At 44.8% G+C, this 123,276-nt stretch overlaps 1 protein-coding gene and 3 long non-coding RNA genes across 17 annotated transcripts; 3 read left to right on the top strand and 1 right to left on the bottom strand.

Annotated features, from left to right (window-relative positions):
- The first annotated feature begins 7,646 nt into the window (after positions 1-7,646).
- Positions 7,647-10,000, top strand: LOC102452755 (lingual antimicrobial peptide-like). 2 transcript variants are annotated; one of them, XM_006127498.4, is made up of 4 exons: positions 7,647-7,804; positions 8,873-9,003; positions 9,484-9,544; positions 9,786-10,000. In XM_006127498.4, the coding sequence occupies exons 1-4, from the start codon at positions 7,747-7,749 to the stop codon at positions 9,818-9,820; spliced, it is 285 nt and encodes a 94-aa protein (XP_006127560.1). In that variant the 5' UTR covers positions 7,647-7,746; the 3' UTR covers positions 9,821-10,000. The 2 variants fall into 2 exon arrangements, 1 of the variants encoding a protein (XP_006127560.1); XR_332360.4 differs by lacking the exon at positions 9,484-9,544.
- A 24,668-nt stretch (positions 10,001-34,668) lies between these two features.
- On the top strand, positions 34,669-40,193 carry LOC102453427 (uncharacterized). Its single transcript, XR_332362.4, has 3 exons — positions 34,669-34,819; positions 37,860-37,990; positions 39,978-40,193. It is a non-coding gene; the product is annotated as an uncharacterized LOC102453427 (long non-coding RNA).
- A 12,027-nt stretch (positions 40,194-52,220) lies between these two features.
- On the top strand, positions 52,221-72,942 carry LOC102453673 (uncharacterized). Of its 12 annotated transcripts, none has more exons than XR_012902442.1 (6): positions 52,221-52,362; positions 58,531-58,686; positions 58,846-58,896; positions 67,171-67,255; positions 70,559-70,686; positions 72,734-72,942. It is a non-coding gene; the product is annotated as an uncharacterized LOC102453673 (long non-coding RNA). The 12 variants fall into 12 exon arrangements; XR_012902440.1 differs by having other exon boundaries at positions 67,168-67,255; XR_012902443.1 differs by having other exon boundaries at positions 58,531-58,709.
- Positions 72,943-84,231: 11,289 nt separating this feature from the next.
- On the bottom strand, positions 84,232-94,908 carry LOC142827733 (uncharacterized). Of its 2 annotated transcripts, XR_012902438.1 has the most exons (3): positions 94,682-94,908; positions 93,366-93,445; positions 84,232-84,487 (listed from the first exon to the last, which is right to left on the bottom strand). It is a non-coding gene; the product is annotated as an uncharacterized LOC142827733 (long non-coding RNA). The 2 variants fall into 2 exon arrangements; XR_012902437.1 differs by lacking the exon at positions 84,232-84,487 and having other exon boundaries at positions 92,467-93,445.
- Positions 94,909-123,276: the final 28,368 nt, after the last annotated feature.

Genomic DNA, 123,276 nt, shown 5'->3' with positions numbered 1-123,276 from the left:
GAGATGCTGAGCGTGTAATCATGGCCTCATGAGAGTCCATGACAACACTCTCATTGACATGCCAGGAGCAAGGATTTCAGTCACAATTGTAATTACCCACAGGGCCCAGCTTGTCGGCTGTAACAATATCACACAAAATATGCAGTTTATTTTAATAGTCTCATATCTTTTCAAGGATGGGCAGGAAGCCTTTGCAGATACTACAGGAAAGCCCCGAAAATCTGCCTAACAGTTATTGCTGCATCTCTGGCTCACGGAGGAGTTACATTGAGTAACAGCAACAGCCATTGCCAGAGCTAACCACAAACTCTCACTCGGTTCTGAAGTCATTTCATCTCGTATTAATTACTTCTATAATATTTGCTTTTTACCTAGAAGTCCATACACATCCAGTGCCCCTTGGCTTTTCTCTGTGGAGAAAGTGCCAGGAAAGATCTATAACATCCATCTATTGACAAAGAGCTGACATAGAGGACAATGCCTGTGGCGGAGACGGCTCACTGCCTGTCACACCTACCTCCTCCTTGCTTTGTTGGTGTTCTCCTCCCTGTGGATTCTCCGTCTTTCTCCGCTTCCAGGAACGTTTTGTATTTGGTGCTACCAAAGTGGCACAAACAGAGGAAAGAGGACGAAGATTTTGGGAAGCAATACTATAAAGAGTCACTGAAGCTTTACAGGGGTTTGCATGAATATTACAAGGAAATTTCAGGTGTCCAAAGCCTCTATAGGACCCTTAGACATTTTCAGAAATTTACCTGTCTTCAGTTTAAGCCCAGTCACTTCCTAATCTCTTCTTCCAAGGAGAATGAAACAAATCCCAGAATTATCTTGGCACCTGCAAGTGCCACTGGCTTTGACACCTTTCATGCATCAACATTATAGGTCTTTACTTTATATATTTATCATTATGGCTAGTACTTGTTATGCAGGGGAGAGGAAAAAGTCCAGGTTTCTTTCATATCACTAACTGTACAATATCTCAGTTTAGATATACAGGGAAAAAAATCACAGACCCATAAGTTTCTGAAAAATACTCTAGAAAATATTATTTATTTTATCTTTCTTTTTAAAAAGTAGCTTAACCTGCTTTTATGGGTTTGGGTTTGTGAAATTGAAAGCTTCCCTAAAATGTTTGATAGGTGTAAATGTGCATATTGCAACAACTTAAGGAAAGGAATCATGAACTGTATTTTCAGGAATTTCTCCAGGAATGTTCATGGTGCTTTACAAATTATAATCGTTATTATTAATCGATTGCAGCGTGAACTTAATACATGTGCAATGTTACAAAATGAAATTTAAACAGATCCACATTTCAAAATCCCCAACAGCTCATAAATAGAGATGCTTTATCTCCTCTCTATATTGGGGGCTTTTCTCTCCAGAGATCTTGAGGTCCCTGCCAACCTTCAGTCATGAAGATTCTCCACCTGCTCTTTGATGTCTTCTTCCTGGTGCTGCACAGCTCTCCAGGTAGGAGCATAACACAATGAAGGGACAATACAGAGAGAGACATTTCTGAGCCTTTTCTAAGTTTTCCTAGAACTTTGTATCATATTTTTTCAACTTTCTTTTCTAAACTGTGGTATGGTTTTCAGTAGGGACTTGACATTTAACTGGAGAATAGCCCAGAAGTCAGAAAGGTGGCCTTAATGTACCTAGAAAGCTCTAGTCTGATCTGACCTGCAATAATATTGCTACCATTTTACTGCCTGAAGGAATGTAATATTCTCTCAAGAACCTGAGAGAAAATATGAAATCGACACCTATAAATGTATGCAAGTGATAAAAATTAAGCATCAAATCATTGGTACACAGGGATTTGAATCCCTGCATGAGCTGGCCACAATGAAACATCCAAAGAGCTAAATCTACATAAATGTCTCTAGGAACAAATTGCTTGGCCACATTTATAGACTGGGGAACGCAATCCTAGGAAATAATGATTATGAAAAAGGAATTGGCAGTAGAAGATACATAAGCATCTGAAAATGGATAAAATATCCTTTAGGAGCATAAAAATGAAAACCTCGATTAGGAGAACAGAAATTATTTTACCTCTGTATTTCACACTTCTGGAATACTATAGCCAGTTCTGGTGTCTTCACGTGACAAGCACAGTTGATCAGTTAGAGAATTTTTGGACAAGAGCCACAGGAATGACTAAATGATTAGATAACACGACTTATAGCAAAAGACTCAGAATGCTTAATATTTTCCGTTTAGCAACATTTTAAAGGGAATTCACATTTGAAATAATTTCCCAAGAACTGAGTTCTCTGTCTTCTGTTATGCAAGAAGTCAGATTAGATAATCACAGTGGTCCCTTCACACTAGATGATGACAAAGGTGTTTCAGTACCAGGCAAATTGGTTGAAACTATAGTAAAGAAGAGAATTATTAGATATATGGCTGAACATAATTTGCCGGGGAAGAGTTAACATAGGTTTGTAAAGGGAAATCATGCCCCACACCTATCCATTAGAATTGTGGGAGTGGATCAACAAAAATTTTGGCAAGGTTGATGCAGTGGATATAGTGTATTTAGATTTCAGAAAGCCTTTGACAAGGTCCTTAATGAAGGCTCTTAAGCATAGCAAGTAATTACAGGACAAGAGAGAAGGTCCTCAAATGGATTTGTAACTGGATAAAAGATATAAAATAAAGGGTAGTAATAAATGGTCATTTTCAGACTACTGAGATGTAAATTGTGGTGTCCCTCAGGAGTCTGTACTGGGACTAATCCTGTTCAACATATTCATAAGTGATCTGGTAAAATAGGGAGGTGGCAAAATTTGCAGATGATATGACAGGATTCAAGATAGTTAAGTCCCAGCCAGACAGTGAAGAACTTGAAAAAATTGTACAATACTGTGTTACTGGGCAACAAAAGGGCAGATACAATTGAATGGGAATAAATGCCAAGGAAAACATAATCCCAACAATACACATAGAATGACGAGCTCTAAAATACTTGTTACCACTGAAGGAGCAGATCTTGGAATCATAGTTTTCTAAAAACATCCCCTCAATGTGCAGTGACAGTCAAGAAAAGTGAAGAGACTTTTTGAAATCATTAAAAAAAGAACAGATCATAAGGAAAAATACCATGGTGCCTCTATAGAAATGTATAGTACGCCCACATCTTGAATACTGCGTGTAGATCCTGACTACCGGATGTTAATGTGGTCACCCAAAAATGCATACTAGAAGTGGGAAAGGTACAGAAAAGGGCAACAAAGATTATAAGAGGTATGGATGGGTTCCATATGAGTAGAGATCAATAAGTCCGGGACTTTTCTTCTTGGAAAAGAGAGACCAAGGGAGGAGACGATAGATGTCTACAAAATCATCCCTGGTGTGGAGAAGGAAATACTGCTGCTCCTGCCAGCCACCTCTCTGGCCACCTGCTGGCCACCTGCTCCTCTCAGACACCCCAGCAGACACCTACCAACTGCTTGCTCCTACCAGTCATCTGCCTGCTGCCACTGGCCTTGTGATGGGTTTGAATCTGGGCCAAACCTAGTGATTCCAGCTCTTTGTGATCCCAGCTACTCAGTAATTTCAGCTCTTGGCCCACAGCGCAGGCCGACAGAAAATAAAGAGACCCCTTATGGAGTCTGATTTTGTTCTATCATTAGAACGGGATTGCGGGGGAGGGAGGTGTGGTGGAAAATAAGAGAAACAGGTTGAACCAGTCATACAGCTCATGCCTGGAGGGCGTGTAGCTTCTGGTTCAGAGTTCTGCTCCCCTGCATCTCCACCCACCCATTCACTTCACTTGAGTCTGGAAGGGAAAGGCTTGTCCATCTGAGATTCTTTACAATGAAAGCGTAAGCACTGGTGGTCATATTTTACAATTCCTACATTTAGGGTTAACATGGTTTGCGACCCCACAACAGCCAAATTAGTTATAATAGGTAAAATACCATTCTAACAATTAACCGTCCAACTGGCCTAGAGCACTGACTAAACTGTATTTACATAACCACACCCAGGATTTCTTACCCATTCCAGCTTGAACTGTATTTACATAACAACAGTTGAATACCTGGCAGAGCAAAACAAGTCTGAGTGAGCATAACCACATCCAAGATTCCTTTCCCCTTCCAACTGGCTGCATTGGAAGCCGTGATTCAGACCCTGCTTACACCTGTTAGACTAAGAATATTTGCAGAGCAAACCTCCACAGGGTGGCAGTAAAGGCATCTCCGTGACTTCAGGAAAATTCCCCTGACAAAATGTCATGTGTCACCTGCAAACCACAGAGGCGCTAGAGAGGAAAAGAACGGGAACTACATTTCTCTTGGAACGTGAGGCTTGGCATTAGTACAGGAAGACAACAGCAAAGATGTAGGAAAGGGTCTTCATGGCTCAAGATGGATCATAGAATCATAAAAGCGGCAAGGAGTCCTGTGGCACCTTAAAGACTAACTGAAGTGTAGGAGCATAAACTTTCGTGGGCAAAGACCCACTTCGTCAGATGCATGTAGTGGAAATTTCCAAAGGCAAGTATAAATATGCAGGACAGAAACAGGTTAGAGATAACAAGGTGAATCCTATCAAGGAGGACGAGGCCCACTTGTAGTAGCTTATCTGGAGGTATGTAGCTGATCATAGAATCATAGAACACTAGAATTGGAAGGGACCTCGAGGGGTCTTCGAGTTCAGTCCCCTGCCCTCATGGCAGGAGCCAGTACTGTCTAGACTATTCCAGATAGAGGTCTATTGAACATGCTCTTATAACTATTGAGTTCTCTCCTGACTCAATAGCATTGGGGAGAACTGACAGCATGACAGAGAGGTGACAGCGATTTCCTGTATTCATAGCACACAGGTAATCCCTAGAAAAATTATTTTAATCCAAAAGATATTTTTGCATGTTTATAGGAGCTGTGTGGGTCACAGGAGATAAGGGTGGTCTCTCTCAACAGCAGAAGTTGATTCAAAAAAAGACCAAGACAGATAAAACAGTACTGCAAGGCCTAATTTCTAGACTGGGACGATTCAATGTGTTAATGAAATATACAAGTACCTCACACGTCCTTATACAGTGCACTCCCATTTATCCGAGTGGCCTAGGGGACATCTTCCAGTTTCAGGTAACTGGGCATTCAGAAAAAGGGAGCGTTAGAGAATTTAATGCCAGAGCTGGAGGCAGGATGAAAAGAGGGTAGGACCAAGCAGCATTTCTCCTCTGAATGATGCAGTGATGCCTTGTGGAACCACCACCAGGCAGATTGGAACCTGGGATCTCAGTGTAAGAGCTTCTATAGCTCAAACTATAAAGCCAACCAGTTGAAGAGCGCCCTTGTACTTAACTCTCACTGTAAATAGTCTAAGTGCCACTACATGGGATAGCGAACCTCACTAGGGGTGTGTCTAGATTACAGGGTTTTGTTGACACAAGTGGACTTTTGTCTGCAAAACTATAGCTGCCACTACGCTACCACTGAGTTCTCCCAACATAATGTCGATAGAACGCGGCAGTTTAGTCGACAGCGGTAAGCTTCATTCAACAAGGAATACTGCCTTTTATCGACAGAGTCCACAGAAGCCATTATTGCATCTACACTGTCCTTTGCGTCTACACTCTCATGTTGACAAAGCGGCATGTAGTCTAGATGCTCTTTCTCGACAGAAGCTTTGTCCACAGTATCTGTCGACAAAGCATCTGTCCACAAAATCCTGTAGTCTAGACGTACCCTAGGGCTGCGTCTAGATTGGAAAAATTTTGTGCAAATACTTTTAACGGAAAAATTTTTCCGTTAAAAGCATTTGCGCAATTGAGCGTCTATACTAGCATGTGCCTTTGTGAAAAAGATTCATTTTTGCTCAAAAGCATCCATGTCCAGTATAGATGCTCTCTTGCACAGGAAAGCTCCGATGGCCATTTTAGCTTTCTTGTGCCAAAAATTAAGGTGGTTTTCTGCACTTGCCCTCTTGCGCAAGAATACTTGCGCAAGAGAGCTTATCCCTGAGCGGGAGCGTCAAAGTATTTGTGCAAGAACCACTGATTTTGTACATTACAGAGTCAGTATTCTTGCACAAATACTAGTGGCCAGTGTAGACAGGTGTTAAGATTTTGCGCAAAATCATGCCAGTATAGATGCAGAGTAGATGTGTGGGTTGCATTTGTACAGACAGAGCATAAAGGAAGCCTTAGAGAATGGTGATGGAGATAAATGAGGAAGGAAAGAAGAGAGGAAGAAATTGAGGGTGAGAGTGGAAAGTAGCTGCAGAAGACATGAGCTACCCTGGTGCTATCTGAGTACTTCCAAGCAAGTGAGGGCCTCAAGGCAGGGAATCAGCCTTACCCTTCACTATCCGTACTGGTGCTCGTGCAGTCCTGGGTTGTCAGTGCTAGTGATAATCTAACAGCTCCAACCGGGCAGCTGTCTTCCGTGGCTCTTACCTCCTTCTCTCCTTCACCTCCTCTCTGCATCCCTTCTCTCTTTCCCTCCTGCCTGCTTTCCTATCTCCCCCTGTCCTTTCACACCCTGAACTCTTCTCTTTTCAGTCTTCATCGTTAAGCCTCCTTTTTTCTTTTCTTTCTTTCTTCCCTATTGGCCATCCCGAATTATATAAAACACATTAAGCCACCTTGGTTTGTGCAAAATATCTTGTGACATATAACGAAGATTTACTGCTTTAACTCTGGTTAGCAACATATTTCTGCAAGCCACTTCCCCTTGCCCTCCCTCTGTTGCATTCCTTGGCCAACTTGATGTGACTTTGTATCTTTCCCTAGGTGGCTGTTCCTGTCACAGAGAGGACACATTTTGAAGCCAGGATTGATTCATTCTGTAATGTCTTTTAGAATCTGAGAAAGGTTGGGCTAAAAGGAACCACAATGCACCCAGGTCACAGAGTCACACTGAGTTGGCCAAAGACTCTCACAGCCATTTTATATGAACACGTTTTGCCTACACTCAGTATGAAAGGCTAAATCTATGGTGGAACTACACAGGCAACACAAGATCCCATGTTTCTTAGTGGGCACAAAAATTCAAATGCCACTGGCTTCCACCCCTTTCGTATATCAATAGTATGGGTCTTTACTTCTATAGTTATCATGAAGGCTGGTGCTTCTTATGCAGGGAGGAGAAAAAAAATCCTGGTTTCTTTCATATCACTAATTGTCTCCGTTCAGATATTTAAGAAAGAAATCGCAGATCTATACATTTCTGACACATCTGATGGAAATGTTATTTATTTTATCTCTCTTTTCAAAAAGAAGTTTAACCTCTTTTTACGGGCTTGGAAGTGGGATATTTTAAATTTCCCCAAAATGTAAAATATTGATGAAATATTGTTTTAAGCAAATAAGAAAAAGTATGGACCTACAACCAATGCTTTGAAGGATCAGCTGTGTTCTGGAATTCCTCTCTGCAGTTGGATCCACTTTTAAGAGTAGTAGGAGGCATCTCATTGTCTTCAAAGGACTTTTAAACATGCAGTAAATGTTTGCTGGGTGTAAATATGCACATTGCAACTACGTAGGGAAAGGAATTATTAACTGTCTTTTCTTCAAATTCTCCAGGAACCTTCATGGTGCTGTACAAATAACAACCTAATTATTAACTGATTGTAGCACAAACATTATTAACGTCCAATTTCAAAACAACATTTCAACAAGGCCACATTTCACAATCCCCAGCAGCTCATAAATAGAGACGCTCCGTCTCCTGTCTAACTTGAAGTCTTTTCTCTCCAACGACGTTGAGTTCCCAGCAACCTTCAGCCATGAAGATTCTCCACCTTCTCTTTGCTGTCTTCTTCCTGCTGCTGCAAAGCTCTCCAGGTAAGAGCATAATGGCATGAAGGGACAACATAGGGGAATGTCTGTGAGTCTGTTGTAAGATTTTCTAGAATTTTGCATCATATAGTTTCAACTTTTTTTTTAAAGTGTCCTATAGTTTTCAGCAGGGATTTGACATTTGACTGGAGTATAGTCCAGGGGTGAGAAATGTGGCATTAAAGTTCCTATTAAAGTCTATTCAGATTTGGTTGAACTATCAACTAAAATAATATCCCTACCATTTTACCTCCTGGAGTCCCGCAGGATTGGTTCCTGGTGCTACGCTAGTGAAATGCCAAGCAATGCACATTGGAAAACATAACCCCAACAATACACATGTGGTGATGGGATCTAAAATACTTGTTACCACTGAAGAAACAGATCTTGGAATCATAATTTTCTGAAAACACCCACTCAAAGCGCAGTATCAATCCAAAGAAGTGAAGAGATTATTTGGAATCATAAAAAAAGGAACAGATCATATGAAAAAATATCATGGTGCTTCCATAGACTCTCACATCTTGAATACTGCATATAGATATGGTCATCCCAAAAAGTATATTGGAATTGGGAAAGGGACAGAAAAGATTAGTGGTATGGAAGGGCTTCTGTATGCGGGGAGATCAATAAGACTGTTTTAAAACAGTCTAATATGAATCATCTGAAGGGCCACATTTTGGCAACATTCAGCCTGTCTGGAATTTCTAAGCCTGGCAATTGGCTATTGAAATAGTAATCCCAAGAGCTGTCTTCACAAGCCTGTCTCTGCGGAGTCTCAAAGACAATGAGGCGTTCTCACTGGAAGGGGTTTGTTCAAACACTTCTTTGTCTAGATGTTCCAGCCACCCAATCCAGCACTGAGCCAGTTCATCACAGCTTCGGCGAAAAAGTACAGACATTTCCATACTATCAAAGATCTAGAGAAAGGGGGGATGGGAAGAGAATTGGACTGGCATGGCCTGCCTCAGTAAACTGGAGACTCAATTATTGAAAGCCATCCCTCATGTTGCAATCAGAGCTTTTGATTAGTTTTTTGTATGAATAAAAATCAAGACATTTTTCTCTGTGCAGGATACACCCAGTTTGTCAGTGACCCCTACGCATGCAGACGTGCAAGGGGCTTTTGCCGCTCTCGATGCTATCCCCAATTTTTGACTATTGGAACTTGCGGTTTTGCACAGAGCTGCTGTAAAAGGAGAAGGGTAAGTTCAGGATTTAACGTGTGAGACATGACAGTGTAAACGGAATATTGGTGTTCCTCTTTTCTGTCGCTGCTCTTTCATGACCTTGGAGGCTTGGAACACAGTACACAACTCTGGGACATGGGAGAAGAAGATATTTTGTGCTGCCCTAATTCTGGACTATATAGAGTTTATGTGTTACAGTAACCACATAGGTGCTTTACCTATGGCTTGCCCACAGCTTGAAGCAGCACCAAATCTCCAAGGTTAAACCATGTGTGCCTGAACATGTGACAGTATTGTGACTGGGGGTAATGCCGGTTAACGAAGTTTTCTGATTAACACAGTTCTGGATAGCAAAGGTTTCACAGTATCTTCCTTCAGGTTTTTTTTAATTTATTGCCTATATACTTTACTGATGTGGTTCTCACTGTAAGTGCAGAGAATGTTTCAGGAAGGGCCTTTGTAAGAAAATGTGACTCTGCCTCTTTTATTGGATAGTTGGGGTACAGGGATGGAAGACCCATGTTCAGAAGCCAGACCCATTTCCTTCCAGAGTCAGGTGGGCAGCCAGTTCATGTGTTTTGATATAATTGACTGTGTTGATTAAAACTCTGTAGCAGCATATTGCAGTCTGGAAAATGAATCCCCTGCTCCGCCATTAACCAGAGATATTTGCACTCAACGTTCAGTGTTGGGGAAATGTCTGCTGTACCTTCGGCTTAAAATGCAATGGTCTGTTGTTCTTCTTTTGATGCATATAAACCTTGAGTGTGACCGTTTCTTCTTTTTGTATTTTGTAGATCAGGGAGTGAGCGAGGGCAGTGGAGATAATTAATGCAGGATCTCTGGGAATCTGGCAGAGGACGCCTGGCTTCTAACGTCATTGGATGCTTTTCTTCTAGACTGCAATGAATCTTGCAAACCTTAAAATCTACAAGGGAGCCCTTGTGTCACCTCTACTAGCTTCTTCCTCTCCTTATAATAAAAGTACCTGCTTGTAGTGCAGCATCACAAACATGTGTGTGAGTGTTTTGATTGACGTTTTCGGGTTGTGTGGCTATTTCTTTTCTATAAAATTACTTTTTAAAAGACAATTGCATGTGAATAAACTAAAAGGCCACCTTCATTTGTTAAATCCACCGGGGAGTGTTCTGAGACCAGGGGATGTACGTTTTAATGGGTTTCCCTATGATCACGTGGATCCATTTTTGCATGTTCCTTTGTCTCTTTACACAGCCCAGTAGTTTGTGTTGTAGTCAAAAGAGTTGCGTTCAGTCACATGTCTGCACATGATTGACAGCCCTTGGCATTGCTCCAAGGCATGCTTTTCCCCTCTGCTCCCTTCACCTCCCAAACCTCCCCATCATGAAGGCCTCAGTTTTATACCTGAACTTCCAAACATGGCCGTGTGCAGCACTCGTCAATGCAGAAGAGGGCTCAGTGCAAGGGGCTCCCATTTGGTGGGACTTTTCTGCCCTTCCACTTAGCTCCCTCAGCTGGAAAAGTCCTTCTTTCTCTTTCCCACCATCCCCAAACAGCACGGGCCTTTTTCCTCTCCTTGGCCTCCTCCAGCTGTCATAGGTCTTCGCCGAGCCTCCTAGCTGACAGGGTCCTTCCCTCTCCCCACGGCCTGTCCATGCCAGCAGCCCCTTCTCTCTCTTCCCAGCCCCACTGTCTGGGTGGGCCCTGTGACGGACCAGACCGTGTCTGGGCACAGCTGAGGGCGTCCGCTCATGGCAAACTGCTCGAATCCGGGGCTACTTACAGCCCCCGACTGGTGACCTCTCCACACAGGCCACAAACCAGTCCCACAGAGCGCTTCAGCAACCTGCCTGAAGCCTCCCGAGCAAAACCCCTCCGACACCCCAGCAATATCCGTGCCCCAGATGGCCCCGGGCCTCATACACAGGTGGGGGGTCCTAGCACCCAATCCCACCTACCCCGAACAAGTTCTGTCCGGTTCCAAGAAACCAGCCACAGATCCCTGGTCAATTTACCCTCTGGACCTTACCCACAAATCGCGCTGGGCCAATCCTTTAGAATCTATATCTAAAGGTTTATTATCACAAGAAAGAAAAGCATGAGAGTAAGGTTATTAAAGTACAGTACGTTACATGCACCGAATCTCCCAGTTCTCGATGCAGGCTCTAGCAGAGATGTACAGCTGCTGGTTTAAAAGTTCTTATTGCACATCCTACGATCAGGATGGGTTCACAGGTCTTCCGGGCTCTTCAATCCCTGCAGTGCTGCCTCTGGGATGAAGTGCTGAGCTGAGAACAAAATGGCATCGACCACATGGCCTCTTTATACCCCCTTCCTGGCCTCTTCTGGTATGCAGCAGGTCACCTGGTCCTCAGCCTCTCTCTGCTGGCCGCTCTTAGGTGTCCGCCCTCATGCTTTAGGTGTGTCTTTGGGCCATCAAGCGCCATTGTTCCACAGGGCTTCACTACTCAGCCTGTCCATAGCAATGCTTAACCACATTCAGAGAAATATTCAGCTTCCACACAGATTACAGATCAATTTCTGGGACCAACACCCCCACCTAGGGATGCAGCAGCGATCTGGCTGCTTCCCTCCATTTCGGTAATGTGACAGGCCCCAATTCCTATACAGCACACCGTGTGCCCAGCCCACACGCCTATATTCCTGGCTCACGGTCCGTCCTTTTTTAAAGAGTCGACACATCTCCCTATGAAATAAGGGATAAGGGATCTTTCGGAAAAGGCTTTATTTTAGTCTAGACTGGCGCTTTTTTCCGGTAAAGCTCCATGCGGAAAAAAAGCGGCAGCCATTTTTATGCTAATGAAGCGTGGGAGATTTAAATCCCCGCTTCATTAGCAATTGCGATACGTCTAATTTACATCCCTTTTCCAAAAAAGGGATGTAGTCTAGATGTAGCCCATATGTATTAACTAAAAGAGTTCTCCCATCTGTAGAGGCACTTCACCTCCCCAAGAGAGGAGTCATTCAGGGGTGTATTTTTTATATTCCTTACCGATGTAGTTACACCTACCAAATTTCTTAGTGTAGACCATGGCTATAAAAATATACAAGCAGTTTTGGGATAGGGAATGTGACGAGAGAAATTCCATGATAGCAACTGATGTGCTACTTTCCCAGATGCTTCACTGAGGATGTACAGAGGTTATCCTCAGCTAGAGAACTGTGACCAAACAGGGTGACACAACCTGGAAGAGAGAATGGTCTGTAACAATCTTCAAGGATAATGTATTTGTTATGTCATTAAATACCTATTGGTTCTTGTTTCAGGCAGTGGACAAAAGTGGTTTGAAAGAAAAACTGTCAATGGATATGAGCCATGTTGTTCTACAGCTTTCATATATTTTCTTTTTCTGCCTATCAGAGGGCTATTCAACATGTATGAAAGTTTGCAATTTAAATTGAGTCCAAACATGGAATTTCAACTTGAAACTTATAAGTTTGATGACTATTGCAGTGATATTGTACTTTCTATTTCCAACAGTTTTAATATTTATCTTCCTGCTTTTTTTTATTTATCGCCTTCTTTCTCTATTAGTTGTGGTTGTCACTGTAAGTGCGGAGAATGTTACAGGAAGGGCCTTTGTAAGAAAATGAGACTCTGGCTCTTTTACTTGATAGTTGTGGTACAGGGATGGGAAACCCATATTCAGAAGTCAAACACATTTATTTCGAGAGTCAGGTGAGCAGCCAATGTATGTGTTTTGGTGTCACTGACTACGTTAATTAAATCTCAGTGGCAGCATGTTCCAGCCTAGAAAATTAAGCTCCTGTTCTGGTGTTAGTCAAGGGTATCTGCACTCATTTCTCAGTGATGGGGAAGTTTCTGCTGCACCTTCCATTTGAGATGCAATGTTCTATTTTTCTTGTTTTGATGGATATAAACCTAGAGTGTGAACGTTTCTTCTTTTTGTATGTTGTAGATCAGAGAGTGAGCGATAGCAGCAGAGATTGTTAATGCAGGATCTCTGGGAATGTGGCAGAGGACGCCTGTCTTCTAAAGTCATTGGACACTTTTCTTCTGGGCTGCAAAGAATCTCACAAACCTAAAATCTACAAGGGAGCCCTCGTGTCACCTCTACTAGCTTCTTCCTCTCCTTATAATAAACGTTACTGCTTGTAGTGCAGCATCATAACCATGTGTCTGTAAGTGTTTTGATTGACATTTTGGGGTTGTGTAGTAAGTTCTTTTCTATAAATATACTTTTTAAAAGATAATTGCATATGAATAAAGTAAAAGGCCACCTTCATTTGTTAAATCCACCTGGGGGTGTTCTGAGACCAGGGAATGTACATTTTGATGTATTTCCCAATGATCGCGTAGATCGATTTTTGCCTTTTCTTTTGTCTCTTTACACAGCCCTTTAGTTTGTGTTGTGGTCAAAAGCATTGGGTTCAGTCACAACATAGCTGCACATGATTGACAGCCCTTGGCAGTGTTCAAGGGCTTATTTTTCCCCTCTGCTCCCTTCACCTCCCCACCATGAAGGCCCCAATGTTTTACCTGATCTTCCAAACATCTTATATTAATTACTTCTATGTTATTTGCTTTATACCTAGAAGTCTATACACATTCAGTGCCCCTTGGCCTTTCTCCGTGGAAAAAGTGCCAAGCACAGAGATTAGTAACCTCCCTGTATTGACAGACAGCTGATATAGAAGACTCACTATGCTGTCACAGGTACTCTCCACCCTATTGGTGTCCTCCTCTCTGTGGATTCTCCTTCTTTCTCCTCTTCGAGCAACATGCTGTATTTGGTGCTAACAAATGGGCACAAATGGGAGGAAAGAGGAAGAAGATGAAGGGGAGAGATATTATAAAGAGTCACTGAAGCTTTACAGTCATTTTAATGGATATTGCAAGGAAATTTCAGGTGTCCAACCTTCCGTAGTACCCTTAGACATGTTTAGAAATTTATGAAGCTGCAATTTAAGCCTAGTTACTTCATGTTCTCTGCTTCCAGTGAGAATTAAAGAAATCCCAGAATTTTCTGGGCACCTGCAAGTTCCACTGACGTTCACGCCTTTTATGCATCAATATTATATGTCTTTATTTATACAGTTGTCATTAAGACTGGTGCTTGTTATGCAGGGGGAAGAAAAAAATCCAGGTTTCGGTCAAATCACTAACTGTACAATCGCGACGAGGAGTCCTGTGGCACCTTATAGACTAACTGAAGTGTAGGAGCATAAGCTTTCGTGGGCAAAGACCCACTTCGTCAGATGCATGTAGTGGAAATTTCCAGAGGCAGGAATAAATATGCAGGCCAGGATCAGGCTGGAGATGATGAGGTGATCCAATCAAGGAGGATGAGGCCCACTTCTAGCAGCTGATCTGGAGGTGTGAATTCCAAGAGAATAGAAGCTGCTTTTGTAGTTAGCAAGCCATTCACAGTCTTTGTTTAATCCAGAGTTGATTGTGTCAAACTTAAAGATGAACTGTAGCTCAGCAGTTTCTCTTTGAAGTCTGGTCCTGAAGTTTTTTTGCTGCAGGATGGCTACTTTTAGATCTGCAATTGTGTGTCCAGGAAGATTGAAGTGTTCCCCTACAGGTTTTTGTATGTTGCCATTCCTAATATCAGATTTGTGTCCATTGATTCTTTTACGTAGGGACTGTCCTGTTTGGCCGATGTATATAGCAGTGGGGCATTGTTGGCACATGATGGCATATATTACGTTGGTGGATGTGCCGGAGAATGTACCAGTGACAGTATGGCTGATCTGGTTAGGTCCTGTGATGGTGTTGCTGGTGTATATATGTGGGCAGAGTTGGCACCGAGGTTTGTTGCAAGGATTGGTTCCTGAGTTCGAGTTATTATGGTGCGGTGTGTAGTTGCTGGTGAGAATATGCTTCAGGTTGGCGGGTTGTCTGTGGGCAAGGACCGGCCTACCTCCCAAGGCCTGTGAGAGCGAGGGATCATTGTCCAGGATGGGCTGAAGATCGCTAATGATGCATTGGAGAGGTTTTAGCTGGGGACTATAGGTGATGGCCAGTGGTGTTCCAACAGAACACCACTGGCCATCACCTATAGTCCCCAGCTAAAACCTCTCCAATGCATCATTAGCGATCTTCAGCCCATCCTGGACAATGATCCCTCGCTCTCACAGGCCTTGGGAGGTAGGCCGGTCCTTGCCCACAGACAACCCGCCAACCTGAAGCATATTCTCACCAGCAACTACACACCGCACCATAATAACTCGAACTCAGGAACCAATCCTTGCAACAAACCTCGGTGCCAACTCTGCCCACATATATACACCAGCAACACCATCACAGGACCTAACCAGATCAGCCATACTGTCACTGGTACATTCTCCTGCACATCCACCAACGTAATATATGCCATCATGTGCCAACAATGCCCCACTGCTATATACATCGGCCAAACAGGACAGTCCCTACGTAAAAGAATCAATGGACACAAATCTGATATTAGGAATGGCAACATACAAAAACCTGTAGGGGAACACTTCAATCTTCCTGGACACACAATTGCAGATCTAAAAGTAGCCATCCTGCAGCAAAAAAACTTCAGGACCAGACTTCAAAGAGAAACTGCTGAGCTACAGTTCATCTTTAAGTTTGACACAATCAACTCTGGATTAAACAAAGACTGTGAATGGCTTGCTAACTACAAAAGCAGCTTCTATTCTCTTGGAATTCACACCTCCAGATCAGCTGCTAGAAGTGGGCCTCATCCTCCTTGATTGGATCACCTCATCATCTCCAGCCTGATCCTGGCCTGCATATTTATTCCTGCCTCTGGAAATTTCCACTACATGCATCTGACGAAGTGGGTCTTTGCCCACGAAAGCTTATGCTCCTACACTTCAGTTAGTCTATAAGGTGCCACAGGACTCCTCGTCGCTTTTGCAGATTCAGACTAACACGGCTACCCCTCTGATACTTAACTGTACAATGTCTCAGTTCAGATATACAAGAAGAAAATCACAGGCCCATGCATTTCTGAAACATAGTCGGAAAAAACTTATTTATTTTATCTCTCTTTTTGAAAGTTTAGCCTCCTTTTATGGACTTGGATGTGTGAAATTGAAAGTTTCCCTAAAAATATTGATTAATATTGTTCAAAGCAAATAAACAGATGCATGTAACTATCACCAATGCTTTGTGTGTGCAGCTGGAATTCTTCTCTGCAGTTGGACCCTCATGTGAATGTAATGGGAAACATTCCATTGTGTTCAAAGGACTTTTAAACATACAGTACATGTTTGCTGGGTGTAAATATGTATATTGCAACTACATAGGGAAAGTAATTATTAACTATCTTTTTTTGAAAATCTTCAGAATTTTCATGGTGTTGTATAAAAAACATCCGTTATCATGAACTGATTGTGGCACACGTTCAAGCTTTCAAAACAAAATTTCAACAAGTCCACATTTCACAATCCCCAGCAGACCATAAACAGAGATGTACCATCTCGTTTCTATCTTGGGGTCTTTTCTCTCCAGCGACTTTCAGTCCCCACCCAAACTTCAGCCATGAAGATTCTCTACCTTCTCTTTGCTGTCTTCTTCCTGGTGCTGCAAAACTCTCCAGGTAAGACTGTAACGAAATGAAGGGACAATATAGAGAGACATTTCTGAACCTTTTCTAAGATTTCCTACAACTTTGTATTATATTTTTCAACTTTTTTTTTCTAAACTGTAGTATGCTTTTCAGTGCGGACTTGACATTTGACTAGAGAATAGCCCGGGGGTCAGAAAGGTGTCATTAATGTGCCTATAAATATCTATTCAGATTTGACCCGCAATTATATTGCTACCATTTTACTGCCTGGAGTTCCACAGGGACTGATTCTTGATCCTGTGTTATTTTATTCTCAAGTAACTGAGAGAACATAAGAAATCAACACCTATACATGATTGCAGGTGACAAAAATTAAGCAATAAGTCATTGTCACACAGGGTTTTGTGTCCTTGTGTGAGCTGGGCAAGAAGAAAGAGCTAAATCTACAAAAATGTCTCTAGGAAGAAAAATATTGTTCACATTTATAGACTAGAGAACGCAATCCTAGGAAACAGTGATTATGAGAAAGGATTTGTAGGGAAAAAATGGATAAACCATTGAAAATGGATAAAATATCCTTTAGGTGCATAAAAATGAAAACATAAGAACATAAGAACATAAGAACGGCCGTACTGGGTCAGACCAAAGTATCCTTCTAGCCCAGTATCCTGTCTACCGACAGTGGCCAGCACCAGGTGCCCCAGAGAGGGTGGACCGAAGACAATGATCAAGCGATTTGTCTCCTGCCATCTCTCTCCAGCCTCTGAAAAACAGAGGCCAAGGACACCATTTTATCCCCTGGCTAATAGCCTTTTATGGACCTAACCTCCATGAAATGATCTAGCTTCTCTTTAAACTCTATTATAGTCCTAGCCTTCACAGCCTCCTCTGGCAAGGAGTTCCACAGGTTGACTAAACGCTGTGTGAAGAAGAACTTTCTTTTATTCGTTTAAAACCTGCTACCCATTAATTTCATTTGGTGTCCTCTAGTTCTTCTATTGAGGGAACTAATAAATAACTTTTCTTTATCAGCCCTCTCCACACCACTCATGATTTTATATACCTCTATCATATCCCCCATCAGTCTCCTCTTTTCTAAACTGAAAAGTCCCAGTCACTTTAACCTCTCCTAATATGGGACCCATTCCAAAACCCTAATAATTTTAGTTGCCCTTTTCTGAACCCTTTCCAAGGCCAAAATATCTTTATTGAGGTGAGGAGACCACATCTGTACACAGTATTCAAGATGCGGGCGTGCCATAGTTTTATACAGGGGCAGTAAAATATTCTGGGTCTTATTTTCTATCCCTTTCCTAATAATTTCTAGTATCCTATTTGCCTTTTTGACCGCCACTGTACACTGTGTGGAAGTTTTCAGAGAACTGTCCACGATAATTCCAAGATCTCTTTCCTGATTTGTAGGAGTGTACTCATTGGAAATACATTTTTTCTTAAGGAAATTACATTAAAGAATAAAACCACAAATCCCTAGTGAACGTTAAATCCATTGAGTGATTAGGCCAATATTGTCAATGCAGTTCTTTGTGTTTCTACAAGGTCACATGGATAGACCAGTATCTATTTCTCACAACTGCTACTAATTCTGTTTGCTGTTTTTAAGAGAAGCTAGGTGTCTCAGGCTAAGTCTACCCTACAGGCTTCTTTCAGAAGAAGCTTTTTTCGGAAGAGATCTTTCAAAAAAATTTCTTCCCAAAGAGAGTGCCCACACTGCAAAAGTGCATCGAAAAAGCTATCTGCATCCAGACTGAGTGGACGCTCTTTCGCAAGTAAGCTGGGATTGCTATGGACAGAATGGCCACCAGGGCACCTGTGCTTTTTCCTCTTTCCTATTCTTCTGAAAGAACTCCCTTTTCCCGTCCACACACGCCTTTTTCCAAAAGAGCTCTTTTGCAAAACGGCTTCTTCCTCATAGAATGAGGATTACCAATGCCGGAAAAACCCCTCTGTTCTTTTGATTTTCTTGCGGAAGAACACAAGTGCAGTGCAGTTCCTCAAGTTTTGTCAGAAAAATGGCTGTTTTTCTGACAAAACTCTGTAATATAGACATACACCCTGGCTGCATCTAGACTACACGGCTTCATCGACAGAGCCATGTGAAGTAGTTTACTCTGCATAGTCAAAGAAGGGGGGATTTAAATAACCCCTGCTTCATTAAAATAAAAATGGCCACCGCGCTGTGCCAACAATCAGCTGATCCGGCACAGCGCGGCTGTCTAGACGTGGCAAGGTCAACAAGGGAAGCCTTTGTCGACTGCTCCGGTAAACCTCGTTTCACAGACAATGGCGCCATGATATAGAGAGGATTAATATAGAATTAAAGGTAGATAATAAAATTAATGCAAATCAACAAAGGTTTATGGATAAGTGATTCTGACAAATTAACTTGAGAGAGAGAGACAGAGAGAGAGTCATATTAGAGAGAGATTTGATGAGGTTCATTGTGAAGGGGTGTATGAATCCCACACGGGACAAGAAGGAGTTAAAGGATTATTTTGAGCTCAGTCAGCCTCACCACAGCACGCTGGAGGAACTAAAAGTTTACAAGTAGGATCAATGAGGTAGCACAACTATCCCCCAGATAAGAGATTTTCACCCAGAGAAGGAGATCTGTGAGGTTTTCAGGGCTAGACGCTTCCATATTTAGGGCATGTTTCCACTGCAAGAGCTGCAACAACATAGCTGATCTGTAAGGCTGAAAAGTGACCCCTAATTGCAAATAGGGCCTCATAGGGTAAGTCCAGCAACGAGATGCCCGTGACTGGCCTCAGGCGGCAGGGCTGTTTCCCTGTTGTGTAGATGTCTGGCCTTGGGCTGCAGCCTGGAGTCTGTGAGGTGGGATGATTCCAAAGAGTTGACCGCAACCTGAGCCATAAGTTGACATAAAAACAAAGCCTGAGTCAGCTGCAAGGGGACAGCTGCAGGGGCCTTTTCTTTTGATTTTGTTTGTGTGGATGGATATACCCATTGAGCATTTACTATATAATTTTAGCATTAACAATTCTTAGCACTGAGACATTCTGCCCCCACCACATGAGTATGTAAAACACAGCACCCCTTGAGCAGAGCTAAGGGCCTTTTGCTTTCAGTCTTTATGATAAAGGGACCAGCCTCCTGAATCATGAAACTTTATCCCCAAGTAAGTCAAAGCCAAGGTTTGTTCTGCAGGCTTCCCTTCTATTTTCATTCAATTTGCTGAGGGCTCTTCCAGAAATCAACACTTCATCTTCTTACAAGGGCTCATCTAGACTACGCTGATGTTTTGAAAAAGGAGATGCAAATTCCGCGGGAATTTGCATATCGTTTTCTGATATCACTTTCTAAAACAGAGCTTTCAAAAGTGAAAGTAGTCAGGACGTGGTTTTCTCAGCAACCCTCCCCCCTTTTTCGAAAAGCCACTCTTCCTCAAAAAATGAGGTTTACACGACTTTTCAAAAAAGGGAGGGTGGTGCTGAAAAAAACGTGTCCTGACTACTTTCACTTTTGAAAGCTCCACTTTCAAAAGTGAGATTGGAAGACGATATGCAAATTCCCATGGAGTGAAGGGAGAGCCGTGTTCAGAAGTCAGGTATATTTATTTACTTCAGAAGTCAGGCCATATTTATTTACTTCAGAAGCCAGATGGACAGCCAGTTTGCATAAATATAACTCCCTACCTTCATAATAACTCTGCAGCAACATCTGGCAGCAGACAAAATGAATCCTTTGCTCTGGAGTTAGCCAGGAATATCTGAAAATTCCTGCTCGGCCTTGCATTTGAAATGTAATGTTACATTGTCCTTGTTTTAATCAATGTCAGCAGAGGATTCAAACATGTCCTCCCTTTTTGCAGTTAACCCAATGAGTGATAGCAGCAGAGATTGTCAAGGCAGGATTTCTGGGGAAATGACAGAGGATGCCTAGCTTCTAAAATTGCTGGATCCTTTTCATCAGGGCTGTAAAGAATCTTGCAAGCTGGAAACAATCCACCAGGAAGCCTCGAGGTCATCCCTAATTGCTTGTTCTCCTTCTGATAAATGCCGCTGGCTGCGGTGGTGTGTCACAAATGTGTGTTGGAGTGTTTTGACTGTAGTATGGGAGGCGGCTTTGCTACTTATTTCACATAAAAATCCCTTTCTTTTACATATATAAAAGGTCACTGTCATACTTTAAAACCAACCAGGGGTGTTCTTAGACCAGGAAACATACATATTTATATGCATATATTTCACTTAGCCTATGAGGACAAATCTTTGCCTGTGCCTGGCTCCTTTTAGAAAGCTGTTTGATTTGTGTTGTTGCCAGTGGGGCTGGGTTCAGTCACAGCTTAGCTGTGCTGTGGGTGACGCCCACGTCGGCGTTCCATAGCACGTCAACTCTCTCACCTCTGAAACCTCCTCACCTCCAGAGCCACTGCTCTTATCCCAGAGCTTCCAGACATGGCCATGTTCACTACGGAACAGGGTGAGCAGCTAGCAAGTGTGAAAAATTGGGAAGGGGAGGGGGCAACAGGGTGCCTGCACAAGAAAGAATCCCATGTAGTGAGATCATCAATATACAAATGAAGAATGGTAATGCAATTAGTCTTCCCTTGAGAGGGAGAACTCATTCACGCCCTCCGTACCCTAGGTTCGCTGCGGAAAGTAAACTGTGTCTGTGCAATTGTCAACAGGCAGCTGAACATACCTGCTCAGCTTTTAGACTTTATAACATAGAATCCTAGGGCTGAAAGAGACCTCGGGAGGTCATCAAGTCCAGCCTCCTGCCCAAAGCAGGACCAACCCCAACTAAATTAACCCAGCCAAGTCTTTGTCAAGTCAAGACTTAAAAACCTCTAGGGATGGAGATTCCACCACCTCCCTAGGGAACCCATTCCAGTGCTGCACCACCCTCCTAGTGAAATAGTTTTTCCTAACATCCAACCTAGACCTCCCCCACTGCAACTTGAGACTATTGCTCCTTGTTCTGCCATCCATCACTACTGAGAATAGCCTTTCTCCATCCTCTCTGGAACTTCCCTTCAGGAAGTTGAAGGCTGCTATCAAATCCCCCCTCACTTTTCTCTTCTGCAGACTAAATAAGCCCAAATTCCTCAGCCTTTCCTCAAAGGTCATGTGCTCCAGCCCCCTAATCATTTTGGTCGCCCTCCGCTGGATCCTCTCAAACATGATCAGTTATAAATAAATATACATTAAATGATCATAACTGCAGGTAAAATAAATAGCATTATAGGAAGTGTTTGTAATACTCTTTGAGGTTGGATCTTCTTGGTTATAAAAGTTCTTCAAACTGCATGTCCCGGTTACAGAATTCTCATTGTAACTTTAAAATTTCTCGAATAGTTTCTTAAACATTTACGACAACCTTAAATTAGAACTCTCTTTTCCCATTAAAACATTTATACATTACACTGCCATATCAAATAAAACCTGGATCTACTGAATGTCTATTATGGACTTCTTGAACTAAAGGATATAATCTGGATGAGAAAAAGATAAAAGATGAAGTTATTTCTCATTTTAACCAGAGTGTGTGGGCAGCTTTGCTAGCCACTAGTTTTGCTTCTTAGTCTAACTCTTTTGTGAAAATCAGAAGCAGCTTCTCTGATTTGATGAGTTTTAAAGGATTAGGTCTAAATTATGCTAACTCTTCCAGCCTATTCATGAATTCCTGTTCAGGGATGCATATGGCATTATTAGTAGTAGCAATGCCATGTTTTCTTATTAACAATGACATTCCACAATACAAATCCCCTTGTTACAGAAGTTTTACTCTGAATATACCTGGTCAATACTGACAGCCTTTCTCAAAACCCATTGAAGTCAATTGACAATGACCCTTTGAATAGACTAAATTCTCAAGAGAAAGTCAAACATATTCTATTTATTCATGTTGCTCAGCTACTATGTATAGAATTCTATCAAAATAAGAAAGTCGGTTGTCCCTGGGAAGGCTATGGAAGAAGATTACAGGAGAAGGCAGAATGTCAGCAGACACATCTATTTTGCTGAAGTAGACATACCCAGAGAGAGCAGTGCATGGTGGCAGCCGGGAGCTGTTCCACGATGGAAGCCACTTTAAAAACCAGCTCGCCATGCAGACCAGCCCCTGCCTGCCATCCCCCACTGCTGCCTCTGATACAGAGGCAGCAACGCAGTGTGGCACAGCTCCTATCATCAGGGGAGCCGAGCACTCCATGGACAGAGGCTGCTGCATGTTAGCAGCCCCTGTCCAAGGGGAGCTCTCCCTCCCGCAGACAGGAGCTGCTGCCGCAGAGCAGCCTCTATCTGCAGGGAGCTTGGACACCCACCATGGACAAGGACTCCTGCCATGGAGCATCCTCTGTCCATGGCAAGCCCAGGCCCACCAAACAGAAACAGAGCCCTCCAGAGTGATATGCAAGAGTCCCCATAGATTGAGGTGTGAAGCCAAGCTCCTGGATAGGTGATGGGCTTTAAGAGACTCACTTGCTCTGTGGCGGATGTTAAAAAAAAGTCGGTCAGTTTTATTTCACCGGAGATCAGTCCCATTACAGGGGTTTCCTATAACGCTGGCAGGCTCCCAAATGTTGTGCAGAACTCTGGTGAAACTGCTCTGCTTTATATAACTATTTAAACTATGGACTGTTGGATTTCCCTTTGACAGCAATCACCATGTCCATAGCGTCTGCCAATTCTTAAACAATCAGGGACACAATTCATGTCCTAACAGCTTTCCTCGTGGCACCTACACACCTGCTTATACCCCGCAGGAAGGGTGAATGCAGCACAAAGTAAAAAACCAATCATTCTGTAGAGTTGGGTGAATAAGGGTTGCTATTCCATGATGACAGGCATTTCCTATTCACTGACACCTGGCCAAGTTCCCTTCAATGCCAAAGTTAATCACAGTGTGCACATCCAGTAGCAGCTTCTTGAAAGCAAGTGGAGAGAGGGAATTCAACAGGAGAGCTGTTGAGACGTGTAACTGTGGAGATGGATGTCCTTCAGGGTGTATCTAGACTACAGGGTTTTGTCGACAAAAGTGGACTTTTGTCGACAAAACTATACCTGCGTCCACGCTGCCTTTGAGTTATGTCAACATAATGTCGACAAAACTCAGCAGTTTTGTCGACGTATGTAAACCTCATTCTACGAGGAATAACGCCTTTTGTCGACAGAGTTCTGTTGATAGGAGGCATTATTGCATCTACACTGTCCTTTGCGTCCACACTGTTATGTCGACAAAGCGGCTTGCTTTGTCAACAGAACTGGATGTAGTCTAGAAGCTCTTTGTCGACAGAAGCTTTGTTGACAGTATCTGTCGACAAAACTTCTGTCAACAAAACCCTGTAGTCTAGACATACCCTCACTGTCCACCCCTTTACAGGAAAGAGAGCAACTGGCTGCCTGCATCGCCAGCTTCCCTTAGTAACTGCTGTGGGTTTGGTTCTCTCTGGCTCTAATTGTGATGTGCTCCACGCTATCATTAATCCAATTTGGCTGAGTAGGATGTAAATGAATCATCAATTACATCCCTGATTTCCTTCTGAAGACTCAGTTAGGAACAGTGTCCCAATGTGCACCGCCAAATAGTTAGGTTAGAATTAACTTCCCCTTCCTCACCCCATGTTGTGTTTTTAAAACCCACACACCCCTGCAATCAACCCCGGTGCCAAGTCTGCCCACACATCTATACAAGCGATTTCGTCACTGGACCCAACCACATTAACCACCAAATCTCATTTAACTGCACATCCATTAACGTGATCTATGCCATCAAGTGCCAGCCATGCCCCTCTGCCATGTATATTGGACAAACTGGACAATCCCTATGTGAAAGAATTAATGGACACAAACCAGATATCCGAAAAGGCAGCACACAAAAACCTGTTGGGGAACACTTTAACCTCCCTGGTCACTCATTAAGGGATCTACAAGTTGCTGTTTTGTTTCAAACCAATTCCACAAGCCAAATACTCGGAGAAGGACTGGAACTCCACTTCATTCTCAAGTTTAACTCTCATGCAAATGGTCTAAATCGCGATATCGGATGGCTTGAACACTATCAACCAACCAAACAATGAAGGTGCCAATGGTTCTTGATGTCTGTGTAGTATCTGGTGTTAGTACTCTTACTTTCCTAGTGCAAACTAATGGTTCTTATCAGCCTCTTTTAACTATTTAGTCTTTAAGGTGCTAATAGACTATCTGTTGTTTTTTAAGTTTTCCTGTTAGATCATGGCTCCGCTATCCCTTTTAAACTTATCTACCCAATGTCCTCTTCCCCCCTCCCATTTTTTTCCTTCTCCTCCTCCCCCTCCTTCCCTTATTTATTCTTGGTTCTGGACTTTCAACACTCAGGTCATCTGAAGAAGTGGGTTGTGCCCACAGAAGCTGATAATACCATCTACATATTTTTTTACTCTTTAAATTGCTACCAGACTATTTGATGTTTTTTAAGTTTTTCCTGTTACAGACTAACTTGGCTACCCCTCTGACACCTATTGTGGTTCACTGTTCCCGATAGTGCCACTTAGACCACTTAGACAGAGAAATAAGAACAAGGGAGCTCTACAGGCTAAGCTAAAAAGCAGGTGGCTTTATAGCTCAAGCTGTAGAGGTGTTACCCAGAAATCCCAGGTTCAAGACTTCCTGGCAGGGATGGCCTTACCAAGAGATGAACTGAGGAAGCTGCCTTAGGTCCCAGACTGTGGGGGGGGTTGTGCCACTAGGACCCAGAGAATTGAGAGGGAGCATGGGGGCATCATTTGAGCTCCCCGCCTCATGTGCCAAAATGTTGTGGGCCAGCCCTGCTTCCTGGCACTGGTTACACCTTTTTGCAAAGGTATCTACAACCCAGCAGACAAGTACCCATCTTAAAAGGATACATAGTCATGTCTGCAAGAACTGTCCTACCACCAGATATTATTATGTCTAGAAAGGAAGCCGAGGACATACAAGATGAGGAAAAAACTTTCCAGTTTTCAAGCTTACCCAGAACTCTTCTTCAGGTCTGAATAAGCTCAAAAGCTAGTCTCTTTCATGAGCAGAAATGGGACTAATACAGATATGACCTCACTTACCTTGTCATTTTAAAATCCCAGGACCAACACAGATACAACTGCACACAGACCCTCCTTCTTCCTCCTTTTTCTGGCTAACACAACACTACGGGAGCCACACACTAAGCATGCAGATGTCTGGATAAAGGGAATGTGGATAAATGAAATTATGCTGTAAAATTGTTTTTGGTTCAAAATGATCATGTTTTAATATGGATAAATTACAGACATATCACTTGGTTCTAGTGAAAATGTGCACTGTCCAACCACACTATGTATTTCAGAATTCTTGCAACTCCTTCTGTGGAAAATTCCATGGTCTTTCTGCAAAACATCTTGTGCCATGCCAGGCTGTGTAAGACACATTAGGACACAGTATTTTGTGCAAAGTGTCTTGGGACATATAACGAACAATTACTGGCTTAGCTCTGGTCAGCAACTTACTTCTGCAGGCCACTTCCCCTTGTCCTCCCTGTGTTGCGTTCCTTGACCAACTTGATACGACTGTGCCCATCCGCATGTTTCAGATTCTTTATGTCAAGCCTTTTAGAATCAGACAAATGTGGAGCTGAAAGGGACCTCTGTCAGAAAATGAGCCATGGTTCTAGTGAAGACTCACAATGTCCAATGTTAATTTGAACTTCGGAATTCTTTCAACTTTGTGTGTGGAAAATTCCGAGGTCTTTGTACAACATATCTTGTGCCATCCCAGTTTGCATAAGACACGTTAAGGCCTCGGTGGTTTCTGTGAAACTTCTTGGGACATACAATGAACTGGTTTAGCCCTACTTAGAAACTTATTTCTCCAGGCTACTTCTTCATCGCTCTGTGTTGTGTTCCTTGGCCAACTTGATATGACTCCATGTTCTTCCCTCTGTCAGTTTCTTTGTCAGCACTTTGATAAGCTGCATAAAGTTTAATTTTGAAGCCAGGAAAGATTCTTTATGTAAAGTCTTTTTGGAATCATAGAAATGTAGGGCTGACAGAAACCTCAAACATTAATCACCATTACTGGGGATGGAAAGGACCTTGAGAAGATCTGGAGAAATTCTAACCAGATTGATTTCCCTACTTCTAATAAAATCTATTTGTTGTGAAATCCCAAGGCTAACAAGTGCACCTATGTCATGGTAAAATGGGTGGGGAGCTCTTTCTGTCCTCATTGGTAGTCCTTTTTTAAAAAAATGAAAGGGCATTGCAAACAAAAGCATTAATCCCTATTTAATATTAAATCCAGTCAGGAATGATTAGGTCACCATGGTCAATGCAGCTGTTTGTATTTCTATAAGCGGACATGGATAGATCAGTATCTATTTCTTGCAACTGCTGCTAATCCATTTTATTTTTGTTTGTAAGGGAAGCTGGTACTGTCACAGCTTGGTTGTATGATTTATATCCCCCACCTCATTGGTCTGTGGCATTATTTTCATAGCATAGAAATGGAGAAGAGGATTCAAACAAAATTCTCTTGCTGGAAGGTTGCAGTGTAATGCTACCTCTTAGAATTCAGAACAATAACATAAAGGAACCTCAAAACCGATAAAAACCAAAAAAAAAGGCTGCTCCCTAAAAGAGAATTACAACTCACCCCATAGTACTCTAGGTGAATTGTCTAAATACAGGTTGGACCTCCCTGGTCTGGCATCCTATAGACTTAACTGCTCCCGGATAAGGGATTTTTCTGGACAGGGGGAGGTCATTTCACCCCTTTCCCTCCCCCCCCCCCCGGCTGGCTTCCTGGCTCCCCCACAGCCCAGCTGAGCCCCACGCCAGCTCCCAGCCCCTCCCCAGCCTACCTGAGCCATGCACCAGCTCCCAGGCCCCCACCATCCTGCAGCACACCAGGGCTGTGTCTAAACTACATGGCTCCATCGATAGAGCCATGTAGATGAGGGTTGTAGGCAAAGGGAAATGAAGCCGTGATTTAAATAATCGCGGCTTCATTTAAATTTACATGGCTGCCGCACTGAGCCGACAAACAGCTGATCAGCTGTTTGTCGGCTCAGCACGGCAGCCATGTAAATTTAAATGAAGCCGCGATTATTTAAATCGCGGCTTCATTTCCCTTTGCCAAAAAAACAAATCTACATGGCTCCGTCGACGGAGCCATGTAGTTGAGACGTACCCCAGGACTCTCTGATCCTGGAACATCCGTGGTCATGCCGAACCACAGATGTTGCTGGACCAGAAAATCCTGGATTTTAGAGGTGCAACATATACTGATTACCACCACCAACACAGATTGCAAGAGGGACCAGAATACCCCAGACAAACCTGAAGTGTTAGCTTGTCATCTATACACCACGCATAGCCACCAGCTTTCTAGTCGTACTATTATAATGGAGAACTGAAAGAAATCACAAAGGGGTATCTGCACCTGGCCCTTTGCACTCTATGCCAACCTTTGCTCTCTGCAGCCCATCCTTCCCCTACATATTGCTCATGCTTCACTATCAGCACCTCACCCACACAGCCATCCCACTTATACACTGGTGTCCATATAGCTCTGAGGTCCCCAGCCTCCATAGAGTCATTATATCACCGCTCTTCCTCCACACCCATCCCCTGGGGTTGAGTCCCTCAAAAAAAGCCTTCATGTAACTCCACTTGGGAACTCAACTGCACTCAGCTCTCCTGTCCAATGCTAGACACTCTGCAACAGGTTCTCCTATTGCCAAGCCCAGGGAGAGGATAAGTTTCCGTGTTTCCAGATGAAGTCTTTTCCCTCCCAATAAACCCACCAGGTCCATCCCCTACAGAACATCCTATCTGTTTCTCTGTGTTGCTTGATGGGAAACTGACCCTGATCTAATCCTCATGCAAATGACTCCCATCAGTAGCTGGCCTCCCAATTCTGATGCCTGGCTCCTATTTCTCTTTTCAGAAAAATCCACTCTCCATACACATGTACTTTAAAGCCTCAGCTCCCTGATATATTCCCCAAACAAGAGCTCAGCTCAGCTTGGTGCCCGGCCAATCCCCAGTGCCCACATCAGCACTTCACCCAAACTACTGGCTGCCTCATAAAATGTTTCCCTGGTCCACCCCACCTGGTCATTGCCAATATGGCCCAACTGAGTCCTGCAGCATTCTCATCTCTCCATTGGTGTCTGCCGCCTGTGGATACCAAGTGCCCAATCTTTGTGTGTGCCTCTGAGTCACCCCAGTCCCACACCACATGAACCAATTTTCTGCATCCCCCCCCCATTCACACACATAAGTTTATTCCCTGTAGTTTCCATACTATGTGTCTCTCCCTTCTTGATCCCACAATATATCCCTTTCCCTTCACCCCAACCTATCTTTTGGCTCCTTAAGAACATAGGAACATAAGAACGGCCGTACTGGGTCAGACCAAAGGTCCATCTAGCCCAGTAGCCTGTCTGCCGACAGTGGCCAGCACCAGGTGCCCCAGAGAGGGTGGACCGAAGACAATGATCAAGCGATTTGTCTCCTGCCATCCCTCTCCAGCCTCTGACAGACAGAGGCCAAGGACACTATTTTATCCCCTGGCTAATATCCTTTTATGGACCTAACCTCCATGAAATTATCTAGCTTCTCTTTAAACTCTGTTATAGTCCTAGCCTTCACAGCCTCCTCTGGCAAGGAGTGCCACAGGTTGACTACACGCTGTGTGAAGAAGAACTTTCTTTTGGTAGTTTTAAACCTGCTACCCATTAATTTCATTTGGGGTACATCTAAACTACATGCCTCTGTCGGCAGAGGCATGTAGATTTGTTTTTTTGGCAAAGGCAAATGAAGCCGCGATTTAAATGATTGCGGCTTCATTTACATTTACATGGCTGCCGTGCTGAGCCGACAAACAGCTGCTCAGCTGTTTGTCGGCTCGCACGCTAATCTGGACATTCCCCCTGTCGACATCAAAGCCCTTTGTCGGCAGCCCCGGTAAACCTCATTCCACGAGGAATAACGGGGCTGCCGACAAAGGGCTTTGATGTCGACAGGGGGAGCGTCCAGACTAGCGCGCGAGCCGACAAACAGCTGATCAGCTGTTTGTTGGCTCAGCGCGTCAGCCATGTAAATGTAAATGAAGCCGCGATCATTTAAATCGCGGCTTCATTTGCCTTTGCCTATGTGTCAAATCTACATGCCTCTGACGACAGAGGCATGTAGTCTAGACACAGCCTTGGTGTCCTCTAGTTCTTCTATTGAGGGAACTAATAAATAACTTTTCTTTATCGGCCCTCTCCACACCACTCATGATTTTATAGACCTCTATCGTATCCCCCCCTCAGTCTCCTCTTTTCTAAACTGAAAAGTCCCAGACGCTTTAACCTCCCTTCATATGAGACCCGTTCCAAACCCCTAATCATTTTAGTTGCCCTTTTCTGAACCCTTTCCAAGGCCAAAATATCTTTTTTGAGGCTCTTTGAAACCCCTCAGGTGCCTCTAACTCCCAGTCCCCAGATACTTTCCTCACACCTCAGGCGTGTTTTCAGAAGGGCCGCACTGGCCTCTCCCTCCCTCTGACCAGGCCCTCTCAGAGGTCCAGAGAGGCCCAGACCACATCTAGCTTTTGAGGCCCCTAGCCATAATTAAAATAAAAAGTGGCGATACATGAATACTAAATAAGGCACCAAAAAAGTGAGACATATAATTTGAACATTTAACAAATGCTTTTCTAGCCTTTTTCTGTGCAAATTCACTAATTACTGAGGAAAATTCTATCTGTCAATTAACAAATGTCTAAAATTGAGGCCTACCCCCTCTGAGCTTGAGGCCCAGGCCAAATGGCCCTCCTGGCTCCCCTCTGACTTCCAGGTAACTAAGCAGCCTCCATAGCCAATCTTCTGTGGCATGCAAAGAAGACTGCTGCTTTACCAATCCATAGGGAGACTGATAGATCTTCACAGGGAGATACAAGGCCTCAACCCACATGGAGCCTGAGCTCTGCTGGAGCCAGCTCTGATCAATATTGTCATGCTCAGATCTCAGCTCTGACATGGCTCACAATGTCAGAGTCATTTTAGAGGGAGCTATGGCACCTTACTCTCTACAAAACATGAAGGCTCTGGCAAGACTGCAAAGGCCCCACTGGTTTCTACAGAACTGTGATTATTACTTGATACAAAAATATTAAGCCTGGCTTCCTAGGGAGGCTTCTTTTTAGCACTTTTTTATGGCAAAAAAATCTAAAGAAGACATGGGGACCCACGATAGGGATACCAATTATTTAAAAGGATAATCGGTTTCAAGCGGAGTGCCTCAAGGATCAGTTCTAGGGCCGGTTTTGTTGAACATCTTTATAAATGACCTGGATGAGAGGATGGATTGCACCCTCAGCAAGTTTGCAAATTACATTAAGCTAGGTGGAGAGGGAGATATGTTGGAAGGCAGGGACAGCTGTAACTATAACAGAAAATATAGCATTTATTTTTACTAATGTCATATGTATCTAGAGATGAGCAAGAATCTTTTGGCAAAATTAGGGCTAAGCCCATAAAGCTTGTAAAATAGCAGATGCTGTGTCTCTTGCTCCTAGAACATTGAGTAAGAGCAACAGTCTCTAGTAGCTAACCACAAACTCTCACTCGGTTGTGAAGTAACTTACTCTTTTATCAGTCTCTTCTATATTATTTGCTTCATACTTAGAAGTTAGCATCAAAGATACCAGATCAAGCTGGGACTTGATATGGCAGCATAATGTACATATTAGAAATTGTATGGAAAATTAAAATGTATCTGGAGGTTTCTGCAACAGAGCCCTGCAGTCTCAGGAAGTTTAATTCTCAAGGTGATCTCACTAGAGCTGGCTGAGAAGCAGCTGGATCATTCATGTTGTTTTTCAATAACTCTGGAACATTAGGGAAATTTCAGTAGACTGGGAGCTGACCTGGGGTCTATGGGTTATTAGAGGCCTGTCACTTTGACATCAATCCTAGGAAAAATAATGGAACAGTTGATACAGTGAGGATTCATTCAGAATTAAAGGAGGGTAAAAGAAAGGATGCCAATGAACACAGTTTTATGGAAAAGAGATACTAACTAGTCAACAAACAAACTAATTAAACCTCATATATTGAGGAGTAAGGGTTATTTCGAGGGAAGGGTTTTCTCTCAAAATAACCCCGCAGGGACTGAGTTTGGTATCCCGAAATAGCACTAGTGCGAAAAAGCAGCAATCCGTGATTATGCAAATGAAGCGCGGGATATTTAAATCCCCACTTCATTTGCAATTTCAGATGTCTACATTTGCATTCCTCCCTCAAAGGAGGAATCAAGTGTAGACATACTGTGTGTGCGTGTGTATGTAAATGAATACTTGCTGTTTGGTTCATGAAGATAATTTCTTGGTATACTATACTTAGTCTTCTGTAAGACATTTAACTTGATACCACATGACATATTGATTAAAATAAAATCTAAACTAGATAAAATTAACATGGCATACATTAAATAGATCAAAAGCTATGGATGCTAAGCATCATCATCGATGGGGTATATTTCTAGTGAAAGCTTGCAGGGATTGGTGAATTTTAAAAAGAAAAAAGATAGATAGATAGATAGATAGATAGATAGATAGATAGATAGATAGATAGATAGATAGATAGATAGATAGATATTTTTATGTCAGAGTAATCTTTGATAAAGTATACTATGAAGGCATTTGCTTGTAATGAAGCTGATTCACTAAACTGATATGTTGTGAAACCAATGAAAAGTGTAAATCTGTACAGTAAATCCCACCAAAATCACATAAGTCCTGTCCATTTTGCTTGATGCTCCATTGGACTGGAGATTCCATAACCTAAGTAGCCACCCTTCTAACTTCAACTGAAGTGTAGAGAATAACCATGTATGGGTTCAGAGATTTCAGCAGTTCTGTTTTATGGTGCCAGAATTTTGTATCATTATTTTTAGTGGTAAACAAGCAACCCGAGTTAAATGACTATGTTGCAGCAAGATTTCACATAAAGGATATCTCCTGATTTCAAAATGGAGATTTCTGCAGACAGCTCAAAGGGCTATCAGAGAAAAGATGCGGAGTTTTGACAAGTTGGATAAAGGCCATACCATAAGGAGGTATATTGAGAAATCAGAGCTAAACCGACAAGTATATTAAGAATCAGAGCTAAACCCACAAGTGACCTAAAACACAAATCACTCTAGGGATAGTAATATACCCAACAGCAGAAATCTTGGTTTAGTGTCAGTGATATTTATAATACTGTGTAGACATACCCATGGATCATCTGCAATATTATATTAGTATGGAAAATCCTTAGCTCTGAGGAAACTGCTCCTACCATTTGAACAGGTCAAATACTGTACCCCTTGAGCAGGGCTAAAGACCATTTGTTTTCAGTCTTTAGAAGAAGGGAACCAGCTGCCTGAATCATGCAACTTTATCCCTCAATAAGTCAAAGCAGAACATTGGGTGGCCTTCTATATTCTATTCAGTTTCCAGATGATTCTTTCCAGAAATCCTGATTTGGCCTCATTGTAAATAGAAACCAGGGCTGGAGAGTTGAAAGAAAAGGAAAATTGAGATGAAAACCAGCAGATGCCACTTGAAGTGCATGATAAAACAGCCTTGTCATCAGAATACAGTATCACCAGGATAGAGCTATGCTTAATGTGTGTTGGACAACAATTATCTTCCTGTATAACATTCCTACATTATTAATATATAAATTAATAACAAATGGTACTGGAAAACATCCCTAGTTTTCCCCTCAGCCCCTGGAAAAGCATTCTCTATTGCCTTTACCTTGCCCATATTGCTGTGATGGAGAGCCTCCAAAATATTCAAAAGTTTTAGATCGGTACCAACCCTCCTTAAGTTTGCCCAAAGTTTGTTTAAATTATTAGAATAAAATTCCATTCTTAAAACTCTAACAGGAACATACAGTTTTACTGTTAACCACAGTAAATGTATAAATCATAGAGGAGAAAATAAAGCAATTGTTTAACAGACACCTTCTTGGGAGAGTACTGCTGTTTTTCTCACACTTCTCTGTGTGTACAGCAAGAGCATGGCAGGAATGTAAAAGGAGAGAGGTGACAGTCTGGGTGACTCCTTGTGTTCCATTGGGCAGAGAATTATCTTGTGCCTCTTCTCCTTTTCCTGTGCAGAAAGTGGCATGTGAGGAGACCAGCACCTTCCAACAGGAGTTGACATAGAGGAAAGGAGAGGGACAGCTCTCTGCCTTGCCACAGCTCCTCATTGCCCTATTGATGTCGTCCTTGTCATGAATTCTCATTCTTCATCCACTCCCCTCTACTTTTTGCTGTGGTGCTTCCAAATGGGAGATTATGGAGGGAAAGAGGAAGAAGGTGAGTGGAAGAGGATCTATGAAGGGGCCTGTGAACCTTTGCAGGTGTTTGTGTTATGTAGGCTCTGAACCCTGGTGAGAAATGAGAATGAATCCCCCACAGAATGTTGAGGTATCATGCAACCCCTTAGAGCCTGTCTTACATATTCCTGACTTGCACTATAAGCCCAGTCACTTCTTGTTCCTCCAGTTCTGAAATAATGAAACAAAACCTGAAGGGTGCTTGGCACCAGCAAATGGAACTGGATGTCCCATGTTTGATGTATCCACATTTTACGTCTCTACTTTAGACAAGTTATTGTTAATGCTGAAGCTTGTTATGTGAGAACAAGCTTTAAAAAAAAGATTTTCACCTCTCTCTTATGGATTTTGATGCACATTAGGAAGTTTCTATAAATTCCAGAAAAATAGTGATTAAATATTGTACAAAACAAATACACAGATGCACATACATGCATCCTAGGCACAGCTGTATTCTGAAGTTCTTCTTTGTAAAAGGACCCTCATTTGAATTTAATAGAAGTCTATCCATTTTTCAGAGGCCTTTTGCTCACACAGTAGTTGTTTGCTAGGTGTAAATATACATATTACAACTACTTATGGAAAGGAATTATTAACTGTCTTTTTCTGAAATTCTCCAAGAATTCTTTTATGGTGCTGTACCAATAATAATCATTATTATTAAGCAAAATACAGGACTATGTAGCACTTTAAAGACTAACACGGCTACATTTCTATCATTATTATTAACTGATTGCAGCACACACTTCATAAGTGTGCAATGTTTCAAAACAAGATTTCAACAGCATTTCACAATCCGCTGTAGACCATAAATAGAGACTCTCCATACCCTCTCTAGGTTGGAGTCTTTTCTCTCCAGTGACATTGAGTTCCCAGCCAACCTTCAGCCATGAAGATTCTCTACCTTCTCTTTGCTGTCCTCTTCCTGGTGCTTCAAAGCTCTCCTGGTAAGATCTTAATTAACTGAAGGGAGAATATACAAGGACTATTGTGAATCTATGCTAAGATTTCCTAAAACTTTGTATCATAATTTTTTCAGCTTTTTATTTTTCATCCATTTGATATTTGAGTGTAGAGTGTAGGGTGAGAAAAATGCCTATAATACACCTATTAAGAGCCATTCCGATTTGGCTGAACCGGTAATAATATCTCTAACTTCTGCCTGCTGAAATCCTACGGGGATTGGTTTTTGCCACTACACTAGTCAAACTTTTTATAAAAGATTTTTAAAAAACCATAAAATCATCACCTATAAAGTTAGCGGGTGACAAAAATTCAGGGACAGAAACTGTAACAGAGAGATGTAGATCACCTGGTAAGCTGGGAACAAGTAAACAATCATAAGGCTAAATATAAATGTATGGGTCTAGGAACAAAAATGTTGGTAATTCCATCCTGGTAAGCAGGGACTCTGGGCACACCTACACAGCAGGGGAAAACCCGAATTAAGGTACACAACTTGAGCTACGTCAATTGCATAGCTTAAGTTGAAATAGTTTAATTTGGCTTTTGATGCTTTTACACTGCAGGAAGTCTAAGAAAGAGCACTCTTCCTCCGACTTCCTTTACTTCTCGTAAAATGAGGGTTACAGGAGTCGGAGTAAGAAGTCCTCCATCTCTCCATTATTTCGAAATAATGGCTTGCTGCATAGACACGCTCTTTGTTACTTCGGAATAACATTCGTTATTCTGAAATAACGCTGCTGTCTAGACATGAGCTCTGAAAAAAAGATTTGTAGATTCTGGATGGATTATCAGCTAAGAATTGCTAAAAGGGTTCATAGGTACCTTGGCTGCATAAAGATGGAAATCTCAAGTAGGAGTAGAGAGATTATGTTACCTGTGTATTTTGCATTTCCTGCTGTGACCACTTCTGGAATACTGTGTCCAGTAATAACTCAGAAAATATCCTGATGCCCTATATAAATCCATGGTACTCCCAGATCTTGAATACTATCTGCAGATGTCACCCTATCACAAAAAAAGATAAATTAGTATTAAGAAAGTTACAGAGAATGGCAACTAAAAGGATTAGGGGTGTGAAACAGCTATGTGAGAAGACATTAAAAGGATTGGGTCTTTTTAGCTTCCTCTTTCTGTGGCCTATAGTAATGAAAATACCCTTGGTCTAAGGGATTAAAGTGTTTGGATTGAAGTGTGTGGAGTAACAGGGTCTGTGAATCACATTCTCCTTTGATGAAATGACAGACTTTCTAGGGGCTAGTACTATCCAGGAGGGTACTGAACAGTACAAGGTGCACATTTCTGGGAGATAAAGCCTGGACTGAGAGTTGGCAGGTGTCTCTGTGCAGCATAATTTAGGAGTGACCTGCTAGACATATTCCTATAATTGCTCTGGGAGTGACTTTCCATGCTAGAGGCTGTGCAGGGCTGGATTTATGGAGCCCTATCAGTACGGTAAAACTCCAATAGTCCGGCATCCAATAGTCCGGCACTCCTCATAGTCCAGCATCAAAAAGGCAAGAGCCTAGTGAGTGAGCTTCGGCAAAAAATCAGTCACAAGGTATCAGCGGCAGCAGCTGAACTGAGCAAAAAGGGTAAAAAAGGGTTAAAAAAACTAAAACATTACAGTATACTGTATACAGTATGTACAATAAAAAGGGTTAAGAACACTTTATATACAGTATATAATGTATACAGTATATATATATATATATATAACCATCTTATTGTACCTCCTGATAGTCCGGCATATCTGATAATCCGGCACCACCTAGATCCCATAGGCTCCGGATTATCGGAAGTCTACCGTACTATTAAACTGGTAAACAGCCAGGGGTGGGCGGGAGAAGGGTGACAATATTTTAGAGATGTGATTTCATAATCTCCAGTAACATACTAATGCATTTTTAAAAAATGAATGTTAAACTAAGGTCCTATAGATTTACACAGTACATTCAGACACTGACAGTATATACCTGGGGGTGGCAAATGCCTGTTAATTGGTTTCATTACCAATCGAATGGCTGTTTCACTTATTTGATGTTCTGCTAATACATCTGGCAGGTTTTTTTATTTCACTTTTAAGTGAACTAGAACTAGATCCTCTCTGGAGGAAGCACAACCACAGAACAGAAACAGGAAGAGGCAGGTGGGTGAACATTAAAACCTAGTGGTACCCCAAATTTTCAGGTGCCCTACACAGCTCTGCGTATGGGAGAGGATGGCTCTGGGGCTGTGTGTAAGCAGGCCCAGGAGTGATTGCTTTCACAGTGGAGCAGTGTGTGAGGCATACCAGGTTGAAGAGCTGGGGGGACATGGCTGTCGAGTGGTCCTGACTGTGCCTTGGAGAATGTTACATTGCAGGCATGAAGGAAAGCAAAGCTGCAATCTAGTATAAAATATAATATCCTAAATGTACATTTTCATAAGGGCCAGCCTGGCAATTGGTCACTGAAAAAGAAACCCATGTGCTGAGTCTTCACAAGCATGTCTGTGCAGAGTTTGACAATCAGGCGTTCAATCTAAAAGGGGGTGGTTTAAACCCATCTGTTTCTAAAAGTACCAGCCATCCGATCCAGTGCTGGGCCGGTTCATCCATGCTCAGCCAGCCAGCCTTTAGATACTGCCTGCTACATCATTGTTTGGAACCAACAAGCAACAAAATCACTGCAGCAGTCATGGTGAGGCAGTCACGGTGAGAATATCGCTTTGCATTCTGTACAGGGGTGGGGCTGTGAAGGACACCCACGTGTAGCCTGGCAGTTCTGAAATGGAAAGCACTTCTGCTGAATTAATTCCCTCTGTTCAATTCATAGGGACAGCTGTTGAGTGGGCACAAAACAAGAGACATTCTTATATTATCAAAGACCTAGTGAAATGGGCACAGGGAGATAACATGGCTGACTTGACCTTTTCTCTGTAAACTGGAAATTCAGCTAATGGAACATGCCCGTCATGCTGCAGTCACACCTCTTGGTAACACTAATGTGTGAAGGAAAATCAAGACTCTTTTTCTGTGTGCAGGATACACCCAGTTTATCAGTAACTCCGCTGCATGTTATCGTGCTCGGGGCACATGCCGCCGTCTGTGCATCGGCAGCCGATTGATTGGAACCTGCGGTCAAGGGCAGAATTGCTGCAGGAGGAGGAGATGAGTAAGTTTGGATTCTGTAAGTAAGACATGATAGTGTGAACAGAATATTGGTGTCTCTCTATAGCTGCTGTTTCATGACCTTGGTGGCTCAGAACACAGGGTGCAATTCTGGGACATGGGACAAAGGAAACTTTTCTGCTGCCCCGATTTTGGACTCTCTCAGGTGTTCAAGTTAGAATTAGAATCGCCTGATAGCTATTTTACTAAGGCTGACCATAGCCTGTCCACAACTCAGAGCATCCCAGAGATTCTACAGTGCTCAGTGCCACTGAATTTTTCCCTTTGGGTATGTCTACACTGCAAGCTTATTTTGAAATAAGCTATTCTGAAAGGCTTTGTCTACACTGCAAGCTTTTGCGGCAGAAAATAAGCTAAGAAGGGGCTCATTAGCATGAGTCGTGATGTCATTAGCATATTTTCTGCTGATTCTTTTTGCACAAGGGGTTTTTGCACAAAAGAAGCAGTGTAGCCGCTTCCATTTTGCACAAAACTCCTGTTTTCAGCAAGATCCTTATGCCTCTCCCGGATCTTGTGCAAAATGGGGGTTTTGCACAAAATGGAAGTGGCTACACTGCTTCTTTTTGTGAAAAAACCCTTTGCACAAAAAGAAACAGCAGAAAACATGCTAATGATATCGTGACTCATGCTAATGAGTCCCTCATTAGCATATTTTCTGCCACAAAAACTCGCAGTGTAGACATAGCCGAATAGTTATTCCGAAATAGCTTATTTCAAAATAGCACATCTACACTGCAGGGAGGCCTCAAAATTAGTCCGAGGCAGGCTTCCCTAATGTAGACGTGCTATCTCAAGTTAGAGCCCTAGGACGCACTGGGGAGGAATAACTTAGAATGGCCCTGGTGAGGGGCTATTTTGAAATAGCAGCAGTGGAGGGTCTACACACACCTTATTTTGAAATAGCTATTTCGGAACAGGGGTTATTCCTCGTAGAATGAGGTTTACAGATTTTGGAATAAGCCATCTGTTACTTCGAAATTATTTCAAAATAACGGAACAGCTGTGTAGACGCTCAGATTGTTACTTCAAAATAATGTTAGTTATCTCAAAATAGCAGTGCAGTGTAGACGCACCCTTAGAGACCCAATAACATCCAGCACCACTTCAGGAAGATGCTTGCAAGCAGAGCTGCCTTAGGTCCTGTATCGCTCCTGTATTGCAGTTACTCCACCCAACCCATTCTAAAACTCCTCAATTGCCAATATGGCTTCATGCATAGTCAGTGTCTGTAGTCAGGCTGTGGTGTACAGCTGCACTGTTGTTTCATGTAAGCAGATGGAAAACCACCAGGAAGGGCTGCAGTACATTTCCCAGGAGAGAGCCTGTGGGACGTGTCTCCTCTGTATCATTATGCAGCACCTATGAGAACAAAATAGCTGCTCCTTTTTCGGAGGGTTGCGTGTAATAGGAGGGGAGATCCATGTTCAGAAGTTAGGCACATATATTTCAGGAGCCAGGTGGGCAGCCACTTTGCATGTTTCAACATAGACACGGGAACTTCAGGTGTGGCGGATGCTGCATCACCCCCATGTTTTACGCAAGGGTCCCACTTCCAGCCCCATGCAGACAACGCTGCCAATCCCACCCTCCCCATCTGTGGCCTGATCTTTGGCCCCATTTCCCCTGTTCACTTCCCCGTTTCCCAGAGACATGGCCCTGCTCCCAGCCCCCGCTGTGGAGAGAGAGATGGATGGAAGTAAGGGGGGTGGCTTTTAGCACCCCTACCATTAAAACATTCCAGTACATTGTTTTTGGATATAACTGTTTATCTTCATTACAACTCTGTAGCAGTATGTTGACGTGAAGAAAATGAATCCCCTTTTCTGGAGCTAGCCAGGAAAATCTGTACTCACTATTCAAGGATGGGGAAATTGTTGCTCTGTCTTCATTTTAAACACAGGCCATATTTTTCTCGTCTCAATGGACACAGAGCATGAGAGTTTCTTTCTTTCTTTTTTTTCTTTTTTCAGGTCAGCCAGTGAGTGATGGCAGCAGAGACTGGCAATGAAGGATCTCTGGGAATTTGGCAGATGACGCATGGCTTCCAAAATCATCGCATGCTTCTCAATTGGCCTGCAAAGAATCTCGCAAGCTGGAAAATTCCACAAGGGAGCCCTTGTGGCATATCTAATAGCTGCTTCTTCGCCTTTTAATAAAAGGATCTGCTTATGGTGGTACATTGCAAACCTTTGTGTGTGTTTTCATTAGCACGCGGAGAATGGTCTGCTATTTCTTTGTCCATAAAAATCCCTTTCTTCATTTAGGTAAATTAAGTATACATTAGAGGAAAGGTCTCTGTCGTATGTTAAAACCCAGGGTGTTGCTGAACCAGGAGATCTACATATTTATATGACTCAGACAGCTGATATTGATAAATCTTTGCCTTTCCTTGGTCCTTATACCAAGCCGTTTGCTTGTTATCAGAAGAGTTGGGTTCCCTAACATCCATGCCAGTGTTTCATGGCCTGGTGACTTTCTCTCTCCTCCCCTTGCTTCCCAAATGTCTCCACCACTAGGGCACTTCTCCTGTACCTGAACTTCCATGTGCAGGAGCCGGAGTGGAGTGGAAGTATCCTTGAGAGGTTATTTAGCTCAGTCCTCTACACTCACGGCAGGACTAAGCATTTTCAAAACTCTCTTTGGCAGGTGCTTGTCTAACCTGATCTTAAAAATCTCCTATAAAGGAGAACCCTCAAACCTCTTAGTTCATTTATTCCAGTGCCTACATACTCCAACAATTTGGGAATGTTTCCTAATGTCCAATCTAAACTTCCCTTGCTGCAATTTAAGTCCATTGCTTCTTGTCCTATAACTCAGAAGCTAATCAGAACATTTCTCCCTCCTAATTGTAACAACCTCTCATATATTTCAAAACTGTTCTCATGTCCCCTCTCCGTGTTCTCTTCTCCAGACTAAACAAACCCATTTTTCCCATCTTCCCTCATAAGCTATGTTTACTAGATCTGTAATCATTGTTGTTGCTCTTCTGTAATTCATCCACATCTTTCTTAAAATGTTCACATCTTCCCCAGAACAGGACACAATACTCAAGCTGAGGCCTAATCAGTGCAGAGTAGAGTGGAAGAATTATGTCTTGTGTCTGCTAACAACCTAGAATGATGTTTTCTTTCTTTGCAATGGCATCACACTGTTGACTCATATATTAGCTTGAGGTCCACTATGATCCCCAGATTCCTTTCTGCAGGACTCCCTCCTATTCACTCATTTCCCATTTTGTGTGTGTGTGACTGATTGTCACTTCCTAAGTAGAGTACTTTGCATTTCTCCTGATGGAATTCCACCTGATTTACCTCAGACCATTTCTCCAGTTGGTTCAGATTATTTTGAATTTTAGTTGTATCTTCCAAAGCATTTGCAACCCCTCCCAGCTTGGTATCTTTGGCAACCTTTATAAGTGTACTCTCTACACTATTACCTACATTATTGATTACATTAAACAGAATGGATGTGTCTACACTGCACCCCTTTTCCGGAAAAGGGATGCAGATGAGACAAGTCGGAATTGCAAATGCAGCGGGGATTTACATTTTCCCCGCTGCATTTGCATGAACATGGCTGCCGCTTTTTTCCGGCTCGGGGCTTTGCCGGAGAAAAGTGCCAGTCTAGACAGGGATCTTAAAATCAGGAATAAGGGCTTCATTTTCCGAAAGATCCCTGTCTAGACTGGCGCTTTTCTCCGGCAAAGCCCCGAGCCGGAAAAAAGCGGCAGCCATGTTCATGCAAATGCAGCGGGGAAAATGTAAATCCCCGCTGCATTTGCAATTCCGACTTGTCTCATCTGCATCCCTTTTCCAGAAAAGGGGTGCAGTGTAGACACAGCCAACTAGTCCCAGAACTGAGCTCTGTGGGACCCCACAGGATATACCCTTCCAGCTTGACTGTGAACCACTGATAACTACTCTGTGGGAATAATTTTCCTACCACTTGTAGCTGTGAGGGGGCTTTCCCTTTACCATGGCCCTTGCTTTTTGTCACAGAGATAGCAAGCCGAAGACTAAAAATCTGAAGTGCAGGAAATGAAACATTTATTGGGGTTAATTCCAAACCAGCATATTCATAGTGCTACACCCCAGCAGAATCTGTGTCCTCAGTCCCACCTCCTCCGTCTTAGCAGGCCCCAGTATACCTGCACTGCACACCCCTAGTCCCAACCCTTATATATTATCATCATACATGAGTTTGGAGGGTGTTGAAACTAGGGTCTTTGTCCCACCCCTTTAGCATCCCATGGGAGGAGTAAAGGGATGGGTTTGTGTTCTGGCCAAGGCCAGGCATTTCTTTGGCTTTTAGTATTTTTGTGGCCTCCTTCTCTTACCTCTCCCCCTCCCATCCCATCATCCTCTCTTGTCCCTCCTCACTAACTGCTTGACTTTGGCTTGAGAGTCAGCCTTCCATTGTATGTTCCCTCCCTATCTGAAACCCTTGCCACGTTGTTCGTTCTGTTTCTGTTCTCCTTCGTCACTAGTTTACTTCTGACACCATGTCATGTCCTTCTTGTAAACAGTAGATTGCAAGGCTGCTACTAGCAAGTCAGGCTTCTGTATCACATATGGACTGGTCACAGAGCTTCCTTCTCAGGGAGATACTCACCGGGTGCCAGATGTCCCAATTTTATAGGGACAGTCTTGATATTCTGGGCTTTGTCTTATATAGGTGCCTTTTATCCCCCTATTCCATGTCCTGATTTTTCACACTTGCTAACTGATCACTTTAGATACACTCCAGATGCATTCACAGTAAAATCCTTTAATATTATTCCAGGCACAGCAGAAGTTAGTTCATGCTCCATCTAGTGGCTGCAAGGAATAATACAATTTAGGATGCCATTACAGCCAAATCTCACTAATAGGGAAAAATAATAATAATAGTAGCCGTGTTAGTCTGATCTTGCTGAAACTAAAGACAGGACTATGTAGCACTTTAAAGACTAACAAGATGGTTTATTAGGTGATGAGCTTTCCTGGGCCAGACCCACTTCCTCAGATCAAATTGTGGAAGAAAATTGGCATGGCCATATATACCAAAGAGATACGATCAAAAAAAGTGAACACACATAAAATTGACAAATCAGATTTTAGAATGGGGGGAGGGGTGGTGAGGGGATGAGGTTAGTGTCTAGGAGATAATGATATTAGGAGTGATAACTGGGGAAGCTATCTTTGTAATGGGTAAGATAATTAGCTAATGGATGTCGCATTATAAAGCCAGACTTCTGGGCATTTAACACCTCATGTTTACATCAAGAGCTAAGTACTGGGACACTTCCAGCCTACTTAATTAGCCTCATTAGCAGCGGTCCTACAATTGACAGATACTTTCCCCTCCCCTTCTTTTTCTGTTATAAATTCTGGGCTCCTGTTAACCCTTCACAGCTCATCTGATGAAGTGGGTTATGCCCACGAAAGCTCATATTTTTGTTAGTCTCTAAGGTGCCACAGGACTACTTGTTGTTTTTAATAAAAAAAGAAAACAGTAGAGGGAAAATGCCCCTCATGCTAAAATTGCAACTAGTATTTACCCTGCTCCACTGAAGTATAGCTAAGGTTCATCTTTTGTACAGGATTTGACCCCACTCAGAGCTTCCTATTGCAATGTCAATTGGGGGTGAATGGTACAGGGCATGTCCCCACTATACTGTACCCTACAAATGCTGCACACAAAGGCTGTGTCCAGACTCCATGCCTCCGTCGACGGAGGCATGTAGATTAGCCAGCTCGGAAGAGGGAAATGAAGCCGCGATTAAAATAATCGCGGCTTCATTTAAATTTAAATGGCTGCCCCGATCTGCCGATCAGCTGTTTGTCAGCAGATCGGGAGAGTCTGGACGCGATGCCCCGACAAAGAAGCCTTTCTTCATCGACACAGGTAAGCCTCGTGAAACCAGGTTTACCTGTGTCGATGAAGAAAGGCTTCTTTGTCGGGGCATCGCGTCCAGACTCTCCCGATCTGCCGACAAACAGCTGATCGGCAGATCGGGGCAGCCATTTAAATTTAAATGAAGCCGCGATTATTTTAATCGCGGCTTCATTTCCCTCTTCCGAGCTGGCTAATCTACATGCCTCCGTCGACGGAGGCATGGAGTCTGGACACAGCCCAGGGGTCATTTGCTGTGCAACGGAGATTCAGGAGTCCACAAATGCGTATGTAGGTAAAGGATTATTCATAGACAAAAAGAAAGGCTGAGAGTTAAAACTGTTAAAAGAATCAATCAGTTTACTGTATTCGTAGGACTATTTGCTATTCTCCTATTTCCAACCAAGCTTATTTAAGATTGTCAGTGGCTCTATAGAATGAGGATTGAAAGGAGGCTTTAAGTCACTTCTCAAGTGCCCAAATTCTGGGATGCTTTGGGGTTGCAGTGTCTTCAGTATGTTGGAATAATACTGGTGATTGTTCCGACAGCCACACCCTTGGCTAGGCTACGTATGGCTGGCTCCACAGCTTGGAAACTCCCAGAATCTCCAGGGTGTTCAGTGCTATAGAAATTGCACCTCTGAGACCTGCCAAACCCAACGGCAGCTTTAGCTCCTGCCTGCAAGCAGTTGCAAGGGTGGCTATGTAGGACCATGAGCAGAGAGAGAATCATGAGCTTTAGTGGGCAAAACCCACTTCCTCAGATGAGTTGGAGCAGAAAAGGACCATTTACAACCCTGTCCTGCTCACACACTGGTGACCCTCTTCCCTCAGCTCCTTAAAGGTATCTATTCAAGTCTAATATTTGGCTGGAGCAGCTTATACTCATGGAGACTGGGCAAGAAACAGCTCCATGGCCTAGATCTTTCAGAACTGAGAAAATAACAAGGAAGAATGAAAGGAAAATCCACAGGTCACGGCGTATCTCACCTCAGGATCAGTCTGGAGCAACTCAGAGACCAAAATGGCTGTTCTCTGTTGATAAATGATATATTCAGTCATTTTCTCTTACTTTGCTTCAGTATGAAATATACTCAAGAGACCAAATAACCAACATCAGTCCGGTTCATTAATAAGGTACAGGAAAAAGGTTCTTTACAAACCAGTCCCCAAAGGGTTGCCCCAAGCAGACATGTTATATTCCCCATGTGCATGAAACATGCTCCTCCAAAGCTATGCCTCTACAGCTACTTGTTTACCAGTAAAAGGTAACATGTAGGTCATGATATATATAGTAGCCCAGTGTCTGTGAGTCTGTAATGCTGAAATGCTGGCTGTTCCCTCTGGGGGGCGCTGTTGCCTGAAATGCTGGCTGTTCCCTCTGGGCGGCCCACGCTGCATGGAGAGTGCGGGGCCCAAACGGCCACTTGCTCCCCCGCGGTGGCCTGGCTGAGCAGCGCAGAAGTTAGCCGAGTGCCATGGAGGGAGGCGAAGGGGGGCGGGGCGGTGACGTGCAGCATGACATCAGCTCCAGGCCCCGCCCCCTGGCCGTGAATGTCACCGCCCCGCCCCTCTTCGCCTCCCACCGTGGTACTTGTCTGACTTCTGGGCTGCTCAGCAAGGCTGCCATGTGGGAGCAAGGGGCGCAAGCGACCGTTTGGGCTCCACACTCCCCATGCAGCACGGTCCACCAAGTGAGAGGCAGGAGGGGGAGAAGAAGAGAAAGAGAGAGAGGCAGGAGGCAGAGGAGAGCTGAGAGACACAGAGAGTGGGATGCAGTAGGAGGAGGAAAGAGAGAGACCGGAGGCTCAAGAGAGAAGACCGACGTGGAGGAGAGACCTGAAAATCCCGTCTTATGATGGGCTAATTGGCTAGTTGGAAAATAGATTCAGCCAATTAGCTTTGCTTTTATTTTTTTCATGTAGGTACTGTAGTGTTTCTCTTAGCTTTGCTCAGAACCAATCATGCATTCCAAGTAATGATGCACCCTTATCTTTGTTTTGGGTACATACATTCCAGGTATGAATAAGCATGAAGACACATTCTACATTTCTACCATGATGAATAAGTTTGTGGGGGTATCGCTCTTTCTGTTTTTATAAGGAAACAATTATATGTCCTGATGCAGATAGTTTCCCTCTCTACTTAAGCCAAAACTTGTTTCAGGTAATCCAAGGTCATGGGATACTTAGCATAAGTGAACAAACATACAGGCTAATCTGGGCTCTATAACTGCTTGTGATGGGGTGTCTGCCCCACACTGGCCCTATAAGGGTTGAAACCCAGCCCTGGAAGAAGGGGCCAGAGAACAAAGCCTCAAGATGGTGCAGATACTGTCAATAAGGGCCTAGCTGGGGCTGTATCAGTAAGGGCTTCTGGAGTGGAGGAGGGACACTCTTGCTCTAGCTGGGGAGCAGAAGGGACCTGGCTGCCAGAGAAGCTGGAGCCTTCCTGAGACAGACCACTGCTGGGGAAAGGCAGGAAGAGCTCAGGAAGCTCTGGCCTGACCTCACTCCCAGATTGCAGGGCTTGAGGCCAGGCCTGAGGGCACTAGGGCTGCAGGGACACAGCCAGACAGAAAAAGGCAGAAGGTCCACACCCCCTTGATGAGTGGCCATGTCAGACTGCAGTTGGCCAGTGGGGTTAGGTGAAGACTGGCAGTGGGTCCCTGAGGCCAGGTGGGTGTAGCAGAATTGGAAGGGTGGGAGTCCTTGGGAGGGGAGGACCTCAGAGTGCAGGAGCATCGACCTAGGACAGTCCTATGAGGAAAGGGCACCATGGGCAGGAAGGGACACAGAGCTGAGCCAACAGAAGACCTGCAACTGAGGATGGGACCAGGGCCAGATTAAGGGGGAGGCTAGCCAGGCAGGTGCCCAGGGTGCCAACCTATGGGAGGCACCTGATGGCAGCTGTAAGGGGTGCCGCGCGCCCAACCTCGCAGTGCCCCTTAAAGCTGCCATCGGGCACCGCGTGCCCAATGGCAGCTATAAGGTGCACAACGCACTGGGGGGCAGGGCCGCGCATGTGCCGTGTGCCCAGTTGCAGAGCCACATATGCATCGCGCACCCGCTGCCCGGAGCGAAGGAATGGCTCGAGCCGGCCCTGGCTGAGACACAGACCAGTGGAGAACACTCTGAGGAAGGAGCGCTGATTTCCTGAGTGGCCAGCAGGAGGTGCCACAGCGGTGTGGGCTCACCCCATGACCCTGCTATATTTGAGGGTATACTTAACGTTCATTATATCTGTAGGTTGGCTAGTGCAGCTTAGATAATGCTGTTCAGAACTTTAAACTGCAGGGGACAAAAAATAAAAGTCTAAGAGTTTGGAGCTTAGCTTACACCTCAGAGATGTACGTGCAAAGTCAGCCACTCATGTCCCACTAGAAAATCACACTCCTCATAGAATATTTACCCATGCACAACTGTGCACTTGCCCGACATAGCCTAACTGTCCATGAGTATCCTGTCATGAAATAACCAGTCATTAAAGAGTTTTCATCTACTCTTCTTTGGGGACTATTCAAGGTGCCTCAAATGAATCTCTACCACCCGCTTACAAAGTGAGAGAGCTTTATGTGAAATCCTCTCCAAAGACCAGCCATTTGCAAAACACATTCTCTTCTCTGGCCTCCCCAAACCCTACGCTTTCCCAGTGTAGGCTAGCGATTTACATCCCTCAAGTATCATTATCCTCAAGTGGCCTGTCCCGTGTCTTCTAGACACCAGTCTGCTGCTGTGCACCCCAATTCACCACACCCTCACACCGGGCATTTAGATGTGTTTAGAAGAAAACCAAACTGAAATTCATCTCACGCAGCTTGAGAGAAAGATTCAAATAAAAGGAAGTGTAAGCAGAGTTACAGCTAAAAAATACTTCCTCAGATGACTCCATGCATCTGACCGAGTGGTTTGTACCCAGGAAAGCTGATGCCCAAATAACTGTTAATCTTTAAGGTACCACAGGACTCCTTGTTGTTTTAGCTAAAAGAAAAACATAAAACACAATCTGTAGCCTGTAGTTAGTAATACGTTTCTTTCCTGTTTAATAATGTCTTGCTCACCCAATGGTTAGTCCTGATGGCTCCTGTCCAGTTCAGAAAGTGGAATCTACTTTTCCGGAGACGAGGATGTAGCAGAATTCTCCGCCTCCATAGAGGTGGTGTAGAACACACACTTCACAGTGGGTAACAGATGCTTGTTCTCACAAGCGCTCTCTCTTCAATGCAATTGAATAAGTGCCAGTCCACTTTAAGGAAGCTCCGTACATTTCTCTTTGCTTTTCTTCTTCTACAATTTCACAACAATTACAAACCTTGGTGTCTTTACTCAGAATTTCTTTTAATGGTTTGAACATGAAGGCTCCTACAATTAGGTATGTAAAGGGTTCACTGGTTAACCGGTTACCCAGGAAGCGTGCCCCTTACCCGCATGCTTACCTGTGTAACCGGTTAGTGGGTAGGGGGCTTCTCCAGCTCCCCCAGGCCAACCACACTGAAGTGTACCACAGGTGCGGGGGGTGCGCTCCCATCCAGCATGGTAAAATTAATGTTGTAACATAGCCAGGGAATCAGTAGGAAGAGACTTTCTCTATCATTAAAAACCAGAGATGCAGCTTGAAGGCAGGAGAAATGAAGCTGGAATCTCCATGCTAACAACCATACTTTGCTCTTGCAGCTGGTTCACTGTTTCACTGAGCATGCTCAGAGATTCCCGCTCCAATCAGGCCTGCTAGCGTAATGTGGACAGGCAGAATCATCCTGATCTACAAGCCAGCTGGCTCTCAGCTAAGGCTGTAGAGCAGACTCATTACCTGCTTGCCAGGAAAATTGTGCAGTTAATTTGTGAATGGGAAGGGCTTGGCTCTTCCAAGAGGGTACATGTTAATGTCATTATAATTAGATTATTCTTTATTAGGTGAGAATTCTCCATGTAACACAGGTGCTCCTGGGTATCTACCAGTCTAATTACATCTTGGTGTGCCAGGATCTGCCTCTGTGTGGAAATGGAGCCATACTGAGGGCTCTCTCAGAACAGAGGTAGCTGCCATGGAAAAAAAAAAAAGAGCACAGGCCCCGTGCCAGTTTCTCCTTTGCTGTTATTCTGCAGTTTGTGGGTTCAATATGAACAGTACATAACGGTGCATTTGCAGTGTTACAACATGCCTGGTCTGGTGTAAAATGAGGAATTGCCACATCCTGCTATGAAGGCATGGGGATTCCTGTTCCCCAGAATCTACTGTTTTAGACAGTTTCTGCATCTGTCTGTCTGTGTGTCCATCTATCTAGCTGTGAGTCTGTTTGTTCAAGAACTGCTCTTTAACGGCAAGAGCTAGAACCACCAAATTTGATATGCAGCTTCCTTCTATCCTAACTTAAAGCAAGGTCAGAGGTTCGTTGTGCCAGGGAAATGGGATGTCCCTGAAATGTGATTATTTTTCATAAAACAGAAAGGGAGGACTGTGAGGGCAGGGATAGTTATATTTATGAGTGACTACCGTGGATGGTGGATGGAGGGAAGCTTCTAATATGCCAAGAAGGCTAATGGTATAGTAGGTTGCATTAGGAGGAGCATTGCCAGCAGATCTAGAGAAGTGATTATTCCCCTTTATTCGGCTCTGGTGAGGCCACATCTGGAGTATTGTGTCCAGTTCTGCCTCCCCGCCCCCACTATAGAAAGGGTGTGCACACATTGGAGAGGGTCCAGCAGAGGGCGACCAAAATGATTAGGGGGCTGGAGCACATGACCTATGAGGAAAGACTGAGAGTATGTCTACATTAGCCCCTAGTTCGAACTAGGGAGGGTTATCTTGGAATCCTGCTTTTCTGTTGCATGTAGACACAGGCAGTTACTATGGGCTAGTCAGTTTCCAAAATGGCGACCGGCCGGGAATATACTAATCAAGCATGGGATATTTAAATCCCCCACTTCATTAGCAATTTCGGTCGCCCTCATTAGCCTCCCTAGTTCAAACTAGGGAGCTTGTGTAGACGTACCCTGAGGGATTTGGGCTTATTTAGTTTGCAGTAGAGAAGAGTGAGGGGGGATTTGATAGCAGCCTTCAACTTCCTGAAGGGAGGTTCCAAAGAGGATGGAGAGAGGCTGTTCACAGTAGTGACAGATGGCAGAACAAGGAGCAATGGTCTCAAATTACAGTCGGAGAGGTCTAGGTTGGATATTAGGAAAAACTATTTCACTAAGAGGGTTGTGAAGCCCTGGAATGGGTTACCTAGGGAGGTGGTGGAATCTCCATCCCTAGAAATTTTTAAGTCTCGGCGGCTTGGTTGGTTTAGTTGGGATTGGTCCAGCCTTGGGCAGGGGCTGGACTTGATGACCTCCTGAGGTCTCTTCCAGCTCTATGACTCCATGACTGTTTGAAGGGAGGATTCTACCATGAGAGGACTGTAGATAGACTGAGCTCTAATGGGACACAAGCAGAATATTTCACCCACGCCTGTATCTGTGACGCCTGCATCCCACACTCTCTCTCCAAGCCAGTTGTATCCATCAATGCAACAGAAAGGTGCTAATTAAGGACAAATCCTTGTGTTCCAAGGAATAAGCAGAGGGGAGCCAGCTGCGGCATCGCTACCCACAGAGAAAATGTAATAAAAATATATTAAAATTACAAGCTTGCAATTTTGAGCTACTCCTTGCATGCAAGGAGGTTCTACAGCAGGGGTGGGTTATAAAACAGCAGTAGTTCACCAGGGTTAGCCCTTGGTGGGTCGCTGCTGCTATATTTACCTGCACCTCTGCAGGTGTGGGCCATTGCAGCTCGCATTGGTCAGGAATGGCGATCCTTGGCCAACAGGAGCCTGTACCTGTGGAGGCGCAGGTAAATACAGGAGTGTGGGGGCCCGCCAGGGGTTAAACCTGGCAGATTGGATCTGGCCTGTGAGCTAGTATTTGCCAACCCCTGCTCTTCAGAGAAGCAAATGCTCTAGGCTTAGCAATTAGTCAGCTACCTGCCAGCCTGCAATCAGTTGGCGTGAGTGGTACATCTCTCATTTAGGGTGTGTCTAGCCAGCACCCTAAACTCGAAATAAGATATGCAACTTGTACTATGCAAATTGCGTATCTCATTTCAATTGTATTTCAAAATACCTAATGTTGAAATGTGGTGTGGCCACATTCCTGCAAGCGTATTGCTGTTTTTATCTAACTTCTCTGTGTTTACTGGAAGAACATAACAGGGAAAGAAGAATGAAGTAGCCAACCAGATGGATGTCCCCACTTCTTGTGTCCCCATTGGGAAAGGAAGCATCCTGGGACCCCTGTCCTCCACCTGTGTAGAAAGTGATAGGTGAGAAAACAAGCAACCTTCACTTACTGAGAAATAATTGAAATAAAGGGTAATGATTGGAGGATGGGTGAGTGACAGGTCCCATCCAATTGTCTTGTGGCTATCCCCGTCTATAGGTGCATGACAAATCAATTCTCATTCTTGGTCTGGTTCCCTCAACTTTTTAAATTTGGTGCTGCATTATTGGTGGAAGTGAGGACAGGGTGAGGGGAGGTAGATGAAGGAAATGACTGGGAAGGAGAATTGAAAAGGAGTTACGGAGCATGGTGGTGGTTGGTAGTGTGTTGGCTCTGGGCCCTGTTTAGAATGAGTCATCCAGGGAACCATAATGTGTCAAAAACCTCTATAGAACCTTCTGAAATTTCCCTCAATTTTCCTAGCTGCAGGATAAGCCCACTCACTACTTCTTCTCTCTGGGAGGAGAGAACAAGAGAAATCCTGAGCAGTGCTTAGCACATGTAAGTGTCTTTGGCTTCCACTTATTTGGTGCATCAACATTTAATGCCTCTACTTTAGATGGTCATCATTAAGGTAATGTTTGCTATGGGTGGAAGAAAGGGAACATTTATAGTTTTCATACACATTTCAATGCACATTCCTGGAAGAGAGAATTTTCAGTTTTATTCATTTTATTTCTCATTTCAAAAGAGATTTAATCTCATTGTAATTGGTTCTGATACATGAAATTAAGGAAATTTCCTGAATACAGAGGAAATATTGATAAATATTATACAAAATAAAAACATTGATAAAAATTGTACACAAACACACACACACACACACACACTGTGTTGTCAATATTTCCCAATTAAGGCTCTGTTCTGAAATTCACCTCTGCAATACAGCCCTCATTCAAAATCAATGAGAGGATTTCCAGTACCTTCAAAGGGCTTCCAGCCACACAATAAATATGTATTAGGTGTAATGAAATTCTCCAGGGAATTTAATGGTACTGCAGAAAGAATCATTATAATTAAAGATTGCAGCACACACCTATTAAATTTCACCTGTATCAAAACAACACTTCAACCTATCAGCATATTGCAATCCCCAACACCTTATAAAGAGAGATTTCTGTCTCCTGTGCCTCCAAGTGGCTCTTCTCTCCAGTGGCTCCGAGTTTGAAGATTCTTTACCCTCTTTTTGCTGTCCGCTCCTTGCTGCTGCAAAGTCACTCAGGTAAGAGCTTAGTGAAATGACAAGAGACTATGGAAGAATGTTTATAGACCTGAACTAAGGCTGCCAAAAACTTGGTATCATATTTTTTTCCAACTTTTTTCTTTTTCTGAAGCTACTTTGTGCTTTGGTGGTTTGCAGCAGATATTTGAAATGTGGCTGGGGAATAGCACCGTGGTCAGGAATGTGTTCTGGATGTGCCTATGAAAATCTTTTCACCTTTGGCTGAAACTAGATTCTGTAGAAACATCCCCAACATTCTACTTAGTGTGATTTCCCTGGTTATTGGTCCCAGGCTATTCAACGTTTTCGTTAAAATCATTCCCGATAAAGTTTGCAGAAACCCCCAAAAATCAGATGACTGGCAAATAATTAAGAGAACAGGACACAAAGAGAGAGCGATCTGGTTAGCCTGGCGCAAGCCAAACAAAATTCATTTTAATATGGCTGCATGCAGAAGTAAATATCTAGGAACAAAGACTACAGGTCACATTTACAGGATAGGGAGGTGCTATCCTGGGAAGCAGGATTGTGATTTTGGGGTGTGATGGATTATTAGCTGAACAAGAGCTCTGAGTGCAATGCTGTGGCCAGAAGAGCTAATGCAATCCTGGGGTGCATAAAGAAGGAAATCTCGAGTAGGCGTGGAGAGGTTATTTTACCATGAAGAAACTATGACCAGTAGTAAGTTTTCACAAGCAGGTCTGCGCAGAGACTCTCAGGCAGGCATTTATACCAGCAAGAACTTAATCAAATCCTTGCATGTCTCAAAACTGACGTCATCCAAACTAATGGGTTTTTAACAGGGTTCAAAAAAGAGCTAGATAGATTCATGGAGGTTAGGTCTATCGATGGCTATTAGCCAGGATGGGTAGGAATGGTGTCCCCTAGCCTCTGTTTGTCTGGAAACGGATGACAGGAGAGGGATCAGGTGATGATTATCTGTTGTATTCACTCCCTCTAAGGCATCTGGCACTGGCCACAGTTGGCAGAGAGGATACTGGGCTAGATGGACCATTGGTCTGACCCAATATTGCCGTTCTTATGTTCTTATGTTAATGCTGGGCTAGTTCGATCCTGTTCAGTCACTTGCCATTTCTCATAATTTTCCTAGCACATTGCTCTTAGGAGCTAGGGACAATCAAAGCCAAAGGAGCAGCCCCTAATGGAAGTCTATGGTACAGGTGTATGGCAGCTTTTCATCCCTTAAGTGTGTGGGGTGGTGCAGGACACCTGTGCGGAGTTATAGTTCTCAAATACATTCAGCAACCCAGTGCCCCATTTTATTAACTTGCTCTGCTCTCTGTTTAGAAGCCATTGCTCAAGGTACCTAGAACTACAGCCATTTCTGGACCATGAAAGCTGTGATAAAACTGTGCCCTGAGTGACGATAATGGTGCTGTGCCGATGGGGCCAGCTCGCAGCAAATGGGAAATACAGTCAAGGGCTAAAATAACAACTCTTTTTTTGGTCAGCTCTGCTGAGCTATCATTAAAGCCCATTCTTTGTGCAGGACTGGCCCAGATGAAGTGGACCGTAGAGCAATGTCGAAGAATAGGGGGTAGTTGCCACAGGCCCTGTAACAGCAATACTGTACACTTTGTTTGCTAAAACCCCCTATTCAATCCTAAAATCTAAGACAGGCCTGTTAACTAAACAACACAGCACAGGCAGTTATATAACCGTGGTCACCCTGGCAACCACATTCCAAGGGGCCTCACCAAATAAGGCCGTACGGTACCAAAACAACCTTGTTAATGTGAATAAGTGTAATTGGTGTTTACTGTCTCCCTTTCCCTCCTAAATAATGGCCCTGGAACCCAAAGACAACGCCAACACAAGATGGTACCATCCAGCTGCAAACCTATCATAATTTTAATAAACAAAAGTTGCCATTAAATTGTCTGTTTTGTTTATGTTGGCTTATTTAGTTTGTTAAAAATAACTACCTGTATTATTAATAAAATGTGTAATTGGCAATGAGCAGAGATGCTATGTAATCTTTTCTAGGTTATTGGCTTACGTGCTCATTTTGTCTTGCTGTTAAAACTTATTCCCAACACTTTGGAAATTGTCTCAAAATGGGCTACTGCTGTGTTTATTGCTCTTGGACAGGGGCGGTCCATGCATATAGGCCGACTCAGCCTTTGCCTAGGATGCCGCCTTCAATGAGACGCCCAATGATGACGTCACGCCATCGAGGGCCGTGCAGGCAGGGGCGCCGATCGCGCGTTTCACCTGGGGCGCCAGCTGCCGGCAGCATGCCTTAGGCCGCCCCTGCTCTTGGAGCACGCATGGCACAGCTTACAGGCAGCTGGCCAAGGACATTCCTCAGGTGCCCAGAATCTGAGATGTGTTGGAGCTGGAGTGTCCTCTGTGTTTATTAGAACAAGGCAGCTGGCTGCTCTTACTCCTGCTTTACCCAGACTGCCTATGGCCTGCTCCATACCACGGAGTAGCCTCGAATCTCTCCATAGGTTTCAGTGCTATAGAGATTGCACCTGTGATACTTTAAAACTACCAGCACCATCTTCGGGTCCACCTACATGCCTGTGCTTGCAGGATGGGAAGCACAGGGCTAATTATGTCCACTCTGTGGTGCTCATGTACTAATGTAACATGTCCTTCTTTAGGCGTGTTGCTTTTATACTCCTACCCACTGGTGGAGCAGCATGTGTAAACAAGGTGGGGCCTGAAACAGTATAAATGGTTTGTGTTCCCTATTCTAAAATGGAAAAGCAAGAAAGAACCAAAGCAAAGTCCCCAGATGAGAGCACAGGATATAAGTCTGCTGATCTATATCAATTTACTGCAGTTCTGAGACCAAAATGGCTGCTCTCTGCACACAAGCACCATTTTTAGAACTTTACAGCTGTAGTACACATAGAAGGGATGCCTGGGAATTTTAATCTTAGGCCTTGTCTAGACTTACACAGAGATCAATGCTGTGGAGATTGATTTTCCAGGGCTCGATTTAGCAGGTCTAGTAAGGACCTGCTAAATAGAATGCTGATGGCACCCCATCGACCCCGATACTTCACGGACTCATGAGGAGTAAGGGAAGTTGATGGGAGAGTTTCTTCCTTCGACCTCCCATGGTAGGAATACCAAAGAAATTTGATATAAGGTAATCGACTCAAGATAGGCTATTCTTGTAGCTGGAGTTGTGTATCTTAAATCGAATTTCTTGTGTAGTATAGGCCTGGCCTTAGTTACACCTGTGGTGTGTGTGTGTGTGTCTATGTGTATATTATTCAAATGTCATGGATGGTTGGCCTAAGCAGCTAGGCAATATTAATGGTCTTGTGGGTTTGTTTCCATTACGAAGAGAAATGGATTGTACAAGTCAGATATCCTTTGGTATAATCTTTGGTATCCAAAGCCTACAAAAGTCAGGGGGACTCTCTACTGACTTCAGTCAGCTGTAGATGCCTACCTGCATTGAAATCCTGGCTCCAATGACATCAGTGGAAAAAAATCCCATTTCACCTGTAGGTGGTTATTTCATAGTAATGATGACACAGAAAAATATGGAACCGATTAGTAATGGAGCTGAGCCGATCATTATTTTCCTTGCGAAACTGCTGATTCATCCACAAGAACATTTTCTGGAGGAACAAATTGCATTAAAAAATAGAAACAATTCTGATGAGGTTGAAAATGTTTTCTTATGATGGATTTGTAGTCTCATAGGAACCCAGGTGCAGGACAGAGTCTCCTTGTGTGTAGTGCTGTACAAACAGAGAAAAAGATGGTCGTTGCCCCATTGGGCTTGCAAAATAATACAAGGCAAGAGACAGCAGATGGATACAGACTGATGTGGGTATACAAGAAACAATGTTTTGGCTAGAAAGAGCGGCAGTGGGATCAGAACAGTAATGGCCTAACTACTGTCAAGTCTGCTGCAGGGTCTCGTAAAACAGGAGTTTTATGGAGCCATTTTGGACGAGGATAAGGAGGTACTTTTGTGGATAATCATGGGGCTGTCTTCCCAAGCCTGAGGAGCAGCATGTGCTTGTCATATGCAATAATATCAGAAAAAACAGTGGAGTCCTGTGGCAACTAAAAGCCTAAAAGATTTATAAGGGCATAAGCGTTTGTGGGTAAAAACCACTTTGTCAGAGGCATGGAGTGAAATCACAGAGGTAAGGAGATAGATATGCACTAGCATATCAAAAGAAATCCACACAGATATAGACATCATCTTCCTCTCCAAGTGCAAACAGATGGCCATCATGCCCAATGGACTGAAGATGAAAAATCCATTACAGTCAACATACTACACAAACTATGAGGGTATGTCTACACTACCCCGCTAGTTCGAACTAGCGGGGTAATGTATGCATACCGCACTTGCTAATGAAGCCCGGGATTTGAATTTCCCGGGCTTCATTAGCATAAGCGGGGAGCCGCCATTTTTAAATCCCCGCTGCTTCGAACCCCGTGTAGCGCGGCTACACGGGGCTCGAACTAGGTAGTTCGGACTAGGGTCCTATTCCGAACTACCGTTACTCCTCGTGAAACTGTCGACAAAACTTCCATCGACAAAGAGCATCCAGACACATTGAGTTCTGTCGACAAAGCAAGCTGCTTTGTCGACAGAACTCCGTAGTCTGGACACAATGTTACAGGCAATAACACCTTCTGTCGACAGAGTTCTGTCGACAGAAGGTGTTATGCCTCGTAAAATGAGGTATACCAGCGTCGACAAAACTGCTGAGTTCTGTCGACGTTATGTCGACAGAACTCAGCGGTAGTGTAGACGCTGGTATAGTTTTGTCGACAAAAGTCCACTTTTGTCGACAAAGCTAGGTAGTCTAGACACACCCTATATAAATCTGTTAGTCTTTAAAGTGCCACAGGACACCTTGTTGTTTTTGCAGATACAGGCTACCATGGCTACCCCTCTGAGACTTGAATGATGTCAGAAACATCCATGCATGGATCAAATCATTGCCATAACTTAGTCCTAAGCCTTTAGAACATGTCAAAGAGCAGGTTTCTGTGTGTTCATCCAGGATTTAAAGAGTATGTCTACACAGCAGGGCTAGATTCAAAATAAGTTATGGAAGCCTGTTATTTCAACTTTTGGTGCTGTTTACACAGCAGTTATTTTGAAATAGAGCACTTTTCCCCTGTCTTCCCTTACTCCCCATACAATGAGGTTTACAGGTGTCGGAGTAAGAAGCCTGTTATTTCGACTGTATTTTGAAATAATGGGCTTGCTGCGTAGATGCACACGCACACACCCCTCAGGCTGCATATTTTAAATATAAATCTTTTCTTAAACAATCATTAACATATATACAACAACCCATTTGTTTTACGTTAAAGAAGATCTATTGAATGGCTGTGTCTACACTGGCCCCTTCTTCGGAATAGGCATGCTAATTTGGGGAAAAGAGCGTCCAGACTGGCGCGATCCTCTGGAATAAAGCCCTATTCCGAAGGATCTCTTATTCCTACTTGCAATTCCGGAGGATCTTTATTCTGGAGGATCGCGCCAGTCTGGACGCTCTTTTCCGGCTTTTCCCCAAGCCGGAAAAAAAGTGGCGGACATGTTTACTTAAATCCCGCGGGGGATATTTAAATCTCCTGCAGGTTTCCCTATTCCAAAGTTCCAAATTAGCATGCCTATTCCGAAGAAGGGGCCAGTCTAGACGTAGCCAATGTGTATATTGAGAGGCCAGTACCAAGTGAAAATGTGCAAAGAAAAACCAGCTAAAATGTTATAAACCCTAAACAACCACTTGGCTCATTCACCTGTTTGTTGTCAGTAGCAGGGAACCAGTTTACGACATGAAGCAATCCTGCTAGCATACAAATGCAGCATAGACAATAATCATGTGTGAGTAAAGGAGATTATACAGCTGTTGTTTTTATTATTCCATTAATTATTAGGAACACTCTTGGCGATAAGCCAAGTAAATGAGTCAAATGACTTTATGTTGCTGCAGAATCAGCTGAGTTCATTTTTTTTAATTGTATCCTTTGGTATATATGGTTGTGACTATTTTCTTCCACTATTTGATCTGAGGAAGTGGGTCTGGCCCACGAAAGCTCATCATCTAATAAACCATCTTGTTAGTCTTTAAAGTGCTACATTGTCCTGCATTTTGCTTCAGCTACCCCAGACTAACACGGCTACATTTCTATCACTGTGAATCACAGACAGCATCACCATGGAATATGAAAAGAGTTTACATAATGTCTACTGATTTAAAAATGGATGTTTCTGGAGACAGCCCAAAGTTAAGACAGAGAAACTGCTGCTAGAGGACTATATGGCACTGTGCCAATTTGCCAAAGACCAACCACAGGAAGAAGGTGAGAAGACCCCTATGAAAGAAGTTAGTAAGAATGATTTTAAAACTCTGTCTTATTTTTATTATTATTTACAACGATGATACTTAAATAATTTTAAGCTGCTAGGAGAGAAAATGTTCTTGTTAAAGATTCAACAACCCTTCGTCCCTCCCATAACAGTCTTACAGAAAAAGAAAGAAGACCAGACTTGGATTTCCTGATACTTCTAAGGTAAATACGAGGGCTGTCAAGCGATAAAAAAATTAATCATGATTAATCACATGTGCTGCCCCTTTGAAACGCTGCAAGGGTGTTTCAAAGGGGCAGTGCTGCAGAAGCCTGGGATCAGCTGGAGTCCTCAGATGACTCCAGGCTCAGTGAAGCTGCCCCTTTGAAATGCAGCAGCAGCACGAGGCTATTGGGAGGCAGAGTTCCATTGGGAGGGGCTTATGGACGTGAGGTTTGATGAGACCCAAGGAGAATGTGTCACCACTCCCCCTCATCGCCCCGAGGAGATTTGGGTGCAGGGTGGCAGTGCTTAAGAGAATGTTCTTCCTACTTCATCCAGAATGTTGCCTCTTCCCTTTCTGCTGCCAATTAACCCTCCTTCCCACGTCCAGCTGGGTTAATTGGCAGCAGAAAGGGAAGAGGCAACTTTTTGAGAGTCAGGTCTAGAAAGATACAGTACGAGAAAGGGTTAGGGTCAAGCAAACGCCTTAAGCAAACTTCTTACCCTCCTCCTGCCACTCGGATATTGTGTTGAATGTCTGAGGTAAATGTGCATGGGCAATAAAGAAGTTCCATTTACCCCACCCGCTCCTGGGTGACCTGTTTCTTCTCTTAACAACTACATTTCAGCAAAATGATTAATACATTTATAGCTGAGTATATTACTATATACATTGGGGGCAAACGGGAAGTAAGTTGGGAAGAAAGTAGAAAGGGAAAAAAGGACAAAGGAAAGTGGATTTATGCTTGTTGGAAGCTAATCCCAATAATCAGCATATTGTCTGCATCTCTGAACTTCGGGTATTGTCGTTCCCTGTTCATACGAGAAGGACCAGAGAACTGGGAAGGTGAAGGGATAAGCTCTCTAGCAGCCATCTTTACATCTAGAAGAACTGCATACATTATGTAACCTTAATCACTGAACTCTGGCACGTCGAATGGAGGAAAATAAAGCAATTATTTGCTGTGGCTCTACCAGCCACCTTCTTGCAAGAGTATTGCTGTTTTTATCTAGCTTCTGTCTGGGTATGGCCTGACTTTAACAGAAAAAGGAGTGAAGTAGCCAGTCACCCACTTCATGTGCTCCCACTGGGCAGGGAAGCATTTAGGGCCTGTTGTCCTGTCCCTGTGAGAAAAGGTGGCAGGTGAGGAAACCATTAATATCCATCTACTGAGAGATCATTGAAATAGAGGGTAATTATTGAGGGATGACAGAGACAGGCCCCTTCCAATTGCCCTGTAGAGGTCTCCTGTGTGGCTGCAGGGCTAATAGGTTCTCATTCTTGGTACCCTCCCCTCACCTTGTGTGTTTGGTGCACCAAAATGGATGCAAGTGAGGGTGGGGTTTTACCCACATAGTATAGAACATCTTGCTTCAAGGTATGATAGGGTCAGTTTAGGCCCCTCCTCCTTTTCCCTTCTGAAGGCTTAGGGAGTAAGACACAGGGCTCAGGGAGAAACGTGGTCAATTAGGGTATGTCTAGACTACAGGGTTTTGTCGACAAAAGTAGCTTTTGTCGACAAAACTATACCTGCATCTACGCTACTGCCTAGTTCTGTCGACATTATGTTGATAGAACTGGGCAGTTTTGTCAATGGCAGTAAACCTCATTTTACGAGGAATAACGCCTTCTATGGACAGAGTTCTGTCGACAGAAGGTGTTATTGCATTTACACTGTCCTTTGTGTCTACACTCTTATGTCGACAAAGCAGTTTGCTTTATTGACACAACTGGGTGTAGTCTAGATGCTCTTTGTCGACAGAAGCTTTGTTGACGTATCTGTCGACAAAGCCTCTGTTGACAAAAGCCTGTAGTCTAGATGTACCCTTAAGTACCAGCCCTTTCCCACAGGACTCTGGGCTATATATGTCTGCCCAACCTTTTCCCGGTGAGAGAGCCTTGCCTGGCTGTTCCTTGAATTTGGCTTTGCACTCTGTGGCATTTTCCAAAGCCCACTAAAGGGGGACTTTCTTCAATCATCAGTAGATGCTTACCTGATAAAATATGGTATAAGCAAGATGAAATCCTGATTCCATCGATGTCCAAGAGGAAAAAAAATTCCCCTTTTGCCCTTACACTGTTATTTCCTGCCATCTGCTGTCCCAGCCCTGCACAGAGAATGGGTACAGCTGTCCTTGATCAAACGGCCCAGCCAGTTTTCAGCACAAGCACCTGGCCAGGTTTGTTGCTGATGAAGCGCTTTGGTAGCTCCCCAGATCAGTGTATGTAGGTACCCTAGCATATGTCTGATCATGAAAAGGGACACAGCTTGGTCAGTGGTGGGACATTCCACTGCCCCCCAGGCTGGCAAAAACACTCCCTCTCGGACTCCATTCTACACACCAATAGAAACAAATTGCGTATGACCCAGTTAGTTCGATCGAAACATCCCTATTCATTACATTGTCATCCTGACCTTCTCTTTCAGATGAGTCAAGGAATTCTCACTAGTTTTGTGGGGTATTTGCAGCAGACTCGATATGGGAAGTTTGGGTACCACCTTTCTGGAATGTGTCTGCGTGTGTGTCCTGTGCCTAGCACTTCTTAGGAATGTGTATGGTTTTGTGATACCCACCCTGGTCTTGCCAGGTGCTGTCAGATTACAAAGCAGGTATGTTTCACAGCAGGGCCTGCCTGCCTTCTCTCAGCCTGACTTCTGCTCACTTTGCTTTATACCAGCAAAACTTAAGTCCCAGCTTGACAAAGCCCTGGTTGGGATGATTGAATTGGGGTTGGTCCTGCTTAGGGCAGAGGGCTGGACTTGATGACCTTCTGAGGTCTCTTCCAGCCGTAGGATTCTAGGATTCTATGACTCTGTGACCACTTCTTTAGTTCAGGCCTCAGACCGGACTTCAGACACAAGATAAAATGGAATTATTTAGTCAAGAAGCTAGTTCAACATTTTTGGAGGGGACATTTCCTCCTTTGGAAACTGCTGTTTCACCAACCAGGGAGAGTGTGTCTGTTTTAATGAGCTCTCTTTTTTTTAAAATGAAGCCACTCGGTTGAGGTTAAAACCTTCTTCTTTCTAATATGTTCAGTATTTATTCATATTCCCATAGGAACCCAGATCACGAACCAGAACCCCCATTGTTTTTGCCACTGTTCAAACCCAGAGAAAAAGATGGTTCTTGCCTCATAAAGGCAGGATCGAAAATAACTTAAATTTCTTGCAGGTACTGTTTTATTAGGATCAGGGTAGGAGGTTTGGGGGAGGGGGGAGTGTTATGTCAGTACCAGTAAGAATTTAAGTGTGCGGTAGGGTGCTAGGGGCTCAGAGCAGGAGGTTGGGGGACTCAGGGGATGGAGATGTGAGGGGGTGCAGGATTTTCCATGCTGCTCCTCAGGTTTGGGAAGAGGTCCCCATAAACATCCACAAAGCACCTCATGATCGTCCTCCAAAATGTCTCCATGAAACTCTCCTTGCTTTGAGAGCCTGCAACAAACTTGATAATGGCTAGGCTGCTGTGCTGATCCCACTGCCGATCATGCGGGCTGAGACAGTTGGGTTGGGGGTGTGAGGAGGGGCTTAGGTCAGAGCGCTGGGGTGTGTGGGGCGGGGAGTGCACTGGGGCATGGGTGCCCTTTAGGGAAGGCAGAGACGGCTGAAAAATACCACCACCACCCCACACACACCCGATTCCTACCAACTCTGCTTGTTGCTTGCTCATTCACTTCTGTCATTCAGGGAGTGAGAGGAAATGTGTGTCACTCATTCCACTGCCCCTCCCCACACCAGCCAAGAGGGAGAGGAATGTAGGGACACTGTGCACTTCCCTCTGGCTCAGTGACAGAAGAGGAGCAGCAAGCAGTGTCAGCTGGAATGGGGAGAGGCTTCACGGCCCTTCCCTCCCTTATGGTGCCTGGCAGGGAAGCGTCCTAGAACAGTGTGGGGAGCATCCCTAGACATCCCTTTTCACAGGCCTGCTGCTTCGTGGGCATTCCACAGGAGAGCCCCAGGAGTCCGGCTGGGGCTGTACCGTGCCGCCTCCTGCAGCGGAGCACCCCAGCCAGCTCTTACCGGAGCAGTGCTCCGGGTGCACCGTTTTACTTCCACCTCTGTGTACAGGTTGCAAAATGATTGAAGGCAAGAGACAGCAGGTGGATACAGACTGACGTGGGAGTACAAGGAAACAAGGGGAAAGTCTCGGCCCGCATGGTTGTCAGTGGGATCAGCACAGCAGCCGAGCCATTATCAAGTTTGCGGCAGGCTCTCACTGCACAGGAGTTTTACGGAGCCATTTTGGAGGAGGATCACGAGTTGCTTTGTGGATGTGTACGGGGAACTTTTCCCAAGCCTGAGGAGTAGCATGGAAAATCACAAAAGGGCTTGTTATAAGCAATAATGTCATCGCCATCCACGCGTAGGTAGAATACGTTGTCATGACTTAGTCCTAGGCCTTCAGAAAACAAGGTAAATATCAGATGAGACTTTGGTGTTTGACCCAGGGTTTCAGTGCTAAATAACAGCGATACTAAGCTGAGTACGCAAACTGCAGATTCTTATAAAATTGTAAAGGAATTCTTGGTTTTTTATTCTATAATACAAGCGATCGCACACAAACATACACACACAAAGCTTTGTATTTTCAATACAAATGTTATCTTAACTAATTATTAAGAAAGATATAACAAACCTTTTGGTTTATTTGAAAGAAAGTGATCTGGTCTGGGGTTACATTGAGAGGCCAATGCCAGCTGAAAATCTGTGAAGTGAACCTAATTCATATGTTATGAGACCTAAACAGCCACGCAGCCTGATAGCCAGTAGCAAAGAGACAGTTTAACATGTCAAGAAATCCTATTAGCATACGAATGAAGTATAGAAAATAGTCATGTGTGAGTAAAGAGGATTATACACCTGTTATTTTTATTATTCCATTATTTGTTAGCGACCCTATTGGCGATGAACCAAGTAAATGAGTCAAATGACTTTAGGCTGCTCCATGATGAGCTATGAGTGACAGAAAGAATCATCCTGGAATGTAAAAAGACTTTGCATCACATCTACTGATTAAACTGATATTTCTGTTGACAGGTCTAAGCGCAGACAACTAAACTGCTGCCGAAAGGATATTGAGTTCTGCCAAGTTGGCCAAAGCCCAACCACAAGAATATGAGAAAATCCCAGCGGAAGTAGTTAATAGGGAAGATTTTAAAATGCTTTGTGTAGTAGTAGTAACAACCATGCTATTCAATTGATTTGTAAGCAGTTAGGAGAGAAAATTTCCTTGTTAAAGATTCAAATACCCTGTTACCCCATTCCATTCAGGGTTGAGGAACCTGGAACTTGTGGTCTTCCTGTGCTGGGTAGGCTTGTGCTGTGCTGACCGGCCCTCAGGTGCTCCAGGGCTGGGAAGGCTGAGGTCATGCTGCCTGGCTTCCCTGTGCTCCAGGGCCAGAGAGGCTGGGGCAGGGAGTTGGGACTTCACTGACCAGAGCTTGGGGGCATGGGACAGGCTGGGGCAACACTGCCTGGCACTCTGGGGCTGGGAGAGGGGACTGAGGCTTGTGCTGCCTGGAGCTTGGGGATAGGGGGTTGGGCTGGGGCTTCACTGTCTGGTGTTTTGGGGCAGGTCAATATATTCAAAATATTGAACTAAGAGTAACATTCATATGAATCTGTTAAAATGCCAGTTAGGACCTAATCAGAATTCTTTGGAAACATTGCTAAAAACACAAAAATTGTTGCAAATATGATTATTGCCATAGATTATCACAAACAAAAAGTATTATCATTTGAGACAGTTATAAAATTATTTTAGACGAAAGTTATCAAATCCAGTGTGCGCTCAGAAGTTGGATTCTACAGTCTAAAAGATAATGAATTAGATTTTCCAAGGCTCAAGATTGACATGGGTGAAAATGATGATGTGAAGGAACTTTTCCTTATTTACAATTACTGAAGTTGTCTTTATAGTTTGGCATCTTAGCTGAGCATATGCCATACATTAATGAGAATTTGGTTTCTCATTCAAATCCAAATCCAAACTATGAGCCATTTTCAGAGCAGAAAACTGAAATGCAAACTTAGTCTCATGAATCATAGCCAGATCTTCTTGTTAGGTAGTATCTAACTCTTGTTGCTTGAGTAGCTGATTACACTGATTAAAAAGTATCCACACTAAGTGAGTCATGGAGAAACTTCGCCTTACCTCATTGTTCCTCTTAATGTAACTTTCAAGATCTGGTTCTCAATTATAAGACAATCCAGGATCAAGATTTTTGGGAAGCACAAATTCAGTAGAACATAGATGGCTCTCCTGTCTCTGCCTGGACTAATTATAATAAATTGAAGAATCTAACACCATTAATATAAAGAATTGTTCCTCCATCTCCTGAAACAAATATGGGGCAGTCTATAATCTGGATGAGTACAGATCTGAGCCAAAAATGCAAAAAAGCAATATCTAAATACAAGGCAGGAGTAGAATTTGGAAGAATTAAAAGTTTTCTAAAATAATATTTCAAGTCATTTATTAAGGCCAATATTTGGCTCCAAACCAAACTTCGACCTCACATGGAGTATGACTCTGGAAGGACTCTGTTCCAAGCATATGAACAGAACCCTTTCTCCAGAACTAAGGGCATTTGTTTTTTTATTATATAGGACCAGCAGTGTAAATGCTGAAATTTTATCCCTAAGTTAGTCCAGGCAGAGACTTATTCTTTGGGTAGCCATCCAACTTCTACCGATTGTGTTTATCATTCTTTCAAAAAATCATGCCTTGGGTCTTATTATAATTGAGAATCAGGTGTTGAAAATTACAGGAAGAGGATAATTCAGATAGCAGGCAGAGGCTTCTTGGAGTTTGGGTTAAAAAAAATATGTGTAATCAGTATATAATAGGACTGGAACAGCTCTCCCTTCACTGTACATTGGAGAAAATTATCTCTTCTCTAGCAACTGGGAAAACGTTAGCACATTCTCCATTGGCTTTACTCTAACCATACATTCTTGACCACACAGTACTGGAAACTTTAATCACTTTATTTCCCATTTTAAAAGAAAATGTTAACTTCTTTGTAATGGGTTTTAATGCATGAAGTAAGAAAATTTCCATAAATACATAGAATGACTGGAAGGGACCTTGAGAGGTCATCGAGTCCAGTCTCCTACTCTCATGGCAGGACCAAATACTGTCTAGACCATCCCTGATAGACATTTATCTAACCTACTCGTAAATATCTCCACAGATGGCAATTCCACAACCTCCCTAGGCAATTTATTCCAGTGTTTGACTACCCTGACAGTTAGGAACTTTTTCCTAATGTCCAACCTAAACCTCCCTTGCTGCAGTTTAAGCCCATTGCTTCTTGTTCTATCCTCAGAGGCCAAGATGAACAAGTTTTCTCCCTCCTCCTTATGACACCCTTTTAGATACCTGAAAACGGCTATCATGTCCCCCCTCAATCTTCTCTTTTCTAAACTAAACAAACCCAATTCCTTCAGCCTTCCCTCATAGGTCATGTTCTCTAGACCTTTAATCATTCTTGTGGCTCTTCTCTGGACCCTCTCCAATTTTTCCACGTCTTTCTTGAAATGTGGTGCCCAGAACTGGACACAATACTCCAATTGAGGCCTAACCAGCGCCGAGTAGAGCGGAAGAATGACTTCTCGTGTCTTGCTCACAGCACATCTGTTAATGAATCCCAGAATCATGTTTGCTTTCTTTGCAACAGCATCACACTGCTGACTCATATTCAGCTTGTGGTCCACTATGACCCCTACATCCCTTTCTGCCATTCTCCTTCCCAGACAGTCGCTTCCCTATTTTACATGCTTATTTAACATGTAAAATATTAATAAATATTGTACAAAACAAATATACAAACACAGAGACGTGTTTGCCAATGCTTCCTTTCTGCACTAAGGCCTTCTTTTCATCGACTCGTAGAATCATGGGGTTGTAGGAGACCTCAAGAGGTCATCAAGTTCCACCCTCTGCTAAAAGCAGGGCCAATCCCAACTAAAACATCCCCATATTTTTATTATCTTGAAATGGTTTCCAACCAGCAATGAATGTCTTCTAGGTGTAAAGTATTCAAACTGTAACTTTCTCAAAGCAGGCATTTGGTCAGTTTTATTCCCCTGAAATACTCCAGGGACTTTTGTGATGCTGTAAAAATAATTATTATAATTAACAGGTTGCAGCACACACCTTTTGTTTTGATGCCAGTGACGTTTAAGATTTCAACAGATCAGTATATTGCAATCCCTAGAAATCTATAAAGAGAGATTTCTGTCTGACTTAGTGTCTCTTCTCTCCAGCAGCCCTGAGTTCCCAGCCAAACATCAGCTATGAAGATTCTTTACCTTCTTTTTGCTGTCCTTTTCTTGGTCCTGCAAAGTACCCAAGGTAAGATAATAGTGACACGAAAGCCGGATATCGAAGGGTATTTGTGAACCAGTACTAAAGGGGCCTAACACTTTTTATCATGTTGCCAACTGTTTTTCTGAATCTTTCTAGTGCTTATATGGTTAACAACAGATACTTCAGATTTGGCTGGGGTGTCAGGAAGGTGCCTTTGATGTGCTTTTGAAAATCCAGTCCGATTTTGGTATGCTATGGTATCCTGTAAAAATATCCCCAACATTCTATTTGGCAGCTTCAGGGAGTAGCTGAGTTAGTCTGTACAGGATAAACTTAAAAAACAACAAATGGTCTGGTAGCACTTTATAGGTAAAAGAAGCTGATAAGGATCATAAGTAGGGTACTAACTGCTATCCTATTATCCTTATCTGCTTCTTTAATATTCAATCTTTAGGTGCTTATAGATTACCAGCTCTGTCTACTTGTTTTTCCCTTTGATATTTTCATACCTTCTGCTCCTTGTTTCCCTTCCCCTTTTTTTATTTCCTTTCCCCCTTTCCCTTCTCCCCTATTTAGTTTGGGTTTGCACATCCTAAACTCAAAACTCCAGTCATCTGAAGAAGTGGGCTGTGCCCATGAAAGCTCATGATACCGTCTACATGTTTTGTTACTCTATAAAGTGTTACCAGACCGTTTGTTTTTTTAAAAAGTTTATTCTATTTAGCGGTATCCCAGTAGGATTAACTCTGTATCTGACACATTTTTATCGACAACCGGGAAGAAAACAAAATCGCCGCAAATAAATTTTAGACGACACAAAAACGGACCGAGCGATAAATCATGAAGAAAGCAAGCCATGAAGTCAGAGAGGTCGGGCTCGTGGAGTAAGCTGGGCACAGACAAACCATATGCATTTTAATATCACCAAATGCAAAAAGGTATCACTAAAAACAAGAGACTTTAGACCATGCTTACAGGATGGTGGATTCTATCCTCGACTGCAACAGCTCTGAACAAGATCGGGCTGGATAATTAGCTGAATATGGAATTCCAGGACAATGCTTTGACCAAAAGAGCTAATGCAATCAATCCTTGGGCTCATACACAGGGGAATGTCAAGTAGTAGCAGTTTATTTTAGCTCTTTGTTTGGCACAGGTGTGAGTGTTGATGGGATCCTGTAGAGGCAAGATGGGTGAGTTAATAACTCTTGCTGAGCCAACTTGTGTTGTCAAATAGACAAGCTTCCAAGGCACACAGAGCTCTTCAGTTCTCTCTAATATCCCAGGGCTTCCAGCTTGCCTAATATCCTGGGAGTGGCATAGCTACAACTCTTCCACAATGGAATCCTAGGGCCAGGTCTGGAATTCTCAAGTCGGGAAGGATACACACTGTTTAAAGGGTACATTGGTCCCAATGCCTTGCAATCAAATTTTGCCAAGCTGCCCCTCTATTACTTTGGGGACTCTCTCAAATACAAGGCCTGTGGCAAACTGGCCTTTTAGCCCCCAGCCCTGCTGGATGGCCCGGATGTCAAGCAGAGCTGAGCAAGAGACACATACAAGATATATCCTTTTCCTCTGGTCTGACTTGATGAAAATGCACAAGGGGATTGTGAACTAAGTGGCAAACCAGGAGAGCACGAATTACAGGATACATTTCAACGCATTCACACCTCCTTTGTTAAGCAATGTCTCTGCCCCAATTAGAGGTTACGCAAATCTGGGAATAGCATCCCACGTCATTCATGTTGTAGATCATTGTGTCACTGTCTTAACCTCATTGACCTTCCAGGCATAATCTGCCGTATCCAGGTGCCTGGTTTTAGTACAGGAAGTGCATTTGTGTAGGATTGTAACAATTTCTGTGAAATGAAAATGCATCTGAATTATTATTTTCATCATCATAGAATATTAGAACTGCAAGGGGCCCTGGGAGATCAAGGCCATACTTCCTTCACCAAAGAATTTGCAATCTGACACTAAGACAAGAGAAATCACATATAGACAGGTAGGCGTCCGTGGCCTATCTAGACGCGCTTTTCCGCAAAAAAGCCCCGATCACCATTTTCGCAATCAGGGCTTTTTTGCGGAAAACAAATCTCAGCTGTCTACACTGGCCCTTTTGTACAAAAGTTTTGCGCAAAAGGAACTTTTGCCGGAATGGGAGCAGCATAGTATTTCCGCGAAAAGCACTGATTTCTTACAGTAGGAAGTCGGTGCTTTTGCGGAAATTCAAGCGACCAGTGTAGACAGCTAGCAAGTTTTTCCATAAAAGCGGCTGATTTTCTGGAAATACTGGCCAGTCTAGACACAGCCGTACAGCACAAGGAAGCAATGAAACTATACTGTTTAGGGCCCAGACTTATGTGGATACTTTAAGGAAAGCAGAGCCGAAATCCAGTTTAAAACAGTCTCATCAAAGGACAACACATGGTGAAGCGATGGAGCCCCAGGCAACAGTCTCACAGAGACCAGCTGCTCTGGCGTGTCTAAACCCAGCACCTGTTCTGGAAGAAGATGTTCCTGTGTGCAGCGTCCTCACCAGAACGTCTGTGTAGAGTCCCACAGATGGTTGGGCATTTGGAGAGGAAGGGACTGGTCCAAACCCTTCGGTTACTAAGTGTTGCAACCCATTGCTGAGCGGTTTCGCCCTGGCTCAGCCAATCAGCATTTATGATACTGCCTGGTATATCACTGTTCGGACTCAGAAAGCCACAGGGAAGTCAGTGATGCAGGCAGCTACTTGCTTTCCAAACCCGCAGTGGGGAACTAAGGCCCGCAAGCCGGATACAGCCCCCTACTTGCCTGGATTTAGCCCCCCGAGGCTCAGGGCTCCTCAGCTCACTCTGACACTTCAGCTTCTGCTCCCCTCCCTTTCCCCTCCCTTCCCCACTGTCCCTCTGCAGGACTGGAGCACACAAAATCAACAAGGCTCTGGTGTGCGAGGGGAATTGGGGGAGTGTCATTCTCCTTCTCAGCTGGAGGCCATTGAATTTTGGGCGTTTGGGGAGGGTTTTGCTTCTTGCTTGTGTGCGGCCCCTGACTGATTTTTCTGTAGGTCGGTTGCCCCCTAGCCAAAAAATGCTCCTCACCCCTGTCTTAAAGGCACGGGGCTGCTCAGGAGAGCCATGCTCAGAGATACAGGTTTGCAGCGTACAGCCAGAGCATCTGACTAATTATCTCACTCTCTTTTCCTCGACTGGTGCAGAATTACAGCCCTGTCAGTATCAGTGAAAGGGTGCACGGGAAGATAACCGGGCTGGGAAATTCAGTGAACAGGAAGTTATGCGTCAATCTTTTTTTACTCTGCTGTGTGAATGAAAATCAATCATTTTTTTCTTTATGCAGGATTTTCCTTGACTTTTGGCAACAGCTTCCGATGCCTACAAAGTAGGGGTAAATGTTACTCTTGGCGATGTCCCCCAAATAATTACATAATTGGACGCTGCTGTTTTTGGCGGCCTTGCTGTAGGAGGGTAAGTTCGAGATGGCGCCAGGGGAACGATTCTGCGTGAATCAAAGTAGTAAGCAGCTTGAGAGCAGGAGAGGTGAAGCTGGGAGCTTCATGATAGCAGCTGTAGCGCTGCTCTCGTGGTTGGATCAAGGCACATGTACAGAGATTTCTATTGTAAGGAGGCAGAGCTGCTGGCATGGAAACACGAGCCGCATGTGGTCAGGCGTTAGGCTCACGTGAACTGGGGAGGCAGAATCGGAATTTCCAGGCATTCTTTAAGAATAACGGAATAAGCGTGTCACTGTTTGTTGTTTCGTTTGAGCTATAGGGATGTAAGTGACTAGTCAACTTCTCGACTATCTGATAAGCAAATGCTTATTGGATAGTTGACTAGTGACTCGACTAGTCGCTTCCCCCTGTCCTTTCTGCCTCTATCAGAGAAAGGCAGCACAGGGGGGAGATCAGGATCCAGTGCTGGGGCGTGGAAGCCAGCTTAAAAGCCGGTTCTCCCCACCACTATCTCCGTGGGGAGCAGGTGCAGGCGCACAGAAGGGAACTGGCAGCGCTTCTGCCTTGGAAATGTAGCAAGGGCTCTTGCTACCTTTCAAAAGCAGAAGCACTGCAGGGAGCCTAGGGTGGGCTGGGGGCTCAGACATTCCCCTACTGGCCCCGCGCTCCCTGCTTTTGAAATGTACAAGAGCCAGAAGGGGGGCACTTGTACATTTCAAAAGCAAAGCACTACCAGGAGCACAGGGCCAGCCGGAGACTGCTTGCCTCTCCCACTGGCCGAGCTCCGGCAGGGCTCTTACTACATTTCAAAAGTGGAGGTGCCCTTATTGACTAATCGAATAGTCGATGCAAATTACTTCGACTGTTCGATTAGTTGATTCATCTAAAGGTAGCATCCTTTCACAGGAAGACTGGGTCATGAATAAGAGTCAAACTGTTCTATGCTTTCTAATTTGATGTCACAGAGGCAGGGTACATTTTTAAAGTCCGCAAGTATGACAACATTTCAGGCTTGTTGGGTTTTTTTTAATTGTGATGAACATTTCAATGAAAAAATTTCATCCTTTTTCCAGCGGTTCTAATCTTTGATTTGCTGGGGTTGGTTGGTGGTTGGGTTTTAAATCCCTGCTCATTTATTTTTATGTTTAGCTTTGTATGTTAATAACATTTTTGGTTTATATTAATTCATATTTGTATAATTTATAATAACTTTTATATTAAAAAGGGATTCTGTCTTGTTTAGAGAGAGTTAGGAGCTAAGGGAGGGCAGATCCATACTCTGACATCAAGCACTTATTTGGTAAGCCAGGTGGGCAGCCACGTCACACATTTAAATATCTGAAACAAAATACAGGACTATGTAGCACTTTAAAGACTAACAAGATGGTTTATTAGATGATGAGCTTTCGTGGGCCAGACCCACTTCCTCAGATCAAATAGTGGAAGAAAATAGAGGAAGTGGGTCTGGCCCACGAAAGCTCATCATCTAATAAACCATCTTGTTAGTCTTGAAAGTGCTACATAGTCCTGTATTTTGTTTCAGCTACACCAGACTAACACGGCTACATTTCTATCACTATTTAAATATTTCTATCTTCATTAAAACTTGGTAGCAGAATGCTGACTTAGGCTACCAGAGGTAACCTGGAAACACTCTGCCGTGTCCAAGGAACATGTCCGCTTTCTCAGAACAGTTTCTGAAAAAGCAGACGCATTCTTTCGGCATCCCTGTATTCCTCTCGGTGAGAAGAAGAAGGGATATACCGAAAGAGGAGTTTTTTCCAAAATTTGGCCCAAATTTCGGAAAAGCGTCTCCCCAAAAGAAAAGTGGAAAAAGATACTTAAATTGCGATTTGCAATTTGCATATCTTTTCGCGATATCATTGCAGTAGCCATAGGGCAAATGAACCTGCTGCTCTGCAGCTAACTAGGAATACCTGCACTCACCATTCAGTGCTGGGGGAATTCCTACTCTGCCTTAGATTGGAAATGTATTCTCATATTTTCTCTGTTGCAACGGATACAAATACAGAACCTGAGCGTGTCTTTCCCTTTTGCAGTATTAGAAGGAGGAGATGGCATCTCTGGTCACTGCAGGATCTGTGAGACACTGGGAGGTGACATCTTCCTTCTAAAATCATCGGAACTGTTCGTTGGGCTCCCGAGAATCTCCTGGGCTGCAGAAATTGCACAAAGAACCCCAGTATCATCCATGATGATTTGTTATTTTGCTTTCAATAAAAGTGGTTGTGGCGGTGTGTTGCTACAATGTGTGTGCAAATGGTTTGACGGGCAATCTGGGACCCTTTTGACATTTGTTTTCCATTCAAATCCATTTTGTTTTTCCTTCTTCCCATAACAACAAGGTTCCCATTGTAAGTTAAATCCAACTCTGGGTGTTCCAAGATGGGGGGAGAGGAGACACCTACATATTCTCTGTTGCAGTGAGCTCAGAGGGCTGAAATCTTACCTGTTCCTTACATCTATCACAAACCCATTTGGTTTGTGTTGTCAGAGGAGCTGAGTCCACAGTGTGTTGTATGGTGTGTAACACCCATCTGGATGCTTCATGGCACATCAGCCCTCCAACTGCTTCTGTGTCCCTCAAGCTACCATACCATCTCATAGGGTATGTCTACACTATCCCGCTAGTTTGAACTAGCGGGGTAATGTATGCATACCGAACTTGCTAATGAAGCCCGGGATTTGAATTTCCCGGGCTTCATTAGCATAAAGCCGGCGCTGCCATTTTTAAAAGCCGGCTAGTGCGAACCCCGTGCTGCGCGGCTACATGCGGTACGGGCTAGATAGTTCGAACTACGTAGCCATTCCTCGTGGAACGAGGAGTACAGATAGTTCGGAATGGCTACGTAGTTCGAACTATCTAGCCCGTGCCGCGTGTAGCCGCGCAGCACGGGGTTCGCACTAGCCGGCTTTTAAAAATGGCGGCGCCGGCTTTATGCTAATGAAGCCCGGGAAATTCAAATCCCGGGCTTCATTAGCAAGTTCAGTATGCATACATTACCCCGCTAGTTCGAACTAGCGGGGTAGTGTAGACATACCCATAGAGAGTTGGAAGTGACCTTGAGAAATCATTGAGTCCCGTCCCCTGCCCTCACAGCAGGACCAAGCACCATCCCTGACAGATTTGTCCCAGCTCCCTAAACGGCCCCCTCAAGGATTGAATTCATAACTGTGGGTTTAGCAAGCCAATGCTCAAACCACTTAGCTACTCCTCCCCCGGCTACTGTCACACCTGGTCCACTTCTCTTCAGCCACAACTGCCAGAGGTCTGAGGCCTGTTCCATTTACATCTTTTATAGCTGTGAAAACTGGCCTACAGTAGATCAGACTCGGGCCCATGATGTTCCACAAAATGGTTACAACAGGTTTACAGAAGGAAAACATCTGTTATCTCCATCAGTCTCAGCTTCCCTGCGCTTTATCCAACCCTGACCCTATGGTGCTTAAAAGCTAACCAGGAAGCCACCACAGGGAGCAGCCTAAGCAATGATACAGAATGCGCCACATCTTACCTTGCTGTGGACACTCGGACTCCAGCGTCTCACCCTGCAACTTGCCCGGTGTCTTTAACCTGGCGCCTGACACTAACTCCCTGCGATCGTGACCCAACTCAACTCCAGCTGCACTAGTTGCCTGCTATCTTTAACCTGCTCCCTAGCTCTGAATTCCTGGTGTCCTGTCCTGGCTTGATTCAACCCATCTCCTGACTCCAGACTGTAACTGACAGGGCACTATACAGGTTGTGAGCCAGCCCTGAAATGGAGGAATAAACCAGGTGCCACTGGAGATGAATATAGAGCTCTTTTGTCCTACTACAGGCTGAACCTCTCTCATCCGGGACTCTCTGGTCCGGCAACATCCATTGCCGGGCAGGACCACAGATGTTGCGAGACCAGAGAGCTCTAGTCACAGAGGTTGAGAGCAACTGGGAGCAGAGCCAGTCTGGCCACAGGCAGCTTGCAAGGGCAGCGACCTGGAGGTTGAGAGCTTCCGGGTGTTCTGGGCTGGAGTCAGGGAACCCAGGGAACAGTCGCTGCTGCTGCCACCATGTGTGCAGGGCTGGGGAACTCCCGGGAGCAGCTGCCAACCTATGCACGGGGCAGGGGTCAGAAAACCCCAAGAGCAGCTGCTGCCCCACATGTACGGGAGGGGACAGGGAGCAGAGCCCCAGGAGCAGGCTGGGGGCAGCTAAGCCAGGCAGATGGGTCAGAGGAGGTCAAATCTCCGGGTTCTCCCAGGGCAGCAACCAGGAGGAGTGCCCTGGGAGAGCCCAGATGCCTGACCTCCCCTGGTCTGGCAAATTCCCTTTTTCAGGACCACACTAGCCCCGGACCAGGGAGGTTCAACCTGTATTCCATTAATGGCGATCCACAGTACTGGGGGTGAGCCATGCAAATGAGTCCAGCAGATCTGTGTTGCTGTCTGGTGAGCAATGAAACAAGTGCAGCATCATATATATAGTAGCCCAGTGTCTGTGACTCTGTAACGTTGTAGTGTTTGGTGTTGCCTCTGGGGGGCGCTGTTGCCTCCCGCCATGGCACTCGGCTGACTTCTGCAACACTCAGCCGGGCCGCCGCACTGGAGCAAGTGGCGCAAGTGGCCGTTTGGGGTCCGCGTTCCACTTGCAGCACCCCTGTGCTGCATGGGGAGCGTGGGGCCCAAATGGCTGCTTACTCCCATGCGGCGACCTGTCTGAGTGGCGCAGAAGTCAGTTGAGCACCATGGTGGGAGGCAACATGGCGGGGTGGTGATGTGCAGCATGACAGTGGCTCCAGGCCCCGCCCTCTGGCCATAAATGTCACCGCCCCATCCCCCTTCACCTCCCGCTGTGGTGCTCGACTGACTTCTGCACTGCTCAGCCGGGCCACCACGAGGGAGCACAAACAGCTGCTTGCTCTGCTTGGTCCCCTGTGGCGGCCCGGCTGAGTGGCACAGAAGTCAGCTGAGCACCACGGCGGGAAGTGAAGGAGGCGGGGCGGTGATATGCGGCGTGATAGTGACTCCAGGCCCCGCCCCCTGGCCGGGGGGAGGGGGAGGGAACAAGGGGGAGGGGGAGGACAATTGGGAGGCTGCAGGATCAGTACTGGGGTCAAGGGAAATGGTGCAGGGGGGAAGCTGGAGCTCATAGGCAGTCGCTCAGCCATTTGGGCTCTGCGCTCCCCATGCAGGAGGAGGAGGAGAACAGAGAATGAGAGGCAGGAGGGGGAGTAGAGAAAGAGAGAAGGAGGGAGAGGCAGGAGATGGAGGAGAGCTGAGAGCGGGGCGGGAGGCAGTGGAAGGAGGGGAGAGAGAGAGAGAGACGGAGTGAGAGACCAGAGGCTCAGAAGAGAAGACGGAGATAGAAAGGGACTAGGATGTGGAGGAGAGACCTGAAAATCCCGTTTTATGACGGGCTAATTGGCTAGTTTCTGCAGATCACTCCAAGTGCTGACAGAGAAACTATTACTCAAGAAAGGACACAGAGTTGTATCAAATTGGCCAAGACCCACATGCCACAAGGAGGCCTACAAGAAAATCCAGGTAGAAATGTAGCCGTGTTAGTCTGGTGTTGCTGAAACAAAATACAGGACTATGAGCTGAGGAAGTGGGTCTGGCCCACGAAAGCTCATCATCTAATAAACCATCTTGTTGGTCTTTAAAGTGCTACATAGTCCTGTATTTTGTTTCTACAAGAAAATCCCTGTAGGAGAAGGCTGTCGATCAGTGTAGGCATTCATTGCACAACCAAAACATCTTACACAAACTGGGAAGACACAAGATGTGTTGCAAGAAGGCCACAAAATTTATCCAGAGACAAACGTGCAAAAACTCTAACAAGTTTTGTTTTGTCCTCCAATGAAGAGAAGGGTCAACTTGAATTCTAGTTGGTTGTTTCTAATATGTGACAGACACACCTTCACCACTTTCTGATTGGCCCAGATCAACTTTCCCCAGAAGACAAACCAAACCACGACACCCTTGTGCAGCCTATTTGGATCAAAGTGACACGGTCTGAAACATCTGGATCTAAAAGGCGACAAAGGAGACTTTCATTGTCTAGCCACTGAGCGCTCCGCAGACCTGGTAAGAACTAAAATCGCTTCAATTACAATCTCCTCCTAATTCTGCCCTTTGAAGTCTTTTCCAGAGAGACAGCTGCAAACGAAACAAGAACAGTTGTCATAATACCTCTATGAAATGCCTCAGTGAACTTTCTCTCTGTTTTGAGAAACTATTGAAACTGGGAAGCTAACCTATGCCTTCCTATCAGTTGCCATTGTTATGTACCAGAAGTACATGTATTTTGTTTACCCAGATGAAAACAGGACAAATTTAAAGCTAAATGATTCTCAGAACGTAGGTGTGTAAGTTAAAATCTCCTAAAAGACTGAAATGTATAGAGTAGCCGTTATCATAGCAGTTCACTACCAGCTTTAAACTTGGATGTAAATTATAGTTAATCAATGGTGATTAAGAGTACAGAGGGTTCATTGACTCATTCAATTACTTAAGCCTAGTATTATATCAGTTAGTAAAGCATGCTTGATTTTCTTAAATTGATATCAAGTATCAGAGGGGTAGCCATGTTAGTCTGGATCTGCAAAAGCGACAAGGAGTCCTGTGGCACCTTATAGACTAAAAGATGTATTGGAGCATAAGCTTTTGTGGGCAAAGATCCACTTCGTCAGACGCATGCAGTGGAAATGTCCAAAATTTCCAGAAATTCCAGAAATTAAATTGATATGCTTATCAGTAGCACTATTGTACTCTTATCAGTAGCACTCCAGAATTTCCAGAAATTTCCAGAAATTCCAGAAATTAATTTGATACACTTATCAGTAGCACTATTGTCCATCCCAAACATTAAAAAATCATGAGATGTGCTTAAATCATGAGAGTTTTTAAAGAAACTAAGTTAGGGTCCCTTTTGTTTGTCTTTTGGTTTTTGAGAATTTAAAGTGCACTCGTTTCACATGTTCTAGATTATTTTTCCAAACAGGAGGGCAAGATCTCTGCTCTTGTTTAAAATGAAAGTGAAGATTTTCATGCCATTTTTCCCTCAGCAGCTGAGAGTTTAGAATAAAATCATAAGGGCTGTCAGCTCTGCTGAATTTAAACCCTTTAATTGACTAAAAAGCACAATGTAAACCTGCATTTCGCTAACAAGATTAATCTTAGTTGTTTAAAAGTGATGGCAAGTCAACACATGATTAAGTGTATTAAGGCTGATTAAACTTCCTGTTCAAAGCTTAATACTATTCATAACAGGAAACTGCAAAAGACAACTGAAAGGAACCCAAAGTGTTTCAGAGTTTATCCTGAAACTCAGACAGTTTGTGGTCAGCAGAAATTGACAAAAAGAGGAAGGAACTTTGTCTTATTTTTTTAAGCTAAATATTTTAGTATTGTGTGAATATTTAATGTGGGGAAAGAGTCTGCAATACTGGTAAAATTCCAGTCAGATTAGAATAGTTTCAATAATTGCCCATTATATTTAGGGTTCAAAATCTGAATTAATTAGATGAACCTCCTTAGTCACTAATGCCAGATCTATACTAAAGGGGAAGGTCAACTTAAGATAGGCAACTCCAGCTATGTTAATTACATATCTTAATTTGCATTTTTGTGCTCTCCACAGAGCAGGAGGTCAACGGGGCTTCCCTTATTCCTCACGAGGAACAGGAGTGCCACAAGGGTGCCCTCTCAGGTCAAATTAGTAGGTCTTTACTAGACCTGCTAAATTGAACCTCGGAAGACTAACTGAGACAGCGCTGATCTTCCATGTAGTGTAGACACGGCCTAAGTGACTTGTCTAAATGTCTAAATCTCACTTTTGGAGCTGATTAGCTGAATGCCACAGGGAGTTCTATAATTCCACTGCCAAACATTGCTTAATTAGAAATTGATAGAAATCTACATTTATGGATTCATCGTTCCATATTTATACTAACATCATTTACCAAGTGTATTGTAAAACCAAGATAAAGTTTGCTATGAAAAGAGAGGAACTCTATGAATTGCTTTGATTCAGTATCTGCCTTCTTGATCGATTGTCACATATCCAATATCATGTTGAATTCATTCTAGTAGATTTCACAAGCACCATTATTTAACCATTTGTATGCTGTCTGTAATCTAATTGCTTTCAATTCCATTTTGGCTAATAAAACTAATTAATGTGCAATATTTCCATTTGTGTTTTGGTTACAGAACAGCAATCTAAACAAATGCGAGAAACCCGATGTGAATAACAAGCTAATTAATATTGCACACCCATCCTGTGTTTTAAAATGTATCTTTTGCAACAGAATTCTCTTTCCCCAAAATACTCCTGCACCACCTCTCATAGTATATAAATAAATAATAAATATGATTATGAATAGATTGCAGCACACATATTATGTCATTTATTTATAGGCAATCTTTCTATCTTCACAGGGATTCTCCGTTTCCTGTCCATCTTTTCTTTCTAGTGACACTGAGTTCCCAGCCAAAGTACAGCCATGAAGATCCTTTGCCTTCTCTTCACTGCTCTCTTGGTGTTCCAAGTTGCACCCGGTAAGATCCCAGTAAAATCAAGGATCTCATAGAGGGGTCTTGGCAAGTCTTTATTAAGGTTGCCTAGAACTTAGCATTGTAACATTTTTTAAACTCTTTTTCTGAAGATTCTAACGGTGGCAGAGTTTGCAACAGACACTGGACATGTGGCAGGGGAATTAGGTCCCATGAATATCTTTGTTGTGATCATAAAAATCCATTTAGATCTGGCTGAATTCTAACCCACTGCAAAACTCTCAATTCCTGAGTGTGATTTTACCTATCACTAGAGGATTGCCAGCAAATATCCCCAATATTGTATCTGCCCTGAACATACTGTTGCTACTGCATGAATCACAAAACTGAACATCCAGATAGGAGAAAGAAAAAATTAATCCTCTGTCTACCATAATCATAGAATCATAGAATAATAGGACTGGAAGGGACCTCAAGAGGTCATCGAGTCCAGCCCCCCGCCCTCAAGGCAGGACCAAGCTCCGTCTACACCATCCCTGACAGATGTCTATCTAACCTGTTCTTAAATATCTCCAGAGAGGGAGATTCCACCACCTCCCTTGGCAATTTATTCCAATATTTGACCACCCTGACAGTTAGGAATTTTTTCCTAATGTCCAATCTAAACCTCCCCTGCTGCACTTTAAGCCCATTACTCCTTGTCCTGTCCTCAGAAACCAAGAGGAACAAATTTTCGCCTTCCTCCTTGTGACACCCTTTTAGATATTTGAAAACCGCTATCATGTCCCCCCTTAATCTTCTTTTTTCCAAACTAAACAAGCCCAGTTCATGAAGCCTGGCTTCATAGGTCATGTTCTCTAGACCTTTAATCATTCTTGTCGCTCTTCTCTGTACCCTTTCCAATTTCTGCACATCTTTCTTGAAATGTGGCACCCAGAACTGGACACAGTACTCCAGCTGAGGCCTAACTAGTGCAGAGTAGAGCGGCAGAATGACTTCACGAGTTTTGCTTACAACACACCTGTTGATACAACCTAGATGGAAAGGCCTCTTTTTGGTGAAGGCCTCTTTTTGGTGAAGAGGCTGGTGCTCTGGGCTGGACTGGAAATCATAGTCTGAAGTTCTGCTGACTAGACCTAATCCCTCATTGTCTTGACAGTGTAAAGAAGGCCTCATGCCCCAAGCAGAGATGGGGCAATGTGAGAAAACAGGCTAGATCGCTAATACGGCAGACCTTTGTCTTACCCACACTGTTTCTCAGAAACAATCATGTGCTTGGATTGATTCCTGGAAATGATATCATTTGGGGGGAATCATAAAAGCATAGAAAATTAGAGTTGGAAGAGACTTCATGAGGTTAACTAGTCCAATCCCCTGCTCCAAGCAAGACCAACCCTAACTAAATCATTTCTGCTGGCAATTTTTCAAGCCTGGCCTTAAAATCCTCTAAGGACGGAGATTCCACACCTCTCTACAGAACCCATTCCAGTGCTTCGTAATATCCAATCTATACCTCCCTCACTGCAACTTGAGACCATTGCTTCTTGGTCTGTCTTTTGCCACCACCGACAACAGCCTGGCTCCATTCCCTTTGGAAACTCCCTTCAGGTAGCTGAAGGCTGCTAGCAAATCCCTTCCTCCTTTCTCTTCTGTAGACTAAATAAGCCCAGTTCCCTCAGCCTCATGTGTTCCAGCCCTCTAATCATGTGCTGGATTGTATCCATGTTGAGAGACAGAACATGCAGAAATGTCAGCGCGTCAGTAGAGGTCTTGCATTTATATCTGTTGGTGCTGGCCACTGTTGGCAGACAGGATACTGGGCTAGATGGACCTTTGGTCTGACCCAGTACAGCCGTTCTTATGTTCTTATTCTTATGTTGTGAGTACTTCTGTGAAAGCACAGCTACCTCCACTTAAATATTTTCACCCAGGTACCCTAAAGGCTGAGGCAATAGAAATTGTGTCTGCTTATTCCACGGGACTGGCCTGTGTGGTACATGTAAAGCTGGGGACTGGTCATAAAACTGGCGACTGGTCATGTAAAGCTGGTGACTGGTCATAAAGAAACTATTGAAGAGGGCTGAGTTTTCACTGTGTGCAGGGTCTCTCAGGCTAGCATTCCCTCTGGAAAGAACTTGAGCAAACCCCTCTGTGTCTTACATGGTAGCCAGTCAACCTAGTGCTACCTACTCAGTAGCAGAGCAGTTATCACAATTTTCCTGGTGCATTGGTCTTAGGAGCCCTGAAGAATCCCACCCAGAGCAGCAGCCAGTAGGGAAGTCTGGTGCAAGCAGCTGCCAGCATTTCATCCCATAGATTTGTGGAGCACTGAAGGACACCCAAGCTCCGAGTTAGTTCTTAAATACACCCAATGAGCCAAAGCCCCATCCAGACCCACGAACAGGTGGCAAAGGGGGCTGTTGCACCAGGACCCATTAATTCAAAGGGTCTGGGCTCTGAGCCCTTTAAATCACCACCATGGCACTTTTTGCGCTGCCTAGAGAGGCGGGGCACCACGTAGAATGCTCCAGGTAGTGCCGGAGGGGTCATGGTCCGGGTGGCACTGAGGGCTGGCTGCTCTCAGCCTTGCCCCTTCCTTGTGAGGCCCCGCCCCTTCTGGGAGCATGGAGCCAGGCACCCCACACCTTACCGAGGGGCCCAGCGTGGCTTTCAGCTCCCCTGCCCCCATTTAATGAACCTGCTCTGCTCTCTGTTTTGAGGCTGCTTCTGGGTATACCCAGAACTACAGCCCTTTCTGTAGCATTACAGCTGGTAACGCTGGGCCCTAGGTGGTAAGAATGGTGCTGATTGGGCCAGCTTGCAGGGAATGTGACATCCAGGCAAGAGGCAACGCCTGCCATGCTAAAATAACAACCCCTTAGTCCTTCTGCTTTGATGAATTATAAGTAAGACCCATTCTTTGTGCAGGCCTGGCACAGAGTATTTGGACCCCGTCGCAGTGCGGACGCTTTGGGGGCGAATGCCTCTTGCCCTGTCCCCGCTATACTAGACGCTTTGGGAAGTGTGTCACACGGGGCTTCTGCTGCTTGCGGTAAGTTAACAAATCCACTACAGAGACATTCCTGCATGAGCAGAAATGGGTGTTCCTCTCCCTTCCATATCCAAGCTGTTGTTTACACAGATGCATTGGCATTGTAATGCCCTCAGCCTACGTGGGAATAACCATATCGTCTACTCTTACTCCTGCGTTACCCAGACTGCCTATGGCCAGGTCCATGGAACATCCCCAGAAGCCCCAGTGCTGTAGAGATTGCCCCTCTGAGACCTGACTACTCCCAAATCCATCCCTAGCATTCCCTGTACACTATTGCTTGCAAGACAAGCAGCGTAGAGCCAGTTGCAACGACTCTGTGTTGCTGATGCATGGATGTAACGCTTCCTCAGCCTGGCACGTTGCTTTACACCTCTCTGGATGGGTAGAGCAGAGTGTACAAGCACAGGGTGGGCCCTGAAACAATCCCACTGTATAAATTGTTTGTGTTCCCTATTCCAAAATGGAAGAACTAAAGCCAGGTTCCCAGGTGAGAGCTCAGGATATCAGTCCACTGCTCTGTACAAGCCTCTATCTACTTTGAGACCAAAGTGGCTGCTCTTTGCAAACAGGCAGAATTTTGGAGCTTTACAGCTGTAGTACAGAACAAATAAACACCTCCGAATTTTGAGGATGTGGGGGGGGGGGCTACATCTGGACTGCAGGCTTCTTTCAGAAGAAGCTTTTCCAGAAGAGATCTTCCAGAAAAACTTCTTTCAGAAGAGAGCATCCACACAGCAAAAGCGCAATGAAAAAAGCAATTTGCTTTTTCGAAAGATAGCCTCCACATTGATTGGATGCCATCTCACGTTTAATCTGTGATTACTGTGGATGGAGTGGCCATGAGGGCACCTGTGCTTTTTCCTGAAGGCCTCTTCTTTCAAAAAAACACTCTCTTGCGCGTCCACATATGCCTTTTTCTAAAAAAGCTTTTTTCAGAGAAAAGCTTCTTCCTTGTAGAATGAGATTTACCGCTGTTGGAAAAAACCCTCCATTCTTTCCACTTTCTGTGGAAAGAACGCAAGGACAGTGTGGATGTAAGTATAGTTTTTCTGGAAAAACGGCCGTGTTTCCAGAAATACTCTGCAGTGTAGACATAAAGGCTACGTCTACACTGGCCCCTTTTCCGGAAGGGGCATGTTAATTTCAGCTATCGTAGTAGGGAAATCTGCGGGGGATTTAACTATCCCCCGCGGCATTTAAATAAAAATGTCCGCCGCTTTTTTCCGGCTTTTAGAAAAGCCGGAAAAGAGCGTCTACACTGGCCCCGATCCTCCGGAAAAAGCGCCCTTTTCCGGAGGCTCTTATTCCTACTTTGAACCCTACTTTGAAGTAGAATAAGAGCCTCCGGAAAAGGGCGCTTTTTCCGGAGGATCGGGGCCAGTGTAGACGCTCTTTTCCGGCTTTTCTAAAAGCCGGAAAAAAGCGGCAGACATTTTTATTTAAATGCCGCGGGGGATATTTAAATCCCCCGCGGATTTCCCTACTATGATAGCTGAAATTAACATGCCCCTTCCGGAAAAGGGTCCAGTGTAGACGAGCCCAAAAGAGAGAAAGAGAGACTTGCAAGATATATCCCAATATAAAATTATTCAAAGCTATTAAATACCATTGCTATGTGGCCTGAGCCAGGTAGGCAACATTAAGAGTCTTGTGGGTTGTCTTCATTAAGAGGAAGAATTGACTATATGAATCAGGTATAACTGGTGCAATCCTCTTAATCTACAGCTGAATTTACTATGTTCTGGTCAACATTTTAACTTTACAAAATGCACTTAGTAGCATTTAAAAAAAAATGAGAGAATGGTCCTCACTGACTAGAGAGTTAGAGGCAGGTGAGTAGGCGTCCATGTTCAGAAGTCTGTGTTTGCCTGTCATGCCAAATTGGCAGCCAGTTCATTTGTTTAAACACATGAAAGCTACAACTTTGTAACAGTGCACAGCAGCAGGGAAAATCAGTATTAACCAAGAATATCTGCACTCATGGGACAATTTTGCCTCTGCTTTTTTATTGGAATTAAAAGTAATTTCTCATAGTTATGGGTGTGAGCAAAGTATCTGATCATCTCTTTTCCCTGTGCAGAAGTCGTGGCTGACAGTCCTGCGGACGGTTCAGGCAGGATCTCTGGGAGTCTGGTGCACCTTCTCACCTCTAAAAGTGTTAGATCCTGCTTCAAGGGCAGTCTGAAGTTCATCTGAGCTGATCAGAGCCATGTGTGCTGGAGAAATCCAAACAGGACAGTATCTGTAGTTGACCAAAGATTGCAACGTCCCATTTAATAAAAGCTGTTGTGACATCACAGTGCTGACCTATGAGTGTGTGTGTTCTGCTGGGGTAAAGGTAAAGTTTTAGCCAACCATATAGGCTTGGAAATAGCCCTCTATAGTCCTCAATTTGAGTTACATCTTGCCTGGGAGGCATCAAAAAGAAGAAAAAGCTGGAAGGATGAGACCCACGGTGAGAATCTATTTGCCCTGCATCCACGTTGAAGGGGACATAACACGAAGCAGTGAGGGGTTAGTAGCAGCCCTCCCTCTGATCTCTTGCACCCACCCCTCAGTGTCTCCTGCCCCATCTCCACGTTCCCATCCATCTGGATAGATGGAGGTAGCTGTCTCCTCCCAGAAGGAGGCCAGGAAGCTCTGTCATCTTCCCTTCTGCTCTAAGAGTACCCTTAATATGATTAAGGTGTTTGTTCAATGTTAGGACTCTTTGGACCATGCTGTAAAGTAGGACAATACCATAGACACATGCACAACATTTGGGAATGAGCGTGTAAAAAGGATAGTTAAACACAGGCCCTGCTGCTAAGACATGTCCCAGCTAAAGCTCAGTAGCAGGTTTAAAACTAATAAAAGAAAGTTCTTCACACAGCATGTAGTCAACCTGTGGAACTCCTTGCCAGAGGAGGCTGTGAAGGCTAGGACTATAATAGAGTTTAAAGAGAAGCTAGATAATTTCATGGAGGTTAGGTCCATAAAAGGCTATTAGCCAGGGGATAAAATGGTGTCCCTGGCCTCTGTTTGTCAGAGGCTGGAGAGGGATGGCAGGAGATAAATTGCTTGATCATTGTCTTCAGTCCACCCCCTCCGGGGCACCTGGTGCTGGCCACTGTCGGCAAACAGGATACTGGGCTAGATGGACCTTTGGTCTGACCCAGTACGGCCGTTCTTATGTTCTTATGTAAAGGTGTTCTCTGAGGGTACGTCTAGACTACACGGTTTTGTCGACGGAAGTTTTGTCGACAGATACTGTCAACAAAATTTCTGTCGACATAGAGCGTCTAGACACATTCGGTTCTGTCAACAAAGCAAGCTGCTTTGTCGACAAAACCCTGTAGTCTAGACGCAACCCTACAGGCAATAACACCTTCTGTCGACAGAACTCTGTCGACAGAAGGTGTTATGCCTCGTAAAATGAGGTTTACCAGCGTCGACAAAACTGCTGAGTTCTGTCGACGTTATGTCGACAGAACTCAGCGGTAGTGTAGACACAGGTATAGTTTTGTCAACAAAAGTCCACTTTTGTTGACAAAACTCAGTAGTCTAGACACACCCTGAATTTGGCTTTGCTCTATCCAAAGCTCACTGGGATCAGTGGGAATCTTTCCACTTACTTCAGTCAGCTGTAGAAGCTTACCCGGCCCCATTCACAACAATGGAAAAAATCCCATTTCACCCTCAGAGTAAGTCTAAACTGCAGAGTTTTCTGGAAAAATGGCTGTTTTTCCAGAAAAACAATACTTACATCCACACTGTTATTGTGTTCTTTTGACGGAAAGTCGAAAGAATGGAGGCGTTTTTTCAACAGCGGTAAACCTCATTCTATGAGGAAGAAGCCTTTTTCAGAAAAAGGCGTGTGTGGACACGGAAGAGAATTTTTTTTTTCGAGAGAAGAGGCCTCCAGGAAAAAGCACAGGTGCCCTGGTGGCCACTCCATCCATAGTAATCACAACTGAAATGCGAGAGAGCGTCCAATGAATGCGGAAGCTATCTTTTGAAAAAGCGCATTGCTTTTGCATTGCACTTTTGGGCTGTGTCTAGACTGGCCAGCTTTTCGAGAAAATCAGCCGCTTTTCCAGAAAAACTTGCCAGCTGTCTACACTGGCCGCTTGAATTTCCACAAAAGCACTGACTTCCTACTGTAAGAAATCAGTGCTTTTCGCGGAAATACTATGCTGCTCCCGTTCGGGCAAAAGTCCCTTTTGTGCAAAACTTTTGTGCAAAAAGGCCAGTGCAGACAGCTGAGATTTGTTTTCCACAAAAAAAGCCCCGATCGCGAAAATGGCGATTGGGGCTTTTTTGCCCAAACATGCGTCTAGATTGGCCACGGCTTTTGTGGAAAAGCGTCCGTGCCAATCTAGATGCTCTTTTCCGCAAATGCTTTTAACGGAAAAACTTTTCCGTTAAAAGCATTTGCGGAAAATCATGCCAGTCTAGACGCAACCATTGTGTTTGGCACTGTACAAACACACAGAAAAAGATGACCCTTGTCCCATCGTGCTTACAAATTAAGTGTAAGGCAAGAGGGATACAGAGTGATTAGGGAGAGCAAGGAGATGAGGAGCCAGTCCTAGCCAGCATGAGCAGCAGTAGTATCAGCACAGCAATGGCCTAAGCACTATGAAGTCTGCTGTAGGCGCTCATAGTCCAGGAGAGTTTTATCGGAGACATTTTGGAGGTGGACCATGTGGTGCTTTGTGGATGTTTATAGGGACCTCTTCCCAAACCTGATGGACAGCATGGAAAATCACGTATGTGCTTGTCATATACAATAATGCCAGAGACATCCATAAGTTAGTCCCAAAATAACACGAGGCTTCTGTGTTTCACCTAGGAGTTACACAGAAGTAGCCTTCACGGAGTGGGAATAAGTGCAAGTTCATGGCATTTCTGCTCTGGTAATGATTAATATGATTAAACTCTGTGTGTGTGTTTGCTTTTTAGCTGTTTCCATTTGCAATTCAGGAAGCTGGAACAGCTGGTAAGGTAGCAGAAAGGTGAGTTGCCTCAGTGCTTGAGGAGATGGCAGTATGATAAACACTAATTTATTCCACCCACTTTGCCTAGTCTCTGGTTCCCTACTAATCTTCACCCTTTGCCCCAGTTTATAGCCTATTCACTGGAATGTCCCTCTTCTTGGGTGCGTCTACACTGCAATGCTATTTCGGGATATTGGAGTATCCCGAAATAGCTAGCCCACGTTTTCACAGCAAGCTCATTATTTTGGGCTCACTATTCCGATGTCCCGGTAAACATCATTCTATGAGGAGTAAGGGACATTTTGGAATAGCGGGTTATTTCTAAATACGTGCAAACAGCGCCAAATGACAAAATAAGCTAGTTTGAAATAGCATCGAAACAAGATATGCAATTTGTGTCTTATTTCGAGATATGGTACAGTGTAGACGGACCCCTTGTGACCACCTTCTTGCCTCTCCTGGCTCTTTTAGGGAGGTGGCACTTTTGTCATATTAGGCTCTACCTCTTTCTAAGGACAGAGGAATTATCTCTCTAGGATGCTTTCAGACACTATTGGTGGCAGACAGACCCAGAAATCATCTGGCCTGTATTGTGAACATGAAGAAAAACAGGAAAGTGAACACTTTTGTTTTTTCTACAAAGGAAAATATACCAAAAAATAGCCCTAATTAAACAATTTGGCTGTGTCTAGACTGGAAAGTTTTTCCGCAAAAGCAGCTGCTTTTGCGGAAAAGCTTGTGAGCTGTCTACACTGGCCGCTTGAATTTCCGCAAGAACACTGACTTCCTACTGTCTGAAATCAGTGCTTCTTGCAGAAATACTATGCTGCTCCTGTTCGGGCAAAAGTCCTTTTGCGCAAAGCTTTTGTGCAAAAGGGCCAGTGTAGACAGCTCAGATTTGTTTTGCGCAAAAAAGCCCTGATTGTGAAAATGGCGATCAGGGCTTTTTTGCGCAAAAGCATGTCTAGTTTGGCACGGACGCTTTTCCGCAAAAAGTGCTTTTGTAGAAAAGCATCCGTGCCAATCTAGATGCTCTTTTCCGCAAATGCTTTTAACGGAAAACATTTCCGTTAAAAGCATTTGCGGAAAATCATGCCAGTCTAGACGTAGCCTACGTGTTTTTCCTCCAATCTCTTTCCATTACAACAATCTTTCATGTAGCAGTTCATCAGAGGAAACATTTTCAGACTGACAGTTGAGGATTTATTTAAGTCATCAGCTTTCAGAAGCTTGGACTCAGGACAAGCTAATCAGGATCACAAACAAAACAGGACTTGTCTATAGAACTTAAACAAGGCCCATTGGATATCTCCTTCTGCGTTCTCTCTTCCTAATGGCAGACCATGACTATCTCCCATTTAAGTCAATGAGTCAGATTTTCCATTGGTGTAAACTGGTGTAGTAGCTAAAGATCTGTCCCGAAAGCCCTGGCTTCTTGCAGAGGAAAATGAAAACTTTGATATTTGCACATTCCAATCCAGAAACTGGAGTGGGAGCAGCATTTCAATTTGCATAAGCAATTGCATGTTGAAAAGTTCCATTTAGAGCCACAGGAAAATTCCATGACCCTGGTTCATGAAGAAACCAAAGGCCACTGAAAACCAGTTATTTAAAACTGGGCCAAACCGGTACAAACTGTATGAAAAGCTAAAACATTTGCACAGCAGTGTCCTGAGGGGAGATGTAATGGGTCTGTGCACATAAAAATGCCTGCTTGCAGTTCAGACCCGTGAATGCTGGTGACCTACAGATCAGTCTTTAAGGTGCAGATTCTGATCTCTGATTCAAACAAGAAGGGATTTCCTTAAAGGGAAGTTTGTGAGTTCTCAGCACTTCAGCAAATCCAATCACTTGCTTAAGTTCCTAAACGTGGATTTGGCCTGGCCCACATGTAAAATTTAGTCATGTTAGTCTGCAACTTTAAAAACAATGAGTAGTCCTGTGGCACCTTAGGCTATGTCTACACTTATCTTATTTCAGAATAGCACGTATACAGTGCAGGGAAGCCTCAAATTTAGTCCAAGGCAGGGTTCTCTGATGCAGACGTGCTATCTCGATTTAGAGCCCCTGGAGGAATAACTTAGAATGGCTCCGTTGAGGGGCTATTTCGAAATAGCCTAAGTGGAGCGTCTACATATGCCTCATTTCGAAATAGTTATTTTGGAAGAGACGTTATTCTTCATAGAATGAGGCTTACAGAAGTCAGAATAAGCCATGCATTATTCTGAAATTATTTCAAAATAACAGAATTGCTGTGTAGATGCATGCATAGCTATTTCGGAATAATAGCCATTATTCCAAAATAATTTTGTTGCGTAGACACACCCTTAGGGTATGTCTACACTACCACCCTAGTTCGAACTAGGGTGGTAATGTAGGCAACCGGAGTTGCAAATGAAGCCCAGGATTTGAATTTCCTGGACTTCATTTGCATGTTGACGGGTGCCGCCATTTTTAAATGTCCGCTAGTGCGGACTCCGTGCCCTGCGGCTACGAGGAGTAATGGTAACGTGGAACGAGGAGTAACGGTAGTTCGGAATAGGAAGCCTAATCCGAACTACCTAGTCCGTGCTGCGTGTAGCCGCAGGGCACGGAGTCCGCACTAGCGGACATTTAAAAATGGCGGCGCCCGGCAATATGCAAATGAAGCCCGGGAAATTCAAATCCCGGGCTTCATTTGCAACTCCGGTTGCCTACATTACCACCCTAGTTTGAACTAGGGTGGTAGTGTAGACATACCCTTAGAAACTAACAAATACAGATATATATATTATCAAGAGCTTTTGGTGAGCATCTGATCAAGTGCATTTTGCCCATGAAAGCTTATGATGCTATATAAAGGCACATCTACACTACAGCATTTTTTCGAAATAACAAGGTGAGTGTCCACACAGCAAGCCTGTTATTTTGAAATTGTTTTGAAATAACAGGCTTCTTAATCCAGAATAATAAACTCTCTTTTCACGAGGAATAACGCCTATTTTGAAACTGCTATTTTGAAATAGCGGTAGTGTGGATGCTCCACTGCTGCTATTTTGAAATAGTTCCTCCCCAGGGCGATTCTAAGTATTTACTCCCCAGTGCTTCCTGGGGCTCTAAATCGAGGTAGCATGTCCCCATTAGGGAAGCCTGAAACAGACCAATTTCAAGGCTTCCCTGTAGTGCGGCTGTGCTATGCAGAAATAGTGATTTTGGGAGTTATTATTCCAAAATAATTTATTTCGAACTACCCTTGTAGTGTAGACACAAACTAAGGTGCCACAGGACTACTCGATGTAAAATTTAGATTGCCATGGCTACATTGCTCGGTGCTGTGGAAAAAGTCACCCCCATGCAGATGGTAGCTACACCAACTAACCACCCTCTAACCAACTAACCACCCAAGTCAATGGAAGAATGTGTCAGTTGATGCAGGTCTTGTCTGTATTACTGTGGGCTGTAGAACTAAGTCATGCAACTTCAACTATGTGAATAATATAGCTGAAGCTGACATACTTTGGCCTGCTTATTGTGGTGTCGTCACCATGGTAATTCTACAGTTGATGCTCTCCCATCAACTCTGCCTCTTCTTCTTCTTCTTTGCTCTTAGCTTCCATGGGAGCATAGGCCATCAACAATTTCTTTCCAAGCCTTTCTGTCTTGTGCCACCTTTTCTAATTCTCTCCAGCTTTTGCCCATTTGCCTCACATTTTCAGAATCCTTTCAAGTTTGGCTTCCCTGCATCATAATCTCTCTTTGAGGGCCTTTTTTAGTCAAGGAAGGTTGGCTTGCCATTCAAATTGAAATTGTTGATGTTTTTGTAGCAGACGTTTATTTTTACAGGATGGGGTTGTTAGCCCCATGCCCAACCCTCCTTAGTTGACTCTTACAACATGCTTGTAAGGATACAGAGGTCCTCTTCTGACTTCCCCATAGGGCCCCCGGGAACCTCACAGGGTGTCGACTCTGCCTACTCTTCTCATTCTGGTGGAGTAGTGGAGTTGACGGGAGGGTGCTCGGCGATTGGATAGTGTGCTCTGACAGCATGGCCCAACTGGCCGCTGTTACAGCCACTGAGAATCTTCCACAGCACATGACCTTCAGTGGGAGTACATCAGCCCAGCCCCTTTGATGCTGGAATGTAAAGCGAGCAGTGGGATCTTTTACTCTAGTCCCCCAAAGACTGCAGCAGTCCAGAATCCAGTCACATGCACCCTAGGCAGGGCAGGTTGAGATAATGCTACCTGCCCTTCCCCACTGTAGGGCAACTCATGTAAGTAGGGGATTTGTCCTACCAAAGTAGGGGAAGTTCTCTATGTACATAAGAACGGCCATACTGGGTCAGACCAAAGCTCCATCTAACCCAGTGTCCTGTCTTCCAACAACAGAAGCCAATGCCAGGTACCCCAGAGGGAATGAACAAAACAAGGAATCCTCAAGGGATCCACCCTCTGTTACGCATTTCCAGCTTCTGACAAAGGCTGTGTCCAGACTCCATGCCTCCGTCGACGGAGGCATGTAGATTAGCCAGCTCGGAAGAGGGAAATGAAGCCGCGATTAAAATAATCGCGGCTTCATTTAAATTTAAATGGCTGCCCCGATCTGCCGATCAGCTGTTTGTCGGCAGATCGGGAGAGTCTGGACGCGATGCGCCGACAAAGAAGCCTTTCTTCATCGACACAGGTAAACCTGGTTTCACGAGGCTTACCTGTGTCGATGAAGAAAGGCTTCTTTGTCGGGGCATCGCGTCCAGACTCTCCCGATCTGCCGACAAACAGCTGATCGGCAGATCGGGGCAGCCATTTAAATTTAAATGAAGCCGCGATTATTTTAATCGCGGCTTCATTTCCCTCTTCCGAGCTGGCTAATCTACATGCCTCCGTCGACGGAGGCATGGAGTCTGGACACAGCCAAAGAGCTAGCAGGAACATCCTGGCTAATAGCCATCAATGGACCTATTCTCCATGAACTTATCTAGTTTATCTAATTTATCCATGCACATCATACCTCAGCTGAACTAAGTGATAAAATGATTTGAGTCCTCCCAGACGCACATCCCAATTCACTTCACCCACCTTTACTTTCCCACCTAGTCCTGTATAAATAGGACTCACATCACACAAAAAGAGGACTGATTCCAGAGGTTCCTGGATGTTTACCTCAGTCTCTCCGTGGGCAACTCTGGGCAGGAACAAGGATGTCCCTAGTCTAGGATGTGCCTAACTTGCTTGTGACCCTTTTAGCCTGTACTTTACTACAATTCACTTAAACATATATCCACTTTATTTACCTCAAAACCATCTCTTGGGGACTAAAGAACACCGTGCAGTGTCCACACAGTGAGGTAATGGTTCACGTAAGATTCAATGAAGCAGTCAGTACAGTGCGATAAACTGTATAGTTAGAACTAATCCTTGAGTCCTGAGTCATCATTTGGATTTGGATATGCTGTTGCCTCACTGCCAGGGCGGCACGCCTCACATTCTGTGTGATGGGATCTTTCTGCACCTGTGTTTCTGTCCCTCCTGTCAGGCCACATCCCACTCTGGGTCTGACACTTCATTCCTCCTCAATCAGAGACAGCCTTCTTTGGGTCGGGTACTTGATGCTCACTGTGGGGGACCCCCCCCCCACGATCTGCGCACATAACCATGGAGCAGTGGTGGAGAGTCACCCCACAAATATCAGTCTGATACTTTTCCAGCCCCGAATGGTGTGCTGCTTCTTCTCATCCCCAGACCCTAGGCCTCTGCTCAGTGCTCAGCAGCCCAGTTCCTCATGTGGTTTCCTCCCAGCTCCCCCTGTTTCCCTTCACTCCCTGGGGCAGATGGGCTATCTGCTGGAGGGGGGGCTGGGCTGTACCGCTCATCGAAGGGGCTGTGACATCTGGATAGGACAGCGGGACTGTGACACAGGCAAGCCAGGTGCCAGCTCATGCCAAAGTCCTAGTGTGAATGCACACAAAGGCACATCTGGAAACCAGCCTAGCTCACCTACGCGTTAACATTGTTACAGTGGGCATTAGATTTATAAAAATGTGTTCGGTGTTTCAACCTTATGAAATGCTTGTAGGATGCTGCATGTATGCATCTCACTTAACCGCTGTACCCCGTATCTAGGGCCCTATCAGATTCCCAGCTGTAGCCCAATGGGCCAGCTTACCTCCGTTATATGCACTGCTTTGCATAATACTCTGCTTTATTACACTCAGCCGTAATTCCAGGAACCTAGAGGTTCGTGTCCTGTAAGACATGGGCATTAGCAGTTCACATGCTGTGAATTTTAGCATAGATAAACTTCAGTAACTCATCAGTGCTGAGGAACTGAACGTAGGATGGAAGGGGGAGTCTTGTGCATATAAGAGCAACTGACCATAGAACATAAGCCGACATAAGCATCTGGGAGTTTCTGGATGGAACCTCCGACTGCAAATGTTCCAGGGCCATGAATTGACGTATATAATAATAGGGTGAAATCATAAACTTACTGTCCTATAGAAAAAGGACACCTTAGGATTGCTAAGGGGAGGAAACACAAATAAGGAATAAGGAGAAAACCCCTATTATATATGCATTAAATGTGGTAACGTCAGTGTTACATAGTATAAAAATGGCATCCCAGGGCAGCAAGGGTAGAGATGTAGACATTGGGAGAGACCAAAATGATGGCCACTGGTGAAGATGAGGATGGTAACAGAAATGAGAAAGAGAATGGCTAATATTTCAGGTTGCTCCACAAGGAATGGTGCACATAGAGCTGTTCCAATGTACTTTCTGTTTTCTCTCTCTCTACCCTGTTAAGTGTGTGTAACTTTAATAAATGTGTAAATCCATTATTTAATTGTCAATATAAAAGAGTTCCTATAATGTGAGTGTTGCACCTGTGCACACTGGGGGTTAATTATACTATACATGAATTATAATAATAATCGAACTGTGCCTGATCTTGGGACAAGAATCTGTCAACCCTCAAAGAGATAAGTGGAAGTCTTTGGATCAGGCTACACAGCCATGCAAAACACATCACGGACCATGACATCTGGTGTCCTTCTGTAAAATCTGGCCTTTCGTTTGCTTTTATCCCATACTACACTGATTCCACAGGGCAGACTATACAGATATCATGGGGGAGGCTGTTACTTTCCTCATCTTCAGTGGCCATCATTTTGGCTCCTCCCGAGGTCTGCATCTCTACCCTTGCGGCCTTGGAATTCCATGTTTATAATATGTGATGCTGATGTTTCACAGCCCTCAGCGTGAGTGCTGTGCCTCCCGCAGGCAGCTCTCGGTGCTACCCAGAGCATGCTGTGTGGCACTCTGCCAGTGTTTTAAGAAGCCTGGGTCCTTTTGTATCACTGGACCCTGGGGAAATTGTTCTCCCCCCCACCCCATCTCCACCCCCATCAGCGGGCCTGCCCCTGGTGCTGCAGTATCTCTATAAATTGGAATTATTATATGGGGGAGGGTAGATGTGCTTACACAGAAAGCATCCGTTTCTGGAACTGTTATTGTGACCCAATGGCCATGACACTTTTGGCACCTTCAGTACCGTCTTCATCCTCCCGCTCCTCCTCACTCCCTCGCAGCCTCCTTCCTGGCATGGGTCAAATGATTTCTCCCAACTGCACATGGCTTGCACCACAGCTTCTTTTTATTGAAGAGAGAGATTTCCTCTGGCTGCTGCTGCTCGCTCACGCCTTGTGGGTTTCTGCAGATCAGGGGGCTGGGAGCCGTTTGCAGCAATTGAGCTTTCCGTTGATGCAGGTTCCAATACGTTTGGAGGACATGGGGCAGCCCCCCGAGCGGCAGAAACCAAAGTTACTTTTGCAGATTCTATTATCCAGGAAGTCAGCATGCCCTGCGCCAAGAGAGAGAGCTGGTTACAGTCCGAACATTTATTAATAGGAGCAGAAACTATTGTTATCCAATACTCTACTAACCAGAAAACTTTGTTAACCAGCATTGCCCCCAGCCACAATACTGTCACATCTTCAGGTGCACAGGCCTGGCTTGGATTACCATGATTGGCTTAATTTTTTATTTAAGAAGTACTAATCATCTTTAACTCAAAATAGAAATGTGAGACCAATTGCCTCACACTACAAAACTACCAATATTAAAAACTAGAGTTTGACTATTATTGTCCATTGGTTTTTCCTAGGTTGATGGGACCCTCAGATAACCAGAACACCCGAGCATGCCAGATAACACAGATTTTACGCTATCTAGATCCATATGTAACTACCAGCAGGTGGATTTGAACCTGTGATCTCTGGAGCTGAGTGCATGAGTTGCTACAGCTTAAGTTATAAAGTTAGCTGGGTCTCAGCTTAGTTCTAAGCTCCCTTGCTCTTCTCTCTCTCTGTAGGTGGTCTAAGTGCCGCAACATGGGCCAGTGAACCACACTAGGGCTATGTCTACACTGGCAGGTTCTTGCACAAGAACAACTTACACAAGGGTTCTTGTGCAAGAAGTCTTGTGCAAGAACATGTCCACACGGCCATGTGCGAGATGTGCTTTTGCACAAGAGTATCCATGGCAGTGTGGATGTTCTCTTGTGCAAGAAAGCTCTGATGGCCATTTTAGCCATAGGGCTTTCTTGCGCAAGAAACCCCTGCCGCGCGTCCCACTGCCCTGTTGCACAAGAGCTGTTGCACAAGAAAGCTTACACTTGTAAAAAAGAGCCTAGCTCTTACGCAAGAAACCCTTGTGTACTGTAAATCTTCTTGCACAAGAGCAGGCAGGCAGTGTGGACGCTCTGTGGGTTCTTGGGCAAGAATGGTAGTTCTTGCGCAAGAACCTGCCAGTGTAGGCATAGTCTAGATGTGTGTGCTACACACTTTGTAAGACCAGAAGTGTTTCTCAACCTTTTCATACCAGAAAGCAGCTTGCTGCCTTCCCAGACTGGAGATCACAGGAACTGGAGTCGGTCCATGCACTGGTCACTGATCTAATCTGACTTTTTGTCTGACACAGGCCAGAAAAATTCACCCTAGTTACTTTCGATGTGAAAAGAAACTCATGTCCACCACATCTGCAGATGGAGATGACACAAAGCCTGATTCTCCACTCCCTTTTCCACTGCTTCGCAGAGGAGTAAATGATAATGTAAGGTGCAGGGCAGCAGCCGGTCCATCCCATTGTTTTGATTTTGATCTGTGAAGGCCTTTTGTAGGTTAACTTGTGAGGTTAGGTTTGTTAGGCTGTAGGGAGACTTTGCGAGGGTCTTGTCTGGCTTGGGGAAATATGCACTCTTGTAACTACATCAGTAGAACTATGCTACTGCTCACCCTAGATATGCTGCCCCTGCGCAAAGAGTTGCAAAAATATGAACTTACAGAGTGATTTATAGGAATAGCATTTTGACACCCAATTTGAATGGGATGTATGTGGCTGCCCAAGCATCATAGAATCATAGGACTGAAAGGGACCTCAAGAGGTCATCGAGTCCAGCCCCCCGCCCTCAAGGCAGGACCAAGCTCCACCTACACCATCCCTGACAGATGTCTATCTAACCTGTTCCTAAATATCTCCAGAGAGGGAGATTCCACCACCTCCCTTGGCAATTTATTCCAATATTTGACCACCCTGACAGTTAGGAATTTTTTCCTAATGTCCAATCTAAACCTCCCCTGCTGCACTTTAAGCCCATTGCTTCTTGTCCTGTCCTCAGAAACCAAGAGGAACAAATTTTCGCCTTCCTCCTTGTGACACCCTTTTAGATATTTGAAAACCGCTATCATGTCCCCCCTTAATCTTTTTTCCAAACTAAACAAGCCCAGTTCATGAAGCCTGGCTTCACAGGTCATGTTCTCTAGACCTTTAATCATTCTTGTCGCTCTTCTCTGTACCCTTTCCAATTTCTCCACATCTTTCTTGAAATGTGGCGCCCAGAACTGGACACAGTACTCCAGCTGAGGCCTAACTAGTGCAGAGTAGAGCGGCAGAATGACTTCACGAGTTTTGCTTACAACACACCTGTTGATACAACCTAGAATCATATTTGCTTTTTTTGCAATAGCATCACACTGTTGACTCATATTCAACTTGTGGTCCACTATGACCCCTAGGTCCCTTTCCGCCATGCTCCTTCCTAGACAGTCGCTTCCCATCTTGTATGTATGGAACTGATTGTTCCTTCCTAAGTGGAGCACTTTGCATTTCTCTTTATTAAACTTCATCCTGTTTACCTCTGACCATTTCTCTAACTTGCTAAGGTCATTTTGAATTATGTCCCTATCCTCCAAAGAAGTTGCAACCCCACCCAGTTTGGTATCATCTGCAAACTTAATAAGTGTACTCTCTATCCCAATATCTACATCATTGATGAAGTTATTGAACAGTACGGGTCCCAAAACAGACCCTTGAGGAACTCCACTTGTTATCCCTTTCCAGCAGGATTTAGCACCGTTAACAACAACTTTCTGACTACGGTTATCCAGCCAATTATGCACCCACCTTATCGTGGCCCTATCTAAGTTAGATTTGCCTAGTTTATCAATAAGAATATCATGCGAGACCGTATCAAATGCCTTACTAAAGTCTAGGTATATGACATCCACCGCTTCTCCCTTATCCACAAGGCTCGTTATCCTATCAAAGAAAGCTATCAGATTAGTTTGGCATGACTTGTTCTTCACAAACCCAAGCTGGCTATTCCCTATCACTTTATTACCTTCCAAGTGTTTTCATATGATTTCCTTAATTACCTGCTCCATTATCGTCCCTGGGACAGACGTTAAACTGACCGGTCTGTAGTTTCCTGAGTTGTTCTTATTCCCCTTTTTATAGATGGGCACAATATTTGCCCTTTTCCAGTCTTCTGGAATCTCCCCTGTCTTCCATGATTTTTCAAAGATCATAGCTAAAGGCTCAGATTCCTCCTCTATCAGCTCCTTGAGTATCCTGGGATGCATTTCATCAGGACCTGGTGACTTGCTGACATCTAACTTTCCTAAGTGATTTTTAACTTGTTCTTTGACAGAGGAAAAATCAAGACAGAGGAAAATCAAGATAACTGTCCTATCTATTGCACCAGCCTTGACTGCATCTTGATGACCAGGAAATGATCCTGCATTTGATACTTATTTTACCACCCCTATCCTCTCATGCAAGTATCCCGTTTTACTTATCCTCCCTCTAATTACTTGGATCCATCTCACCTGGAGCACACTGGAAGAGGAAGAAGAGAACAGCCAGGAGCAAATACAGGATCCTCATGGCTGAAGGTCTGCAGGGTCTGCCTGTCTCTGTAGAGGCAAAACTCTGTGGGAGATGAAGGTGAAGGTTTTTTCAGGATGGGCAGCCCCTGTATTTATAGAGACTTGGGGACTGTGGAATGCTGAGGTTTGGGAATCTTGTCAATAATTAATCCATTTATAGCTTGATTACCCTTGGTATGGTTGATAGGTAACCTATGATATTGGTGAAATCAGTCAGGTATGACCACCATACTGCATTCTGCAGAATGTGCTAACATTAAACAGAGGTGTACACTCTGTACCCTAAATCACAACTTAGACACCTATTGATATCTAAAATGTCTTCAAGCTCATGGCTATTCCCACAGACAAGAATGATGGAAAGCAATGTTGTCTAGTGTTCTGACCAGAGGACTGGGACACAGGGTGTGTCTAGACTACAGGTTTTTTTTTTTAAGTGGCCTTTTTTCGAAAAAAACTTCCCCTGCATCTACACTGCCGCTGCGTTCCTTCGAAATTAAATCAAAAGAACGCAGCTGTTTTTTCGACCTCGGTAAACCTCATTTTACGAGGAAAAACGCCTTTTTTCGAAAGACGGATCTGTGTTCTGACCACGGCTAGGGGGCAATGGTGTTAATACCAGCTCCCCCAGCATAGCCGCATCTGTGGTACGGACAAGCCCAAAAACTGGTTCAGATGAGCGAGAAGCCACTGAGCTGTTGATTTCTGGGGAGGGCCGGAGCCTCGGGTGCAAGAGACGTGCTGGTGGATTTCATGCTCTCTCTGGCTTTCACTAATTAAGAAGCTGAAGATAACTAAACGCTCAAGGCCTCTGACAGGCCTTTCTGTCAACCGAGAGTTCACACGTGGTTACCTTCCCAACGGTCTACACAGAACCATGTGAACCATGTGGTGGGCTGATGGCTTATTGCACAACCTTCTTCAGAAACTCTGGCTTCATAACAGGGACCAGTTCAAGACCACTGGCTGGGATTCCTGGGGTTTAATGAGCTGCATCCCAAATACCGTCAACCGGAACCGCTCCTGACCTTTAGAAAATCAGGATTTGCCTGCAGCAGTCACAGCTACATTTTACGAGTGGCCCATGTTACCATTTCATGCCCTCATGTTTGCATGGGGTTGTCAAAGCAGGTCTCACTTGTCCATAGGGGCAGATCTGACAGGCACAGTTTATCTGATCATGTGTATTCTGGCCCCACTGCAAGGAGTCTCTCTCACACGGCACAGCCGACCTCCCCTGAGCACTTAGGGTATGTCTGTACTGCACCTAGACACCTGCAACTGACCCGAGCCAGCAGATTCAGGCGGATGGGGCTCAGACCAAGGGGCTATTTAACTGTGGTTTAGAAGTTCTGGCTTGCAATGAACCCTGGGCTCTAGGATCCTGTGAGGTGAGAAAGTCCCACTGCTCAGGCTGAAGCAAACCCGGATGTCTATACTGAAATTAAATAGTCTGTTAGCCTGAGTCAGCTGCCACAGGCCAGCTGTCTGTTTTTAATTGTCGTGTAGACACACCCTCAGATCCTCCAGTACTGCAGTACTAGGTTGTGTACCCCAAGCAAGTGTTGTCATCATTATTCTTTGGGATGAAAACAAATCCTTCCAACTTGGAAAGGTTGGGAGTGGGGAGACCAAGGCTCCGTTTCCATGCTCACCATATTCTCTGCTGAAAGAAATCTCTTGGAATTCACACCTCCAGATCAGCTGCTAGAAGTGGGCCTCATCCTCCTTGATTGGATCCACCTCGTCATCTCCAGCCTGATCCTGACCTGCAAATTTATACCTGCCTCTGGAAATTTCCACTACATGCATCTGACGAAGTGGGCCTTTGCCCACGAAAGCTTATGCTCCTACACTTCAGTTAGTCTATAAGGTGCCACAGGACTCCTCGCCGCTTTTGCAGATTCAGGCTAACACGGCTACCCCTCTGATACTTAGTCCCGCTGCACTGCTGGAGGTGATAGCAGCAGGTAGAGGCCCACGGACTTTTTAAATCTCTCAGGGGTGGCAGATGGGGCCGGGAGATGCTCCAGGGGGAGACACACGAGAATGGCAGGGATGAAGGAGGGACCCTGCTCTGAACAGCAGTGGAGCTGGGCCCCTGGGACCCTGAAGCCTATCTAACTTGCCACCCCTAGCAGTATGTACAGGTGGTACCTCTATAAACTGGGGCTCTTTGATCTGGCAACATCCGTGGTCCAGAAGTATCATGAATGTTCCAGGATCAGAGTGTCACAGCACACTGCAAGGGGGGGGGGGGCAGCGCGCTACAGGGGAGAGGGGCCAGGAACTTGGCATGATGCAGGGAAAGGGGTGGAAACCCAGCACAATGCTTCTGGGCTGCCCAGGACAGCCAGGAGCCTGGTGCATGGCTCATGTGAGCTGCCTGGGCAGTGGGGGGCAGAAACTGGGAAGTCCAGTGTGTGGCTCAGGTGAGCTATGTGGGGTGGGGACCTGGGAAGCCCAGTGGGAAGGCAGGGAAGGGATGGGGTTGGCACCAGGGGGCCCAGAAATGACCTCCTCTTGCCTGGAAAAATCCCTCATCCATGACCAGTCTGGTCCCAAGGGTGCTAGATTAGGGAGGTCCAACCTGAACTCCCTCTTGTTCATTTCAGACCAGCTTTTCAATTGGTGAAGGTCTTTTTGAACCCTAGTCCTGTCCTCCACAGTTCTTACAGCCCCTCCCATGTGGCATCACCTGCACATTTTAGAAGTGGACTCTCAACTCCATCATCCAAGTCATTCATGAAAATGTTAAGCCATTCCAGACCCAAGACAGACTTCTGCAGGATCCTGCTAGGCATGCCCTCCCAGTTTGACAACAGTTGATAATGGTGCTTTGAGGATGGTCTTTCAACAATAGGTTGGATCTCTCTAGTCGGCCACCCTCAGGATATGACTCATGCTGAACCAGAGAATTTGCCAGACCAATTCTGTCAATTTTGTCTAGCAGCATTACCAAAACTTTCACTGCTTACTGGGCTCTTAGAAGACATAGAGGGATAAATTAGAGCTAAGTAACAGCACAGAACACCAAGAACCAGGACTGGTGGCTGTAAACAAACTTCATGAGGTTTCAGGAAACTTGGCCTGACCAGTCATCAGTGGACATCCAGCTAACTAAATTCATGCCGGACCACGGATGTTGCCAGACTAGAGAGTGCTTGACTAGAGAGATTTAACCTGTAGTTGTTTGCTTATCTCTATAGTACTATCCTCTAGACCGATATTCAGATTGCAGCTTGTGAGCTACAATCTCCTAGGACCCTTTGCAGCATATGATACTGTGACGGCGCGTTGGGGGTTCCCCGTCTCCTGCACCCCGAAATGGCACAAACACACTGCACCAGCCAGTGGAATTGAGGGTGGTTTATTGCTCCTCCAGCACAGAGCAGCACAGATGTAATCTGGTTACAGGAACTGGGGCTAAGAGGCCTCAGTGCCCCCCCTTGAGATAGGGGAGTCCCAGCCCCCTCCCCAGCTCCTTATTCCCTGCCTTCCAGATAGGAACTAACTAACCCTCTCCAAGCCCTGCCCCCCAGCCAGGGCAGCATTCCACCTTCCTTTGTTCCTCTCCATGGGGGGTGTCTGGCCACTGGTTCAACAAGTTTGGCATTACCTCTGCCTAGTGAGGTTTTCCCTGCTCTGTCTTGCTCCAGACAGCAGGGGTCACCACAGCCCAGCAAGTACCCCCACTACGTCACAGATACTAAAATACTATGTGATTTAATTATTAACCTGTCTGAGTTATTAACCAACTGGTACGCTTTTACTATGGTATTAACCAATTCACTTATCTACCTAGACTGAATTATTAACTTATTTACTGTGGGAATTATATATAAGCACACACTAAAAATTCCCATTAGCATGCTCTTTAAATATGAGTAGCACAATAATAAATGAAGCAATAAATGTACATGACTATGGCTCTTTGGAGTCATGTGGATCACTAATTTGGCTCATTAATCTCTTAGGTTTGAGTCCTAGAATCATGGAATCCTAGAACTGGATGGGACCTTGAGAGGTTGTCAAGTCCAGTCCCCTGCCCTCACAGCAGGACCAAGCACCATCTAAATCAGTGGTCCCCAATGCGGTGCCTGTGGGTGTCCTGGCGCCTCCCGGGGCATTTATGTGTGCCCGCCGAGTGACCAGGGCTGGCTCATTCGTGGCCCTGCGCTGCGCACCTTACAGCTGCATGGCATCTGATGGCAACTCTAAGGGGCGCCGCATGGCCAGGCATGCAATACTCCTTTCAGCTGCCATCAGGCCCCCGGGCAGCTGCCTGGCTAGCCCCCCCCCCCTTAATCCGGCCCTGCACGCGGCGTGTGCACAGCCCCACTCCCGGACACACTGTGTGTGAGCAGCCCTGAGCCCGGGCACGCAGTGTGTGAGTGGCCCCGCCCCCGGGCGCCCGGCAGCCCCAAAAGGTTGGGGACCACTGATCTAAATCATCCCTGATAGATGTCTGTCTAACCTGCTCTTATCTCCAGTGAAGGAGATTCCACAACCTCCCTGGACAATTTATTTCAGTGTTTAACCACCCTGACAGTTGGGAAGTTTTTCTTAATGTCCACCCTAAACCTCCCTTGTTGCAATTTAAGCCCACTAGTCTCACTGTTTTAGACCACGTCGGGTGGAACTGTGTCAAAAGCCTTGCTGAAATCAAGACATATTTCATCTACAGCTTCAAGCCATCCCATAGGCCAGTAACCCTGACAAAGAAGGAACTGAAGTTGCTTTGGCATGATTTGTTCTTTACAAATCCATGCTGGCTATTCTTTATAACTAGCCAATTAGCCCGTCATAAGATGGGATTTTCAGGTCTCTTCTCCACGTTGGTCTTCTCTCCTGAGTCTCTCGCTCCGTCTCTCTCTCTCTCTCTCTCCTTCCTCCTACTGCCTCTCACTCTCTCTCCACTCTTCTCTGTCTCGGTCAGGGATGCACGCTTGCCTCGGCCCCGCCCCCTGGGCATGTACGTCACCATCCTGCCACCCTTTGCCTCCTGCCATGGCGCTCAGCTGACTTCTGCACCACTCAGCCCGGCCACTGCGGGGGAGCTGTTTGGGCCCCACACTCCCCATGCAGCATGGGCCGCCCAGAGGGAACAGCCAACATTTCAGACAACAGTGCTGCCCAGAGGGAATAGCCAGCATTTCAGCATTACAGACTCTCAGACATTGGGCTACTATATATATGATCCCATGATTCTCCAGATGCTTACAAATTGATTGTTTCATCATTTTTTCCTATGCATTGCCAAGTATTGAAATTAGACTGGCTGGTGTTAAACTGCCCCCATCTTCTTTGTTCCCCTATTAAATATGGGTGTAGAAGTGCTTGCTACTGAAGCTGCTTGGACAATATAAAGGGCACTTAAAGTACGGATGAGCCCCTTGCAAACTGCCACAGTTTAGGAGTCTTGGTGTATGTGAAAGTCAGTCTCCAAGTAAAATGTAAAATAGAGAACTATGCATAGGGGAGGCCATTAGTAGGACTGGAACCAGATAAGCACCTATCTTTTGGGGAGACCTAGACACTGCACTTATTAAATACATAGTTGACTAAAACTGACAAAAAGTAGTAAAATGTCCCCATGCCTTAGCAAGGGAAACTCAGCTACAAATGAATCATGAGCAATAAAGTTCATCACATCATTTCAAGTTCTCCTGGCTGAGTATATGATAGGAATTTCCTCACATCACAGATTTTTGTAGTATGGTTAGCTAGGGTGTTTTGGACACACTGCTATGGTTCAGTGGGCCTTAGATGTCAGGGTTTTACACAGAGCTTCCTCACCAGTATCTATCAATGAGATGTCTGCTCGCCTTGATTACACAAAGTGGAATATCTAGGTGCTAGAAATGATGCTAGGTCTACATTGGGAAGGTTTGGTGACAAAAGTGCGGTCGCCATGCAAAAGTCGGCAAAAGTGAAAACCAGCCAAACTGATTTTTGTGCCTCTCTTTGTCGATATTTCATGGCCACATTGCTACTTTCCCTGTGGATAGACAGAGAAAAGCATTGTGGGTAAGCATGTCAGCACAGCACAGCAGTCTCTCCAGCCTTCCCCCTGCAGCAGCAGTCTGCTTGCCACTGTGTTCCTAGCTGGGCAGAAGGGGCAATCCAACAATTTGCTCTTTTTATTTGTTCCCCAAATGGAGCAGCTCATTCAGCTGTCAGATATTGCCCGGAGCTTTGAAAGGGGAGAGATTCATGCCTACAGGGCAGCAGAGATTACACAACACTGTGCACAGCCATTGTGGGATGCTGACAGAAGCTAGTTCTGTCCACAAAACAAATGAGAGTCCATGTTTGCTCTTTGTCCACAATAAAGGGAGGAGAAAAGACAAAAATCTCTCGCACAGGTAGAAGTTGTTTGTCAGCAAAATTGGGTGTTTTTCCCAACAAAAGTCGCTTTGTAACATGTACCCTCTCACTGTTTTGTCAACAAAAGAACAGTTTTTGTTGACAAAACATGACAATGTAGATAGGGTCTCATCCACAGAAGGCCTGGACCACAAACCAATGACTAAATTGACCCTATGACCTTATGACTAAAGGACAAACATGCTGATGACAAGGAACTCCTCGTAGAGTAAATCTGCAAATCGCCCAGAAAACTGCTACTAATGAGCTGCATGGCAGATTTGTCTTACAATGCAACCATTGAAGTCATTCCACATACTGATAAGTTATTGCAAAATTACCTCCCACTCCATTTCAAGTTGCTCTCCACCTACCTGCAAGTCTTTCTATTTATTCTTGATTTGGAGCTGATAATCTGTAGTGCTTTCCAGCTGTTTGATGGTTCTCCTGGAACCATTCTTTCCTGAAGTTAAGTATAATTAAAATATATATTTGTGCTATTGGCAATGCTTTTATTTTTTTGATGAAAGTTTTTAAATTAACAAAAGAGGGTGGGACAGAGGTAGAAGTTGTATTTTTTTCTCCTTTTAAGCAGAAAAGAGATAAATAAAAGGGGAAAGCCTGTAAGAAAGAAAACTGAACAAGTGACAGGACGCCTTAATGATGTCCTTGTGTGTTATCTGTTCACCGACTTGAAAGAACCATTGTGTTTGTACCTGCTGTAAATGTCAAGGATTTCTTTGATGCTGTTTAGTCTCTTCCCCCTGAATAAATAGTGAAATAGGTGGAGAACATTGTATCTACCAATGTAGCTAACTCGTTGCATTCAACTGGGTTTATGCATTCGCATTATCACAAGACACATCACATTGTGAGGCCTATGTCTACACAGCTGTCACGTTACCAAATTTGGGGGGAGCAGCCAGATCGCTGCTGCACCCATAGGTGGGGGTGCTTGCCCCAAAAATGGTATAGAAGGGGGCCATGTGAGGTATTGAATAGAAGCTTACTGTCTGATAATCCTATGTACGTTGTTCATGTGTTTGTATAATGTCTGTGTGTGCAATTATTAGCATGTACTTGTATGGATACTGAAGATTTCCCTGCATGTGGTTTAGCATTGGGCAGGGCCGGGCCTGTGGACATGCTAATTACCGAGGCCCTGTGGGACAATGGCTCTCAATGGGCCAAGGACACACCTAAAGAATGGGGGCTGTCACCTGAGAGCAGCCAGCAAGGAACACAGAGATTGGCCTCTGACCAGGTGACCTGCTACACACTAGAAGAGGCCAGGAAGGAGGTATAAAGAGGCCATGTGGTCGATGCCATTTTGTTCTCAGCTCAGCACTTCATCCCAGAGGCAGCATTGCAGGGATCGAAGAGCCCGGAAGACCTGTGAACCCATCCTGATGCTAGGATGTGCAACAAGAACTTTTAAACCAGCAGCTGTAACATCTCTGCTAGAGCCTGCATCGAGGACTGGGAGATTCGGTGCATGTAATGTACTATTCTTTAAAAACCTTACTCTCATGCTTTTCTTTCTTGTGATAATAAACCTTTAGATATAGATTCTAAAGAACTGGCCCAGTGTGATTTGTGGGTAAGATCCAGAGGGTAAATTGACCAGGGATCTGTGGCTGGTTTCTTGGAACCGGACAGGACTTGTTCGGGGTAGGTGGGATTGGGTGCTAGGACCCCCCACCGGTGTATGAGGCCCGGGGCCATCTGGGGCACAGATATTGCTGGGGTGTCAGAGGGATTTTGCTCATGAGGCTTCAGGCAGGCAGCTGAAGCGCTCTGAGACTGGTTTGTGGCCTGTTTGGAGAGGTCACCAGTCTGGGGGCTGTAAGGAGCCCCGGATTTGAGCAATTCGCCCTGAGCGGACACCCTCAGCTGTGCCCAGACACGGCCCGGTCCGGCACAACAGCATTCTGCTAACACAGATCCAATGGCATTGCATTGTGAGGGTGTACCTCCCAGGATACTTTGGACTGTTTCCAGCCTCAAAGCCTTCTGGACAGTTTGTACCACAGACTATAAGTGGCTTCTTTCTTTCCTTTCTTTCCTAGAATTCATTTGACTCCTGTGCCATTTTCAAACTATGTGTTGCCATCATGACTGAAGAGCATTGCAATCCTGTACATGGTATGAGAGGAAAATTGATCTTCTGGTATGCTCGCTGAGGTACGTATCTGGTCCTGTTGATGTAGTTTGTGAGCTCCTTAATGTCATTAATGCATTTCTTCTCCCAACACCCTTGTGAGATCAGGCAGTGGTGTTGTCCCTGTTTTAAGGATGGGATATGGAGGCCCAGAGAGACTAAGTCCAGCTCCCTCAAGGTTATGCATTGTGTTACTGAGTCATGCAATACTTAACCGTTGGAGCCCTACTGCCTAGGGGGATTTTCAACCTAAGGCAGGCACCCAGGATCTCTGTGCATTGTATGGGGAGATTTAGATGTCCATGGACTGGATTTTCACAAGCTGGCCATCTGAATGGGGAGCTGCATAAGCTAAGCGCTGAGGAGAGGAGTGAGAAGAGAGAGAACCCACACAGGTAAACAGGTGCACCGGGCTCATGGGGCTTTAACAGGTATCCCTCAGCCCATGGGAGGACTTAATCAAGCTCCTGAATACGTCCACCCTCCCAGACCTAGACGTGAAGCCAAACCCTTAAGTCCCAGGCTAGACCCTAACTCCTGGATCATCCCCTATTGGAGAAGCACAATGAAGGGTCTGTGGTGATTGCCAGGAGATTCCATAGATGATAAGTCTTTGGCTCTGGCCAACCAGCAGTGGAACCATCTTGGCACGGAAGCCTGGGGTGAGCAAAGTGGCTTCAGAACTTCAGGATGCGGATGCCATCTTACTCAGAGCTCAGTGCTGGGATAACCCAGCCCCAACAGCATTCTTCTTCTTATACTCCGAGTGGAGCATAGGTCATCTACAAGTCTCCTCCATTTCACTCTGTTTTGAGACAAAACTTCCAGCTGATTCCAGGAGTGCCCTAGTTGTTGTCTTTCAATCTCAGTAGATCTTCTCCGGGTTGTCCAAGGTCTTCCTCCTTTGCGTTTTCCTTGTGGGTTCCATGTGAGAGCTTGATGGACGATGCTGGATGATGGTTTTCTGAGAGTGTGGCCTAGCCTTCCCCACTTTCTTTTGATTTGAACATCAAGTGGTTCTTGTCCTGCTCTGTTAGAACACCACAATGGGAGCATCCCATACTATATGGCAATCGCTTTCACATCACATAATCTAACTGCTCTCTTTCCTCTGTGTTTAAACTTGTAGACAACTTCATTGTCTACTTCTCATGTCCTCCTTATTCAGATAACATATAACATTATCCATGTCACTTATTATTTCTCTTGTGAAGCATCTGCTAACTATTCCACTGTGCATCAGGCTATGTGCACAGTTGAGGCATCTAGTTCACATTCTAGGACACTTTCTTCATCCTCCTCTTGCTCAGCAGTAGCAGCCACATTAGGGTACATCTACACAGCAACGTTATTTCGGAATGACAGACATTATTTCGAATAACATAGTGCACATCTACACAGCAAGCCATTATTCTGAAGTAATGTCAAGATGGAGGACTTCTTACTCCAACTTCTGTAAGCCTCGTTTTATGAGGAATAAGGGAAGTCAGAGGAAGAGTGTTCTTCCTTCGACTTCCTGCTATGTAGGCAGAGCCAAAAGCGGAATTAAGCTATTTCGATGTCAGCCACATAACTGACGTAGCTGAAGTTGCATAGCTTAAGTCAACTTTTGCCCTGCAGTGTAGACATGCCCTTAGGCTTTTTCAGATCACAGACAAACATGTGAACCTTCTTTGAGGAGCTCACAGACTAAAGAGAAGCAAGTTAACAAAAAGTCAGGTGAAGTGAAACTTCAGTCTGTGTTCCCAACACTCATGATTTCACTGGGAGTCTTGTGATATTCAGTCCTTTTCTTTAAGCCCCAGCTGCTGGAATCAAGACATTGCAGATGAAAGGCATAGGAAGAGCTGATAGATGGTGCCTGAAGCTAGAAGAGTCCAGGCTAGAAATGAGGTGCACATTTTTAACAGCGGGGGCAAGTAACCATTGGAACAACTCAGTGTCAGCTCACAGGGCCATGGACAAACAGGATTATAGATTCACTTCAATATGGAGTCAGTTAGGGATAATCTTGCTGTATTAGTCTCACTACATCACTGCTACTACAGGGTTAATGTTGCTGAACTGTTGTTATATAGTTCTTACAGAGTGCACACCAGCAAGTGCTACAGAGCAATGCATATAAGAGTAAAGGGAACTTGGAATGCTTACGTCCCTTCTACCATGGGAAGTCCTGTCCCTGATCCTCGCTTCAAGTGCTGCAGTCGACATGGCTCCAGCTGGGGGAATCCAGAGCACCCTCCGAGGTCTAGGTCCCTGGTTAAACTCACCAGGCACAGGACTCCCTACACTAGTTATATTATAGTTGTGTAACCCTTCTGCCGGGTAGGCCTGGCAGCAACCAGGGCCGGGTTCAATATCTAGGGGTCCATGTTACACAGAACCGGCTCGAGCCTCCACCCAGTAACCTGGGAAATTCACACACCTCTGGGTGCCTCTGAGAGGCAATGCTTCCTCACTCACAAGCACAGAGTCTGAGTGTAGGAAAGAAACATTTAATGAAACAGAGAAGTCATACGCCATTAACTTGGGAAAATACCACAGAGTTCATAACCCAAACAAGAGCTAAGGCCCCCCACCCCCAGCCAAGAATCACCCGAAGTCCCAAAGTCCGACACCCCAAAAGTCTCATCTGCAGGGTTTTACCTCCCAACCTGGGTAGAAATGGGGGTGGGGGAATAGATAAGGGGCACCTTACGAGTCACTCTGCCATGCTCCACCAGCTGTCTCATTCCACGCCACCGGATGCTCTGCTGGTCGCCTGCCGGTGCTCCTACCAGCCACACCATATCGCTTGTCGCCTGCTGCCAGTCCTCGCCTGCTGCCGCTCCTACCAGTCACACCACGCCACTTGTCACCGTTCCTCACCTGCCGCAGCTCCACGCCACGCCGCTGGTCACTGCTCCTCACTGGCTCCAATGGGTCTGGCTCAAACCAGTGATTTCAGCTCTTAGTGTTTTCAACTCTTTAGTCATCACCTGGACTGGCAAAGGATTCCAGCTTCCACTGAACTGACAAAAAGACTCCTCATGGAGGGTATGTCTACACTAGCTCATTACTTCGAGCTGGGTAGGCAACTGAGGCAACTGGAGTTGCGACACGGACTTAGTTTGAATTAACATTTCACTGCCGTGTGTAGCCGCGTGGCAGTGAGTTCGAGCTAGTGAAATTTCAAAATGGCAACCAGACGGGAACATGCAAATAAAGCCCGGGATATTTAAATCCCAGGCTTCATTTGCAACTCCAGTCACCTCATTTGCCTACCTACCTCGACTTAACGAGCTAGTGTAGACATACCCGGAGTCTGCTTTAGGTCTATCCTTAAAACAAAGGAGGAATGGGGCAGGTTGAGCCAGTCTTACCCCTCACACCTGTCAGGTGTGAAGCACTTTAACCCTTCCCCCCAGCTCAGTTCACTCAACCCTGGAAGGGGGGATGCTTGTTCCTCAGAGACCTCTTACAATGTTGGTGGTGTCTCCCCTGCAAGTACTGGTGTCATGTTTTAGAGTTCCCACATTTAGGGGTAGCATGATTAGTGACCCCCACAACAGCCCCAAATTATTTACAATTCTCCACATTCCATTCCAACACTGACCCTCCATCAGCCCTGGCTGAATAGGATTTACGTAGCCACACCTCGGATTCTCTCCCCATCCTGGCATGAGCTGTATTTACATATCAACAGTTAACAGATAATTATCTTGCAGAGTTAAACAATTGTAGCGGGCACACCCACCCCTCCTTTTAGCTGGCTGATAGCAAGCAGCAGTTCAGCCCTTGTTTACAGTTGTTTACCAGGTGTATGCATAGTGGCTCAATGCCATTCTTATCACTCTAATGGGCTGAGGCCAAGGTCAAACTTATTTACCGCTTAGTCGTGTCCCAGCTCAAGTACATGGGTTAAAGCTGATAAGGATTAGCTGGTGTTTTTGTTTACAGACTTCAAAGCTGTACTAGGCTGTGTACAGCAAGGATGGAAACTTCCATCCTGTCATGTTACTGGATTTTAAGGGGATCATACAGATCACTGCTGCACCCATGGGGGGGTGTTTGCCCCCAAAAACTGTACAAAGGGGGCCATGTGAGGTGTCAAAGGAAAGCTTAGGTTCTACTGATTCTGTATATGCTATTCCTGTACTTGTATAATATTTGCATGTGGAGTTATAATTATGTACTCTGTGTTAATGCTGGAAGGTTCTCTGTCTGAGGCAGAGCAATGGGCAAAGAATGTTCAGCCAGCGGCTATGCTAAGTAGCAAGGCTCCAGAGACAATAGATCTCTAAGTGCCAGAGACACACCTGAGGAATATCTGGATACCTGCAAGCCAGCCAGAATAATGGTTGCTGACTTGCGACACAAGGATAGGTTAATGGACCATGTGACCTGCAGTGACCTGCTCTGGCCAGGAAGATACCAGGAGAGGTACATAAGTGCCATGTGGCAATCTCCATCTTGTCTTGAGTTCAGTTCCTGATCCCAGATGCAGCTTTGCAGGGAACAACTAGCCAGAAAGAACTGTGGACCCATCCTGATATAGGATGTACAACTGAGGCTCTAAAGATAGCAGTTTATAACATCTCTGTTAAGAGTCTGTATTGAGAACTGGATGATTCGATGCATGTAATGTATTTTCTTTAACAACCTTACTCTCATGCTTTTCTTTCTTTTAGTAATAAACCTTTAGATTTTAGATTCTAAAGGATTGGCTCAGCGTGGTCTTGCGGGTAAGATCCAGAGTGTAAATTGACCTGGGAACTGCGGCTGGTTTCTTGGGACCGGAAGAACCCATTCGGAGTAAGTGAGATTGGGTTCTATAACCCCCTCTCCTGTGTGTTAGGCCTGGAGCTGATTGCAGCGTAGGGAGAGCTGGGGGGCCAGAGGGGTTTTGCTTGTGAGGCTTCTGGCTGGCCAGATTGGCCGCTGAAGTGTTCGGTGTGACTGGTTTGTGGCCTGTTTCGGAAGGTGTCCAGTTTGGGGCTGTAAGGAGCCCTGTGTTTGAGCAATTCGCTCTCAGCAGATGCCCTCGTCTGTGCCCAGACCCGGCCTGGTCCATCATAACTAGGCTGTGTACAGCAAGAATGGAGACTTCCATAGCAGCCTGCTGAGCTGCAGACCCCACATATGGCTTCTTATATGACACCCAGAAAGGGTGTTTTGTGGATTCTTCATCACCTTGATGGCCACCCTAGCTAGGAGCGGCTCCCTGTGTTGATTTGCCATGACATGAACGAATTAAACATGATGCTCTCTGGTATGAGAGAGACAATGGGTCCTTCAGATGCAACAGCTGCACAACAGCCAACAAATAGTCACAGCTGAGGAGCAAGAGGTCTTATCTCCAGCGAGTGATTGTAAATAGAAAGCACAAGCTATCAGGACCAGATGAAAGCAACATCAAAGGAGAGTTGGTGCAATGTCATGGCCTCGTGAACTGCACCCTAAATATCCCCACACTGTAAATTCCTCCTCTTTCCTGCTCAGGACACTATAAATACAGGGCTTCTCCCTCCTCATCAGCCTCAGTAGCATCAGCCTCACTGGGTCTCTGCGCCTCTTCTCTTCAGTGACTCTGATCCCAGCCAACTTCAGCCATGAAGACCCTTTACCTTCTCTTTGCTGTTGCCTGCTTGGTTTTCCACACCCAGGCCAATCCCAGACCCCCTACCGAGGATGCGCCTCAAGACGAGCCCAAACTGCTGGATACTGTGGAGGACAATGTTGAGGATGCGGACGGTAAGCTGCGGCAGTCCATGGTTGCCTGTGGATGGTCTGAGTATGTGAGAGAGCAATATCTGTGTTCTGTGTGTGTGTGTTTTGTGTCAACCCATGTGTGTATAACACACAGCAAAGTGGGCCGAATGCCCACACAGGTCTAGCGTGCTATGGGAAACTAAAGAAGCGACCGGATCTTTCAAAAGAGTTCAGCATATGGAGCAGGGGCTCTTTTGAAATTACCCCGGGGGGGCCTGCGGGCTGCTCAACGGCCTGAAATGTCCATGCTGAGCATTGATGATTGAGCCCGGAATGCCTCTCAGAATCCAGCCCCATGGAACGACTGCGTGTTCTTTTAAAACTGGCTCTGACTCTATGGAGCCGCTTATATGGCCATTGATACATCACCGGATATTGCTAGACTGTCTAGTCCCCGTTTGGGGCAGACCGAACCCACTTGGTTTAAACAGGGATATCAATGGGGACCAGAGATTTAAAGCATGTGATGAAAAAGTTGCACTAAACGTGGGACCCATCTCTCCCACATGCAAACCCATGTGAGCGTTGACAGTGGTGTAAATCTGCAACCCGATTAAGCAAATAGCCCTTCTCTTTACCTAGGGCAGGAGAACCTAAGACCCGGCCCCTAGCTTGTCTGGATCCAGCCCCCAAGGCTTGGGGCTTCCCATAGCACTGAGGATCCTCCCCCGCAGTACTGGAGCACACAAATCTACTAGCCTGGGCCCCATTAGGCTCTGGTGTGCGAGGGGACTGTGGGGAGTGCCTATCTCCTTCTCAGTCAGGGGCCACATCAGTGAGGGTTGTTGGTTTTGTTTTTGTGGATTTTTTTGCTTCTCACTTATGTGCAGGCCCTGACTGATTTTTATGCGGGTCAGCAGCCCCCGACGCAAAAAAGGTTCCCCCACTCGACCTATGTAGAATTTTGCTTAGCCCTTCTTCAAAGAAGTGGGTCTTTGCCCACGAAAGCTTATGCTCCTACACTTCAGTTAGTCTATAAGGTGCCACAGGACTCCTCGTCGCTTCTTCAAAGGGAGGCTATCAACTATGAAATCGTGCCTGGCCTGTTTCATAAGAAGCAGAGATAGAAAGCCTCCATGTGGGCAGGGAAGGACCACAGAAGAGGGGGACGGGTTTCACTGAAAGGAGGCTGTATACTTATCTCAAATATGTGAACACGGGAAAATGCGTAGTTTGAGCTTCAAATCTAGAATGGTTTGGCCGACTTTCTGCCAGCAGTCACGCGGGTTTGTAATTATGAAGGATAGTCTTGCTGTAGGGATAATGGATCCAGCCTGCGGAGGGCTGACGTACCTGTGATCATGGACTACATGGGGTCTCTCTTTTGTGCTGATTTCTGTGTGTCTTGAATTTGAGAACTTAAGCATCACTCATTTTATTTTATTTTTTTTTCTGTGCAGATTCTGATGGTCAGTCCAACCCCATGATGTGCTCGTTCTCTGGTGGCACGTGCAAGACTTCGTGCCTTAGCACTGAGGTGTTGGGGGGAGTATGTTACTCAGGCTACGTGTGCTGTTTCAGATCCAGGCCCTGAGCAGTGACAGGGTTTCAGAGCATCCACACAGAATGTGTCTGTGCATATGGGCATCCAGCTGTTCCGAAATAACGTTCCTATAATTAAAAACAACCCTCTGCATTGGCATCACCGTGTGTGTTTATTTCACCTGGACTGATTCATATGGAAGCTGTCGGGGCTCTTTAGAAACCTGAACAATTCTGGGTGTAAGGGCGCCACCTAGGGTCCTCCAATGGAGAGGAGGAAATTTCCAGGAAACAGCAAAATATTGTTACCTGCAGCTTTTCCCCACAAACCATCTACTTCGCTCAGGGCCCCCTGCCCTGTTCCTGCCTCTCCCTCACAACCCTTACAGTGACTTCTGCAGGGGCTAGTCCTGGAGGAACTTTTCTTTATTGGGAACAGGTTTTGTGTTAGAAAAGGTGTTAAAGTATGAACGGGAAAGGCAGTGCATCGTAGTGGCTAGAGCGCAGGAGTGGGAAATAGAATCAGGATTCTATTCCTGGCTCTGGTCTTTGGGTGACCTTCGGCCTATTATTTCCCTAGGAGGGTGTGAAGCACTGGGATGGGTTCCCTAGGGAGGTGGTGGAATCGCCATCCCTAGAGGTTTTTAAGTCCTGGCTTGACAAAGCCCTGGCTGGGTTGATTTAATTGGGGTTGGCCCTGCTTTGGGCAGAGGGCTGGACTTGATGACCTCCTGAGGTCTCTTCCAGCCCTAGGAGTCTTATGAGTCTAAGTCACAGCTTCTGTCTGTGCCTCAGTTTCCCCTAAATATACTGACTTCCTTTACAAAGTGCTTAGGGTCCTCAGATAAAAACTGCTAGATGTAACAATGATCTGTCATTAGAACTAACGAGCTATAAACTATAGAGAGGGACTTTTGCATTTAGACTCATGTTCAGCCAAGGGCACCTGTCTTTTAAAACTGGCTCTGACTCTGCGGAGCCGCTTATATGGCCATTGTTATGTCACCGGATATTTTTAATCATGACCACCCTTGTGTTCAAGGAGTGCTAAATGGTGGCAAAGACTGTTTCTTTACTTCCCAAGTTAGGACACCCCTATTCCATATAGGCTGGTTTCCCTCCGGGACTCCAGATGTCATATTGTTTACGAAAACGCAAAAATGAGTATACTTCACCTAGCTCCATCCAAACACCAAATATCATTCCCAATAGATTGTGCTAATCATTCAGAGCAAGATGCCATGGTATCTCCTGGGCTCCACTGGTATCTTTGGCTTGGACTAATTGGAAGAACAATACTGACCATTTTCAGCCATAATAGTAATTGTGGAGCTAATGGACTGAGTTACACCATTTCTACACTGGTGGAGATTCACTCAGTCAATTCCTCAGCTGATGTTAATCAGCTTAGCTCCACTGAAATCAATAGAGCTACAGCCTTCCACAGCAGCTGTGGCAAAACCGGTAGAAAATCAGGCTCATGGTCCTTTGGACTGGCAGGAACTTAACAATTCAAAGAATATAAGACCCCCCCACTCGGTCTTTCTGGTTTGAGCAATAGCAACTACAATATTGGAGAACGCATCATGACGTATAAAACCAAGGGGGCCTTGCTTGTTTGCAGGAAAGAAGCAGCCTGAAGTTAGGACATCGAATTTATTTAGACCTCCAGCAGGCATCAGAATTAGCAATGTTCTTCCTCCCAGTGCCACTAAATAGATTCCAATCAGATCTTTCCATTGTCTGCCTTCTTTCCCCATTCCCTTCCCCATGCAAATACAGCCCCCCCCCCATAAATTCCCCCCAGCAATGTATCTTGTACCTTTGCAAGTTCCTGCACTCAGGTAACCCCACACGCAGCAATTTGACCTGGTGCTCATGTGTTTCTCCTCATCTTATCTGCAGGCTCTTTTTCAGGCTCTCTTCCTTTTCCACCCTAGTTGCAGGATGGGAGCCATCGTATGCTAGGCATTCCCCTCTCTAGATGGGCCTGGAGTGTACCCTGCAGCTTCTCAGAGACCCACAGGGTCAAATAAAGCCTCTGGTGCAGGGGCAGAGGCAGGGAAGGAGAGAGGAGAGGAAAAGTGGTTTTCAGTCATCTTCTCACTGCCCTCATTCTAAGACAGCAAGAAACCAGTATGGCCCACGGTCTGTTTAGAGTAGCGCAAGCAGCTGCCCCAACTTGTGGCCACAGTCCCTCTGAGTGATTCCAGAAGCCATTAACAGCAAGGCTAGGTCTACGCTGGTGGCTTCTTGCACAAGAACAGAGGTTCTTGCACAAAAACTTGCCGGCTGTCTACACTGCGGGCACGTTCTTGCACAAGTAAATTTACAGTACAGCGTCGGAAAACAGGGCTTCTTCTGAAAGAGTTATTCCTCTTCCCACGAGGAATAAGCCCTCTTGCAGAAGAGCTCTTGTGCAAGAGGGCAGTGTAGACAGGCAACATGAATTTCTTGCACAAGAAACCCCTACAGCTAAAATGGCCATCAGAGCTTTCACTACCATAGGTGCTCTTGCGCAAAAGCACATGCCAGTGTAGACGCGCTCTTGTGGAAGACTTTTTGCACAAGAACTCTTCCACAAAACAGTTCTTGCGCAAGAAGCTGCCAGTGTAGATGTAGCCCAAAGATATGTGAATGTCCCAATCACACCTCCCCTTCTGAAAGAAAACCCATTGGTGTCCTACACCTGTGGTTTCTACAGGGGATGTCATACCACAGGCTGTGCTAATTCTGTGCCTGGAAAGGACTTGAACCACATCAGCCAAACTAACATGGAGGGAGCACCCATGATTGTATTCTGGTTCCTTCCTGATGCAATAAGACCAGCAGGCTCATGGGAATGAGAGATACAGAGGCCAATGGGAAAGCAGGCATGTGGAGATCAAGCTGAGACATTTGAGGAGCGAGGCTGTTATCAGGGGCAACCTGGAAGGAAGACCACTCAATGAGAGGCTTCCTTGGGGATGCTGTTGTGATGTTCCATAGGGGTGTTCTACTCTGAAGCAAGAGGGGATATTTGTCTTTGAACCTGCTCTCAAGATGAAGTCTCCTTCATATTCTGTACAGTATTTGCCCAGCTGAGTCAACAGACAGGTGGTGAGCAGGAGGGAGGCTCCCCAGCAAACCCAGAATACACCGAGAAGCTAAGCCTCGGGGCAAAGGCAGCCACTCAGAGCAGCCTCAAAGGGAGACTGAAGCCATATCATGCCTCTAATCCCCCACCCATACAGATGAGATAGGGCCACCTCCAGGCATATACTGTCACTTTCTGAATTTACTGTGGTCTTCGACAGGAGCTTTGCTTTAAAGATATTTCATGTGTGTGTTGTGATTATAAAATCACATCTCTAAAAAAAATAATCATGGTCTGTTCTTGGCTGTCATTGGGCACAGAGGCATCAGGTTAATATTACCACAGAGGCCCTATAAGCCCTCAGGACGGCCCTGAGTCTATGGGATGCTGCTTCTAGGACATGTCAGCGACACACCTGGTGGATCATCGGTGCTACCGAACTGAGTCTGTGGACTTATTACTGGGCAGTTTGACTGAAGTCTGCTCTTTGGCCAGCATCAGCGCCACACACAGAGAGAACACACGTGCTGCTAACGACTGAAAACAGTAGCCACGCTGAAAACAGTAGCCACGCTGCTGTCTGTGGTGTATTAGACTAATCTAAGTTGTATGTGTACTGTAGTAAGGGTCCCTCTGGCCCTTGCCGGACTCTGCTCTTCTCTCCTTGGTCAGAAGGGCCTCAAGCGAAGCACCCCCATGTATGTCATGTTGGGACAAACAGAATTCCCCTCAGAAGTGTGTTAGCCTGGTAGTCTGCCCCGGGGAGGGGAGGGGAGGGGAGGGGAGGGGAGAGGCCCGGCCCGGCCCTGCCCTACCTTGCCTTATCCTGCCCAGAGCTCCTTTCTTCCCTCCTGTCTCTTGTAAGAGTGAATCCCCTCCCTCAGGAAGGCTTTTAAAAAGTCTTCAGCAGGCCTGGAGTGGAGTCAGCTGGCCCTAATTGGTTCAAGATAGCCCAATCTGAGCTGATCCCTAATCTGCCTGAGCCAGCTCTCTGTCAGCTGCTCCTAATTGGCCCACTCCTCATTAACAAGGGAGTTGGCTTTTTTTTCTCACTTTTCTAGGGCTGCCTTTAAGAGCACATGGCTTACTCCCTTGCAACCCTCTGATCTGACTTTGTCACAATACAGGCAGCTGAAAATTACATCTCTAGCGGTCTCCTGGAGATACTCGCAGGCATCCAACAACTAAACATAAAAGAGACAAATTATACACAATTATCTTTTCTCATACTTAGATTATCAATTTGTTTAGGCATGGACTGTCTTTTTTATCTGTATTTGTACAGTACCTAGCACAAAAGGGGCCTGGGTTTCTGGGTGCTCTGATAATAAAATAGTAATAATAATAACATCCCTTATGGTATGACTGAGCAACTCAGGAACACATGAGGAGTGCAAGACATCATGATCAGTAACCTCCTGCCATCAGTGCTTTTGGCACTGAATGAATTTTAAGGAAAGTCAAAGTAGATTGAGTTCATTGGCATACTTAAGACACAGGAATTGTGTAGTGGTTTTACCAAAACTCTTGACTGTCCAAACCTATGCAGTCAGTTCATGTTCAAAATGCATCGGTAACTTGTGGGAACAGTAGCTTTCCCCTTTTTGCGCATGTATGTTGTGAAGGCTAATTAAAAAATGACAATGAAATAACACTAAAAACACCACACACACTGATGTCACTGCAAGCAATTTATATTTGAACTACACATTACAATTCTTTGAATACTACAAACTACTTAATGGATTTTGGATTTCTTCAACTCTCATGCTGTGGCATTTTTAAATTCGTTTCCGGCAGCAAGTTAAGCCCCTCGTACACCATCCAAGTGTGGTCTCTTTCGTGGAGCAACGGAACCGGCAAATACCCAGTTGCGCATGACAATGTCTCGGTGCTCTTTGTTGTATCAGATCTGCACAAAAGAAAAATGATCAACACTCAAATACTTACAATAAAAAAGAGTGAAAGAAATCATATTACTCATTATGTAAATTGCCCCAGCTATTCAGTTAATACCATGGCAACGTGAACACAAATATAGTGGCCAAACTCTTTTATCAGTTGTGCCAGTGTAAACTTGAAATAAACCTTTAAATAGTTCTGTGGCACCTTATAGACTAACTGAAGTGTTGGAGCAAAAGCTTTCATGGGCAAAGACCCACTTCGTCTTTGCCCACAAAAGCTTATGCTCCAACACTTCAGTTAGTCTATAAGGTGCCACAGGACTCCTCGCCGCTTTTGCAGATTCAGATTAACACGGCTACCCCTCTGACACTTTAAATAGTTCATGAACCTTCTAATGGAGTTCATTGTCTTTTCTGCTTAGCAGCAGTGCGTATGTAGCTAGGTCTCACATGTGTGTATGTACCTATAACACACAACTAGTTGGAGCCCCGTTGTGTCCTGTGATTTCTTCATATTGTTTTCTGTGCAAAGAGCACATGGCTTATAAATAAAGATCATGTGACACCAGGTGGTCCCAAACCAGATCAGGACAACTAAGAGACATTTTCCGCACAGCTGAGAGTCTAAACAGACAAGACAAAACAAGTCGCCTAAATTCAAATCGGAATGGCTGCAGAGAACAATTAGTAGGATGGTCAGTGGAATCGAGGATCTATCTTAGGAGAGGAGACTGGAAGAACATGACTTGTTTTTCTTGGCAAGGTGAAGTCTGAGGGGGTAATATGATTACTCTTTGGCTGAGTCTAGACTGGCTACTTGATTTTGCGCAAAAGAACTGATGTTCTACTGTCCGAAATCAGTGCTTCTTGCGCAAATGCTTTGACGTTCCTGTTCGGGCAAAAGCCCTTTTCCGGAAATGTTTTTGCGCAAGAGGGCCAGTGTAGACAGCTAAAAACTGTTTTGCGCAAAAAAGCCCCGATGGTGAAAATGGCGATCGGGGATTTCTTGTGCAAAACCATGTCTAGATTGGCACAGACGCTTTTCCACAAAAAGTGCTTTTGCGGAAAAGCGTCCGTGCCTATCTAGATGCTCTTTTCCACAAATGCTTTTAATGGAAAAACTTTTCCGTTAAAAGCATTTGCAGAAAATCATGCCAGTCTAGATGTAGCCTTTATGAACAATTCAGGGAGTAAACAACAGGGGAGAGAAGAGCAATTTAACATAAGGGACAACGAGGACACAAGAGCCAAGAGGCATGAATAAATAGCCATAAATACATTTAGTTCTGAAAATGGAAGAAGGTTTATCATCATTAGAAGAAGGTGCTTGTGGAGCAATCTTCCCATAGGAGTAATGGGGGCAAGCAACTTAAGTAAAAAGCTATGCAAATTGAGCCACATCAATTGCATAGGTTATTTTGAATTTAGGAATGTCTACACAGCACTTATTTTGTAATAGACCACTCTTCCTCTGACTTCCTTTACTCCTCGTATAATCATAGAATCATAGGACTGGAAGGGACCTCGAGAGGTCGAGTCCAGCCCCCCCGCCCTCAAGGCAGGACCAAGCTCCGTCTACACCATCCCTGACAGATGTCTATCTAACCTGTTCTTAAATATCTCCAGAGAGGGAGATTCCACCACCTCCCTTGGCAATTTATTCCAATATTTGACTACCCTGACAGTTAGGAATGTTTTCCTAATGTCCAATCTAAACCTCCCCTGCTGCACTTTAAGCCCATTACTCCTTGTCCTGTCCTCAGAAACCAAGAGGAACAAATTTTCTCCTTCCTCCTTGTGACACCCTTTTAGATATTTGAAAACCGCTATCATGTCCCCCCTTAATCTTCTTTTTTCCAAACTAAACAAGCCCAGTTCATGAAGCCTGGCTTCATAGGTCATGTTCTCCAGACCTTTAATCATTCTTGTAGCTCTTCTCTGTACTCTTTCCAATTTCTCCACATCTTTCTTGAAATGTGGCGCCCAGAACTGGACACAGTACTCCAGCTGAGGTCTAATTAGTGCAGAGTAGAGCGGCAGAATGACTTCACGAGTTTTGCTTACAACACACCTGTTGATACAACCTAGAATCATATTTGCTTTTTTTGCAACAGCATCACACTGTTGACTCATATTCAACTTGTGGTCCACTATGACCCCTAGATCCCTTTCCGCCATGCTCCTTCCTAGACAGTCGCTTCCCATCTTGTATGTATGGAACTGATTGTTCCTTCCTAAGTGGAGCACTTTGCATTTCTCTTTATTAAACTTCATCCTGTTTACCTCTGACCATTTCTCTAACTTGCTAAGGTCATTTTGAATTATGTCCCTATCCTCCAAAGAAGTTGCAACCCCACCCAGTTTGGTATCATCTGCAAACTTAATAAGCGTACTTTCTATCCCAATGAGATAATATGAGTTACAGGAGTCGGAGAAAGAAGTCCTCCAGCTTGACAGTATTTCAACATTATTTCGAAATAACTGCCTGCGAAATAATGTTGCTTGTAGATGTACCCTTGGTAAATTTATGAACAGGACCATAGATCAGGGTTGCTTGCCATAACAGGGAACCAGACTTGGTGATCTGGTGCATTCTTTCCATTTGTCAGGGAATCACCATGTTGGTTTCAGAGCATACATCCTTGCACCATCCAGAACACATAGCCACTGGGGATTCACTTAAGCTGAGTTATCTGTCTAGTCAAGCTCATTAACAGTCAACAATATATTCAGATGTGATGGTTTATGTGGGCAAGTGCTCGCTGTCTCAGTATTAATCTGTGGTAACCAAGGGTGTGTCTAAACTACATGGCTCCGTCTATGGAGCCATGTAGATTAGGCTGATCGGCAAAGGGAAATGAAGCCGCGATTTAAATAATCGCCGCTTCATTTAAATTTAAATGGCTGCCGTGCTGAGCCAACAAACAGCTGATCAGCTGTTTGTCGGCTCAGCGCACTAGTCTGGACGCGCCCGTGCCGACCTGAAAGCCCTTTATCGACCTCCCAGTTATGCCTCGTATGATGAGATTTACTGGGGAGGTCGATAAAGGGCTTTCATGTCGTCAGGGGAGCGTCCAGACTGCCCCAATCTGCCGACAAACAGCTGATCGGCAGAGCGGAGCAGCCATTTAAATTTAAATGAAGCCACGATTATTTAAATTGTGGCTTCATTTCCCTTTGCCGAACAAACAAATCTACATGGCTCCGTCGACAGAGCCATGTAGTCTAGACGTACCCCAAATGACCACGACTTTTTTTCTTGCAGCTATTTTGCTAGCTACACATCTCAAATAATAATTTTTCAACAACTATGACCTCCTTCTATTTTTAATTTTGAGCTGCTCTTCCAGTGAAAGGCTCCCTGTAGTCTAGCTAGCAGCAAGTGAGGCCTAATCAATGTAAAGTAGAGCAGAACACTTCTGGTTCTACTTCTTGTGACTTGTGTACAACACTCCCATTAATACATCCCAGAATGGTGTTTGCTTTTTTTGCTATAGTGTCACACTGTTGACTCATATTTAGCTTGTGATTCACTAGGACCCCCAGATGCCTTTCTGCAGTGCTCCTTCCTAGACAGTCACTTCCTATTTTGTTTGTGTACAACTGATTGTTCCTTCCTAAGTGACGTATTTTGCATTTGTCCCTATTGAATTTCATCCTATTTACCTCAGACCATTTCTCCAGTTTGTCCAGATCATTTTAAATTGCAACCCTATCCTCCAAAGTTCTTTAACCTCCTCCCAGCTTGGTATCATCGACAAACCTTATAAATATGCTCTCTAGGTCATTATCTAAATCATCGATGAAGATATTGAAGAGAATTGGTCCCAGAATTGATCTCTGAGGAACCTCACTCCTCTCTGAGAACCCTTCCTCCCGAGACTGCTGGCTGTGCCTCTCCCTTTGGTTGTCTTCACCTGCCTCTAGCCCCTCCTGTGTTCTCTCGTTTCTGCTTTATTCTGTGGGTCCCTTCCACCTCGTCTTTCTCACATGAAAATATCTTACAAATCCCAAGCTGCCTTAGAGTGAAAGAAAGAGACTGGGACTTTTCAGTTTAGAAGAGAGGAGACTGAGGGGGGATATGATAGAGGTCTATAAAATCATGAGTG

Source organism: Pelodiscus sinensis, chromosome 3 (assembly GCF_049634645.1).
Source record: "Pelodiscus sinensis isolate JC-2024 chromosome 3, ASM4963464v1, whole genome shotgun sequence".
In the NCBI taxonomy this organism is placed as follows: Eukaryota; Metazoa; Chordata; order Testudines; family Trionychidae; genus Pelodiscus; species Pelodiscus sinensis.
Note: the sequence above shows the minus strand (reverse complement) of the source record. Positions and strands in the feature narration are given on the sequence as shown.

Bases quoted from the DNA above. Each gene is read 5' to 3' on its own strand.
- LOC102452755 (XM_006127498.4), top strand. From the start codon at position 7,747: ATGAAGATTCTCCACCTTCTCTTTGCTGTCTTCTTCCTGCTGCTGCAA. The intron at 7,805-8,872 runs GTAAGAGCATAA...TTCTCTGTGCAG, and splicing joins GCTGCTGCAAAGCTCTCCAG to GATACACCCAGTTTGTCAGT. The intron at 9,004-9,483 runs GTAAGTTCAGGA...TTTATTGGATAG, and splicing joins GCTGCTGTAAAAGGAGAAGG to TTGGGGTACAGGGATGGAAG.